Source organism: Triticum urartu, chromosome 4A (assembly GCF_056163025.1).
Source record: "Triticum urartu cultivar PI428250 chromosome 4A, HENAU_Tu73, whole genome shotgun sequence".
NCBI classification, from domain to species: domain Eukaryota; kingdom Viridiplantae; phylum Streptophyta; class Magnoliopsida; order Poales; family Poaceae; genus Triticum; species Triticum urartu.
Window position 1 is genome coordinate 573,936,478 of NC_141876.1, and position 144,179 is coordinate 574,080,656.

The 144,179-nt window shown below is 42.7% G+C and overlaps 1 protein-coding gene across 1 annotated transcript; it reads right to left on the bottom strand.

The window, feature by feature from the left end:
* Window positions 1-101,486: 101,486 nt before the first annotated feature.
* Window positions 101,487-102,992, bottom strand: LOC125554251 (CEN-like protein 2). Its single transcript, XM_048717829.2, has 4 exons — window positions 102,736-102,992; window positions 102,577-102,638; window positions 102,247-102,287; window positions 101,487-102,161 (listed from the first exon to the last, which is right to left on the bottom strand). Exons 1-4 carry the CDS (start codon window positions 102,934-102,936, stop codon window positions 101,938-101,940), a joined length of 528 nt encoding a protein of 175 aa, XP_048573786.1. The 5' UTR covers window positions 102,937-102,992; the 3' UTR covers window positions 101,487-101,937.
* Between the last annotated feature and the right edge of the window lie 41,187 nt (window positions 102,993-144,179).

The following is a 144,179-nucleotide window of genomic DNA, read 5'->3' on the forward strand; positions in this document are numbered from 1 at the left end:
GAGATCTATTCAATGTAATCTTCTTTTGCGGTGTATTTGTTGAGATCGATGAATTGTGGGTTTATGATCAAGTTTATCTATGAACAATATTTGAATCTTCTGAATTCTTTTATGTATGATTGGTTATCTTTGCAAGTCTCTTCGAATTATTAGTTTGGTTTGGCCTACTAGATTGATCTTTCTTGCAATGGGAGAAGTGCTTAGCTTTGGGTTCAATCTTGCGGTGTCCTTTCCTAGTGACAATAGGGGGAGCAAGGCACATATTGTATTGTTTCCATCGAGGATAACAAGATGGGTTTTTTTTATCATATTGCATGAATTTATCCCTCTACATCATGTCATCTTGCTTAAAGCGTTACTCTGTTCTTATGAACTTAATACTCTAGATGCATGCTGGATAGCGGTCGATGTGTGGAGTAATAGTAGTAGATGCAGGCAGGAGTCGGTCTACTTGTCTCGGACGTGATGCCTATATACATGATCATACCTAGATATTCTCATAACTATGCTCAATTTTGTCAATTGCTCAACAATAATTTGTTCGCCCACCGTAAAATACTTATGCTCTTGAGAGAAGCCACTTGTGAAACCTATGGCCCCCGGGTCTATCTTCCATCATATTAATCTTCCAACACTTAGTTATTTTCATTGCCTTTATTTTACTTTACATCTTTATAAAAAAATACCAAAAAATTATCTTATCATATCTATCAGATCTCACTCTCGTAAGTGACCATGTAGGGATTGACAACCCCTTATCGCATTGGTTGCGAGGATTTATTTGTTTTGTGTAGGTGTGAGGGACTCGCGCGTAGCCTCCTACTGGATTGATACCTTGGTTCTCAAAAACTGAGGGAAATACTTACGCTACTTTGCTGCATCACCCTTTCCTCTTCAAGGGAAAACCAACGCAGTGCTCAAGAGGTAGCAGCCGGCACCACCGTGGTGAGCCTCTTGTTCCTATCTTATTTATAAAAGAAAAAAAATTTCTTACTTATATGATTTAGATAGATACTTGTATAATTTTCTTACTTTTATTATTGTTTGTTATTATATAGTGCAATGGTTTTGGTATCCGCCTCCATCGACCCTCGTCCTATCTATGATTCGGATGTGGTATATATTATCTTTGATAACTATTTGGTTCATTTAGTGTTTATGACAATTATGCCGACCAACGTCACATAGATGTTTTTTTCTAGGAGGTATGTTAACCGAAAATTTCAACCGACCCTACTATCGAGAGGTTAAATTTAGTTGAAAATGAAAACAATTACTTGAAGAAAAAATTGAAAAGAATTGAGGAGGAGGAGGAGATGAGTTTGGAGTTGCATGTTGCGGATGTCGTCAATGATCACAAGATCAAGATGTATGCGATGCGCTTGAAGATTAGAAAGATTAGAAAATATGCCATTCATACCGAGGCTTGGTATCATTATGTCATTGGATCAATTGTTACCTTAGTTGCGATTATGATCGCGTTTGTTGTTGCATTGAAATGTTTTACATAGTTCCAATGTATGGTTTAATTAGATGCTCTAGAGAGCCATGTATGAACTTTATTTTTTTTCAGTAATAACATCTGATCACTACTGTACTTTGGTTTTAATGTGATGATGAACTTCTATTAATTTGGTGTCTTCTCTATTCATGATGTTCTGTAATGATTTTTGACACACTTAATTATATATAATGCATGCAGATGAACCGGCAATGGATGTACGGTAACAGATACACCTCCAAGTACATTAAGGGCGTGCATAATTTTCTCGAAGTGGCTGAGGCAAACAAGCAGAATGGTTTTATGTGTTGTACATGACCTAGATGTGGGAATACAAAGTCTTACTTTGACTATAAAACCCTTCACATCCACCTGCTTGAGAAGGGTTTCATGCCACAATATAATGTTTGGACCAAGCATGGAGAAAGAGGGGTTATGATGGAAGACAACAAAGAAGAAGAGGATGATGACAACTATGTGCCCCCTGAATATGGTGATGCTGCAACGGGGGAACCTGAAGATCAAGAGGAACCAGACGATGTGCCCGATGATGATCTTCGTCGGGTCATTGCTGACGAAAAGAGACAATGTGAAAGTGAAAAGGAGAAGCTGAAGTTCGATCGCATGTTAGATGATCACAAAAAGGGTTGTACCCCAATTGCAAAGATGGCAACTGATACGTCTCCGTCATATCTATAATTTTTATTGTTCCATGCCAATATTCTACAACTTTCATATACTTTTGGTAACTTTTTATACTATTTTTGGGGACTAACATATTGATCTAGTACCCAGTGCCAGTTCCTGTTTGTTGCATGTTTTTTGTTTCACAGTAAATCCATATCAAAAGGAGTCCAAACGAGATAAAAACTGAAAGAGATTTTTTTGGAATATATGTGATTTTTGGGAAGAAAAATCAATGCGAGACGATGCCTGAGGGGGCCAAGAGGCAAGGGGCGCGCCCCAGGGGTCAGGCGCTCCCTGGGCCCTCGTGGCCACCCCGTAAGTCGGTTGATGCCCTTCTTTCGCCGCAAGAAAGCTAATATCCGGATAGAGATCGTGTTAAAATTTCAGCCCAATCGGAGTTATGGATCTCCGGGAATTTAAGAAACGGTGAAAGGGCAGAATCTGAGAACGCAGAAATAGAGAGAGACAGAGAGACAGATCCAATCTCGGAGGGGCTCTCGCCCCTCCCATGCCATGGAGGCCATGGACCAGGGGGGAAACCCTTCTCCCAACAAGGGAGAAGGTCAAGGAAGAAGAAGAAGGAGGGGGCTCTCTCCCCCTCGCTTCCGGTGGCGCCGGAACGCCACCGGGGGCCATCATCATCACCGCAATCTACACCAACACCTCCACCATCTTCACCAACATCTCCATCACCTCCCCCCTCTATCTACAGCGGTCCACTCTCCCGCAACCCGTTGTACCCTCTACCTGAACATGGTGCTTTATGCTTCATATTATTATCCAATGATGTGTTGCCATCCTATGATGTCTGAGTAGATTTTCATTGTCCTATCGGTGGTTGATGAATTGCTGTGATTGATTTAATTTGCTTGTGGTTATGTTGCCATCCTTTGGTGCCCATCATATGAGCACGTGCGTGGATCACGCCATAGGGTTAGTTGTATGTTGATAGGACTATGTATTGGAGGGCAAGAGTGACGGAAACTTCAACCTAGCATAGAAATTGATGCATATGGGATTGAAGGGGGACCAATATATATTAATGCTATGGTTGGGTTTTACCTTAATGAACGTTAGTAGTTGCGGATGCTTGCTAATAGTTGCAATCATAAGTGCACAGAATTCCAAGTCAGGGATGACACGCTAGCAGTGTCCTCTCCCACATAAAACTTGTTATCGGTCTAGTAACGTAGTCAATTGCTTAGGGACAATTTCGCAACTCCTACCACCACTTTTCCACACTTGCTATACTAACTTTATTGCTTATTTACCTAAAACAGCCCCTAGTTTTTATTTACACGCTCTTTATTATCTTGCAAACCTATCCAAAAACACCTACAAAGTACTTCTAGTTTCATACTTGTTCTAGGTAAAGCAAACATTAAGCGTGCGTAGAGTTGTATCAGTGGTCGATAGAACTTGAGGGAATATTTGTTCTACCTTTAGCTCCTCATTGGGTTCGACACTCTTACTTATCGAAAGAGGCTACAATTGGTCCCCTATACTTGTGGGTTATCAAGACCTTTTTCTGGCGCCGTTGCTGGGGAGCAATAGCGTGGGGTGAATATTCTTGTGTGTGCTTGTTTGCTTTATCACCAAGTAATTTTTATTTCCTGTTCTAAGTTGTTCTCTATCTTTAGTTATGGATATGGGGCACGAAACACCAAAAAAATTAGTGGTACTTGCTACTCATGGAGATGGGGAACCTCATAAAACCCTCGATGCTTATTATGTGAAAGATATTATGTAGTACTTTGATAATCCTGAGAAAACCCCATTCAATTATGTAATGGGAGACAGGTTGGATCAACGTGAATACTTTAGGGATTATCGCTTGACTCAAAAAGGGAAACTATTATGGGATCAAATTTATATGTTGTATTGGCATGCTAGGCAACTATGCTTGAGATATGATTATACTTGTTGCTCTAGGATGAAGGCTCCACACCTTCCCTTTTCATGCAAATTTAATGATGATAAAACCTTGGCTTCTTATGCTAATGGTATATATGATTACTATGATGTGGAACAAATAGAAGAATTCGTTGCTTTTATGGGTGCTTATGTAATTGAATCTTTGTTTAAAGAGTTTGAAGATTTTGATGATTCCATTTATAGACCTGAAAATTTTGCTATAATTAAACATTGCGATGAGAATTATGAATTCAATTCCGATATTGATGATTTTATTGAGAGAGTCTCCTCTGTCCAAGAAGAGACTAATATTTTGCATGAGTCTATGGAAGAAGAAATTAATGACATTGTGAGCTCATTGGATGAAAAAGATGAGGAGGAGAGTGAAGAAGAAAAGGAGTAAGAGCAGATTGATCACCCGTGCCCACCTTCTAATGAGAGTAATTCTTCAACTCATACATTGTTTAATTTCCCTTCGTGCTTACCAAAGGATGAATGCTATGATTATTGTTACGGTCCTGTTGATTCTTTTGAAATGTCCCTTTTTGATGATGCTTGCTATGCTTGTGGACAAGATGCCAATATGAATTATGCTTATGGAGATGAACTTGCTATAGTTCCTTAAGTTAAACATGAAATTGTTGCTATTGCACCCACGCATGATAGTCCTATTATCTTTTTGAATTCTCCCGACTACACTATATCGGAGAAGTTTGCACTTATTAAGGATTATATTGATGGGTTGCCTTTTACTGTTACACATGATGATTTTGATAGATATAATATGCATATGCTTGCTTCTCCTACTTGCAATTATTATGAGAGAGGAACTACAGCTCCGCCTCTCCATCTTTCCAATATGATAAAATTGCAAGAAACTGTTTATACTATGTGTGCATGAACTGTTCTTTTTATGACATGCCGATGCATGGGAAGAGAGTTATACTTCGTTGTTACATGATATATGTTACTTTGCTCTCACTACTAAATAACAAATCATTGTTAATTAAAATTGGCTTTGATATACCTTGGGATTCGGGTGGATCATTTACTTGAGCACTATATGCCTAGCTTAATGACTTTAAAGAAAGCGTTGCCAGGGAGACAACCCAGAAGTTTTAGAGAGTCATTTATTTCTGTTGTGTGCTTTTATAAGTTTAAAAATAGAAATAATGTGCCAAGATTTGCCTTTAGGATGTTTACTTTGCTTGTTGGTTTGTACGGTGCAGGACATAAACTTTGGCTATAGTGCATGATTTTACATTTTTTATTGGAACGTCAAATGGTTCTGAAACTTTTTGCACTGTCTTTCTATACAAATTTTAATTTTTCCTAATTTTGGTAGAATTTTTGGAGTAACAGAGGTATGGTGAATGTTCAGATTATTACAGACTATTATGTTTTAGACAGATTATGTTTTTGATGCATAGTTTGCTTGTTTTGATGAAACTATCGATTTATATCAGTGGATTAAGCCATGGAAAAGTTATATTACAGTAGCTACAATGCGAAAAAATATGAATTGGTTTGCAACAGTACTAAGATTAGTTATTTGCTTTATTATATTAACGGATCTTACCGAGTTTTCTGTTGAGTTTTGTGTGGATGAAGTGTTCGAAGATCGAGGAGGTCCCGATGTGAGGAGAAGAAGGAGAGGCAAGAGCTCAAGCTTGGGGATGCCCAAGGCACCCCAAGTAAATATTCAAGGAGACTCAAGCGCCTAAGCTTGGGGATGCCCCGGAAGGCATCCCCTCTTTCTTCAACAAGTATCGGTATGTTTTCGGATTCATTTCGTTCATGTGATATGTGCAATCTTGGAGTGTCTTTTGCATTTAGTTTTCACTTTTCTTTTATGCACCATGATGGTATGAGATAGTCCTTGGTTGATTTATAGAATGCTCATTGCACTTCACTTATATCTTTTGAGTATGGCTTTATAGAATGCTTCATGTGCTTCGCTTATATCATTTGAAGTTTGGATTGCCCGTTTCTCTTCATATAGAAAACCGCCATTTGCAGAAAGATCTTTTGCTTCACTTATATTTGTTAGAGCGTGGGCATATCTTTTGTAGAAAGAATTAAACTCTCTTGCTTCACTTATATCTATTTAGAGAGTTGACAGGAATTGGTCATTCACATGGTTAGTCATAAAATCCTACATAAAACTTGTAGATCACTGAATATGGTATGTTTGATTCCTTGCAATAGTTTTGTGATATAAAGGTGGTGATATTAGAGTCGTGCTAGTTGAGTAATCGTGAAATTGAGAAATACTCGTGTTGAGGTTTGCAAGTCCCGTAGCATGCATGTATGGTGAACCGTTATGTAACGAAGTTGGAGCATGAGGTATTTATTGATTGTCTTCCTTATGAGTGGCGGTCGGGGATGAGTGATGGTCTTTTCCTACCAATCTATCCCCCTAGGGGCATGCGTAGTAGTACTTTGCTTCGAGGGCTAATAAACTTTTGCAATAAGTATATGAGTTCTTTATGACTAATGTGAGTCCATGGATTATACGCACTCTCACCCTTCCATCATTGCTAGCCTCTTCCGTACCATGCATTGCCCTTTCTCGCCTCGAGAGTTGTTGCAAACTTCGCCGGTGCATCCAAACCCCGTGATACGATACGCTCTATCACACATAAACCTCCTTATATATTCCTCAAAACAACCACCATACCTACCTATCATGGCATTTCCATAGTCATTCCGAGATATATTGCCATGCAACTTCCATCATCATATACATGACTTGAGCATTTATTGTCATATTGATTTGCATGATCGTAAGATAGCTAGCATGATGTTTTCATGGCTTGTCCCTTTTTTGATGTCATTGCTATGCTAGATAATTGCACATCCCGGTACACCGCCGGAGGCATTCATATAGAGTCATACCTTTGTTCTAGTACCGAGTTGTAATATTGAGTTGTAAGTAAATAAAAGTGTGATCATCATCATTATTAGAGCATTGCCCTAGTGAGGAAAGGATGATGGAGACTATGATTCCCCCACAAGTCGGGATGAGACTCCGGACTTTAAAAATAAATAAAAGAGGCCAAAGAAGCCCAAATAAAAAAAGAGAGGCCAAAGAAGCCCACCAAAACAAAACAAAAAGGAAAAAAAGAAAAAAAAATGAGAGAAAAACAGAGAAGGGGCAATGTTACTATCCTTTTACCACACTTGTGCTTCAGAGTAGCACCATGTTCTTCATATAGAGAGTCTCTTGAGTTATCACTTTCATATACTAGTGGGAATTTTCATTATAGAACTTGGCTTGTATATTCCGATGATGGGCTTCCTCAAATGCCCTAGGTCTTCATGAACAAGCAAGTTGGATGCACACCCACTTAGTTTCCAGTTTGATCTTTCATACACTTATATCTCTTAGTGCATCCGTTGCATGGCAATCCCTACTCCTCACATTGACATCAATTGATGGGCATCTCCATAGCTCGTTGATTAGCCGCGTCGATGTGAAACTTTATCCTTTTTTGCCTTCTTCACACAAACTTCCATCATCATATTCTATTCCACCCATAGTGTTATGTCCATGGCTTGCGCTCATGTATTGCGTGAGGGTTGAAAAGGCTGAAGCGCGTTAAAAAGTATGAACCAATTGCTCGGCTTATCATCGGGGTTGTGCAGGATTTGAATGCTTTGTGTGGTGAAGATGGAGCATAGCCAGACTATATGATTTTGTAGGGATGAACTTCTTTGGCTATGTTATTTTGATAAGACATAATTGCTTGGTTAGTATGCTTGAAGTATTATTATCTTAATGTCAAATCATAGACTATTGCCATGATTCACTCGTGTCTTAATATTCATGACATGATTAGATATGTGATCAAGATTATGCTAGGTAGCATTCACATCAAAAATTATCTTTTTTAAGATTTACCTACTCGAGGCCGAACAAGAATTAAGCTTGGGGATGCTGATACGTCTCCGTCGTATCTATAATTTTTGATTGTTCCATGCCAATATTCTACAACTTTCATATACTTTTGGCAACTTTTTATACTATTTTTGGGGACTAACATATTGATTCAGTGCCCAGTGCCAGTTCCTGTTTGTTGCATGTTTTTTATTTCGTAGTAAATCCATATCAAAAGGATTCCAAACGGGATAAAAAGTGATGGAGATTTTTTTGGAATATATGTGATTTCTGGGAAGAAAAATCAACTCGAGACGATGCCCGAGGGGGCCACGAGGCAGGGGGCGTGCCCCAGGGGGTCAGGCGCACCCTGGTCCCTCGTGGCCACCCCATAAGGCATTTGATGCCCTTCTTTCGCCTCAACAAAGCTAATATCCGGATAGAGATCGTGTTAAAATTTCAGCCCAATCGGAGTTAGGGATCTCCGGGAATTTAAGAAACGGTGAAAGGGCAGAATCTGAAAACGCAGAAACAGAGAGAGACAGAGAGACAGATCCAATCTCGAAGGGGCTCTCGCCCCTCCCATGCCATGGAGGCCATGGACCAGAGGGGAAACCCTTCTCCCATCTAGGTAGAAGGTCAAGGAAGAAGAAGAAGGGAGGGCTCTCTCCTCCTCGCTTCCGGTGGCGCCGGAACGCCGCCGGGGGCCATCATCGTCACCGCAATCTACACCAACACCTCCGCCATCTTCACCAACATCTCCATCACCTTCCCCCATCTATCTACAGCAGTCCACTCTCCCGCAACCCGCTGCACCCTCTACTTGAACATGGTGCTTTATGCTTCATATTATTACCCAATGATGTGTTGCCATCCTATGATGTCTGAGTAGATTTTCATTGTCCTATCGGTGGTTGATGAATTGCTATGATTGATTTAATTTGCTTGTGGTTATGTTGATGTCCTTTGGTGCCCATGATATGAGCGCACGCATGGATCACACCATAGGGTTAGTTGTATGTTGATAGGACTATGTATTGGAGGGCAAGAGTGACAGAAACTTCAATCTAGCATAGAAATTGATGCATACGGGATTGAAGGGGGGCCAATATATCTTAATGCTATGGTTGGGTTTTACCTTAATGAACGTTAGTAGTTGCGGATTCTTGCTAATAGTTCCAATCATAAGTGCATAGAATTCCAAATCAGGGATGACATGCTAGCAGTGGCCTCTCCCACATAAAACTTGCTATCGGTCTAGTAACATAGTCAATAGCTTAGGGACAATTTCGCAACTCCTACCACCAATTTTCCACACTCGCTATACTAACTTTATTGCTTCTTTACCTAAAACAGCCCCTACTTTTTATTTGCGTGCTCTTTCTTATCTTGCAAACCTATCCAAAAACACTTACAAATTACTACTAGTTTCATACTTGTTCTAGGTAAAGCGAACGTTAAGCGTGCGTAGAGTTGTATCAATGGTCGATAGAACTTGAGGGAATATTTGTTCTACCTTTAGCTCCTCGTTGGGTTCGACACTCTTACTTATCGAAAGAGGCTACAATTTATCCCCTATACTTGTGGGTTATCAGCAACACAAAGCTCGGTACCACACTGGAATTGCTGCAATGGAAGGCAGACAATGGTGTATCCGACAACGGATTTGAGAAGCTACTGAAAATATTGAGGAAGAAGCTTCCAAAGGATAACAGATTGCCCTACAGTACGTACGGAGCAAAGAAGGTTCTATTCCCTCTAGGATTGGAGGTGCGGAAGATACATGCATGCCCTAATGACCGCATCCTCTACCGCGGTGCGTACGAGGATTTGAACGCATGCCCGGTATGCGGTGCATTGCGGTATAAGATCGGACAAGATGACTCTGATGGTGATGTTGACGGCGAGCGCCCCAGGAAGAGAGTTCCTGCCAAGGTGATGTGGTATGCTCCTATAATACCATGGTTGAAACGTCTATTCACAAACAAAGAGCATGCCAAGTTGATGCGATGGCACAAATAGAACCGTAAGAAAGACGGGAAGTTGAGAGCACCCGCTGACGGGTCGCAGCGGAGAAAAATTGAGGGAAAGTGGGGGGACTTTTCAGGTGACGCAAGGAACGTATGGTTTGGTGTAAGCACGGATGGCATTAATCCTTTTGGGGAGCAGAGCAGCAATCATAGCACCTGGCCCGTGACTCTATGTATCTATAACCTTCCTCCTTAGTTGTGCATGAAGCGGGAGTTCATTATGATGCCAGTTCTCATCCACGGCCCTAAGCAACCCGACAATGACATTGATGTGTACCTAAGGCCATTAGTTGAAGAACTTTTACAGCTGCGGAATGGAAATGGTGTACGTGTGTGGGATGAGCACAAAGAGCAAGAATTTGACCTAATGCGTTGTTGTTTGTAACGATCAATGATTGGCCCGCTCTCAGTAACCTTTCAGGATAGACAAATAAGGCATATCACGCATGCATGCACTGTTTAAATGACACTGAAAGTATATATTTGGACAAATGCAGGAAGAATGTGTACCTGGGGCATTGTCGATTTCTTCCGACCAACCATCAATGTCGAAAGAAAGGCGAGGCAGATCACCGGAAGAAGCCCGCCGTCCGTACTACTGATCACATACTTGCTATGGTAAATGATTTGCAAGTAATCTTTGGAAAGGGTCCCGACAGACTATCTGTTCCAAATGATGCTGAGAGATGCGCACCCATGTGGAAGAAGAAATCTATATTTTGGGACCTACCCTATTGGAAAGACCTAGAGGTCCACTCTGCAATCAACGTGATGCACATGACGAAGAATCTTTGCATGAACCTGCTAGGCTTCTTGGGTGTGTATGGGAATACAAAAGATACACCTGAGGCACGGGAGGACCAGCAATGTGTGCACAAAAAAGACGGTGTGCCTCCAAAGCAGTATGAAGGTCATGCCAGCTACACTCTTACCAGAGAAGACAAGAAAATCTTCTTTGAATGGTTGCTCATTATGAAGGTACCGTCTGGCTTCTCGTCGAATATAAAGGGAATAATAAATATGGCAGAGCAAAAGTTCCAGAACCTAAAGTCTAATGACTGCCATGTGATTATGACGCAATTGCTTCCAGTTGCATTGAGGGGTGCTACCTCTTGAGCTTGCGTTGGTTTTCCCCGAAGAGGAAGGGATGATGCAGCAGAGTAGCGTAAGTATTTCCCTCAGTTTTTGAGAACCAAGGTATCAATCCAGTAGGAGGCCACACTCAAGTCCCTCGTACCTGCACAAAACGATAGCTACTCGCAACCAACGCGATTAGGGGTTGTCAATCCCTTCACGGTCACTTCGAGAGTGAGATCTGATAGATATAATATTTTTTGGTATTTTTGGTATAAAGATGCAAAGTGAAAAGTAAAAAGCAAAACAAGATTAAAGTGATGGAGATTGATATGATGAGAATAGACCCGGGGGCCATAGGTTTCACTAGTGGCTTCTCTCAAGAGCATAAGTATTCTACGGTGGGTGAACAAATTACTATTGAGCAATTGATAGAATTGAGCATAGTTATGAGAATATCTAGGCATGATCATGTATATAGGCATCACGTCCGTGACAAGTAGACCGAAACGATTCTGCATCTACTACTATTACTCCACCCATCGACCGCTATCCAGCATGCATCTAGAGTATTAAGTTAAAAACAGAGTAACGCTTTAAGCAAGATGACATGATGTAGAGATATAAATTCATGCAATATGAAATAAACCCCATCTTGTTACCCTCGATGGCAACGATACAATACGTGCCTTGCTGCCCCTTCTGTCACTGGGAAAGGACACCGCAAGATCGAACCCAAAGCTAAGCACTTCTCCCATGGCAAGAACTACCAATCTAGTTGGCCAAACCAAACGGATAATTCGAAGAGACTTGCAAAGATAACCAATCATACATAAAAGAATTCAGAGAAGATTCAAATATTATTCATAGATAGACTTTATCATAAACCCACAATTCATCGGTCTCAACAAACACACCGCAAAAAGAAGAAGATTACATCGAATAGATCTCCACGAGAGAGGGGGAGAACTTTGTATTGAGATCCAAAAAGAGAGAAGAATCCATCTAGCTACTAACTATGGACCCGAAGGTCTGAGGTAAACTACTCACACTTCATTGGAGAGGCTATGATGATGTAGAAGCCCTCCGTGATGACGGCCCTCTCCGGCGGAGCTCCGGAATAGGCCCCAAGATGGGATCTCGTGGATACAGAAAGTTGCTGCGGTGGAATTAGGTTTTTGGCTCCTGTTCTGATCGTTTGAGGGTATGTAGGTATATATAGGAGGAAGGAGTACGTCGGTGGAGCTCCGAGGGGCCCATGAGGCAGGGGCGCGCGCGCCCCCCACCCTCGTGACCGCCTCTCTGATGCCTTGGAGTAGGATCCAAGTCTCCTGGATCATGTTCGGTGAGAAAATCACGTTCCCGAAGGTTTCATTCCATTTGGACTCCGTTTGATATTCCGTTTCTTCGAAACACTGAAATAGGCAAAAAAAACAACAATTCTGGGTTGGGCCTCCGGTTAATAGGTTAGTCCCAAAAATAATATAAAAGTGGAAAATAAAGCCCAATATAGTCCAAAACAGTAGATAATATAGCATGGAGCAATCAAAAATTATAGATACGTTGGAGACGTATCAGGCATCCCCAAGCTTAATTCCTGCTCGTCCTCGAGTAGGTAAATGATAAAAAGAGAAGTTTTGATGCGGAGTGCTACTTGGCATAATTTCAATGCAAATCTTCTTAATTGTGATATGAATATTCAGATTCGAAAGATTCAAGACAAAAGTTTATATTGACATAAAAATAATAATACTTCAAGCATACTAACAAAGCAATTATGTCTTCTCAAAATATCATGGCCAAAGAAAGTTATCCCTACAAAGTCATCTAGTCTGGCTATGCTCTATCTTCACCACATAAAGTATTTAAATCATGCACAACCCCGATGACAAGCCAAGCAATTGTTTCATACTCTAACTTTTTCAAAACTTTTTCAATCTTCACGCAATACATGAGCGTGAGCCATGGATATAGCACTATAGGTGGAAGAGAATGGTGGTTGTGGAGAAGACAAAAAGGAGAAGATAGTCTCACATCAACTAGGCGTATCAACGGGCTATGGAGATGCCCATCAATAGATATTAATATGAGTGAGTAGGGATTGTCATGCAACGGATGCACTAGAGCTATAAGTATATGAAAGCTCAAAAAGAAACTAAGTGGGTGTGCATCCAACTTGCTTGCTCATGAAGATCTAGGGCAATTTGAGGAAGCCCATCATTGGAATATACAAGCCAAGTTCTATAATGAAAGATTCCCACTAGTATATGAAAGTGATAACATGAAAGACTCTCTACTATGAAGATCATGGTGCTACTTTGAAGCACAAGTGTGGTAAAAGGATAGTAACATTGTCCCTTCTCTCTTTTTCTCTCATTTTTTTATTTGGGCCTTTTCTGTTTTTTGTGGCCTCTTTTTATTTGGGCTTCTTTGGCCTCTTTTATTTATTTTTCATCCGGAGTCTCATCCCGACTTATGGGGGAATCATAGTCTCCATCATTCTTTCCTCACTTGGGACAATGCTCTAAAAATGATGATCATCAAACTTTTATTTTTCTTACAACTCAACAATTACAACTCGATACTTAGAACAAAATATGACTCTATATGAATGCCTCCGGCGGTGTACCGGGATATGCAATATGACAATGATGAATGTGTCATGATAAACGGAACGGCGCAAAGTTGCATGGCAATATATCTCGGATTGGCTATGGAAATGCCATGATAGGTAGGTATGGTGGCTGTTTTGAGGAAGGTATATGGTGGGTGTATGATACCGGCGAAAGGTGCGCGGTATTAGAGAGGCTAGCAAAGGTGGAAGGGTGAGAGTGCGTATAATCCATGGAATCAACATTAGTCATAAAGAACTCATAACCTTTTGCAAAAATCTAGAAGTTATCAAAGCAAAGTATTACGCGCATGCTCCTAGGGGGATAGATTGGTAGGAAAAGACCATCGCTCGTCCCCGACCGCCACTCATAAGGAATACAATCAATAAATAAATCATGCTCCGACTTCATCACATAACGGTTCACCATACGTGCATGCTACGGGAATCACAAACTTTAACACAAGTATTCTTTAAATTCACAACTACTCAACTAGCATGACTCTAATATTATCACCTCCATATCTCAAAACAATTATCATGCTTCAGTCTTTTCTTAGTATTCAACACACTCAAAAGAAAATTTCACAAATCTTGAATACCAAGCATATTATTATTAAGCAAATTACCATGCTATTAAGAGACTCTCAAAATAATTTAAGTGAAGCATGAGAGATAAATAGTTTCCTTAAAACAAATCCACCACCATGCTCTAAAAGATCTAAGTGAAGCACATAGAGCAAAATTATAAAGCTCAAAAAATATAAGTGAAGCACATAGAGCAAAACTACTTAGCTCAAAAGATATAAGTGAAGCACATAGAGTATTCTATCAAATTTTAATTCATGTATGGCTCTCTCAAAAGGTGTGTACAGCAAGGATGATTGTGGCATACTAAATCACAAATACACAAATAATACAAGACGCTCCAAGCAAAGCACATATCATGTTGGTGAATAAAAATATAGCTCAGAGTAAATTACCGATGGAAGTGGACGAAAGAGGGGATGCCTTCCGGGGCATCCCCAAGCTTTGACTTTTTGGTGTCCTTGGATTATCTTGGGGGTTCCATGGGCATCCCCAAGCTTAGGCTCTTGCCACTCCTTGTTCCATAATCCATCACAAGAATTCACCCAAAACTTGAAAACTTCACAACACAAAACTTAAAGTAGAAAACTCGTGAGCTCCGTTAGCGAAAGAAAACAAAAGACCACTTCAAGGTACTGTAATTAACTAATTCTTTATTTATATTAGTGTTAAACATATTGTATTCCAACTTCTCTATGGATTATAAACTATTTTACTAGCCATAGATTCATCAAAATAAGCAAACAACACATGAAAAACAGAATCTGTCAAAAACAGAACAGTCTGTAGTAATCTGTAGCTAGCGCAAGATCTGGAACCCCAATAATTCTAAAATAAATTTCTGGACGTGAGGAATTTATCTATTAATCATCTTCAAAAATAATTAAGTAAATAGAACTCTTCAAATAAAAATGACAGCAGTTCTCGTGAGTGCTAAAGTTTCTGTTTTTTACAGAAAGTTCAACAAGACTTTCCTCAAGTCTTCCCAACGGTTCTACTTGGCACAAACACTAATTAAACACAAAAAACACAACCAAAATAGAGGCTAGATAATTTATTTATTACTAAACAGGAGCAAAAAGCAAGGAATAAAAATAAAATTGGGTTGCCTCCCAACAAGCGCTATCGTTTAATGCCCCTAGCTTGGCATAAAAGCGAGGATAGATCTATGTATTGCCATCTTTGGTAGGCAATCCATAAGTGGCTCTCATGATAGTTTCATATGGCAATTTTATTTTCTTTCTTGGAAAGTGTTCCATGCCCTTTTTAATGGAAATTGAAATCTAATATTCCCTTCCTTCATATCAATAATCGCACCAACCGTTCTAAGGAAAGGTCTACCAAGAATAATAGGGAAAGAAGGATTGCAATCTATATCAAGAACAACGAAATCTACGGGCACATAATTCCTATTTGCAACAATAAGAACATAATTAATCCTTCCCATAGGTTTCTTAATATTAGAATCCGCAAGATGCAAGTTTAGAGAGCAATCATCAAAATTACGGAAATCTAGCAAATCACACAAAGTCTTGGGAATAGTAGAGACACTAGCACCCAAAACACACAAAGCATAAAACTTATGATCTTTAATTTTAATTTTAATAGTTGTTTCCCACTCATCATAGAGTTTTCTAGGGATAGAAATTTCAACTCAAGTTTTTCTTCATAAGATTGCAGCAAGGCATCAACAATATGTTCGGTGAAGGCTTTATGTTGACTATAAGCATGTGGAGAATTTAGCACGGATTGCAACAAGGAAATACAATCAATTAAAGAGCAACTTTCATAATTAAATTCCTTGAAATCCAATATAGTGGATTTAGCAACATCTAGATTTTTATTTCTTTCAATCCCACTTTCATCAATTTCATCATAAAGATCTAAATACTCCGAATTTTTAGAACGCCTTCTAGGTAAAGGAAGGTCATATTCAGTTTCATCAAGATTCATATTGCAAAACAAAGATTTAATAGGTGACACATCATGTAGCGACTCGACCCGAATGGATCAAGTCTCTGTGCTTAAGTGTCATCCCTGGATCGGTATGCTGACACACACAGTACTCGAGGATTTATAACAGAGGTAAATCACATGTATAAGTAACGTAAATACTATTACCTCAATCCAAATAGCGGAAGTAACAAGGTTGTGGATTCCCATCAACACCAACGGCAAAGTTGAGTGTAGAAATTGTAACCCTAACGTATCACTTACTCGTCGTAAGATAATCCTGCAACATGAGACGTTGCAGCCACAAAGGGTCAGTACATTGAATGTACTGGCAAATTCACACTGTAGAGCAATGATGAATAATGGCTATCACTACATGCATATATGGCTGGTGGAAAAGCTCTACAGTTATAAGGTTTTTGCGAAAAGCCAATTTTCCCTTCTACAAAGGAATAAATTTTATTTAACTATCATGGTGGTTGTTAAACATTGAGAATGGTTGACAGCATTCTCAATCCCAATTAAGCATCATCATTAAACAAAACCCAATAAAATTAAATTTTAGAGTAACATGTTGAGATTCACATGATAATCCAAGTACTAGATACTCAAGATGTCCATAACCGGGGACACGGCTAATCATGATTAGTTTATACACTCTGCAGAGGTTTGCGCACTTTTCCCCACAAGACTCGATCGCCTCCGTTTGGTTTCTTGCACTACATGGTGTTTGAGAAGACGGATGACCGAGACATAGTCTTTCAGAAGCGCTAGCACCTTACGATGGATAGACCGTTACACCTACTTTCCCCTACATCTACTAGTCTACCCTGTAAGAGTTCGCACGACTTAATCAACTATGCTAGAGCCCATAATAGCTTGTGGCTGCACACGGAAGTTTCTAGTATGAAAAATCTCATGATCCCTTTGAGCCTGGGTGGCGGTCCATAAAAAAAATAGGCCATCTTGGTCTACCCAGTTGCCTAGACAGGCAATCCTGGAATACCCAGGTACCTCAATCCACCCAGATGTGTATTTAAGTTGCCACCTTAAGCAAACCATTAATTAACAATCTCACATCTGTCATGAATACTCTCAAAACCCAATCCACGTCTACGAGCATAGCATGGCACTATAAGCATAACATAATAGTAACTCCCAAGGTTTGAATGCAGGGCAATAGGTTCCCACCTCATCAACTACTTCCCAATACCCACATGTTATCAATCCTACTCATGCAATGTTTGAGGGTGAAACTAATGCATAAAAACTGGGTATGTAAGGGGATATGATCAAAGTGTGAACTTGCCTGCAATGTTGATGAAGATGATTCGCACTCATAACTCTTGATAGTTCTACTCGTCACACTCCGGTCAATCTATCGTAAGCAAGCAATAGTAACCACACATAAGCAATCACTCAAAAGATCAGAAAGAACGAAGAAGACGATTCGGAAAACATCAAAACCAAGCAAATAACTCTTGCAACATAAAACAATTTCTAATAGTACCAAAATTATGAGAATTTGGCCTTATCAGAAAGTTTAGGTCAAGAGCTTCGATTTGCAAAAAGAATCAACTGAAACGGAGCTACGAAACTCAAGTTACGATCAAACGAAGTTCAAATACAAATCTGGTTGAATTCAAATTTTAAAACTTTCAAAAACATGTTTGAGTTGGATTTCTGGAAAGAGGGGATCATAACGAAGATGTGAGCGTTGGTTTTGTTGGATTTGGACTAACGAGTAAAAAGTAATGATCGTTTGAAGAACAGGGGCTAATTTGTAAATAAAATCATCACAGATAGGTCCCTGGCGAAAAAAATAAACAGAAAAAGGAAAAAACTAAATAATGAACGTTCATTGCCGAACCCTAATCTATGCACATGTTCACTCCAGAGGCTTACATAACGAATGCTCTCTAAATATCCTAACTAAAATAATAAAACCGGCTAACAGAAAATCGAAGAAAACCTAAAGAGACAAATAAACCGGATCTAGGGTTTGGTGGTTTTACCGGTTCGGCCGGCTCGGCGGTTTAGGCGGAGAAAACCGCCGGCGGGGCGGCGAACAGCGGCGGCAGCTTCGGCGAGTCCGGCGACGTGGCTGCGCGGCGCGGGCGGCTCTGAAGGCGGCGGTGCAGGGCGGCAGCGGCGTCGGTGGTGCGGGCAAGGCGGCGGCGGTGAGGCGCGGCTGCGGCGTCGTGGCCGCGGCGGCAAGGTGTGGCGGCGAGATGCGGCCAACGGCGGCGCGGCGATGCGAAAAGGAGAGGGTGGGGGTCCCGAGCGGCGGCTTTATAGGAGGGGAGGCGAGGGCAGCTTGGGCGAGGGGCAATGGAGGCGGCGGCGCGGAGTCCGCGGAGGTCACGCGGCGGTGATGGGTGCTGGCGGCGGAGTCTCCGCGGGAGCTCGGGGACGGGCGCGAAGGTGGGCTGGGCCGCGGCCTGGCTGGGTTGGCTGCCGGCCCAGTCGGTGAAGGGTTTTTTTTAAGTTTTTTTCCATACAAACAAAACAGAATAAAACAAATAGAAATAAAAATATTATATAGGCATATAATATACCAAAATTTGCAGAAAAAGATTTTCTACAACATGGACATTTTTATAGTGCCAAATAAAATCCACACAAATTCAAATAAATCAAAGAGTGCTACTGGTCTAATAAAATCCAATAAAAATCATTTTAAAAATACCAAAATGATTTCAAATTTATTTATCTCCAATTTTCTGATGTGGGGAATCATGTTACCCTATTTTCCATATATTTTATTTTTGGAGAAAAATAATTTGAATAAAACTCAAATAAATCCAAATTGAAAATTAATTCCAAAAGGAGTTTGAAATTGATCCTTTGAAACTCCCAACTCATATTTCATATAATTTGAAGAAGTCATTTTATCTTCGCTCGTGAAAATCATTGAGTTGCATAAAGTTTCAGAATTGGAAATATTCTCAAATGAAATTCAAATATTTTCAACACCCTTGTCATTTAAATAAAGGGAAGAAGTCATGTCATCTTCTCTCCAGGGTTTCGTGGTGAAAAGAATTTGAATTCCCGGAGATCATAAATGCAAAATGAAAGTTTGGGAAAGTCCTTTTATTCCCTCTCATTTAACTTTCAAAAAGTTTCGAATTTCACTCAATCAATCGCCCAACAATCAAACAATCAATCAATCTATCTATTTATTATAACATTCCAAAAATTTAGAATTTTGGGATGTTACAAACCTACCACCCTTAAAAGGAATCTCATCCTCGAGATTCGGAGAGGCTAGAAAGAAATAGGTTAGGTTCGGGGTCTCTTCAAAATTTCATCAATCGTCTCCGGGGTCTGGGGTGCTACCACCCTTAGAAGCATGGTTACGGTTCCATCAAAACTCATATACTTCATCCATATTGTTAACAGTGTCGGTCTTCTCAGATCGTCAGGATAATTCCTTATCTGGGCTCTTTCGGTAGTGGCATAACCTTTGCCCCAATTCTTCCATCTTTCATCTAGGTAAGGTTCTTCCGAGACTGGGTCTTCTTAGCTGACGGGTCTGGCGCCAATACTAAACAACTATCGATATCTCATGGTGGTCAACCATTTATGGTTTCTCCTGCAAGAAATGGGTCTGGGTTGATCCTCACCGTATAACCTACGGTTGGCAAAGCTGCCTTGTACAAGGGAAAATACTTATACCATTCTAGGGTTTAAACAAGGTTTGACCATCGTCTCTCTACTATAGGTAAGTCACTCAGATTTACCATCCCATATAGCAAGGCGAATAATAAGAGTAAGTCGGTATGGTGATCAATCCATCCCGCACCCAAATCATTACCTTGTATACGGTTTTGCGAATCTCGCATTCTAACACTCGGTCATCCTCACAAGCATTGCAGAATTTCTCTTGTCGACGAACCAAGTTCGGAATAATCCATTGATTTTGCAAGCCAAACAAACATCTATCGTTCCTTCACAACTCTCAGGTTTTGCGTTACTCCTATAAAATCGTCGGTGGGTAAGGTCGTACTCTCTTCCAGGGTTTTTCCTTCAGCAAGAATGTGCTTGCTTCTTGGCAGGTCCTGGGGCATGTGGGTTATGGCCCATCTCATCACTTGTAGTCCTTGAACTTATCATCGGGCAACTGATCATTATTCCAACTTCCAACTTCCTAGTATTCTTAAATCCATCCAATTGTATTGTCTTACTTCCTTCTATTGGCACCAAACTAGGACATGATTACTCAGACTCACCATGGAATTTCCATTGATCCATATTTCCAACATAATACCTCCTTTATATCCAATAATAATTCATCTCTTCATCCTCGTGGGATATCCCACATACCGAAATAAAAACTTATACTTATGAAATCCATACTCCACTTCGTGGAACATCATTATCCTTTCCAGGGTCAAGCATCCTTACAGGGAAATATTGGCCATCTCTGCATGGCACTCTTCAACTGAGAAACATGAAACACATCATGAACTCCTGACAGTCCTTCGGGTAACTCCAACTTGTAGGCCACTTCTCTCATACGCTCCAAAACTCAGTATGTCCTATAAATCTCAGGGCTAATTTTCCCTTAACTCCAAATCGTTTAATTCCTCGCAGAGGGAACACATGAAGACATGCTCTGTCTCTGATTTCATAGTCTACCTCCTTGCGGTTTTAAGTCTGCATAACTCTTCTGCCTGGACTGAGCTACCTTCAGTCTATCTCGAATCAACTTAACATTCTCTTCTGACTCTTTGATCACATTTGGTCCAAACAAGTGACGGTCTCCACTTCATCCCACATACTCTTGGGGCATCACACATATCGAGACAAAACTCATATTCATTTTGTCCGAAATCCACTCAGTGGAGTATCCTTATCTTTTCCAGGGGTCAAGGGTTCTTACAGGGTACTACCACCCTTAAAATGCACAAATATTCCATAGACCATATTTCTCTTATCCTAAAAAATGGTCAAAATCCTTCTTCATAGAGTAACAACTCATAAAATCCCTATCAATACCAATGATGCTAACTTTATTTATTCTCTAATGATTGCAATCTCTCGCTCTTCCATTACATGTCTCAACTCAACACCTTGATACAAAAGAGTTGTTCTCACTTCTACTACTATACTTCTCACAGACTCAACTATTTATCACAAGTCTCCTTCTCTTTGGGACAATCTCTGGCAAAGTGCCCTGCTTCATTACAACGAAAACATATTACTTCTGACAAGTCTCGAGGTTTCCTTTTTGGGCAACTGTTAAGGTAGTGCCCTGACTCCTTGCACCTGTAACAGGTGATATGACTCAGGTCCTTCCTAGAATCTAATCTGCTTCTCTTCCTGGACCTTTCCATGCCAATCATGGCTTCTATTTCCTGTGGGTCATATTCTACTTCCTCTGTCGGGAATTCTACTAGATCCCCATTCAAACAATTTTGGGAGATGTGTCCTTCTTCTCCACATGAATAGCAAGACTTAGTGAAGGGTTTACTCGGGTCTTCTTTAGGTGTGTCCTCCATCTCTTCCTTCATCACGAGTTCTTCTAAAATTTCCATAAGGGCTCCTTTCATTACTTCTTTCTTCTGCTGGATGATTCGTTGTACCATGGGGTAAATGTGACACTGAGCAGGATAGTGGGTAGTCCCTTCACACAAGAAACAAGTAATCTGCCTAATTGGGCATTCTTCAACTGGGTGACTTCCTTCACAATTAGGGCATTCATCCTTGTGTTCTTTATGGGTGTGTCCTATTTCTCCACAAATCTTGCATGCACAAGGTTTCTTCATACCCTTTCCATAAGGCTTCAACTTCTGAGACACAAACCGAGACTTTGGCAAAGTCAACTTAAATTCTTTCCAAGTGGTTACTCCTTGCCATCCATTGATGGTTTGGTACATTCTCCACCAAGTAGCAGCACCTCTTTCAAAGCACTGAAGAGCATGCTGGGTCATATCCTTTCCGACTACAGGGTTATTCTTCATGTGATCCTCCATGTTCTGAATCCATTGGTCCGTCTCCAACTGACTCATCGGTCCAGAAAATACAAGCTCATCTTCATTCATCCTCTATTGGGTCCATGGGTTTGGGGTGAGATAAGAGATATAGAGAGGGATGCACACAATACAAACAAAAAGTTTTGAAAAGGCAGATTTTATTTGTGGCTGTTGGGAAAAAACATCAAACAAATGACAGCTCACAAACATCACATCTAACGTAAGTGTATAACAGGGGTTTGGTCTTCTAAAGGTCAATAAATCTTCAAAGTCATCAAACCCATCAAGTCTTGTTCATGCCTCCAATGGCTTCTTCCAATCATGCTTGTCCTTCAGTTCTTTTGCCAGATCATCTCTATTGACGTGAAGTCTCTCGTGACCTCCTTTAATTATTTTTGGAGTTGCGTTCCAAACTTCCGGGTTTCAACATCCTTGGCATGAACCATGGTCCTACTATCCTTCAGTTCCTGGCGAATCTTTGATGTATCACAGTTTTTCTCCTCTAGCTTGGCTACTTTTAGCTTCTGGGTCCTGAGTTCTTCACGAAACGCTTCCTCATCAAATACTGCTTCCTGCAGATCCATCTTAACTTCTTGATGTAACACTCCAGATCCTGGCGATACACCAGCTAAAGTTAAAACTTCGTCTTGCTGATAGGTGTTTTATCAGCCTTGTACCATCCAATCCTTCCATGCATATGCATGCTTTAACTCAGCACGGTGACAATAGCATAAGCGGGCGATAACCTCATGGATAGCCGTGTTTCTGCTCTTGTCATTTCCATGAGCTATCTCTCCATAGTTGATATCTCCTACCTTAGGGTGTTCCTTGATAGAACTTTGAGTTTTTAACTCTCCATGCTCCGGTCTTTCTCCGATACACCTTGATCTCAGGTATTGACAATTTCCATGGTCTGCCAAGTTCCATAAGGGTAGCCTTCCTAGGTCATAAAAATCTGGGAATTCTTCAGAGCCTTCAAAATCTCCTAGTCTTCGTTCTTCAACCGTTGTAGTTTCCATTATTCAGATGCACGAAAAATACTCTTCATTCCGAAGTGGTCTTAGTTGTCCGATATCTTGTACTTCTTGGAGTGGTCTCATCAGTCGAATCTTCGTGTGGTCAAAAGGGAAAAGGGGTATGGTCTCACTAAAGGGAATTTTTGATAAGCTCAGAAGAGAAGAGATGTAAAAGATCTTTTGAAAGGGAAAGTTGTAGAGAAAAATCTTTCTATGGGCTTGCCAGTTTCTAGGGTCACGTCCTATAGTCAACATGTGCTCTGATACCATCTTGTAGCGACCTGACCCGAATGGATCAAGTCTCTGTGCTTAAGTGTCATCCCTGGATCGGTATGCTGACACACACAGTACTCGAGGATTTCATTCTTTCCCAAGATTGTGCAACGTGTTCATGCTCAAGTTGCTTAAAATTCATGATTTGTGTTCTAAGGGAAATAATTTTCATGGGCAGAAAATACTTAGTAATAAAAGCATCTTTGCACTTAACCCAAGAATCGATACTATTGTGAGGCAAAGAAGAAAACCAAAATTTTGCACGATCTCGCAAAGGAAACGAGAATAATTTCAACTTCACAATATCATTGTCCACATCTTTTTTCTTTTGCATATAGCATAATTCCATGAATGTGTTAAGATGGGACGCGTCATCCTCATTAGGAGTACTGGAAAATTGATCTTTCATAAAAAGATTCAACAAAGAGGCATTAATATCACAAGATTCCGCACTAGTGGCGGGGGGAGCAATCAGGGTGCTAATAAAATCATTATTATTAGTGTTGGAGAAATCGCAGAACTTGGTATTTTCTTGAGACATCACAACTATGCAAACAAGATTGCACAAAAATAGATCTGACGAAAAAACCGCGAAACAAAAAGAGGGCGAATGAAACGGTAATTTTTTGTGAAGTGGGGGAGATGAAAACGAGAGGCAAATTGCAAATAATGTAAATTACAAGGAGATGAGATTTTTGATTAGGAACCTGATAGATGTTGATGATGTCTCCCCGGAAACGGTGCCAGAAACTCCTTTTGATGCTGCTAGAACTACGTCGGTATTTCCCCAAAGAGGAAGGGATGATGCAACATATCTACGGTAGGTATTTCCCTCAGTGATGAGACCAAGGTTATCAAACCAGTAGGAGAACCACACAACACTATGAAAACGGTACCTGCACACAAAGAACAAATACTTGCAACCCGATGTGTAAGAGGGGTTGTCAATCCCTCCCAGGTAAGAAGATAGATAAATTTGTAGTAGATTAGATAAATAGATCTCGCGGGAACGCTAGATAAAATAAATAATAAAAAATTGCAGCAAGGTATTTTTGGGGTTTTGGATTAATAGATCTGAAATTAAAAGATGAAAATAAAAGAAAAGGCAAATAGGAATGCAGATCTAAAAATATATGATGAGAAAATAGACCCGGGATGTAGATTTTACTAGTGGCTTCTATCGAGAAAAATAGCATACAGTGGGTAAACAAATTAATATTGGGCAACTGATAGAACTTCAAATAAGTATGATGATATCCAGGCAATGATCATTATATAGGCATCACGTCCAAGATTAGTAGACCGACTCCTGCCTGCATCTACTACTATTACTGCACACACCGACCGCTATCCAGCATGCATCTAGTGTATTAAGTCCATGGATAAACGGATAATGCAATAATAACGATGACATGATGTAGACAACATATATTCATGTAGGAATAGACCCCATCTTTTATATCCTTAATAGCAATGATACATACGTGTCATTTTCCCTTCTGTCACTGGGATTGAGCACCGTAAGATCGAACCCATCACAAAGCACCTTTTCCCATGGCAAGAAAAATTGATCTAGTCGGCCTAACTAAACCAAAGATTCAAAGAAGAAATACGAGGCTATAAGTAATCATGCATATAGGAGATCAAAACTCAAATAACTTTCATGGATAAAATAGATATGATCATAAACTCAAAGTTCATCGGATCCCAACAAACAAACCGCAAAAAAGAGTTACATCAAATAGATCTCCAAGAGACCATTGTATTGATAATCAAAAGAGAGACAGAGCAAGCCATCTAGCTACTAGCTACGGACCCGTAGGTCTACAATGAACTACCCACACATCATTAAAGAGGCACCAATGAGGATGATTAACCCCTCCATGATGGTATCTAGATTGGATCTGTGGTTTCAGGAACCTGCCGCGACTGAAGTTGTGTTTCGTCCACTCCCCTAGGGTTTTTGGAATATTGGGGTATTTTTAGAGCAAAGAGGCAGTGCGGGAGGCCACGGAGGTGGACACAACCCACTAGGGCGCGCCTGGGCCCCCAAGCGCGTCTAGGTGGGTTGTGCCCCCCTTGGGGCACCCCTTCGGTACTTCTTTGGCCCATCCTGTGTCTTTTGGCCCAGAAAAATTCTCCAAAAAGTTTCGCTGCATTTAGACTCCGTTTTGTACTGATTTTATGTGAAGTAAAAAACAAGCAAAAAACAGCAATTGACACTAGGCATTATGTCAATAGGTTAGTCCCCAAAAATTATATTTAGTTTTTATAAAATGATTGTAAAACATTCTAGAATGATAATACAACAGCATGGGACAATCAAAAATTATAGATACGTTGGAGACGTATCAATACCTCTACATCATGTCATCTGACTTAAGGCGTTACTCCATTCTTATGAACTTAATACTCTAGATGCATGCTGGATAGCGGTCGATGTGTGGAGTAATAGTAGTAGATCCAGAATCGTTTCGCTCTACTTGACACGGACGCGATGCCTATATGCAAAATCATTGCCTTGGATATCGTCATAACTTTGCACTTTTCTATCAATTGCTCGACAGTAATTTGTTCACCCACCGTATTATTTGCCTTCAAGAGAGAAGCCTCTAGTGAAACCTATGGCCTGCGGGTCTATTTTCCATCATATATTTTCATATCTATAAATCAAAAATACCAAAAATATCTTGCTGCAATTTATTTACTTTTATTTTGTTTTACGTTTTAGTAATTATTATATCTATCTCTATCAGATCTCACCTTTGCAAGTAACCGTGAATGGATTGACAACCCCTTTATCGCATTGGGTGCAAGTGTTTGATTATTTGTGTAGGTGCATATATTGGGAACTTGTGTGTTTCTCCTACTGGATTGAAACCTTGGTTCTTAACTGAGGGAAATACTTATCTCTACTTTGCTGCATCACCCTTTTCTCTTCAAGGGAAAAACCAATGCAAGCTCAAGAAGTAGCAGGAAGAATTTCTGGCGCCGTTGTCGGGGAGATCTACATCAAGCCTACCAAGTACATGTCATAAACTCTCATCTCTTGCATTACATTATTTGCCACTTGCCTCTCGTTTTCCTCTCCCCCACTTCTAAAATGTTTTCAGAAAAACAAAAAAATACTTGCCTTCTTTTCGTTTTCCTTTTTCTTGTCGAATCTCTTGTTTTCTTGTGTGGCCATGTGCCTTCTATTTTGCTTGCATCTTCGCTTGCTAAAAACATATTGATATGGATCCACTTAAAGTTTTCTACTTGGACCATCTTCGATCTATTTGTGCTTGTGCTGAAACCCCAACTAGTCTGGTTGAGGGGAAATCATTAGATGAGCATGCTCATTTTGTGCATCACTTTTTGTCTGAAAAGGGAGACTCTTATGGAATCAAGTAAATTGTTTACTATGTTATGCTTGGAATCTTTGTGAACTTTGTGATTTTACTTGTTGCTCTAAGAACCCTAAAAAACACCTTCCCTACCTAGGTGAGTTTAATGATAATGAAATCTTATCTTCTTATGAAAAGGGTGTTTATATTTACTATGATATCAAGCAAATTGAAGAATTTGTTGCTTTTAAGGGTGCTTATGAAGTTGCTTCTTTGATTGAAAAGTATGATATTATTCTCTACAAATCTGAAAATTTTGACATACTTAGATATTGCGATGAAAACTATGCTCATAATGCCTATGTTAAGGAATTTATTGAGAGAATGTCTGTTGCTTTGGAAGAAAATAATAATATGCATGAATCTATAGATAGTTATGATTCCATTGATTTGATTGAAATATCCCTTGATGAACGTGATGCTTGCTATTCTTGTGGCCATGATGCCAATATTTATGGAGATGAATTTGCTGTAGTTCCTTATGTTAAACATGAGATTATTGTTATTGCACCATACTTGATAGTTCCTTGAATCAAAAGCATGATTGCAATGATGTTATTATAAATTTATTGATGTCAATTGTGCTAATGATATGCAAAATCCCAAGTTTGGGGATGCTAGTTTTGCTATGTCCTATACTTATTGCAATGATCATGATTGGGGTGATAATGCTTCTTATGATCTTGAGAATTTTTTTAAGCCTCATGATGAATATGTTTGCTATAATAATAAAAGTGGGTTTGGAGAGGTCATGACTTTATTTGATGATAATCCCACTATTTTGGAAGAATGTCAACTTTGCACGCATGTGGATCATGTTGAGAATATTTTATGTGATAGTTATATTGTTAAATTTGATTATGATTCTACATGTAATTATTATGACAAAGTAAAATATGGTTGTAGAAATTTCCATGCTACTAAATTACCTCTCGTTATGTTGAGATTTCTATTGTTCCTTTCTTGTTCCTTGCATATGCTAGTTTTTGCATGCCTTGATAATTTGTTTGCTTATAAGAAGCCTATGCATAGGAAGTATGTTAGACTTAGATGTGTTTTTTACATGCTACATGATGCTCTCTTCGTGTTTCAATTGCTATATTTCATGTGAGCATCATTAAAATTATCAATGCCTAGCTACGGGCGTTAAACAATAGCGCTTGTTGGGAGGCAACCCAGTTTTATTTTATTCTTGCTTTTTTGTTTCTGTTTTTGAATAAATCAATCATATAGCATCTGGTTAGATGTGTTTTGGTGTTTTAATTAGTGTTTGTGTCAAGTAAGACCTTTGGGATGACTTATGATGATAGTTGATTTGATCTTGCTGAAAAACAGAAACTTTTGCGCCCTGTAAAATAATTATCATTTTTTTACAGAAGTGTGATAAAATACTGACTCTTTTTCACAAGATTGATATACAAATGTCCTCTATTGTCAAAATTTTACATAATTTTTGGAGTTACATAAGTATTCGAAGTTTCTAGATTGCTACAGATTGTTCTGTTTTTGATAGATTCTGTTTTCTATGTGTTGTTTGCTTATTTTAATGAATCTATGGGTAGTATCGGGAGGGGGGGGGAGGGGGTATGAACCATGAAAAAGTTGGAATACAGTAGATATCTTTCCCTAATAATAAAGCACGGATTGACTTTGTCGGGTTCACCGTCACAATACGCTTCTTTCCATGAATTTACGCTTTCATTTTGAATTTAAAACATATACACGAGGTGTTACAAAATTTCTTCGGCAGCATCTCTGCCGTGCGTACAAAGTTCTCCTCGGTCATCTCGCTGGGCCTCAGTGCATGTTAACATGGGCCAACAATGTCAACTTGGGCATGATGGAAAAGAGACGGCACACATCTCTTGCTCGCTCCTTCCCTCAACTCCGCACGGACACCAGCCGCCGGGCTCGCCCAAAAGAAAAGGCTATCTCTTGCCTCTCCATCTTCTCCCCTACTTCCTCCCTATTGTCATCCGTCAAGTACTTTGACATGAACTCTGCTCGAGCACGCGACCATGGGGCCTCTGACACAGACTCCTTTACTCGTTCTGCAAGCTGAAGCTACATACAAAAAGGCATTGAGTCCCAAGTTCCGTCCGTTCAATCTCGTCCACATTGCCGCACGAAAGCGTTCAATCTCACCGACTTCGCCGGAACACCGCTACACCCAAGATAGCAACAGGCCTCCTCTGTCCCGCTCGCTCAATGTCGTGGAAATTCATGATCGGCGTGAACCCATAGCCGCAGCCTCTGGAATTCCTTGAAAACGATTACTGCCAACGACTGGGACATAGCAGCCCTGGCAAGGAGCATCAGTCACTGCCGCAAACTCCTGAATCTCTAACCTATATATTGATGGGGCTGAGATAACGGAGCCTGAACTGGCGGCCATGGGTGACGAGCAGGATGGGACAGTAGTGCTTCGGGACGGGCTGTGGTGAGCTTTGCAGTCCACGAGAACTCACGGGTGCGCTCCCCACTGGCGCACTCCGAAGCATTACGCAGCTTACCACGCTCGGCTACATGATAACACCACCCGTGGCACATTCCAGGGCTTGCCGAGCTGACCGGAGCGACCCTGTGCCATCGACCCTCGAGTAACTGGGCGATTTGTGCAACCTGCGTGTGTTGGGCGGTTTGATCTCCAGGACAACCTTTGCCGGCGTTCGTGAAAGCTAGATGATTGTATTTAAATTGTCGTACAGCTTCCTCCAGGATGAGGTCCTGGATACACTCACGCTCCATCCATTCTTCGGCCACACCTCAAAGTTCCATCGATTCCAGGATGAGGTCGTGAATGCTTCGTTTCAGTTGGCCTTGCCGACCGCGACCAATGATCCTGCCCTAGCCACCGGCAGCCGCGACGATCTGATCGCCATGTCGACCTTCGACGAGATGGGCGAACAAGTTGGGCAAATGTCAACGCACTTCCAGGATAGCGGCATGGAGCGTTGTTTCCCTCGGGTCGCCCCTCTCGGGCGGCTCAAGGGCGACAACCCTAACCCCCGGTGCCTCCCCCCTTCCTCTCCTCCCTCCACGCCGCCGCCAGAGGCATCCGCCGGGCAAGCCCGGGGCATGGACAAGGAAGGTGGCGGCGGGGCCTCTGCTGCTCCGTATCTCCAGCGAGGGGCGTCAGGATCCGGGGCGGCGGCCTCGTTCGGTAAGGCGTCACCGTCTCCTCGGCTGGTGGTGGCGCGGGTGTGGTCTGGTGGGCTTGGCTGCGCAGGCAGCGAGCTTTCCGGCGGACGAGATCCACGGCGCCGGCGGTGGGGCTTCTGGCCTCTTGCGGCTCCAGATCTGGCCGCCCCTTTCCCCTTCTACTGCCTTGCATGCTCCACCGCTTCAGATCTGGACTGGGTCGACAGGGTTCTCCGGCGCCTGGAGCTGGATGCGGTGTTGGTGGTGTGGAGCCTTGACCGGAAGAAATCCATGGCGGCGACGTCCATGGACGTCGTTCCCCTTCTTGGAGGCGCCATTCAGGTCTTTTGCTCCACCCTCCCTTTTCCCTAACCTCCCGGGTGAAAACCCGAACTTTGTTGGGCAGTGACGGTGCTCTTGGCGCCGTTTGCTTTGTGAAGTCGTCGCCTTGGATGCTTTTTGGACTGTGGGCTCTGCGACGTGGTGGTTGTCGGGCGGCGGCGACAGCGTGGCCCCAGTGGCGGTGGCAGCAGCTTCTCCTTCCGCCCTGGACTCCCCGTTGTTGTCTGACCGGCAGCTCAGCAACCCATATGTCGACGGTTCGGCGCCTTTCGAGCCAGGCAAGGAGGCAGGGGCCTGCTTCGACAGTGAGAATGGATGGAGATGTTGTTCCAGGGCCTTGGTTGTTTGGTGCCGACCTATCCTATCCTCGACAGCGGGCGCTTCCTGGAGCCCCATTTCTTCTTCCCTGGCGATCCTTGTGTGTACGAGGGCCTCTGCGTGCTTCAGCTTGTGCTTTTCTTGTGCTATCTTTCTAGCTGTGGTGAGTGAGGTATTGAGAGCTGCCTACCAGCATCCTTGTATCTTGCCATGTTCTTGTGTTTTGTTTGTTCGAGTTTGTATTTCTATGGTTGTAATCCTCGCCGGTTGATGGCTTTGTTAATTCAAAGTCGGGCTTCTCTGGAGCCTTCGTTCTAAAAAAATGATCACCCTTGTCAACGGGACAGCGGTTTCTTCACAATGATCCTGCATCTTGCTGCTTCATACCAAGATAACCGAGATGACTGTAAGTGTGGTTGTGCCAAGCCGACAGGAGCGTCGGGCGTCATGTATCTAATGAATATGAATATATGATAGGGCCCATCTTTTATATTGAATGTGCACATTCGGTTATATTCCTACTAAAAGTTAGTGCCTGTAATAAAGGAGCCATAGCTAGCTGCCTGGTGATTGTTTGCTCCAGCCCATGCACGTATGCATGCTCATGTAGATGTATTTATAGACAAAAACTGTGATCAATACAACAGTGTGTTGAATCTCTCTCACACACACACGCACGTGCGCGTGCATGCACAGTTCACAGTTTACCCAAAAAAGAGAATATCGTTTGTTTTATATAGTGAACAATGCCTGCACTATTCACAGTTTCCAATTCCAGTGATTTGTTTTTTACTGTGTAGCCCGCATTTCAATGTATTTCATCATGAATATTTTCAAGCATGGTGTATACATCCGCATGATACTGTGTTTTTTCTTCAAGTTTTTTTAAGCATTCAAACATTAATTCTGAATTTATAAAATAAAAAACCTTCGTATCCTCGAGCTCCAAGACGAATTTTTGTTAGCCTAAGATAGTGCATTAAAAACTTTTCCCGTAGCAACGCACGGGCCTTTTTGGCTAGCCTTTCCCTAATAATAAAGCACGGATTGACTCCATAGGTTCACCGTCACAATATGTTTCTTCCCGTGAATTTATGTTTTCAGTTTTTTTCAACACGTCCATATTTTTTTGCAAAATCCAAGGTGGTACTAATCGTTCCCTAATGCGCTTTTGTCCTCCGCTCCTGTCCGTTTAGCGCTTTAGGCTCATGTAGAGGAAAAAGGCTCTACATTGAGCACGTATAGGTTTTGTATTGGGCGCGTAAATTCATGGGAAGAAGCGTATTGTGACGGTGAACCCGACAAAGTCAATCCGTGCTTTATTATTATAGGAAAAGATTATGAAAGATTGTGTCATGCATTGGTGTCATCGGTATTATGGGTGGATAATCGAATGGGCACCGCAGATCTGCATCATGTCTAATCCCCACAAGTTTATCCTTCTTCATATGCTTCCTCTACTCTCACCCGATGGAGACGAAGGTCTTAGCGGAGTGGGGTGCATGGCGATTACAGCGAATGGCTCTGCTCGACCTGGTGCATGTGTAACGTGTGGCCTGGCCGAAGTGACGGGCGAAGCGGTCGGTTGTGGCATGCTTAACCGCAGGTTTTTTCTTTCCCGTTGCAACACACGGGCATATAGACCAGACCGTACACGACTAAAATGTCGTGTCAAATAGAACACTAAAATTGCTTGCAGATAGGTAGTTGGGTGCATGCAGAACTGTCAAGGCCGAAGTTAGTGCTATTCTGGTTGTACTGAAGGAATTGTTTAACATATTTCGAGGCTCCCTGGTGGTGGAGATCGACTGTGCAGTGGGGAAAGGAGCTACAGGCTGATTCTATAAGCAGACCATTGTCCTACCCAATTATAGTTGATACTAAATCTGCGTTGAGAATTTTTAGGCATATCACATCATGACAGTTAGAAGGACAAACAATGGCCTGGCTCATGAACTAGCCAATGTTGCCAAAGCTCATGGAGACCTTGTGGTTGCGGATGGTGTCGAGACCAACTAGATCTGCTCCGGAAGGAACACGATGCAACTTTGATTTTGGTCTAAGTCTTGATGTTATCCTCAAAAAAGATATTGCTTGTGGATAGGTTATACATGAACATGCATGTTGTAGGTCTGTTAGTTTTAATTTTGGAATACTGAGATCTGTTCAGATGCTTTCCTTACTATTATGGCTAAAAAATCCAGCAGATAGTGACTGAAGTTTGTTGGTTACTCAACTTGGTGCTGCTTTATTGGCACTAAATCAAGATGAGGGTGGCCATGATAGCTGGTGTTGACTATTGAGTATAGGTATATGAACTGAATTTTCCATTGTGCCCAAACCAACACATTGGATTCTTTCTATATGTTGCTACCATTTTTCAAAGTAAGAACAGGATGATGCAAATGAATCTCATTATGTAGACATAGGTAATCTTAGTTTTTTACTATGTAAACTATGATAGGAGTAGGCCTAGATAAATATGTATCCATTTTTTCTTTCTATTGATCTATGACAAAGGGGATCTGCTGGACTGAGTGGCCGTTCTATTGAAACAAAGGGATGGAACTTGCAATATTTGAATCAATAGAGGTTATCTTTGATATGGATTTTATTATTAGATACTTGCAGTTGCAGGTGTGTTTCACTTCCTTAGATCATGTCTGATTCTTAAAATTTTAGATGTTTCATATATAACCAGTAATTATATTTATGCAACTGGAAGTCCCTGTACATACTTTTTTATCTACTCTAAAACATATTTCGGTTTATAAGCATCATACATGTTAGTCTATAAGTAAGATTATGAGTTGATCCAGTGCCAAAAACAAATCAGTTCAAGATATTTGTTCTAGCAGTTTTAGGCAACAATTCACGTGTGTATAAAGTTTTGGTTGAGAAATTGCTGGGACATCTATTGTTGTTTGTATAGTCTTACATTGTAAAATAATTTGTGATAGCAAACATGTTAACCAGGGAACAAGTTTTGTTTATACATAATTTCAGAGGTACTATTAGTTTTTAGCTTTCTTGAACTAAATAATGGATAAAGTTTTTTGACCAATTATTCGTGAGCTACAGAGGAGAAAAATATGATTCACGATATATTGTAATTAAGAAAGAAGAGTGATTTAATGGTAAAACAATTACATGATAAGTATTCCACCACCACAATATCTAAGCCTGATTCTCGCACCTTACATTCCCCTGTTGTAACGCACGAGCATTTTTGCTAGTTGAACCAATATAAATAAATAATGAGTTCACAACAATACCAAAAGTGGTGATTTATTTTCTTATACTAACGGATCTCATGAATTTTCTGTTGAGTTTTGTGTTGTGAAGTTTTCAAGTTTTGGGTAAAAATTTGAAGGACTATGGAATAAGGAGTGGAAAGAGCCTAAGCTTGGGGATTCCCAAGGAACCCCAAGGTAATATTCAAGGACAACCAAGCATCTAAGCTTGGGGATGCCGCAGATGGCATCCCCTCTTTCGTCTTCGTCTATCGTTAAATTTACTTAAGGCTATATTTTTATTCACCACATGATATGTGTTTTGCTTGGAGTGTCTTGTACGATATGAGTTTTACTTTTTAGTTTGCCACAATCATCCTTGCTGTACACACCTTTTTGAGATGGACACACATGAATCGTGATTTACTAGAATACTTTATGTGCTTCACTTATATCTTTTGAGCTAGGCAATTTTGCTCTAGTGCTTCACTTATATCTTTTTAGAGCATGACGGTAGTTTTATTTTATAGAAAATTTTGAACTCTCATGCTTCACTTATATTATTTTGAGAGTCTATCTAAATAGCATGGTAATTTGCTTTGGTTATGAATTTTTTCCTAATATGATGGGCATCCAAGAGGGATATAATAAAAACTTCCATATAAAGTGCATTGAATACTATGAGAAGTTTAATTCCTTATGATTGTTTTGAGATATAAATATGGTGATATTAGAGTCATGCTAGTGACTAACTATGGATTGGTAGAAATACTTGTGTTAAAAGTTTGTGATTCCCGTAGCATGCACGTATGGTGAACTGTTATGTGATGAAGTCAGAGCATGATTTATTTATTGATTGTCTTCCTTCTAAGTGGTGGCCGGGGACGAGCGATGGTCTTTTCCTACCAATCTATATCCCTAGGAGCATGCGTCTATTACTTTGTTTCGATAACTAATAAATTTTTGCAATAAGTATGTGAGTTCTTTATGACTAATGTTGAGTCCATGGATTATACGCACTCTCACCCTTCCATCATTGCTAGCCTCTCTAAGTACCGTGCAACTTTTGCCGGTGCATTGAACCCACCATTTACCCTTCCTAAAAACAACCACCATACCTACCTATTATGGCATTCCCATAGCCATTCTGAGATATTTTTCCATGCAACTTCCACTGTTCCGTTTATTATGACACACACCATCTTTGTCATATTGCTTTGCATGACTCTAAGATAGCTAACATGATGTTTTCATGGCTTATCTGTTTTTTTGATGTCATTTGCTATGCTAGATCATTGCACATCCCTGTACACCGTCGAATACATTCATATAGAGTCATGTTTTGTTCTAAGTATCGAGTTGTAATTCTTGAGTTGTAAGTAAATAAAAGTGTGATGATCATCATTATTAGAGCATTATACCATGTGAGGAAAGGATGAATGAAGCTATGATTCCCTCACAAGTTGGGATGAGTATCCGGACTTTACAAAAAATAAAAGAGGCCAAAGAAGCCCACCAAAAAATGAGAGAAAAGATAGAAGGGGCAATGGTACTATCCGTTTTCCACACTTGTGCTTCAAAGTAGCACCATGATCTTCATGATAGAGAGTCTCCTATGTTGTCACTTTCATATACTAGTGGGAATTTTTCATTATAGAACTTGGCTTGTATATCCCAATGATGGGCTTCCTCAAATTTCCCTAGGTCTTCGTGAGCAAGCGAGTTGGATGCGCACCCACTTAGTTTCTTTTTGAGCTTTCATAAACTTATAGCTCTAGTGCATCAGTTGTATGGCAATCCCTACTCACTGACATTGATATCTATTGATGGTCATCTCCACAGCTCATTGATATGCCTAGTTGATGTGAGACTATCTCCTTATTTTTGTCTTCTCCACAATCACCATATTCTATTCCACCCATAGTGCTATATCCATGACTCACGCTCATGTAGTGCGTGAAAGTTGAAAAAGTTTGAGAACATAAAAAGTATGAAACAATTGCTTGGCTTGTCAATGGGGTTGTGCATGATTTAATACTTTGTGTGATGAAGATGGAGCATAGCTAGACTATATGATTTTGTAGGGATAACTTTCTTTGGTCATGTTATTTTGAGAAGACACAATTATTTTATTAGTATGCTTGAAGTATTATTGTTTTTATGTCAATATTAAACATTTGTTTTGAATTTTATGGATCTGAATATTCATGCCACAATAAAGAAAATTACATGGATAAATATGTTAGGTACATTCCACATTAAAAATTCAGTTTTTATCATTTACCTACTCGAGGACGAGCGGGAATTAAGCTTGGGGATGCTTGATACGTCTCCTACGTCTCTATAATTGTTCCATGCTATTATATTATCTATGTTGGATGTTTTATATGCATTAATATGTTATTTCTATTATTTTTTGGATTAACTTATTAACCTAGAGCCGAGTGCTAGTTTCTGTTTTCCTTGTTTTGAGTTTTACAAAAAAGGAATATCAAACGGAGTCCAAATGGAATAAAACTTTCGCGATGATTTTTGTTGGACTAGAAGACACATGTAGGACTTGGAGATGAAGTCATGGGAGTCCCGAGGGGGGCACAAGCCTCTAGGGCACGCCCTAGTGGGAGGGGCGCGCCCCTTGGCTTGTGGGCCCCTCGGAGGTCCTCTAACCCTAATTCTTGGCCTATAAATTCCCAAATATTCCCAAACGACCAGAAGCGTCCACTAAAAATACTTTTCCGCCACCGTAAACTTATGTACCCGTGAGATCCCATCTTGGGACCTTTTCCGGCACCCTGCCGGAGGGGGATTCGATCACGGAGGGCTTCCACATCAACCCTATTGCCCTTCCGATGAAGCGTGAGTAGTTTACCACAGACCTACGGGTCCATATCAAGTAGCTAGATGGCTTCTCCTTGATGTTCTTGGAGATCTATCCAATGTAATCTTCTTTTGCGGTGTGTTTGTCGAGATCTGATGAATTGTGGATTGATGATCATATTATCTATGAATATTATTTGAATCTTCTCTGAATTCTTATATGCATGATTTTATATCTTTGTATTTCTCTTCGAATTATCGGTTTGGTTTGGCTAACTAGATTGGTTTTTCTTGCAATGGGAGAGGTGCTTAGTTTTGGGTTCAATCTTGCGGTGACCTCACCAAGTGACAAAGTAGGGGTAGCGAGGCACGTATTTGTATTGTTTCCATCAAGGGTAAAAAATCATATTGCTTGAGTTTATCCCTCCACATCATGTCATCTTACTTAAGGCGTTGCTCCATTCTTATGAACTTAATACTCTAGATGCATGCTGGATAGCGGTCCATGTGTGGAGTAATAGAAGTAGATGCAAAATGTTTCGGTCTACTTGACAGGGACATGATGCTTATATGCATAATCATTACCTTGGATATCGTCATAACTTTGCGCATTTCTATCAATTGCTCGATAGTAATTTGTTCACCCACAGTATGATTTGCCTTCAAGAGAGAAGCCTCTAGTGCAACCTATGGCCCCTAGGTCTATTTTCCACCATATATTTTTAGATCTATAAATCAAAAATACCAAAAATATATTGTTGCAATTTATTTACTTATATGTTGTTTTACGTTTTAGTAATCTTTTATATCTATCTCTATCAGATCTCACCTTTGCAAGTGACCATGAAGGGATTGGCAACCACTTTATCGCGTCGGGTGCAAGTGTTTTATTGTTTGTGTAGGTTCATATATTGGGGACTTGCGTGTTTCTCTCACTGGATTGATACCTTGGTTCTTAACTGAGGGAAATACTTATCTCTACTTTTCTGCATCACCCTTTCCTCTTCCAGGGAAAAAACCAACGCAAGCTCAAGAAGTAGCACCAGCGCTCGTGCCCGTGCGCGCCCCTGCAACCACCGCGGCGCAGGTCCCCATGTGTTTGCTTGCATCGGCCGCGCCCGTGCTCGTGCGCGCGCCCCTTCAGCGGCATGGGACGCTGCCATCGACTGCTACCTCGCGACGCCGCGAGTGGCCATCCTCCCACGCCCTGCCCGTCGATCGCGTGTTGACAAGATGTTTGATTTCCAAGTGAAGAACATTATGTGATGCCTTGAAGACTTCAACAACGGCGTCCCGGAGAACGACAACGATAATGCCGGCGCGACACGCCGCCTCCTCCGCTGCCAAAATTTGTTTTTTGGGTTTAATACTGTATCTCAATCATATGAATATAAATTTGCAGTGTGACTAAATGAAAGATATGGTTTGAACAAACTTGTGTTTTTCTCTCTGAATGTACAGACTTATCAAACGATTTTCTTTTAAAAACACCAATGGTTTTTAAATATAAAACACTCATCGCAAACATTTTAGATAGAACACCCGTGTCTGAACCGACAGCTTCCCCAGAAAGCCAAGGGAAAATAGGACGAGCAGGATTTGTGCATCTCTTGATCGCAAACGTTTTAGATAGAACACGCATATGCAAACCGACAGCTTCCCCAGTAAGCCAAGGAAAAATGTGTCGAGCAGGATTTGTGTAGCTCTTCATCGCAAATGTTTTAGATAAGAACATGTATGCAAAGTGAGAGCTATGGTCTTCCCTAGTAAGCCAAGGGAAAATTCGCCGCGCGGGATTTGTGCATCTCTTCAACGCAAACGGTTCAGATTGAATACGGTATGCAAAGCGACACTTCGCCGCTAAGCCAAGAGAAAATCTGGCATGCAAGATTTGTACATCTCTTCAACGCAAATGATTTTTCCGGATGATCCGTGTGCAACCACGTACAAATAATTTGACAGATTTGCATCTGTCATATTGGGTATATTGCCATTTGTCAAACTAGAAAGATTGACATTTGTTGATCTAGTAACATTGCCATTTGTCAACCTTCTAACTGCTACCTCTTAAGCTTGTGTTGGTTTTCCATTGAAGAGGAAAGGTTGATGCAGTAATGTAGCGTAACTATTTCCCTCAGTTTTTGAGAACCAAGGTATCAATCCAGTAGGAGATAACACGCAAGTCACCTAGTACCTGCACAAACAATCAAGAACCTTGCAACCAACGCGATAAAGGGGTTGTCAATCCCTTCACGGTCACTTGCGAAAGTGAGATATGATAAAGATAATAAGATAAATATTTTTGGTATTTTTGTTGTATAGATTGGAAATTAAAGATTGCAAAATAGTAAATGCGATGGGATGTAAATAAAAAGATATGCAATATGATAATAAAGAGACCCGGGGGCCATTGGTTTCACTAGTGGCTTCTCTCATGATAGCATGTATTACGGTGGGTGAACAAATTATTGCCGAGCAATTGATAGAAGAGCGCATAGTTATGAGAATATCTAGGCAATGATTATGAAATATAGGCATCATGTACGTGTTAAGTAGACAGAAATGATTCTGCATCTACTACTATTACTCCACACATCGACCGCTATCCAGCATGCATCTAGAGTATTAAGTTCATAAGAATAGAGTAACGCTTTAAGCAAGATGATATGATGTAGAGGGATAAACTCAAGCAATACGATATAAACCCCATCTTTTTATCCTCGATGGCAACAATACAATACGTGCCTTGTTGCCCCTACTGTCACTTGGAAAGGACACCGCAAGATTGAACCCAAAGCTAAGCACTTCTCCCATTGCAAGAAAGATCAATCTAGTAGGCCAAACTAAACCAATAATTCGAAGAGCCTTGCAAAGATATCAAATCATGCATATAAGAATTCAGAGAAGAACCTAATATTATTCATAGATAAACTTGATCATAAATCCACAATTCATCGGATCTCGACAAACACACCGCAAAAAGTATTACATCGAATAGATCTCCAAGAACATCGAGGAGAACTTTGTATTGAGAACCAAAGAGAGAGAAGAAGCCATCTAGCTAATAACTATGGACACGAAGGTCTGTGGTAAACTACTCACACATCATCGGAGAGGCTATGGTGTTGATGTAGAAGCCCTCTGTGATCGAATCCCTCTCCGGCAGATCGCCGGAAAAGGCCCCGGATGGGATCTCATGGGTACAGAAGGTTCCGGCAGTGGAAAAGTGGTTTCGGGGCTCCCCTGATGTTTTTAGGGTATAAGAGTATATATATAGGCGAAAGAAGCACGTCGGTGGAGCTCCGTGGGGCCCATGAGGGTGGGGCGCTCCTACCCCCTGGGCGCGCCCTCCTATCTCGTGGCCACCTCGCGGACTTCCAGACTTCCACTCTAAGTCTCCTGGTTTGCGTTTGTTGCAAGAAAGATCCTCGCGAAGGTTTCGTCCCGTTTGGATCCCGTTTGATATTCCTTTTCTGTGAAACACTAAAATAGGCAAAAAAACAGAAACTGGCACTGGGCCTCCGGTTAATAGGTTAGTCCCAAAAATAATATAAAAGAGCATATTAAAGCCCATTAAACATCCAAAACCGATAATATAACATCATGGAACGATCGAAAATTATAGATATGTTGGAGACGTATCAAGCATCCCCAAGCTTAATTCCTCCTCGTAATAGAATTTCTGATGTGGAATGCTACCTAACATAATTATCAATGTAATTTTGTTTATTGTGGCATGAATGTTCAGATTCGAAAGATTCAAGACAAAAGTTTAATATTGACATAAAAATAATAATACTTCAAGCATACTAACCAAGCAATTATGCCTTCTCAAAATAACATAGCCAAAGAAAGCTCATCCCTACAAAATCATATAGTTTGGCCATGCTTCATTTTCGTCACACAAAATGCTCCCATCATGCACAACCCCAATGACAAGCCAAGCAATTGTTTCATACTTATCATTCTCAAACTTTTTCAACTTTCACACAATATATGAGCGCGAGCCATGGACATAGCACTATAGGTGGAATAGAACGGTGGTTGTGGAGAAGACAAAAGGAGGAAGATTGTCTCACATCAACTAGGAGTATCAATGGGCTATGGAGATGCCCATCGATAGATATCAATGTGAGTGAGTAGGGATTGCCATGCAACGGATGCACTAGAGCTATAAGTGTATGAAAGATCAACAAAAGTAACTAAGTGGGTGTGCATCCAACTTGCTTGCTCATGAAGACCTAGGGAAATTTGAGGAAGCCCATCATTGGAATATACAAGCCAAGTTCTATAATGAAAAATTCCCACTAGTATATGAAAGTGACAACATAAGAGACTCTCTATCATGAAGATCATGGTGCTACTTTGAAGCACAAGTGTGGATAAAGGATTGTAACATTGCCCCTTCTCTCTTTTTCTCTCATTTTTTTTGTTTGGGCCTTCTTCCCTTTTTTATGACCTCTTTTTTTCGTCCGGAGTCTCATCCCGACTTGTGGGGGAATCATAGTCTCCATAATCCTTTCCTCACATGGGACAATGCTCTAATAATGAAGATCATCAAACTTTTATTTACTTACAACTCAAGAATTACAACTCGATACTTAGACCAAAATATGACTCTATGTGAATGCCTCCGGCGGTGTACCGGGATGTGCAATGAATCAAGAGTGACATGTATAAAAATTATGAAAGGTGGCCATGCCACAAATATGATGTCAATTACATGATCATGCAAAGCAATATGACTATGATGAAGAATGTCGTAATAAACGGAACAGTGGAAAGTTGCATGGCAATATATCTCGGAATGTCTATGGAAATGCCATAATAGGTAGTATGGTGACTGTTTTGAGGAAGGTAAATGATGGGTTTATGGTACCAGCGAAAGTTGCCCGGCGCAAGAGAGGCTAGCAGTGGTGGAAGGGTGAGAGTGTGTATAATCCATGGACTCAACATTAGTCATAAAGAACTCACATGCTTATTACAAAAATCTACAAGTCATCAAAACCAAGCACTACACGCATGCTCCTAGGGGGATAGATTGGTAGGAAAATACCATCGCTCGTCCCCGACCGCCACTCATAAGGAAGGCAATCAAAGAACACCTCATGCTTCAAATTTGTCACACAACGGTTACCATACATGCATGCTATGGGACTTGCAAACCTCAACACAAGTATTTCCCAATTTCACAATTACTCAACTAGCACGACTCTAATATCGCCAACTTATAATTATCAAGTATCAAACTTCTCATAGTATTTAATGCACTCTATATGAAAGTTTTTATTATACCCATCTTGGATGCCCATCATATTAGGACTAATTTTATAACCAAAGCAAATTACCATGCTGTTCTAAAAGACTCTCAAAATAATATAACTGAAGCATGAGAGATCAATAATTTCTATAAAATAAAACCACAACCATGCTCTAAAAAGATATAAGTGAAGCACTAGAGCAAAATTATCTAGCTCAAAAGATATAAGTGAAGCACATAGAGTATTCTAATAAATTCTGATTCATGTGTGTCTCTCCCAAAAAGGTGTGTACAGCAAGGATGATTGTGGTAAACTAAAAAGCAAAGAATCAAATCATACAAGATGCTCCAAGCAAAACACATATCATATGGTGAATAAAAATATAGCCTCAAGTAAAGTTACCGATAGACGAAGATGGAAGAGGGGATGCCTTCCGGGGCATCCCCAAGCTCAGGCTTTTGGTTGTCCTTGAATTTTACCTTGGGGTGCCTTGGGAACCCCCAAGCTTAGGCTCTTGCCACTCCTTGTTCCAAAATCCATCAAATCTTTACCCAAAAATTTGAAAACTTCACAACACAAAACTTAACAGACAATCTCATGAGCTCCGTTAGTATAAGAAAACAAACCACCACTTTAATGTACTGTAATTAACTCATTATTTATTTATATTGGTGCTAAACCTATTGTATTCCAACTTCTATATGGTTCATACCCCCTGATACTAGCCATAGATTCATCAAAATAAGCAAACAACACACGAAAAATAGAATCTCTCAAAACAAAACAGTGTGTAGCAATCTGGAGGTTTTGAATACTTCTGTAACTCCAAAAATTCTGAAACATTAGGACGGCCTAAATAATTTGTATATTGATCTACCTCAGTTGGAATTGGTATTTTATCGCTCTCTGGTAAAAAATTAAAATTATTTTCGTGAGCGCATACTTTCTGTTTTTATCAGCAAGATCAAATATCAATCACTCAAGAAGATCCTAAAGGCTTTACTTGGCACAAACACTAACTAAAATATAAAAACACAATCATAAAAGAAGCTAGATAAATTATTTTTTACTAAATAGGAACAAAAATTAAAGAAAAAAATAAAATTGGGTTGCCTCTCAACAAGCGCTATTGTTTAACGCCCCTAGCTAGGCATAAAAGCAACAATAGATCTAGGTATTGTCATCTTCGGTATGCAATCCATAAGTGGCTCTCATAATTGATTCATAAGGCAATTTAATTTTCTTTCTAGGAAAGTGTTCCATGCCTTTCCTTAACGGAAATTGAAATCTAATATTTCCTTCTTTCATGTCAATAATTGCACCAATCGTTCTAAGGAAAGGTCTACCAAGAATAATAGGACATGTAGGATTGCAATCTATATCAAGAACGATAAAATCTATGGGCACATAATTCTATTTGCAACAATAAGAACATCATTAAGCCTTCCCATAGGTTTCTTAATGGTGGAATCCGCAAGGTGAAAATTTAAAGAACAATCATCAAATTCATGGAAACCTAACACATCACACAAAGTTTTTGGAATCGTAGAAACACTAGCACCCAAATCACACAAAGCATAGCATTCATAATTTTTAATCTTAATTTTAATAGTAGGTTCCCACTCATCATAAAGTTTTTTAGGAATATAAACTTCTAGTTCAATTTTTTCTTCATAGGATTGCATTAAAGCATAAACGATATGTTTAGTAAAGGCTTTATTTGATCATAAGCATGAGGGGAATTTAACACGGATTGCAACAAGGAAATAATATCAAAGAGCAATTATCATAATTAAATTCCTTGAAATACAAAATAGTTGGTTCATTGCTATGTATAATTTTAGCATCAAGATCTAAAAACTCCGAATCACTGGGACGTGTTTTAACTAAAGTTGACTCATCTCCCGTCCCATATTTATCAAGATTCATATTGGAAAACAAAGATTTAATAGGAAACACATAGATCACTTTTAGATCTTCATCTTTATTATCATGAAAACTAGACGAACACGCTTTCACAAAGCAATCTTTTTTAGCATGCATCCTAGCAGTTCTTTCCTTGCACTCATCAATGGAAATTCTCTTGGCTTTGAGAGACTCATTAATCTCATGCTTAGGTGGAATAGATCTAAGTTTCAAAGAATCAACATCAAGAGAAATTATATCCACGTTCCTAGCCAACTCATCAATCTTAAGCAATTTTTCTTCAACCAAAGCATTGAAATTCTTTTGCGAACTCATAAATTCTTTAACACTAGTCTCAAAATCAGAGGGCATCTTATTAAAATTTCCATTAGAGTTTTTGTAGGAATTACCATAATTATTAGAGGAATTATTAGGAAATGACCAAGAATTAAAGTTTCCTCTATATGTGTTGTTACCAAAATTGTTCCTACCAACAAAATTCACATCCATAGATTCAGTATTGTTCTCAATCAAAGTGGACAAAGGCATATCATTAGGATCAGAAGAAACACTCTTATTAGAAAGCAATTTCATAAGTTCATCCATCTTTCCACTCAAAACATTAATCTCTTCAATCACATGAACTTTTTACTAGTGGATCTTTCGGTGTGCAGTTGAGAATAATTAACCATAATATTATCTAGGAGTTTAGTAGCTTCTCCTAAAGTGATTTCCATAAAAGTGCCTCCCGCGGCCGAATCTAAAAGATTTCTAGAAGAAAAATTCAATTCGACATAAATTTTTGTATAATCATCCATAAATTCAAACCATGTGTATGGCAATTACGTATCATTAATTTCATCCTCTCCCAAGCTTGTGCAACATGCTCATGATCAAGTTGCTTAAAATTCATAATATCGTTTCTAAGAGAGATGATCTTTGCGGGAGGAAAATACTTAGAGATAAAAGCATGTTTGCACTTATTCCATTAATCAATACTATTTTTAGGCAAAGAAGAGAATCAAGTTTTAGCACGATCTCTAAGGGAATACGGAAATAGCTTCAGTTTAACAATATCATTATCCACATCTTTCTTCTTTGGCATATCACACAAATCAAGAAAGTTGTTTAGATGGGTAGCGGCATCTTCACTAGGAATGCCGGAAAATTGATCTTTCATGACAAGATTCAACAAAGCAGCATTAATTTCACAAGATTCAGCATCGGTAATAGGAGCAATCGGATTGCTAATAAAATCATTGTTGTTGGTATTGGAAAAGTCACATAATTTAGTATTATCTTGAGCCATCATGACAAACAATCAATCCAACACACAATCACACGAGAAGCAAGTGAAAGAAGGCGAACGAAAAAGGGGCAAATAAAACGGCAAAGGTGAAGTGGGGGAGAGGAAAACGAGAGGCGAATGGCAAATAATGTAATGCGAGGGAGAAGAGTTTATGATGGGTACTTGGTATGTCTTGACTTGAGTGTAGATCTCCCCGGTAACGGCACCAGAAATCCTTATTGCTACCTCTTGAGCATGCATTGGTTTTCCCTTGAAGAGGAAAGGGTGATGCAGCAAAGTAGCGTAAGTATTTCTCTCAGTTTTTTAGAACCAAGGTATCAATCCAGTAGGAGATAACACGCAACTCACCTAGTACCTGCACAAACAACCAAGAACCTCGCAACCAACGCGATAAAGGGGTTGTCAATCCCTTCACGGTCACTTGCGAAAGTGAGATTTGATAAAGATAATAAGATAAATATTTTTGGTATATTTGTTGTATAGATTGGAAAGTAAAGATTGCAAAATAGTAAACGAGATGCGATGTAAATAAAAAGAGATGCAATATAATAAGAAAGAGACCCGGGGGCCATAGGTTTCACTAGTGGCTTCTCTCATGATAGCATGTATTATGGTGGGTGAACAAATTACTGCTGATCAATTGATAGAAGAGCGCATAGTTATGAGAATATCTAGGCAATGATTATGAAATATAGGCATCACGTCCGTGTTAAGTAGACTGAAACGATTCTGCATCTACTACTATTACTCCACACGTCGACCGCTATCCAGCATGCATCTAGAGTATTAAGTTCATAAGAACAAAGTAACGCTTTAAGCAAGATGACATGATGTAGAGGGATAAACTCAAGCAATATGCTATAAAACCCATATTTTTATCCTCGATGGCAACCATACAATACGTGCCTTGCTACCCCTACTGTCACTGGGAAAGGACACAACACGATTGAACCCAAAGCTAAGCACTTCTCCCATTGCAAGAAAGATCAATCTAGTAGGCCAAACTAAAGCGATAATTCGAAGAGACTTGCAAAGATATCAAATCATGCATATAAGAATTCAAAGAAGAACCAAATATTATTCATAGATAAACTTGATCATAAATCCACAATTCATCTGATCTTGGAAAACACACCGCAAAAAGTATTACATCGAATAGATCTCCAAGAACATTGAGGAGAACTTTGTATTGAGGACCAAAGAGAGAGAAGAAGTCATCTAGCTAATAACTATGGACCCGAAGGTCTGTGGTAAACTACTCACACATCATTGGAGAGGCTATGGTGTTGATGTAGAAGCCCTCCGTGATCGAATCCCCCTCCGGCAGATCGCCGGAAAAGGCCCCAGATGGGATCTCACGGGTACAGAAGGTTGCGGCAGTGGAAAAGTGGTTTCGTGGCTCCCCCTGATATTTTTAGGGTACAAGAGTATATATAGGCGAAAGAAGTACGTCGGTGGAGCTCCGTGGGGCCCATGAGGGTGGGGGCGCGCCTACCTCCCTGGGCGCACCCTCCTATCTCGTGGTTGCCTCGCAGACTTCCAGACTTCCACTCCGAATCTCCTTGTTTCCGTTTGTTCCATGAAAGATCCTCGCGAAGGTTTCGTTCCGTTTGATATTCCTTTTCTGCAAAACACTGAAATAGGCAAAAAAACAGAAACTAGCACTGGGCCTCAGGTTAATAGGTTAGTCCCAAAAATAATATAAAAGAGCATATTAAAGCCCATTAAACATCCAAAACCGATAATATGATAGCATGGAACAATAGAAAATTATATATATGTTGGAGACGTATCAGTAACCCTACCATTTGACAAAATTTGCAGCTAAAAATCAATCGCACTATCTAATTTTGCAATTGAAATTCAGTAAACATAGATTTCATTCATTGATTAAATAGTCATTCTTTATACAGACAGTTCAACTTGACAGCTTAACCGACCAAATGTTTTCCCAATTGTCGCCAACCACGTACTAAAATAGCTAGTTCAACTATATATACTAGCTAATTTTAAGTACGCAATACAGTTAACAACATCTATAGTCAGATGAACTGAACAAAATAGCCCCTAAATACTACTACTACCGAAGGGCTTTGTACTAGTTCCGGCAGCCTCTCCTCCGCCGAGCATGCTCAACAAGAGGTAGAGGAGGAGGAGCCTACCGACGAGTTGGACAACTGGAACACGGTGCCTGCCGCTGCTGCACCTTTAGCGACGCTCACCTCGAACGCCCTCTGCCGCTCCAAACGACCCATCTCGAAGCAGCAGCACTCCTCGTAGAGCTCCTCATTTCGTGCCTCTACGATAGCGTGTGTTGCGGCCATGGTGGCGGTAAGAATCTTAGCGTGCTCGACCAGGCGCTCCTCACTAGTAGAAAACGAGGCTTTGGTTGAGGCTTGGGCAAGGGCATCAATCCCGGTTCACTCATGAATCAGGACCAAAGGGGGCATCAGTCCCGGTTCGTGAGGCCAGGGCGCCGGCCGGGCCTCGTGGGCCATTGGTCCCGGTTCGTCTGACCCCTTTGGTCCCGGTTCCAGACACGAACCGAGACCAATGCATGGGCCTCGCTCCTGGCCCACAACCTTTACTCCTGGTTGGTGGCTGGAACCGGGACCAAATGTTGCCCTTTAGTCCCGGCTTTACCCATGAACCGGGACTAAAGAGAGGCCTATATATACCCCAGCCCCTACCCACGAGCAGAGCCATCGCTCTACTTTTTTGGCCGGCCGTGGGAGAGCTTGGTGGTGCTCTAGGTCACCTCCTATGCACATGAGGTGTTCGATGAAATGCCCGAGCCACACTTAAGCTTTCTCCTCTCGATGCTCCTTGTCCAAGCTCCATTTTCCTCAGATTTGTCTAGGTTTGGCGATCTGTCCTGTCCCGTCCCCATCCTCACCGCCGTCGATCGCCCGCGCCGATCTCGTCGCTGGTGATACGTCTCCAACGTGTCTATATTTTTTGATTGCTCCATGCTATATTATCTTTTGTTTTGGACATTATTGTGCTTTATTATTCACTTTTATATTATTTTTGGGACTAACCTATTAACCAGAGGCCCAGCCCAGAATTGTTGTTTTTTGCCTATTTCAGAGTTTCGCAGAAAAAGAATATCAAACGGAGTCCAAACAGAATGAAACCTTCGGGGACGTGATATTCGGAACGAACATGATCCAGGAGACTTGGAACCTATGTCAAGCAACCAACAGGGAAGCCGAGGTAGGGGGCGCGCCTACCCCCCCCCCCAGGCGCGCCCTCCACCCTCGTGGGGCCCCTGTTGCTCCACCGACATACTCCTTCCTCCTATATATACCTACGTACCCCCAAACGATCAAGGACGGAGCCAAAACCCTAATTCCACCGCCGTAACTTTCTGTATCCAAGAGATCCCATCTTGGGGCCTGTTCTGAAGCTCCGCCGGAGGGGGCATCGATCACGGAGGGCTTCTACATCAACACCATAGCCTCTCCGATGATGTGTGAGTAGTTTACCTCAGACCTTCGGGTCCATAGTTATTAGCTAGATGGCTTCTTCTCTCTTTTTGGATCACAATACAATGTTCTCCCCCTCTCTCGTGGAGATCTATTCAATGTAATCTTCTTTTGCGGTGTGTTTGTTGAGATCGATGAATTGTGGGTTTATGATCAAGTTTATCTATGAACAATATTTGAATCTTCTGAATTCTTTTATGTATGATTGGTTATCTTTGCAAGTCTCTTCGAATTATCAGTTTGGTTTGGCCTACTAGATTGATCTTTCTTGCAATGGGAGAAGTGCTTAGCTTTGGGTTCAATCTTGCGGTGTCCTTTCCTAGTGACAATAGTGGGAGCAAGGCACATATTGTATTGTTTCCATCGAGGATAACAAGATGGGTTTTTTTTATCATATTGCATGAATTTATCCCTCTACATCATGTCATCTTGCTTAAAGCGTTACTCTGTTCTTATGAACTTAATACTCTAGATGCATGCTGGATAGCGGTCGATGTGTGGAGTAATAGTAGTAGATGCAGGCAGGAGTCGGTCTACTTGTCTCGGACGTGATGCCTATATACATGATCATACCTAGATATTCTCATAACTATGCTCAATTCTGTCAATTGCTCAACAGTAATTTGTTCGCCCACCGTAAAATACTTATGCTCTTGAGAGAAGCCACTTGTGAAACCTATGGCCCCGGGTCTATCTTCCATCATATTAATCTTCCAACACTTAGTTATTTTCATTGCCTTTATTTTACTTTACATCTTTATAAAAAAATACCAAAAAATTATCTTATCATATCTATCAGATCTCACTCTCGTAAGTGACCATGTAGGGATTGACAACCCCTTATCGCGTTGGTTGCGAGGATTTATTTGTTTTGTGTAGGTGTGAGGGACTCGCGCGTAGCCTCCTACTGGATTGATACCTTGGTTCTCAAAAACTGAGGGAAATACTTACGCTACTTTGTTGCATCACCCTTTCCTCTTCAAGGGAAAACCAACGCAGTGCTCAAGAGGTAGCAGCCGGCACCACCGTGGTGAGCCTCTTGTTCCTATCTTATTTATAAAAGAAAAAAAAATTCTTACTTATATGATTTAGATAGATACTTGTATAATTTTCTTACTTTTATTATTGTTTGTTATTATATAGTGCAATGGTTTTGGTATCCGCCTCCATCGACCCTCGTCCTATCTATGATTCGGATGTGGTATATATTATCTTTGATAACTATTTGGTTCATTTAGTGTTTATGACAATTATGCCGACCAACGTCACATAGATGTTTTTTTCTAGGAGGTATGTTAACCGAAAATTTCAACCGACCCTACTATCGAGAGGTTAAATTTAGTTGAAAATGAAAACAATTACTTGAAGAAAAAATTGAAAAGAATTGAGGAGGAGGAGATGAGTTTGGAGTTGCATGTTGCGGATGTCGTCAATGATCACAAGATCAAGATGTATGCGATGCGCTTGAAGATTAGAAAGATTAGAAAATATGCCATTCATACCGAGGCTTGGTATCATTATGTCATTGGATCAATTGTTACCTTAGTTGCGATTATGATCGCGTTTGTTGTTGCATTGAAATGTTTTACATAGTTCCAATGTATGGTTTAATTAGATGCTCTAGAGAGCCATGTATGAACTTTATTTTTTTCAGTAATAACATCTGATCACTACTGTACTTTGGTTTTAATGTGATGATGAACTTCTATTAATTTGGTGTCTTCTCTATTCATGATGTTCTGTAATGATTTTTGACACACTTAATTATATATAATGCATGCAGATGAACCGGCAATGGATGTACGGTAACAGACACACCTCCAAGTACATTAAGGGCGTACATAATTTTCTCGAAGTGGCTGAGGCAAACAAGCAGAATGGTTTTACGTGTTGTACATGACCTAGATGTGGGAATACAAAGTCTTACTTTGAGTAGAAAACCCTTCACATCCACCTGCTTGAGAAGGGTTTCATGCCACAATATAATGTTTGGACCAAGCATGGAGAAAGAGGGGTTATGATGGAAGACAACAAAGAAGAAGAGGATGATGACAACTATGTGCCCCCTGAATATGGTGATGCTGCAACGGGGGAACCTGAAGATCAAGAGGAACCAGACGATGTGCCCGATGATGATCTTCGTCGGGTCATTGCTGACGAAAAGAGACAATGTGAAAGTGAAAAGGAGAAGCTGAAGTTCGATCGCATGTTAGATGATCACAAAAAGGGTTGTACCCCAATTGCAAAGATGGCAACTGATACGTCTCCGTCATATCTATAATTTTTATTGTTCCATGCCAATATTCTACAACTTTCATATACTTTTGGTAACTTTTTATACTATTTTTGGGGACTAACATATTGATCTAGTACCCAGTGCCAGTTCCTGTTTGTTGCATGTTTTTTGTTTCACAGTAAATCCATATCAAAAGGAGTCCAAACGAGATAAAAACTGAAAGAGATTTTTTTGGAATATATGTGATTTTTGGGAAGAAAAATCAATGCAAGACGATGCCTGAGGGGGCCAAGAGGCAGGGGGCGCGCCCCAGGGGTCAGGCGCTCCCTGGGCCCTCGTGGCCACCCCGTAAGTCGGTTGATGCCCTTCTTTCGCCGCAAGAAAGCTAATATCCGGATAGAGATCGTGTTAAAATTTCAGCCCAATCGGAGTTATGGATCTCCGGGAATTTAAGAAACGGTGAAAGGGCAGAATCTGAGAACGCAGAAATAGAGAGAGACAGAGAGACAGATCCAATCTCGGAGGGGCTCTCGCCCCTCCCATGCCATGGAGGCCATGGACCAGGGGGGAAACCCTTCTCCCAACTAGGGAGAAGGTCAAGGAAGAAGAAGAAGGAGGGGGCTCTCTCCCCCTCGCTTCCGGTGGCGCCGGAACGCCACCGGGGGCCATCATCATCACCGCAATCTACACAAACACCTCCACCATCTTCACCAACATCTCCATCACCTCCCCCCTCTATCTACAGCGGTCCACTCTCCCGCAACCCGTTGTACCCTCTACTTGAACATGGTGATTTATGCTTCATATTATTATCCAATGATGTGTTGCCATCCTATGATGTCTGAGTAGATTTTCATTGTCCTATCGGTGGTTGATGAATTGCTGTGATTGATTTAATTTGCTTGTGGTTATGTTGCCATCCTTTGGTGCCCATCATATGAGCACGTGCGTGGATCACGCCATAGGGTTAGTTGTATGTTGATAGGACTATGTATTGGAGGGCAAGAGTGACAGAAACTTCAACCTAGCATAGAAATTGATGCATATGGGATTGAAGGGGGACCAATATATATTAATGCTATGGTTGGGTTTTACCTTAATGAACGTTAGTAGTTGCGGATGCTTGCTAATAGTTGCAATCATAAGTGCACAGAATTCCAAGTCAGGGATGACACGCTAGCAGTGTCCTCTCCCACATAAAACTTGTTATCGGTCTAGTAACGTAGTCAATTGCTTAGGGACAATTTCGCAACTCCTACCACCACTTTTCCACACTTGCTATACTAACTTTATTGCTTATTTACCTAAAACAGCCCCTAGTTTTTATTTACACGCTCTTTATTATCTTGCAAACCTATCCAAAAACACCTACAAAGTACTTCTAGTTTCATACTTGTTCTAGGTAAAGCAAACATTAAGCGTGCGTAGAGTTGTATCAGTGGTCGATAGAACTTGAGGGAATATTTGTTCTACCTTTAGCTCCTCATTGGGTTCGACACTCTTACTTATCAAAAGAGGCTACAATTGGTCCCCTATACTTGTGGGTTATCAAGACCTTTTTCTGGCGCCGTTGCTGGGGAGCAATAGCGTGGGGTGAATATTCTTGTGTGTGCTTGTTTGCTTTATCACCAAGTAATTTTTATTTCCTGTTCTAAGTTGTTCTCTATCTTTAGTTATGGATATGGGGCACGAAACACCAAAAAAATTAGTGGTACTTGCTACTCATGGAGATGGGGAACCTCATAAAACCCTCGATGCTTATTATGTGAAAGATATTATGTAGTACTTTGATAATCCTGAGAAAACCCCATTCAATTATGTAATGGGAGACAGGTTGGATCAACGTGAATACTTTAGGGATTATCGCTTGACTCAAAAAGGGAAACTATTATGGGATCAAATTTATATGTTGTATTGGCATGCTAGGCAACTATGCTTGAGATATGATTATACTTGTTGCTCTAGGATGAAGGCTCCACACCTTCCCTTTTCATGCAAATTTAATGATGATAAAACCTTGGCTTCTTATGCTAATGGTATATATGATTACTATGATGTGGAACAAATAGAAGAATTCGTTGCTTTTATGGGTGCTTATGTAATTGAATCTTTGTTTAAAGAGTTTGAAGATTTTGATGATTCCATTTATAGACCTGAAAATTTTGCTATAATTAAACATTGCGATGAGAATTATGAATTCAATTCCGATATTGATGATTTTATTGAGAGAGTCTCCTCTGTCCAAGAAGAGACTAATATTTTGCATGAGTCTATGGAAGAAGAAATTAATGACATTGTGAGCTCATTGGATGAAAAAGATGAGGAGGAGAGTGAAGAAGAAAAGGAGTAAGAGCAGATTGATCACCCGTGCCCACCTTCTAATGAGAGTAACTCTTCAACTCATACATTGTTTAATTTCCCTTCGTGCTTACCAAAGGATGAATGCTATGATTATTGTTACGGTCCTGTTGATTCTTTTGAAATGTCCCTTTTTGATGATGCTTGCTATGCTTGTGGACAAGATGCCAATATGAATTATGCTTATGGAGATGAACTTGCTATAGTTCCTTGTGTTAAACATGAAATTGTTGCTATTGCACCCACGCATGATAGTCCTATTATCTTTTTGAATTCTCCCGACTACACTATATCGGAGAAGTTTGCACTTATTAAGGATTATATTGATGGGTTGCCTTTTAATGTTACACATGATGATTTTGATAGATATAATATGCATATGCTTGCTTCTCCTACTTGCAATTATTATGAGAGAGGAACTACAGCTCCGCCTCTCCATCTTTCCAATATGATAAAATTGCAAGAAACTATTTATACTATGCATTGGCCTTTACTATGTGTGCATGAACTGTTCTTTTTATGACATGCCGATGCATGGGAAGAGAGTTATACTTCGTTGTTATATGATATATGTTACTTTGCTCTCACTACTAAATAACAAATCATTGTTAATTAAAATTGGCTTTGATATACCTTGGGATCCGGGTGGATCATTTACTTGAGCACTATATGCCTAGCTTAATGACTTTAAAGAAAGCGTTGCCAGGGAGACAACCCAGAAGTTTTAGAGAGTCATTTATTTCTGTTGTGTGCTTTTATAAGTTTAAAAATAGAAATAATGTGCCAAGATTTGCCTTTAGGATGTTTACTTTGCTTGTTGGTTTGTACGGTGCAGGACATAAACTTTGGCTATAGTGCATGATTTTACATTTTTTATTGGAACGTCAAATGGTTCTGAAACTTTTTGCACTGTCTTTCTATACAAATTTTAATTTTTCCTAATTTTGGTAGAATTTTTGGAGTAACAGAGGTATGGTGAATGTTCAGATTATTACAGACTGTTATGTTTTAGACAGATTATGTTTTTGATGCATAGTTTGCTTGTTTTGATGAAACTATCGATTTATATCAGTGGATTAAGCCATGGAAAAGTTATATTACAGTAGCTACAATGCGAAAAAATATGAATTGGTTTGCAACAGTACTAAGATTAGTTATTTGCTTTATTATATTAACGGATCTTACCGAGTTTTCTGTTGAGTTTTGTGTGGATGAAGTGTTCGAAGATCGAGGAGGTCCCGATGTGAGGAGAAGAAGGAGAGGCAAGAGCTCAAGCTTGGGGATGCCCAAGGCACCCCAAGTAAATATTCAAGGAGACTCAAGCGCCTAAGCTTGGGGATGCCCCGGAAGGCATCCCCTCTTTCTTCAACAAGTATCGGTATGTTTTCGGATTCATTTCGTTCATGTGATATGTGCAATCTTGGAGTGTCTTTTGCATTTAGTTTTCACTTTTCTTTTATGCACCATGATGGTATGAGATAGTCCTTGGTTGATTTATAGAATGCTCATTGCACTTCACTTATATCTTTTGAGTATGGCTTTATAGAATGCTTCATGTGCTTCGCTTATATCATTTGAAGTTTGGATTGCCCGTTTCTCTTCATATAGAAAACCGCCATTTGCAGAAAGATCTTTTGCTTCACTTATATTTGTTAGAGCGTGGGCATATCTTTTGTAGAAAGAATTAAACTCTCTTGCTTCACTTATATCTATTTAGAGAGTTGACAGGAATTGGTCATTCACATGGTTAGTCATAAAATCCTACATAAAACTTGTAGATCACTGAATATGGTATGTTTGATTCCTTGCAATAGTTTTGTGATATAAAGGTGGTGATATTAGAGTCGTGCTAGTTGAGTAATCGTGAAATTGAGAAATACTCGTGTTGAGGTTTGCAAGTCCCGTAGCATGCATGTATGGTGAACCGTTATGTAACGAAGTTGGAGCATGAGGTATTTATTGATTGTCTTCCTTATGAGTGGCGGTCGGGGATGAGTGATGGTCTTTTCCTACCAATCTATCCCCCTAGGGGCATGCGTAGTAGTACTTTGCTTCGAGGGCTAATAAACTTTTGCAATAAGTATATGAGTTCTTTATGACTAATGTGAGTCCATGGATTATACGCACTCTCACCCTTCCATCATTGCTAGCCTCTTCCGTACCATGCATTGCCCTTTCTCGCCTCGAGAGTTGTTGCAAACTTCGCCGGTGCATCCAAACCCCGTGATACGATACGCTCTATCACACATAAACCTCCTTATATATTCCTCAAAACAACCACCATACCTACCTATCATGGCATTTTCATAGTCATTCCGAGATATATTGCCATGCAACTTCCATCATCATATACATGACTTGAGCATTTATTGTCATATTGATTTGCATGATTGTAAGATAGCTAGCATGATGTTTTCATGGCTTGTCCCTTTTTTGATGTCATTGCTATGCTAGATCATTGCACATCCCGGTACACCGCCGGAGGCATTCATATAGAGTCATACCTTTGTTCTAGTACCGAGTTGTAATATTGAGTTGTAAGTAAATAAAAGTGTGATCATCATCATTATTAGAGCATTGCCCTAGTGAGGAAAGGATGATGGAGACTATGATTCCCCCACAAGTTGGGATGAGACTCCGGACTTTAAAAATAAATAAAAGAGGCCAAAGAAGCCCAAATAAAAAAAGAGAGGCCAAAGAAGCCCACCAAAACAAAACAAAAAGGAAAAAAAGAAAAAAATGAGAGAAAAACAGAGAAGGGGCAATGTTACTATCCTTTTACCACACTTGTGCTTCAGAGTAGCACCATGTTCTTCATATAGAGAGTCTCTTGAGTTATCACTTTCATATACTAGTGGGAATTTTCATTATAGAACTTGGCTTGTATATTCCGATGATGGGCTTCCTCAAATGCCCTAGGTCTTCATGAACAAGCAAGTTGGATGCACACCCACTTAGTTTCCAGTTTGATCTTTCATACACTTATATCTCTTAGTGCATCCGTTGCATGGCAATCCCTACTCCTCACATTGACATCAATTGATGGGCATCTCCATAGCTCGTTGATTAGCCGCGTCGATGTGAAACTTTATCCTTTTTTGCCTTCTTCACACAAACTTCCATCATCATATTCTATTCCACCCATAGTGTTATGTCCATGGCTTGCGCTCATGTATTGCGTGAGGGTTGAAAAGGCTGAAGCGCGTTAAAAAGTATGAACCAATTGCTCGGCTTATCATCGGGGTTGTGCAGGATTTGAATGCTTTGTGTGGTGAAGATGGAGCATAGCCAGACTATATGATTTTGTAGGGATGAACTTCTTTGGCTATGTTATTTTGATAAGACATAATTTCTTGGTTAGTATGCTTGAAGTATTATTATCTTAATGTCAAATCATAGACTATTGCCATGATTCACTCGTGTCTTAATATTCATGACATGATTAGATATGTGATCAAGATTATGCTAGGTAGCATTCACATCAAAAATTATCTTTTTTAACATTTACCTACTCGAGGCCGAACAAGAATTAAGCTTGGGGATGCTGATACGTCTCCGTCGTATCTATAATTTTTGATTGTTCCATGCCAATATTCTACAACTTTCATATACTTTTGGCAACTTTTTATACTATTTTTGGGGACTAACATATTGATCCAGTGCCCAGTGCCAGTTCCTGTTTGTTGCATGTTTTTTATTTCGCAGTAAATCCATATCAAAAGGATTCCAAACGGGATAAAAAGTGACGGAGATTTTTTTGGAATATATGTGATTTCTGGGAAGAAAAATCAACTCGAGACGATGCCCGAGGGGGCCACGAGGCAGGGGGCGTGCCCCAGGGGGTCAGGCGCACCCTGGTCCCTCGTGGCCACCCCATAAGGCATTTGATGCCCTTCTTTCGCCTCAACAAAGCTAATATCCGGATAGAGATCGTGTTAAAATTTCAGCCCAATCGGAGTTAGGGATCTCCGGGAATTTAAGAAACGGTGAAAGGGCAGAATCTGAAAACGCAGAAACAGAGAGAGACAGAGAGACAGATCCAATCTCGGAGGGGCTCTCGCCCCTCCCATGCCATGGAGGCCATGGACCAGAGGGGAAACCCTTCTCCCATCTAGGTAGAAGGTCAAGGAAGAAGAAGAAGGGGGGGCTCTCTCCCCCTCGCTTCCGGTGGCGCCGGAACGCCGCCGGGGGCCATCATCGTCACCGCAATCTACACCAACACCTCCGCCATCTTCACCAACATCTCCATCACCTTCCCCCATCTATCTACAGCAGTCCACTCTCCCGCAACCCGCTGCACCCTCTACTTGAACATGGTGCTTTATGCTTCATATTATTACCCAATGATGTGTTGCCATCCTATGATGTCTGAGTAGATTTTCATTGTCCTATCAGTGGTTGATGAATTGCTATGATTGATTTAATTTGCTTATGGTTATGTTGATGTCCTTTGGTGCCCATGATATGAGCGCACGCATGGATCACACCATAGGGTTAGTTGTATGTTGATAGGACTATGTATTGGAGGGCACGAGTGACAGAAACTTCAATCTAGCATAGAAATTGATGCATACGGGATTGAAGGGGGGCCAATATATCTTAATGCTATGGTTGGGTTTTACCTTAATGAACGTTAGTAGTTGCGGATGCTTGCTAATAGTTCCAATCATAAGTGCATAGAATTCCAAATCAGGGATGACATGCTAGCAGTGGCCTCTCCCACATAAAACTTGCTATCGGTCTAGTAACATAGTCAATTGCTTAGGGACAATTTCGCAACTCCTACCACCAATTTTCCACACTCGCTATACTAACTTTATTGCTTCTTTACCTAAAACAGCCCCTACTTTTTATTTGCGTGCTCTTTCTTATCTTGCAAACCTATCCAAAAACACTTACAAATTACTACTAGTTTCATACTTGTTCTAGGTAAAGCGAACGTTAAGCGTGCGTAGAGTTGTATCAATGGTCGATAGAACTTGAGGGAATATTTGTTCTACCTTTAGCTCCTCGTTGGGTTCGACACTCTTACTTATCGAAAGAGGCTACAATTTATCCCCTATACTTGTGGGTTATCAGCAACACAAAGCTCGGTACCACACTGGAATTGCTGCAATGGAAGGCAGACAATGGTGTATCCGACAACGGATTTGAGAAGCTGCTGAAAATATTGAGGAAGAAGCTTCCAAAGGATAACAGATTGCCCTACAGTATGTACGGAGCAAAGAAGGTTCTATTCCCTCTAGGATTGGAGGTGCGGAAGATACATGCATGCCCTAATGACCGCATCCTCTACCGCGGTGCGTACGAGGATTTGAACGCATGCCCGGTATGCGGTGCATTGCGGTATAAGATCGGACAAGATGACTCTGATGGTGATGTTGACGGTGAGCGCCCCAGGAAGAGAGTTCCTGCCAAGGTGATGTGGTATGCTCCTATAATACCATGGTTGAAACGTCTATTCACAAACAAAGAGCATGCCAAGTTGATGCGATGGCACAAATAGAACCGTAAGAAAGACGGGAAGTTGAGAGCACCCGCTGACGGGTCGCAGCGGAGAAAAATTGAGGGAAAGTGGGGGGACTTTTCAGGTGACGCAAGGAACGTATGGTTTGGTGTAAGCACGGATGGCATTAATCCTTTTGGGGAGCAGAGCAGCAATCATAGCACCTGGCCCGTGACTCTATGTATCTATAACCTTCCTCCTTAGTTGTGCATGAAGCGGGAGTTCATTATGATGCCAGTTCTCATCCACGGCCCTAAGCAACCCGACAACGACATTGATGTGTACCTAAGGCCATTAGTTGAAGAACTTTTACAGCTGCGGAATGGAAATGGTGTACGTGTGTGGGATGAGCACAAAGAGCAAGAATTTGACCTAATGCGTTGTTGTTTGTAACGATCAATGATTGGCCCGCTCTCAGTAACCTTTCAGGATAGACAAATAAGGCATATCACGCATGCATGCACTGTTTAAATGACACTGAAAGTATATATTTGGACAAATGCAGGAATAATGTGTACCTGGGGCATCGTCGATTTCTTCCGACAAACCATCAATGTCGAAAGAAAGGCGAGGCAGATCACCGGAAGAAGCCCGCCGTCCGTACTACTGATCACATACTTGCTATGGTAAATGATTTGCAAGTAATCTTTGGAAAGGGTCCCGACAGACTATCTGTTCCAAATGATGCTGAGAGATGCGCACCCATGTGGAAGAAGAAATCTATATTTTGGGACCTACCCTATTGGAAAGACCTAGAGGTCCACTCTGCAATCAACGTGATGCACATGACGAAGAATCTTTGCATGAACCTACTAGGCTTCTTGGGTGTGTATGGGAATACAAAAGATACACCTGAGGCACGGGAGGACCAGCAATGTGTGCACAAAAAAGACGGTGTGCCTCCAAAGCAGTATGAAGGTCATGCCAGCTACACTCTTACCAGAGAAGACAAGAAAATCTTCTTTGAATGGTTGCTCATTATGAAGGTACCGTCTGGCTTCTCGTCGAATATAAAGGGAATAATAAATATGGCAGAGCAAAAGTTCCAGAACCTAAAGTCTAATGACTGCCATGTGATTATGACGCAATTGCTTCCAGTTGCATTGAGGGGTGCTACCTCTTGAGCTTGCGTTGGTTTTCCCCGAAGAGGAAGGGATGATGCAGCAGAGTAGCGTAAGTATTTCCCTCAGTTTTTGAGAACCAAGGTATCAATCCAGTAGGAGGCCACACTCAAGTCCCTCGTACCTGCACAAAATGATAGCTACTCGCAACCAACGCGATTAGGGGTTGTCAATCCCTTCACGGTCACTTACGACAGTGAGATCTGATAGATATAATATTTTTTGGTATTTTTGGTATAAAGATGCAAAGTGAAAAGTAAAAGGCAAAGTAAAAAGCAAAACAAGATTAAAGTGATGGAGATTGATATGATGAGAATAGACCCGGGGGCCATAGGTTTCACTAGTGGCTTCTCTCAAGAGCATAAGTATTCTACGGTGGGTGAACAAATTACTATTGAGCAATTGATAGAATTGAGCATAGTTATGAGAATATCTAGGCATGATCATGTATATAGGCATCACGTCCGTGACAAGTAGACCGAAATGATTCTGCATCTACTACTATTACTCCACCCATCGACCGCTATCCAGCATGCATCTAGAGTATTAAGTTAAAAACAGAGTAATGCTTTAAGCAAGATGACATGATGTAGAGAGATAAATTCATGCAATATGAAATAAACCCCATCTTGTTATCCTCGATGGCAACGATACAATACGTGCCTTGCTGCCCCTTCTGTCACTGGGAAAGGACACCGCAAGATCGAACCCAAAGCTAAGAACTTCTCCCATGGCAAGAACTACCAATCTAGTTGGCCAAACCAAACGGATAATTCGAAGAGACTTGCAAAGATAACCAATCATACATAAAAGAATTCAGAGAAGATTCAAATATTATTCATAGATAGACTTTATCATAAACCCACAATTCATCGGTCTCAACAAACACACCGCAAAAAGAAGAAGATTACATCGAATAGATCTCCACGAGAGAGGGGGAGAACTTTGTATTGAGATCCAAAAAGAGAGAAGAATCCATCTAGCTACTAACTATGGACCCGAAGGTCTGAGGTAAACTACTCACACTTCATTGGAGAGGCTATGATGATGTAGAAGCCCTCCGTGATGACGGCCCTCTCCGGCGGAGCTCCGGAATAGGCCCCAAGATGGGATCTCGTGGATACAGAAAGTTGCTGCGGTGGAATTAGGTTTTTGGCTCCTGTTCTGATCGTTTGAGGGTATGTAGGTATATATAGGAGGAAGGAGTACGTCGGTGGAGCTCCGAGGGGCCCATGAGGCAGGGGCGCGCGCGCCCCCCACCCTCGTGACCGCCTCTCTGATGCCTTGGAGTAGGATCCAAGTCTCCTGGATCATGTTCGGTGAGAAAATCACGTTCCCGAAGGTTTCATTCCATTTGGACTCCGTTTGATATTCCGTTTCTTCGAAACACTGAAATAGGCAAAAAACAACAATTCTGGGTTGGGCCTCCGGTTAATAGGTTAGTCCCAAAAATAATATAAAAGTGGAAAATAAAGCCCAATATAGTCCAAAACAGTAGATAATATAGCATGGAGCAATCAAAAATTATAGATACGTTGGAGACGTATCAGGCATCCCCAAGCTTAATTCCTGCTCGTCCTCGAGTAGGTAAATGATAAAAAGAGAAGTTTTGATGCGGAGTGCTACTTGGCATAATTTCAATGCAAATCTTCTTAATTGTGATATGAATATTCAGATTCGAAAGATTCAAGAAAAAAGTTTATATTGACATAAAAATAATAATACTTCAAGCATACTAACAAAGCAATTATGTCTTCTCAAAATATCATGGCCAAAGAAAGTTATCCCTACAAAGTCATCTAGTCTGGCTATGCTCTATCTTCACCACATAAAGTATTTAGATCATGCACAACCCCGATGACAAGCCAAGCAATTGTTTCATACTCTAACTTTTTCAAAACTTTTTCAATCTTCACGCAATACATGAGCGTGAGCCATGGATATAGCACTATAGGTGGAAGAGAATGGTGGTTGTGGAGAAGACAAAAAGGAAAAGATAGTCTCACATCAACTAGGCGTATCAACGGGCTATGGAGATGCCCATCAATAGATATTAATATGAGTGAGTAGGGATTGTCATGCAACGGATGCACTAGAGCTATAAGTATATGAAAGCTCAAAAAGAAACTAAGTGGGTGTGCATCCAACTTGCTTGCTCATGAAGATCTAGGGCAATTTGAGGAAGCCCATCATTGGAATATACAAGCCAAGTTCTATAATGAAAGATTCCCACTAGTATATGAAAGTGATAACATGAAAGACTCTCTACTATGAAGATCATGGTGCTACTTTGAAGCACAAGTGTGGTAAAAGGATAGTAACATTGTCCCTTCTCTCTTTTTCTCTCATTTTTTTATTTGGGCCTTTTCTATTTTTTGTGGCCTCTTTTTATTTGGGCTTCTTTGGCCTCTTTTATTTATTTTTCATCCGGAGTCTCATCCCGACTTATGGGGGAATCATAGTCTCCATCATTCTTTCCTCACTTGGGACAATGCTCTAAAAATGATGATCATCAAACTTTTATTTTTCTTACAACTCAACAATTACAACTCGATACTTAGAACAAAATATGACTCTATATGAATGCCTCCGGCGGTGTACCGGGATATGCAATATGACAATGATGAATGTGTCATGATAAACGGAACGGTGCAAAGTTGCATGGAAATATATCTCGGATTGGCTATGGAAATGCCATGATAGGTAGGTATGGTGGCTGTTTTGAGGAAGGTATATGGTGGGTGTATGATACCGGCGAAAGGTGCGCCGTATTAGAGAGGCTAGCAAAGGTGGAAGGGTGAGAGTGCGTATAATCCATGGAATCAACATTAGTCATAAAGAACTCATAACCTTTTGCAAAATCTAGAAGTTATCAAAGCAAAGTATTACGCGCATGCTCCTAGGGGGATAGATTGGTAGGAAAAGACCATCGCTCGTCCCCGACCGCCACTCATAAGGAATACAATCAATAAATAAATCATGCTCCGACTTCATCACATAACGGTTCACCATACGTGCATGCTACGGGAATCACAAACTTTAACACAAGTATTCTTTAAATTCACAACTACTCAACTAGCATGACTCTAATATTATCACCTCCATATCTCAAAACAATTATCATGCTTCAGTCTTTTCTTAGTATTCAACACACTCAAAAGAAAATTTCACAAATCTTGAATACCAAGCATATTATTATTAAGCAAATTACCATGCTATTAAGAGACTCTCAAAATAATTTAAGTGAAGCATGAGAGATAAATAGTTTCCTTAAAACAAATCCACCACCATGCTCTAAAAGATCTAAGTGAAGCACATAGAGCAAAATTATAAAGCTCAAAAAATATAAGTGAAGCACATAGAGCAAAACTACTTAGCTCAAAAGATATAAGTGAAGCACATAGAGTATTCTATCAAATTTTAATTCATGTATGGCTCTCTCAAAAGGTGTGTACAGCAAGGATGATTGTGGCATACTAAATCACAAATACACAAATAATACAAGACGCTCCAAGCAAAGCACATATCATGTTGGTGAATAAAAATATAGCTCAGAGTAAATTACCGATGGAAGTGGACGAAAGAGGGGATGCCTTCCGGGGCATCCCCAAGCTTTGACTTTTTGGTGTCCTTGGATTATCTTGGGGGTTCCATGGGCATCCCCAAGCTTAGGCTCTTGCCACTCCTTGTTCCATAATCCATCACAAGAATTCACCCAAAACTTGAAAACTTCACAACACAAAACTTAAAGTAGAAAACTCGTGAGCTCCGTTAGCGAAAGAAAACAAAAGACCACTTCAAGGTACTGTAATTAACTAATTCTTTATTTATATTAGTGTTAAACATATTGTATTCCAACTTCTCTATGGATTATAAACTATTTTACTAGCCATAGATTCATCAAAATAAGCAAACAACACATGAAAAACAGAATATGTCAAAAACAGAACAGTCTGTAGTAATCTGTAGCTAGCGCAAGATCTGGAACCCCAATAATTCTAAAATAAATTTATGGACGTGAGGAATTTATCTATTAATCATATTCAAAAATAATTAACTAAATAGAACTCTTCAAATAAAAATGACAGCAGTTCTCGTGAGTGCTAAAGTTTCTGTTTTTTACAGAAAGTTCAACAAGACTTTCCTCAAGTCTTCCCAACGGTTCTACTTGGCACAAACACTAATTAAACACAAAAAACACAACCAAAATAGAGGCTAGATAATTTATTTATTACTAAACAGGAGCAAAAAGCAAGGAATAAAAATAAAATTGGGTTGCCTCCCAACAAGCGCTATCGTTTAACGCCCCTAGCTTGGCATAAAAGCGAGGATAGATCTATGTATTGCCATCTTTGGTAGGCAATCCATAAGTGGCTCTCATGATAGTTTCATATGGCAATTTTATTTTCTTTCTTGGAAAGTGTTCCATGCCCTTTTTAATGGAAATTGAAATCTAATATTCCCTTCCTTCATATCAATAATCGCACCAACCGTTCTAAGGAAAGGTCTACCAAGAATAATAGGGAAAGAAGGATTGCAATCTATATCAAGAACAACGAAATCTACGGGCACATAATTCCTATTTGCAACAATAAGAACATAATTAATCCTTCCCATAGGTTTCTTAATATTAGAATCCGCAAGATGCAAGTTTAGAGAGCAATCATCAAAATTACGGAAATCTAGCAAATCACACAAAGTCTTGGGAATAGTAGAGACACTAGCACCCAAAACACACAAAGCATAAAACTCATGATCTTTAATTTTAATTTTAATAGTTGTTTCCCACTCATCATAGAGTTTTCTAGGGATAGAAATTTCAACTCAAGTTTTTCTTCATAAGATTGCAGCAAGGCATCAACAATATGTTCGGTGAAGGCTTTATGTTGACTATAAGCATGTGGAGAATTTAGCACGGATTGCAACAAGGAAATACAATCAATTAAAGAGCAACTTTCATAATTAAATTCCTTGAAATCCAATATAGTGGGTTTAGCAACATCTAGATTTTTATTTCTTTCAATCCCACTTTCATCAATTTCATCATAAAGATCTAAATACTCCGAATTTTTAGAATGCCTTCTAGGTAAAGGAAGGTCATATTCAGTTTCATCAAGATTCATATTGCAAAACAAAGATTTAATAGGTGACACATCATGTAGCGACTCGACCCGAATGGATCAAGTCTCTGTGCTTAAGTGTCATCCCTGGATCGGTATGCTGACACACACAGTACTCGAGGATTTATAACAGAGGTAAATCACATGTATAAGTAACGTAAATACTATTACCTCAATCCAAATAGCGGAAGTAACAAGGTTGTGGATTCCCATCAACACCAACGGCAAAGTTGAGTGTAGAAATTGTAACCCTAACGTATCACTTACTCGTCGTAAGATAATCCTGCAACATGAGACGTTGCAGCTACAAAGGGTCAGTACATTGAATGTACTGGCAAATTCACACTGTATAGCAATGATGAATAATGGCTATCACTACATGCATATATGGCTGGTGGAAAAGCTCTACAGTTATAAGGTTTTTGCGAAAAGCCAATTTTCCCTTCTACAAAGGAATAAATTTTATTTAACTATCATGGTGGTTGTTAAACATTGAGAATGGTTGACAGCATTCTCAATCCCAATTAAGCATCATCATTAAACAAAACCCAATAAAATTAAATTTTAGAGTAACATGTTGAGATTCACATGATAATCCAAGTACTAGATACTCAAGATGTCCATAACCGGGGACACGGCTAATCATGATTAGTTTATACACTCTGCAGAGGTATGCGCACTTTTCCCCACAAGACTCGATCGCCTCCATTTGGTTTCTTGCACTACATGGTGTTTGAGAAGACGGATGACCGAGACATAGTCTTTCAGAAGCGCTAGCACCTTACGATGGATAGACCGTTACACCTACTTTCCCCTACATCTACTAGTCTACCCTGTAAGAGTTCGCACGACTTAATCAACTATGCTAGAGCCCATAATAGCTTGTGGCTGCACACGGAAGTTTCTAGTATGAAAAATCTCATGATCCCTTTGAGCCTGGGTGGCGGTCCATAAAAAAAATAGGCCATCTTGGTCTACCCAGTTGCCTAGACAGGCAATCCTGGAATACCCAGGTACCTCAATCCACCCAGATGTGTATTTAAGTTGCCACCTTAACCAAACCATTAATTAACAATCTCACATCTGTCATGAATACTCTCAAAACCCAATCCACGTCTACGAGCATAGCATGGCACTATAAGCATAACATAATAGTAACTCCCAAGGTTTGAATGCAGGGCAATAGGTTCCCACCTCATCAACTACTTCCCAATACCCACATGTTATCAATCCTACTCATGCAATGTTTGAGGGTGAAACTAATGCATAAAAACTGGGTATGTAAGGGGATATGATCAAAGTGTGAACTTGCCTGCAATGTTGATGAAGATGATTCGCACTCATAACTCTTGATAGTTCTACTCGTCACACTCCGGTCAATCTATCGTAAGCAAGCAATAGTAACCACACATAAGCAATCACTCAAAAGATCAGAAAGAACGAAGAAGACGATTCGGAAAACATCAAAACCAAGCAAATAACTCTTGCAGCATAAAACAATTTCTAATAGTACCAAAATTATGAGAATTTGGCCTTATCAGAAAGTTTAGGTCAAGAGCTTCGATTTGCAAAAAGAATCAACTGAAACGGAGCTACGAAACTCAAGTTACGATCAAACGAAGTTCAAATACAAATCTGGTTGAATTCAAATTTTAAAACTTTCAAAAACATGTTTGAGTTGGATTTCTGGAAAGAGGGGATCATAACGAAGACGTGAGCGTTGGTTTTGTTGGATTTGGACTAACGAGTAAAAAGTAATGATCGTTTGAAGAACAGGGGCTAATTTGTAAATAAAATCATCACAGATAGGTCCCTGGCGAAAAAAATAAACAGAAAAAGGAAAAAACTAAATAATGAACGTTCATTGCCGAACCCTAATCTATGCACATGTTCACTCCAGAGGCTTACATAACGAATGCTCTCTAAATATCCTAACTAAAATAATAAAACCGGCTAACAGAAAACCGAAGAAAACCTAAAGAGACAAATAAACCGGATCTAGGGTTTGGTGGTTTTACCGGTTCGGCCGGCTCGGCGGTTTAGGCGGAGAAAACCGCCGGCGGGGCGGCGAACAGCGGCGGCGGCTTCGGCGAGTCCGGCGACGTGGCTGCGCGGCGCGGGCGGCTCTGCAGGCGGCGGTGCAAGGCGGCAGCGGCGTCGGTGGTGCGGGCAAGGCGGCGGCGGTGAGGGGCGGCTGCGGCGTCGCGGCCGCGGCGGCAAGGTGTGGCGGCGAGATGCGGCCAACGGCGGCGCGGCGATGCGAAAAGGAGAGGGTGGGGGTCCCGAGCGGCGGCTTTATAGGAGGGGACGCGAGGGCGGCTTGGGCGAGGGGCAATGGAGGCGGCGGCGCGGAGTCCGCGGAGGTCACGGCGGCGGTGATGGGTGCTGGCGGCGGAGTCTCCGCGGGAGCTCGGGGACGGGCGCGAAGGTGGGCTGGGCCGCGGCCTGGCTGGGTTGGCTGCCGGCCCAGTCGGTGAAGGGTTTTTTTTAAGTTTTTTTCCAGACAAACAAAACAGAATAAAACAAATAGAAATAAAAATATTATATAGGCATATAATATACCAAAATTTGCAGAAAAAGATTTTCTACAACATGGACATTTTTATAGTGCCAAATAAAATCCACACAAATTCAAATAAATCAAAGAGTGCTACTGGTCTAATAAAATCCAATAAAAATCATTTTAAAAATACCAAAATGATTTCAAATTTATTTATCTCCAATTTTCTGATGTGGGGAATCATGTTACCCTATTTTCCATATATTTTATTTTTGGAGAAAAATAATTTGAATAAAACTCAAATAAATCCAAATTGAAAATTAATTCCAAAAGGAGTTTGAAATTGATCCTTTGAAACTCCCAACTCATATTTCATATAATTTGAAGAAGTCATTTTATCTTCGCTCGTGAAAATCATTGAGTTGCATAAAGTTTCAGAATTGGAAATATTCTCAAATGAAATTCAAATATTTTCAACACCCTTGTCATTTAAATAAAGGGAAGAAGTCATGTCATCTTCTCTCCAGGGTTTCGTGGTGAAAAGAATTTGAATTCCCGGAGATCATAAATGCAAAATGAAAGTTTGGGAAAGTCCTTTTATTCCCTCTCATTTAACTTTCAAAAAGTTTCGAATTTCACTCAATCAATCGCCCAACAATCAAACAATCAATCAATCTATCTATTTATTATAACATTCCAAAAATTTAGAATTTTGGGATGTTACAAACCTACCACCCTTAAAAGGAATCTCGTCCTCGAGATTCGGAGAGGCTAGAAAGAAATAGGTTAGGTTCGGGGTCTCTTCAAAATTTCATCAATCGTCTCCGGGGTCTGGGGTGCTACCACCCTTAGAAGCATGGTTACGGTTCCATCAAAACTCATATACTTCATCCATATTGTTAACAGTGTCGGTCTTCTCAGATCGTCAGGATAATTCCTTATCTGGGCTCTTTCGGTAGTGGCATAACCTTTGCCCCAATTCTTCCGTCTTTCATCTAGGTAAGGTTCTTCCGAGACTGGGTCTTCTTAGCTGACGGGTCTGGCGCCAATACTAAACAACTATCGATATCTCATGGTGGTCAACCATTTATGGTTTCTCCTGCAAGAAATGGGTCTGGGTTGATCCTCACCGTATAACCTACGGTTGGCAAAGCTGCCTTGTACAAGGGAAAATACTTATACCATTCTAGGGTTTAAACAAGGTTTGACCATCGTCTCTCTACTATAGGTAAGTCACTCAGATTTACCATCCCATATAGCAAGGCGAATAATAAGAGTAAGTCGGTATGGTGATCAATCCATCCCGCACCCAAATCATTACCTTGTATACGGTTTTGCGAATCTCGCATTCTAACACTCGGTCATCCTCACAAGCATTGCAGAATTTCTCTTGTCGACGAACCAAGTTCGGAATAATCCATTGATTTTGCAAGCCAAACAAACATCTATCGTTCCTTCACAACTCTCAGGTTTTGCGTTACTCCTATAAAATCGTCGGTGGGTAAGGTCGTACTCTCTTCCAGGGTTTTTCCTTCAGCAAGAATGTGCTTGCTTCTTGGCAGGTCCTGGGGCATGTGGGTTATGGCCCATCTCATCACTTGTAGTCCTTGAACTTATCATCGGGCAACTGATCATTATTCCAACTTCCAACTTCCTAGTATTCTTAAATCCATCCAATTGTATTGTCTTACTTCCTTCTATTGGCACCAAACTAGGACATGATTACTCAGACTCATCATGGAATTTCCATTGATCCATATTTCCAACATCATACCTCCTTTATATCCAATAATAATTCATCTCTTCATCCTCGTGGGATATCCCACATACCGAAATAAAAACTTATACTTATGAAATTCATACTCCACTTCGTGAAACATCATTATCCTTTCCAGGGTCAAGCATCCTTACAGGGAAATATTGGCCATCTCTGCATGGCACTCTTCAACTGAGAAACATGAAACACATCATGAACTCTTGACAGTCCTTCGGGTAACTCCAACTTGTAGGCCACTTCTCTCATACGCTCCAAAACTCAGTATGTCCTATAAATCTCGGGGCTAATTTTCCCTTAACTCCAAATCGTTTAATTCCTCGCAGAGGGAACACATGAAGACATGCTCTGTCTCCGATTTCATAGTCTACCTCCTTGCGGTTTTAAGTCTGCATAACTCTTCTGCCTGGACTGAGCTACCTTCAGTCTATCTCGAATCAACTTAACATTCTCTTCTGACTCTTTGATCACATTTGGTCCAAACAAGTGACGGTCTCCACTTCATCCCACATACTCTTGGGGCATCACACATATCGAGACAAAACTCGTATTCATTTTGTCCGAAATCCACTCAGTGGAGTATCCTTATCTTTTCCAGGGGTCAAGGGTTCTTACAGGGTACTACCACCCTTAAAATGCACAAATATTCCATAGACCATATTTCTCTTATCCTAAAAAATGGTCAAAATCCTTCTTCATAGAGTAACAACTCATAAAATCCCTATCAATACCAATGATGCTAACTTTATTTATTCTCTAATGATTGCAATCTCTCGCTCTTCCATTACATGTCTCAACTCAACACCTTGATACAAAAGAGTTGTTCTCACTTCTACTACTATACTTCTCACAGACTCAACTATTTATCACAAGTCTCCTTCTCTTTGGGACAATCTCTGGCAAAGTGCCCTGCTTCATTACAACGAAAACATATTACTTCTGACAAGTCTCGAGGTTTCCTTTTTGGGCAACTGTTAAGGTAGTCCCTGACTCCTTGCACCTGTAACAGGTGATATGACTCAGGTCCTTCCTGGAATCTAATCTGCTTCTCTTCCTGGACCTTTCCATGCCAATCATGGCTTCTATTTCCTGTGGGTCATATTCTACTTCCTCTGTCGGGAATTCTACTAGATCCCCATTCAAACAATTTTGGGAGATGTGTCCTTCTTCTCCACATGAATAGCAAGACTTAGTGAAGGGTTTACTCAGGTCTTCTTTAGGTGTGTCCTCCATCTCTTCCTTCATCACGAGTTCTTCTAAAATTTCCATAAGGGCTCCTTTCATTACTTCTTTCTTCTGCTGGATGATTCGTTGTACCATGGGGTACATGTGACACTGAGCAGGATAGTGGGTAGTCCCTTCACACAAGAAACAAGTAATCTGCCTAATTGGGCATTCTTCAACTGGGTGACTTCCTTCACAATTAGGGCATTCATCCTTGTGTTCTTTATGGGTGTGTCCTATTTCTCCACAAATCTTGCATGCACAAGGTTTCTTCATACCCTTTCCATAAGGCTTCAACTTCTGAGACACAAACCGAGACTTTGGCAAAGTCAACTTAAATTCTTTCCAAGTGGTTACTCCTTGCCATCCATTGATGGTTTGGTACATTCTCCACCAAGTAGCAGCACCTCTTTCAAAGCACTGAAGAGCATGCTGGGTCATATCCTTTCCGACTACAGGGTTATTCTTCATGTGATCCTCCATGTTCTGAATCCATTGGTCCGTCTCCAACTGACTCATCGGTCCAGAAAATACAAGCTCATCTTCATTCATCCTCTATTGGGTCCATGGGTTTGGGGTGAGATAAGAGATATAGAGAGGGATGCACACAATACAAACAAAAAGTTTTGAAAAGGCAGATTTTATTTGTGGCTGTTGGGAAAAAACATCAAACAAATGACAGCTCACAAACATCACATCTAACGTAAGTGTATAACAGGGGTTTGGTCTTCTAAAGGTCAATAAATCTTCAAAGTCATCAAACCCATCAAGTCTTGTTCATGCCTCCAATGGCTTCTTCCAATCATGCTTGTCCTTTTCCAGTTCTTTTGCCAGATCATCTCTATTGACGTGAAGTCTCTCGTGACCTCCTTTAATTATTTTTGGAGTTGCGTTCCAAACTTCCGGGTTTCAACATCCTTGGCATGAACCATGGTCCTACTATCCTTCAGTTCCTGACGAATCTTTGATGTATCACAGTTTTTCTCCTCTAGCTTGGCTACTTTCAGCTTCTGGGTCCTGAGTTCTTCACGAAACGCTTCCTCATCAAATACTGCTTCCTGCAGATCCATCTTAACTTCTTGATGTAACACTCCAGATCCTGGCGATACACCAGCTAAAGTTAAAACTTCGTCTTGCTGATAGGTGTTTTATCAGCCTTGTACCATCCAATCCTTCCATGCATATGCATGCTTTAACTCAGCACGGTGACAATAGCATAAGCGGGCGATAACCTCATGGATAGCCGTGTTTCTGCTCTTGTCATTTCCATGAGCTATCTCTCCATAGTTGATATCTCCTACCTTAGGGTGTTCCTTGATAGAACTTTGAGTTTTTAACTCTCCATGCTCCGGTCTTTCTCCGATACACCTTGATCTCAGGTATTGACAATTTCCATGGTCTGCCAAGTTCCATAAGGGTAGCCTTCCTAGGTCATAAAAATCTGGGAATTCTTCAGAGCCTTCAAAATCTCCTAGTCTTCGTTCTTCAACCGTTGTAGTTTCCATTATTCAGATGCACGAAAAATACTCTTCATTCTGAAGTGGTCTTAGTTGTCCGATATCTTGTACTTCTTGGAGTGGTCTCATCAGTCGAATCTTCGTGTGGTCAAAAGGGAAAAGGGGTATGGTCTCACTAAAGGGAATTTTTGAATAAGCTCAGAAGAGAAGAGATGTAAAAGATCTTTTGAAAGGGAAAGTTGTAGAGAAAAATCTTTCTATGGGCTTGCCAGTTTCTAGGGTCACGTCCTATAGTCAACATGTGCTCTGATACCATCTTGTAGCGACCTGACCCGAATGGATCAAGTCTCTGTGCTTAAGTGTCATCCCTGGATCGGTATGCTGACACACACAGTACTCGAGGATTTATAACAGAGGTAAATCACATGTATAAGTAACGTAAATACTATTACCTCAATCCAAAATAGCGGAAGTAACAAGGTTGTGGATTCCCATCAACACCAACGGCAAAGTTGAGTGTAGAAATCGTAACCCTAACGTATCACTTACTCGTCGTAAGATAATCCTGCAACATGAGAAGTTGCAGCCACAAAGGGTCAGTACATTGAATGTACTGGCAAATTCACACTGTAGAGCAATGATGAATAATGGCTATCACTACATGCATATATGGCTGGTGGAAAAGCTCTACAGTTATAAGGTTTTTGCGAAAAGCCAATTTTTCCCTACTACAAAGGAATAAATTTTATTTAACTACCATGGTGGTTGTTAAACATTGAGAATGGTTGACAGCATTCTCAATCCCAATTAAGCATCATCATTAAACAAAACCCAACAAAATTAAATTTTAGAGTAACATGTTGAGATTCACATGATAATCCAAGTACTAGATACTCAAGATGTCCATAACCGGGGACACGGCTAATCATGATTAGTTTATACACTCTGCAGAGGTTTGTGCACTTTTCCCCACAAGACTCGATCGCCTCCGTTTGGTTTCTTGCACTACATGGTGTTTGAGAAGACGGATGACCGAGACATAGTCTTTCAGAAGCGCTAACACCTTACGATGCATAGACCGTTACACCTACTTACCCCTACATCTGCTAGTCTACCCTGTAAGAGTTTGCACGACTTAATCAACTATGCTAGAGCCCATAATAGCTTGTGGCTGCACATGGAAGTTTCTAGTATGAAAAATCTCATGATCCCTTTGAGCCTGGGTGGCGGTCCATAAAAAAATAGGCCATCCTGGTCTACCCAGGTGCCTAGACAGGCAATCCTGGAATACCCAGGTACCTCAATCCACCCAGATGTGTATTTAAGTTGCCACCTTAAGCAAACCATTAATTAACAATCTTACATCTGTCATGAATACTCTCAAAACCCAATCCACGTCTACGAGCATAGCATGGCACTATAAGCATAACATAATAGTAACTCCCAAGGTTTGAATGCAGGGCAATAGGTTCCTACCTCATCAACTACTTCCCAATACCCACATGTTATCAATCCTACTCATGCAATGTTTGAGGGTGAAACTAATGCATAAAAACTGGGTATGTAAGGGGATATGATCAAAGTGTGAACTTGCCTGCAATGTTGATGAAGATGATTCGCACTCATAACTCTTGATAGTTCTACTTGTCACACTCCGGTCAATCTATCGTAAGCAAGCAATAGTGACCACACATAAGCAATCACTCAAAAGATCAGAAAGAACGAAGAAGACGATTCGGAAAACATCAAAACCAAGAAAATAACTCTTGCAACATAAAACAATTTCTAATAGTACCAAAATTATGTGAATTTGTCCTTATTAGAAAGTTTAGGTCAAGAGCTTCGATTTGCAAAAAGAATCAACTGAAACGGAGCTACGAAACTCAAGTTACGATCAAACGAAGTTCAAATACAAATCTGGTTGAATTCAAATTTTAAAACTTTCAAAAACATGTTTGAGTTGGATTACTGGATAGAGGGGATCATAACGAAGACGTGAGCATTGGTTTCGTTGGATTTGGACTAACGAGTAAAAAGTAATGATCGTTTGAAGAACAGGGGCTAATTTGTAAATAAAATCATCACAGATAGGTCCCCGGCGAAAAAAATAAACAGAAAAAGGAAAAACTAAATAATGAACGTTCATTGCCGAACCCTAATCTATGCACATGTTCACTCCAGAGGCTTACATAATGAATGCTCTCTAAATATCCTAACTAAAATAATAAAACCGGCTAACAGAAAACCGAAGAAAACCTAAAGAGACAAATAAACCGGATCTAGGGTTTGGTGGTTTTACCGGTTCGGCCGGCTCGGCGGTTTAGGCGGAGAAAACCACCGGCGGGGCGGCGAACAGCGGCGGCGGCTCCGGCGAGTCCGGCGACGTGGCTGCGCGGCACGGGCGGCTCTGCAGGCGGCAGCGGCGTCGGCGGTGTGGGCAAGGCGGCGGCGGTGAGGCACGGCTGCGGCGTCGCGGCAGCGGCGGCAAGGTGCGGCAGCGAGATGCGGCCAAGGGCAGCGTGGGGATGCGGGGCGAGCGGCGCGGCGGCGATGCAAAAAGGAGAGAGGCGTCCCGGGCGGCGGCTTTATAGGAGGGGAGGCGAGGGCGGCTTGGGCGAGGGGCAATGGAGCCGGCGGCGTGGAGTCTGCGGAGGTCACGGCGGCGGTGATGGCGTGCTGGTGGCGGAGTCTCCACGGGAGCTCGGGGACGGGCGCGAAGGTGGGCTGGGCCGCGGCCTGGCTGGGTTGGCTGGGCCGGCCCAGTCGGTGAAGGGTTTTTTTAAGATTTTTTTTCAGACAAACAAAACAGAATAAAACAAATAGGAATAAAAATATTATATAGGCATATAATATACCCAAATTTGCAGAAAAAGATTTTCTACAACATGGACATTTTTATAATGCCAAATAAAATCCACAAAAATTCAGATAAATCAAAGAGTGCTACTGGTCTAATAAAATCCAATAAAAATCATTTTAAAAATACCAAAATGATTTCAAATTTATTTATCTCCAATTTTCTGATGTGGGGAATCGTGTTACCCTATTTTCCATATATTTTATTTTTGGAGAAAAATAATTTGAATAAAACTCAAATAAATCCAAATTGAAAATTAATTCCAAAAGGACTTTGAAATTGATCCTTTGAAACTCCCAACTCATATTTCATATAATTTGAAGAAGTCATTTTATCTTCGCTCGTGAAAATCATTGAGTTGCATAAAGTTTCAGAATTGGAAATATTCTCAAATGAAATTCAAATATTTTCAACACCCCTTGTCATCTAAATAAAGGGAAGAAGTCATGTCATCTTCTCTCCAAGATTTCGTGGTGAAAAGAATTTGAATTCCCGGAGATCATAAATGCAAAATGAAAGTTTGGGAAAGTCCTTTTATTCCCTCTCATTTAACTTTCAAAAAGTTTCGAATTTCACTCAATCAATCGCACAACAATCAAACAATCAATCAATCTATCTATTTATTATAACATTCCAAAAATTTAGAATTTTGGGATGTTACACATTAATAACTTTTAGATCTTCATCTTGATTTTCATAGGAATTGGAAGAACACGCTTTAATAAAGGCATCTTTGGAAGCATGCATCCTAGCGGTTCTTTCCTTGCACTCATCAATGGAAATTCTCATGGCTTTGAGAGACTCATTGATATGATGCTTAGGAGGAATAGATCTAAGCTTTAAAGAATCAACCTCAAGAGAAATTCTATCAACGTTCCTAGCCAAATCATCAACTTTAAGAAATTTCTCTTCAAGCAAAGCATTAAAATTCTTTTGTGAATTCATAAACTCTTTAACACTATTCTCAAATTCAGAGGGCATCTTATTATAATTTCCATAAGAGTTTTTGTAGGAATTCCCATAATTATTAGAAGGATTAGTAGGATATGGCATAGGATTAAAGTTCCCTCTATAAGCGTTGTTACCAAAATTATTCCTACCAACAAAATTCACATCCATAGATTCATTTTTATTCTCAATCAAAGTAGACAAAGGCATATCATTAGGATCAGAAGAAACACTCTTAGTAGAAAATAATTTCATAAGTTCATCCATCTTTCCACTCAAAACATTGATTTCTTCTATCGCATGCACTTTTTTATTAGAAGATCTTTCAGTATGCCATTGAGAATAATTAACCATAATATTATCTAGGAGTTTAGTAGCATCTCCTAAAGTGATTTCCATAAAAGTGCCTCCCGCGGCCGAATCTAAAAGATTTCTAGAAGCAAAATTCAATCCGGCATAAATTTTTTGTATAATCATCCACAAATTCAAACCATGAGTAGGGCAATTATGTATCATTAATTTCATTCTCTCCCATGCTTATGGCACATGTTCATGATCAAGTTGCTTAAACTTCATAATATCGTTTCTAAGAGAGATGATCTTAGCGGGAGGGAAATACTTAGAGATAAAAGCATCTTTGCACTTGTTCCAAGAATCAATACTGTTTTTAGGCAAAGACGAAAACCAAGCTTTAGCATGATCTCTAAGCGAAAAAGGAAATAGCTTCAATTTAACGACATCATTATCGACATCTTTTTTCTTTTGCATATCACATAAATCAACGAAGCTATTCAGATGAGTAGCGGCATCTTCACTAGGAAGGCCGGTGAATTGATCTTTCATAACAAGATTCAACAAAGCAGTATTGATTTCACAAGATTTAGTATTGGCAAGAGGAGCAATCGGAGTGCTAAGGAAATCATTATTATTGGTATTGGTGAAGTCACACAATTTGGTAGTATCTTGAGCCATCGCGACAAACAAGCAATCACACGGGCAAACAAAAGGCAAGTGGCAAAAAGAGGCAAATAGAGAGGGAGGATAGAGAGAGAGAGGGTGAATAAAATGGCATGGGTGAAGTGGGGAGAGGAAAACGAGAGGCAAATGGCAAATAATGTAATGTGAGAGATAGGGATTGTGATGGGTACTTGGTATGTTGACTTTTTGCGTAGACTCCCCCGCAACGGCGCCAGAAATCCTTCTTGCTACCTCTTGAGCTTGCGTTGGTTTTCCCCTAAGAGGAAGGGATGATGCAGCAGAGTAGCGTAAGTATTTCCCTCAGTTCTTGAGAACCAATGTATCAATCCAGTAGGAGGCCACGCTCAAGTCCCTCGTACCTGCACAAAACGATAGCTACTCGCAACCAACGCGATTAGGGGTTGTCAATCCCTTCACGGTCACTTATGAGAGTAGATCTGATAGATATAATATTTTTTGGTATTTTTGGTATAAAGATGCAAAGTGAAAAGTAAAAGGCAAAGTAAAAAAGCAAAACAAGATTAAAGTGATGGAGATTGATATGATGAGAATAGACCTGGGGGCCATAGGTTTCACTAGTGGCTTCTCTCAAGAGCATAAGTATTCTATGGTGGGTGAAAAAATTACTATTGAGCAATTGACAGAATTGAGCATAGTTATGAGAATATCTAGGCATGATCATGTATATAGGCATCACGTCCGTGACAAGTAGACCGAAACGATTCTGCATCTACTACTATTACTCCACTTATCGACCGCTAATCAGCATGCATCTAGAGTATTAAGTTAAAAACAGAGTAACGCTTTAAGCAAGATGACATGATGTAGAGAGATAAATTCATGCAATATGAAATAAACCCCATCTTGTTATACTCGATGGCAACGATACAATACGTGCCTTGCTGCCCCTTCTGTCACTGGGAAAGGACACCGCAAGATCGAACCCAAAGCTAAGCACTTCTCCCATGGCAAGAACTACCAATCTAGTTGGCCAAACCAAACGGATAATTCGAAGAGACTTGCAAAGATAACCAATCATACATAAAAGAATTCAGAGAAGATTCAAATATTATTCATAGATAGACTTTATCATAAACCCACAATTCATCGGTCTCAACAAACACACCGCAAAAAGAAGAAGATTACATCGAATAGATCTCCACGAGAGAGGGGAGAACTTTGTATTGAGATCCAAAAAGAGAGAAGAAGCCATCTAGCTACTAACTATGGACCCGAAGGTCTGAGGTAAACTACTCACACTTCATTGGAGAGGCTATGATGATGTAGAAGCCCTGCGTGATGACGGCCCTCTTCGGCGGAGCTCCGGAACAGGCCCCAAGATGGGATCTCATGGATACAGAAAGTTGCGGCGGTGGAATTAGATTTTTGGCTCCTGTTCTGATCGTTTGAGGGTACGTAGGTATATATAGGAGGAAGGAGTATGTCGGTGAAGCTCCGAGGGGCCCACGAGGCAGGGGGCGCGCCCCCCACCCTTGTGACCGCTTCTCTGATGCCTTGGCGTAGGGTCCAAGTCTCCTGGATCACGTTCGGTAAGAAAATCACGTTCCCGAAGGTTTCATTCCGTTTGGACTCTGTTTGATATTCCGTTTCTTTGAAACACTGAAATAGGCAAAAAAACAGCAATTCTGGGCTGGGCCTCCGGTTAATAGGTTAGTCCCAAAAATAATATAAAAGTGGAAAATAAAGCCCAATATAGTCCAAAACAGTAGATAATATAGCATGGAGCAATCAAAAATTATAGATACGTTGGAGACGTATCAAGGGGGCTTCTTTCGGAAAACGTTCGATTAGCCATTGTGAAGCTATGTGCATTCCTCAATGCAATCTCTCAGAAGGTGATCGATCCAGAAATCCTACCATGGTAAAGGAGTGATTTGGTGAAATGTCTTGTCAGTTTTGAGCCAGTGTTCCCACCATCCTTCTTCAATATCATGACACATGTCCTAGTTCATCTAGTCGACGAGATTTCCTTTTTGGCCCCTGTATTTCTACACAATATGTTCCCCTTTGAGAGGTTCATGGGAGTCTTAAAGAAATATGTTCGTAACCACGCTAGGCCAGAAGGAAGCATCTACACGGGCCACCAAACAGAGGAGGTCATTGGGTTTTGTGTTCACTTCATTCCTAACCTTAAGAGGATTGGTCTCCCTCAATCGCGGTATGAGGGGAGACTGACTGGAAAAGGCACGCTAGGAGCGGACTCAATAATATGTAGGGACGGGCATTCTTGGTCTCAAGCACACTACACAGTTCTATAGAATTCTACCTTGGAGACCCCGTATGTCAATGAACACAAGAATATACTACGCTCCAAACACCCGGAGCAGTGTGACGACTGGATTACATGTGAACACATCAGGACTTTCGGCAGTTGGTTGCAAACACGTCTCATGGGTGACAACACTGTTTCTGATGAGCTGTACTCATTGGCCAGGGGACCATCTTCGACTGTATTGACTTACAAAGGGTACGCGATAAATGGGAATACATTTTACACAATCGCCCAAGATCAAAAGAGCACCAACCAAAACAGTGGTGTCCTCTTTGATGCAGCAACCAAGAGGGGAAAGGACACATATTATGGTTACATAGTGGACATATGGGAACTTGACTATGGACATGATTTTAAGGTCCCTTTGTTTCAGTGCAAATGGGTCAATCTGTTAGGAGGCGGGGTACAGGTAGACCCATAGTATGGAATGACAACAGTGGATCCGAACAATCTTGGGTACACAGACGAACCATTCGTCCTAGCCAATGATGTGGCGCAGGTTTTCTATGTGAAGGACATGTCTACTGAACCGAGAAAAAGAAAAGATAAGGAAGCGAATACATCATACAATGAGCCAAAGCGCCACATAGTTCTTTTAGGAAAAAGATACATCGTGGGAGTGGAGGGAAAGACATACCTGTCTGAAGATTATGAAAAGTTTCATGAAATTCATCCCTTCAAAGTCAAGGCTGACCCAAGCACCATGTTAAACGATGAAGATTATCCATGGTACGGCGTAATTAGCAAAGGACACAAGCGAAGAAAAAGTGAAGACTTTCTCTCCACAACTATTATGATGGTGCCTTTGATCTAGAATATCACTTCAGTTACATGTGAAGAAATTAAATACCTTTTGTAACAGATGAGTTTTCGTCCAAAACCCTAATACTTTGAAAGAGATTGTCCATTTTGTACACGAAGTGCATCCAGATTTTGCCGTAACCCTCTTAACTTTTTAGCACATGCTATGTGGGTAAAATGATGACACCATGACAACTTTCAACCTTTTCAGAGTTCATTTGTAGTGCTTTTCAATTTCAGGGTCATTTAGCTCAAAAAATCAGTAAATGAATGAAAAATAACCAAATGAAGCCAGAAAGGTTTGAAAATTGATGATTGATACGTCTCCAACGTATCTATAATTTTTTATTGTTCCATGCTATTATATTATCAACCTTGGATGTTTTATATGCATTTATATGATTTTTGGGACTAACCTATTAACCTAGAGCCCAGTGCCAGTTTCTGGCTTTTTCCTTGTTTTAGAGTATCGCAGAAAAGGAAAATCAAACGGAGTCCAATTAACCTGAAACTTCACGGAACTTATTTTTGGAACAAAACCAATCCAGAAGACTTGGGGTGTACGTAAGGGAAGCAACGAGGAAGGCACGAGGCAGGGGGCGCGCCCACCCCCTGGGCGTGCCCTCCACCATCGTGGGCCCCTCGTTGCCCCCTGACGTATTTCTTCCTCCTATATATACCAATATACCATAAAACCATCGAGCAGCACAATAGATCGGGAGTTCCGCCGCCAGAAGCCTCCGTAGCCACCGAAAACCAATCTAGATCCATTACGGCACCCTACCGGAGGGGGAACCCCTCACCGGTGGCCATCTTCATCATCCCAGCGCTCTCCATGATGAGGAGGGAGTAGTTCTCCCTCGGGGCTGAGGGTATGTACCAGTAGCTATGTGTTTGATCTCTCTCTCTCGTGTTCTTGAGGTGATACGATCTTGATGTATCGCGAGCTTTGCTATTATAGTTGGATCTTATGATGTTTCTCCCCCTCTACTCTCTTGTAATGGATTGAGTTTTCCCTTTGAAGTTATCTTATCGGATTGAGTCTTTAAGGATTTGAGAACACTTTGATGTATGTCTTGCGTGGGATACCCGTGGTGACAATGGGGTATTCTATTGATCTGTTTGATGTATGTTTTGGTGATCAACTTGCGGGTTCCAACCATGAACCTATGCATAGGGGTTGGCACCCGTTTTCGTCTTGACTCTGCGGTAGAAACTTTGGGGAACTCTTTGAATTTCTTTGTGTTGGTTTGAATAGATGAATCTGAGATTGTGTGATGCATATCGTATAATCATACCCACGGATACTTGAGGTGACATTGGAGTATCTAGGTGACATTAGGGTTTTGGTTGATTTGTGTCTTAAGGTGTTATTCTAGTACGAACTCTATGATAGATTGAACGGAAAGAATAGCTTCATGTTATTTTACTACGGACTCTTGAATAGATCGATCAGAAAGGATAACTTTGAGGTGGTTTCGTACCTTACCATAATCTCTTTGTTTGTTCTCTGCTATTAGTGACTTTGGAGTGACTCTTTGTTGCATGTTGAGGGATAGCTATATGATCCAATCATGTTATTATTGTTGAGGGAACTTGCACTAGTGAAAGTATGAACCATAGGCCTTGTTTCAACGCATTGCAATACCGTTTACACTCACTTTTATCATTAGTTACCTTGCTGTTTTTATATTTTTAGACTACAAAAACCTATATCTACCATCCATATTGCATTTGTATCTCCATCTCTTCGCCGAACTAGTGCACCTATACAATTTACCATTGTATTGGGTGTGTTGGGGACACAAGAGACTCTTTGTTATTTGGTTGCAGGGTTGTTTGAGAGAGACCATCTTCATCATACGCCTCCCATAGATAGATAAACCTTAGGTCATCCACTTGAGGGAAATTTGCTACTGTCCTACAAACCTCTGCACTTGGAGGCCCAACAACGTCTACAAGAAGAAGGTTGTGTAGTAGACGTCAATGATGTGGCTTTGAATGGTGCATTTTGAACACACAAAAAGTCTGGAGTTCAAATAAGTTCAAAAAAATGAAATCCCTTTGTAATAGATGAGTTTTCGTCTGAAACCCTGATACTTCGAAAGAGATTGTCCATTTTCTACACGAAGTGCATCCAGCTTTTGTTGTAACCCTCTCAACTTTTTAGCACATGCTATATGGGTGAAATGATCATACCATGCCAACTTTCAATCTTTTCAGAGCTCATTTGTAGTGCTTTTCAATTTGAGGGTCATTTAGTTAAAAAAATCAGTAAATGCATGAAAAATACCAAATGAAGTCAAAAAGGTTTGAAAAATAATGATGTGGATTTGAATGGTGCATTTTGAATACAAAAAAAGTCTGGAGTTCAAATAAGTTCAAAAAAATGAAATCCCTTTGTAACAGTTGAGAGGAGCTCGAGAGGGTCGGCACAACAGCGCTTATAAACCACTCTGAAGCCCTCTCAGCTAGCGAGGAGGGACTAAATGTTGGGGAACGTAGTATTTCAAAATTTTCCTCCGATCACCCAAGATCTATTTAGGAGAAGCATGGCAACGAGCGGGGAGAGTGTGTCCACGTACTCCCGTACACCGAAAGCGGAAGCGTTTAGTAACATGGTTGATGTAGTCGAACGTCTTCGCGATCCAACCGATCAAGTACCGAACGCATGACACCTCCGCGATATGCACATGTTCAGCTTGGTGATGTCGCTCGAACACTAGATCTAGCTGAGGTCGAGGGAGAGTTTCGTCAGCACGACGGCGTGGTGACAGTGATGATGAAGTTATCGATGCAGGGCTTCGCCTAAGCACTATGACAATATGACCGTGGTGGAAAACTGTGGAGTGGGGCACCACACACGGCTAAGTCAACCTGTATGTCTATGGGGTGCCCCCTCCCCCGTATATGAAGGAGGGGAGGAGGGGGCCGGCCGGCCGGCCTCAAGGGGCGCGCCCAAGGGGGGAATCCTACTCCTACTAGGAGTAGGTTCCCCCCTTTCCTAGTCCAACAAGGAGGAGAAGTAAGGAGGAAGGGGAGAGAAGGAAGGAGGGGGACGTCGCCCCCACCCCTTCTCCAATTCGGACTGGGGGGTGCGCGCCACCTCCTGGCCAGCCCTCTCTCCTCTAAGGCCCATGGTAGCCCATTAACTTCATAGGGGGGGGTCCAGTAACCCTCCGGCACTCTGGTTTTATCTGAAACTCTCCGGAACACTTCCGGTGTCCGAACAACATGGTCCAATATATCAATCTTTATGTCTCGACCATTTTGAGACTCCTCATCATGTTCGTGATCTCATCTGGGACTCCGAACAACCTTTGGTACATCAAATCACATTAACTCACAATACCAATCGTCATCGAACATTAAGCGTGCGGGCCCAACGGGTTTGAGAACTATGTAGACATGACCGAGACACTTCTCCGGTCAATAACCAACAACGGAACCTGGATGCCCATATTGGTTCCTACATATTCTACGAAGATCTTTATCGGTCAAACCGCACAACAACATACATTGTTCCCTTTGTCATCGGTATGTTACTTGCCTGAGATTCGATCGTCGGTATCATCATACCTAGTTCAATCTCATTATCGGCAAGTCTCTTTACTCGTTCTGTAGTGCATCATCCTGCAACTAACTCATTAGTCAGATTGCTTGCAAGGCTTATAGTGATGTGCATTACTAAGAGGGCTCAGAGATACCTCTCCGACAATCGGAGTGACAAATCCTAATCTCGATCTATGCCAACTCAACAAACACCATCGGGGACACCTGTAGAGCATCTTTATAATCACCCAGTTACGCTGTGACGTTTGATAGCACACTAAGTGTTCCTTTGGTATTCGGGAGTTGCATAATCTCGTAGTCATAGGAACAAGTATAAGCCATGAAGAAAGCAATACCAATAAACTAAACAATCATAGTGCTAAGCTAACGGATGGGTCTTGTCCATCACATCATTCTCTAATGATGTGATCTCGTTCATCAAATGACAACACATGTCTATGGCTAGGAAACGTAACCATCTTTGACTAACGAGCTAGTCAAGTAGAGGCATACTAGGTGCACTCTGTTTGTCTAAGTATTCACACATGTACTAAGTTTCCGGTTAATACAATTCTAGCATGAATAATAAACATTTATCATGATATAAGGAAATATAAATAACAACTTTATTATTGCCTCTAGGGCATATTTCCTTCAGTCTTCACTTGCACTAGAGTCAATAATCTAGATTATACAGTAATGATTATAACACCCATGGAGTCTTGGTGCTGATCATGTTTTGCTCGTGAGAGAGGCTTGGTCAACGGGTCTACAACATTCAGATCCATATGTATCTTGCAAATCTCTATGGCTCCCTCCTTGACTTGATCGCGGATGGAATTGAAGCGTCTCTTGATGTGCTTGGTTCTCTTGTGAAATCTGGATTCCTTTGCCAAGGCAATTGCACCAGTATTGTCAGAAAAGATTTTCACTAGACCCGATGCACTAGGTATTACACCTAGGTCGGATATGAACTCCTTCATCCATACTCCTTCATTTGCTGCTTCTGAAGTAGCTATGTATTCCGCTTCACACGTAGATCCCGCCATGACGCTCTGCTTAGAACTGCCCCAACTGACAGCTCCACCATTCAATAAAAATACGTATCCGGTTTGTGACTTCTAGTCATCTAGATCAGTGCCAAAGCTTGCATCGACATTATCTTTTATGACGAGCTCTTTGTCACCTCCATAAACGAGAAACATATCCTTAGTCCTTTTTAGGTATTTCAGGATGTTTTTGACCGTTGTCCAGTGAACCACTCCTGGATTACTTTGGTACCTCCCTGCTAAACTAATAGCAAGGCACACATCAGGTCTGGTACACAGCATTGCATACATGATAGAGCCTATGGCTGAGGCATAGGGAATGACTTTCATTTTCTCTCTATCTTCTGCAGCGATCGGGCATTGAGTCTGACTCAACTTCACACCTTGTAACACAGGCAAGAACCCTTTCTTTGGTTGATCCATTTTGAACTTCTTCAAAACTTTATCAAGGTATGTGCTTTGTGAAAGTCCAATTAAGCGTCTTGATCTATCTCTATAGATCTTGATGCCCAATATATAAGCAGCTTCACCGAGATCTTTCATTGAAAAATTCTTATTCAAGTATCCTTTTATGCTATTCAGAAACTCAGTATCATTTCCGATCAACAATATGTCATCCACATATAATATTAGAAATGTTACAGAGCTCCCACTCACTTTTGTTGTAAATACATGCTTCTCCAAAAGTCTGTATAAAACCATATGCTTTGATCACACTATCAAAGCGTATATTCCAACACCGAGATGCTTGCACCAGTCCATAAATGGATCGCTGGAGCTTGCACACTTTGTTATCACCTTTTGGATTGACAAAACCTTCCGGTTGCATCATATACAACTCTTATTTAAGATATCCATTAAAGAATGCGGTTTTGACATCCATTTGCCAAATTTCATAATCATAAAATGCGGCAATTGCTAACATGATTCGGACGGACTTAAGCATCGCTACGGGTGAGAAGGTCTCATCGTACTCAACTCCTTGAACTTGTCGAAAACCTTTCGCAACAAGTCGAGCTTTATAGACAGTAATATTACAGTCGGCGTCAGTATTCCTCTTGAAGATCCATTTATTCTCTATGGCTTTCCGATCATCAGGCAAGTCAACCAAAGTCCACACTTTGTTCTCATACATGGATCCCATCTCAGATTTCATGGCCTCAAGCCATTTCGCGGAATCTGGGCTCATCATCGCTTCCTCATAGTTCGTAGGTTCGTCATGATCAAGTAACATGACTTCCAGAACAGGATTACCGTACCACTCTGGTGTGGATCTTACTCTGGTTGACCTACGAGGTTCGGTAGTAACTTGATCAGAAGTTTCATGATCATCATCATTAGCTTCCTCACTAATTGGTGTAGGAATCACTGGAACTGATTTCTGTGATGAACTACTTTCCAATAAGGGAGAAGGTATAGTTACCTCATCAAGTTCTACTTTCCTCCCACTCACTTCTTTCGAGAGAAACTCCTTCTCTAGAAGGGATCCATTCTTAGCAAAAAATATCTTGCCTTCGGATCTGTGATAGAAGGTGTACCCAATAGTCTTCTTTGGGTATCCTATGAAGACACATTTCTCCGATTTGGTTTTGAGCTTATCAGGTTGAAGCTTTTTCACATAAGCATCGCAGCCCCAAACTTTAAGAAACAACAACTTGGGTTTCTTGCCAAACCACAGTTCATATGGTGTTGTCTCAACGGATTTCGATGGTGCCCTATTTAACGTGAATGCAGCCATCTCTAAAGCATAACCCCAAAACAATAGCAGTAAATCAGTAAGAGACATCATAGATCGCACCATATCTAATAAAGTGCGGTTACGACGTTCGGACACACCATTACGCTGTGGTGTTCCAGGTGGCGCGAGTTGCGAAACTATTCCGCATTGTTTCAAATGAAGACTAAACTCATAACTCAAATATTCACCTCCACGATCAGATTGTAGAAACTTAATTTTCTTGTTATGATGATTTTCCACTTCACTCTGAAATTTTTTCAACTTATCAAATGTTTCAGATTTATGTTTCATTAAGTAGATATACCCATATCTGCTCAAATCATCTCTGAAGATCAGAAAATAACGATACCCACCACGAGCATCCACACTCATCGGACCGCATACATCAGTATGTATTATTTCCAATAAGTCTATTGCTCATTCCATTGTTCCGGAGAACGGAGTCTTAGTCATCATGCCCATGAGGCATGGTTCGCAAGCATCAAGTGATTCCAAAAGCCCATCAGCATGGAGTTTCTTCATGCGCTTTACACCAATATGACCTAAACGGCAGTGCCACAAATAAGTTGCACTATCATTACTAAAATTATATCTTTTGGCTTCAATACTATGAATATGTGTATCACTACTATCGAGATTCAATAAAAATAGACCACTCATCAAGGGTGCATGACCATAAAAGATATTACTCATATAAATAGAACAACCATTATTCTCTGATTTAAATGAATAACCGTCTCACATCAAACAAGATCCAGATATAATGTTCATGCTTAACGTTTGCACCAAATAACAATTATTCATGTCTAATACTAATCCCGAAGGTAGATCTAGAGGTAGCATGCCGACGGCGATCACATCGACTTTGGAACCATTTCCCACGCGCATCGTCACCTCGTCCTTAGCCAATATTTGCATAATCCGTAGCCCCTGTTTTGACTTGCAAATATTAGCAACAGAACCAGTATCAAATACCCAGGCACTACTGCGAGCATTAGTAAGGTACACATCAATAACATGTATATCAAATATACCTTTCACTTTGCCATCCTTCTTATCCGCCAAATACTTGGGGCAGTTCCGCTTCCAGTGACCAGTCCCTTTGTAGTAGAAGCACTCAGTCTCAGGCTTAGGTCCAGACGTGGGCTTCTTCACTTGAGCAGCAACTTGCTTGTCGTTCTTCTTGAAGTTCCCCTTCTTCCCTTTGCCCTTCCTCTTGAAACTAGTGGTATTGTTGACCATCAACACTTGATGTTCCTTCTTGATTTCTACCTCCGCAGCTTTAAGCATTGCGAAGAGCTCGGGAATTGTCTTATCCATCCCTTGCATATTATAATTCATCACAAAGCTTTTGTAGCTTGGTGGCAGTGATTGAAGAACTCTGTCAATGACACTATCAATTGGAAGATTAACTCCCAGCTGAGTCAAGTAATTGTGGTACCCAGACATTCTGAGTATATGCTCACTTTTAGAACTATTCTCCTCCATTTTGCAGCTGTAGAACTTATTGAAGACTTCATATCTCTCAATTCGGGCATTTTCTTGAAATATTAACTTCTACTCCTGGAATATCTCATATGCTCCATGATGTTCAAAACGTCGTTGAAGTCCCGGTTGTAAGCCATAAAGCATGGCACACTGAACTATCGAGTAGTCATCAGCTTTGCTCTGCCAGACGTTCATAACATCAGGTGTTGCTCCTGCAGCGGGTTTGGCACCTAGTGGTGCTTCCAGGACGTAATTCTTCTGTGCAGCAATGAGGATAATCGTCAAGTTACGGACCCAGTCCGTGTAGTTGCTACCATCATCTTTCAACTTAGCTTTCTCTAGGAACACATTAAAATTCAATGGAACAGTAGCACGGGCCATTTATCTACAACAACATGGACATGCAAAATACTATCAGGTACTAAGTTCACGATAAATTAAAGTTCAATTAATCATATTACTTAAGAACTCCCCACTTAGATAGACATCCCTCTAATCATCTAAGTGATCACATGATCCATATCAACTAAACCATGTCCGATCATCACGTGATATGGAGTAGTTTTCAATGGTGAACATCACTATGTTGATCATATCTACTATATGATTCACGCTCGACCTTTCGGTCTCAGTGTTCCGAGCCAATATCTACATATGCTAGGCTCGTCAAGTTTAACTCGAGTATTTTGCGTGTGCAAAACTGGCTTGCACCCGTTGTATGTGAACATAGAGCTTATCACACCTGATCATCACGTGGTGTCTCGGCACGAAGAAATATCGCAATGGTGCATACTCAGGGAGAACACTTGTACCTTGAAATTTAGTGAGAGATCATCTTATAATTCTACCGCCGTACTAAGCAAAATAAGATGCATAAAGGATAAACATCACATGCAATCAATATAAGTGATATGATATGGCCATCATCATCTTGTGCCTTTGATCTCCATCTCCAAAGCACTGTCATGATCAGCATCGTCACCAGCTTGACACCTTGATCTCCATTGAAGCATCGTTGTCGTCTCGCCAACTATTGCTTCTACGACTATCGCTACCGCTTAGTGATAAAGTAAAGCAATTACATGGTGAATGCATTTCATACAATAAAGCGACAACCATATGGCTCCTGCCAGTTGCTGATAATTGTTACAAAACATGATCATCTCATACAACAATTTATATATCATCACGTCTTAACCATATCACATCACAGCAAGCCCTGCAAAAACAATTTAGACGTCCTCTACTTTGTTGTTGCAAGTTTTACGTGGCTGCTATGGGCTTAGCAAGAACCGTTCTTACCTACGCATCAAAAACCACAACGATTTTTCGTCAAGTGTGTTGTTTTAACCTTCAACAAGGACTGGGCGTAGTCACACTCGATTCAACTAAAGTTGGTGAAACAAACACCCACTAGCCACCTGTGTGCAAAGCACGGCGGTAGAACCAGTCTCATGAACGCGGTCATGTAATGTCGGTCTGGGCCACTTCATCCAACAATACCGCTGAATCAAAGTATGACATGCTAGTAAGTAGTACGACTATTATCGCCAACAACTCTTTGTGTTCTACTCATGCATATAACATCTACGCATAGACCTGGCTCGGATGCCACTGTTGGGGAACGTAGTATTTCAAAATTTTCCTACAATCACACAAGATCTATTTAGGAGAAGCATAGCAACGAGCGGGGAGAGTGTGTCCATGTACCCTCATAGACTGAAACCGGAAGCGCTTAGTAACGTGGTTGATGTAGTCGAATGTCTTCGCGATCCAACCAATCAAGTACCAAACGCACCGCACCTCCGTGATCTACACACGTTCATCTCGGCGATGTCTCTCGAACTCTAGATCCAGCTGAGGCCGAGGGAGAGTTTCGTCAGCACGACGGTGTGGTGACGGTGATGATGAAGTTACCGACGCAGCGTTTCGCCTAAGCACTACGAGAATATGACCGACGTGGAAATTGTGGAGGGGGCACCGCACACGGCTAAGAAATCAACTTGTGTGTCTATGGGGTGCCCCCTTCCCCGTATATAAAGGAGGGGAGCAGGGGCCAGCTGGCCTCAAGGGGCGCACCTAAGGGGGGAATCCTACTCCTACTAGGAGTAGGTTCCCCCCTTTCCTAGTCCAACAAGGAGGGGAATGAAGGAGGAAGGGGAGAGAAGGAAGGAGGCGGGCGCCGCCCCCACCCCTTGTCCAATTCGGACTGGGGGGGCGCGCGCCACCTCCTGGCCGGCCCTCTCTCCTCTAAGGCCCATGGTGGCCCATTAACTTCTCGGGGGGGGGGGGGGTCCAGTAACCCTCCGGCACTCTGGTTTTATCCAAAACTCTCCGGAACACTTCTGGTGTCCGAACAACATGGTCCAATATATCAATCTTTATGTCTCGACCATTTCGAGACTCCTCATCATGTCTGTGATCTCATCCGGGACTCCGAACAACCTTTGGTACATCAAATCACATTAACTCACAATACCAATCGTCATCGAACGTTAAGCGTGCGGACCCAATGGGTTCAAGAACTATGTAGACATGATCGAGACACTTCTCCGGTCAATAACCAACAGTGGAACCTGGATGCCCATATTGGTTCCTACATATTCTACGAAAATATTTATCGGTCAAACCGCACAACAACATACGTTGTTCCCTTTGTCATTGGTATGTTACTTGCCCGAGATTCGGTCGTCGGTATCATCATACCTAGTTCAATCTCGTTACCGGCAAGTCTCTTTACTTGTTATGTAGTGCATCATCCCGCAACTAACTCATTAGTCACATTGCTTGCAAGGGTTATAGTGATGTGCATTACCGAGAGGGCCTAGAGATACCTCTCCGACAATCGGAGTGAAAAATCCTAATCTCGATCTATGCCAACTCAACAAACACCATCGGAGACACCTGTAGAGCATCTTTATAATCACCCAGTTATGTTGTGACGTTTGATAGCACACTAAGTGTTCCTCCGGTATTCGGGAGTTGCATAATCTCATAGTCATAGGAACATGTATAAGTCATGAAGAAAGCAATAGCAATAAACTAAACGATCATAGCGCTAAGCTAACGGATGGGTCTTGTCCATCACATCATTCTCTAATTATGTGATCCCGTTCATCAAATGACAACACATGTCTATGGCTAGGAAACTTAACCATCTTTGATTAACGAGCTAGTCAATTAGAGGCATACTAGGGACAGTATGTATTCACACATGTACTAAGTTTCCGGTTAATACAATTCTAGCATGAATGATAAACATTTATCATGATATAAGGAAATATAAATAACAACTTTATTATTGCCTCTAGGGCATATTTCCTTCACTAAATATCCCATAGCACCGCGTCAGTTACAGCACAAGGCCTTTGGTTCCAGTTGGTGGCACGAACCGGGACCAATGCCCCCCTTTGGTCCCGGTTCGTGGCACCAACCAGGACCAATGCCCCCCTTTGGTCCCGGTTCGTGGCACCAATTGGGACCAAAGGTCTTTGCTTCCCGCCCTTTGGGCTGACAAAAACTGACATTTGGTCCCGATTGGTGGCACCAACCGGGACTAAAGGGTGGCATTGGTCCCAGTTAGTGCCACGAACCGGGACCAATGCTCTGGGTATATAAGCCCACACTTAGAAGTTTCTCCAAAATCACTTGTTCTTCTGTGCCCCGACGCCCCCAGGCTGCTCCTCGTTGCCGTCATCGCCGAGCCCTGCCCCGACGCCGCCAGGCTGCTCCACCTCGTCGTCGTCGTCGTCGCCGCCGACGCCCTCGACACCCTCTGCCCCGACGTCGACGCCGCTCTCCGCGCCCCGGCCCTACCCCGATGCCGCCCGCCGTACCCCCTGCCCCGACACCGCCCCCAGTGAGCATCGCGCCTTCCCCCGCGCCCCTGCCATGCCCCGCCGCTGCTGCCGTCCATTACTCTTTTTTTCTTAAATGCTATTTTTAGATGTTCTTATATGTTGTTTTTAGATGTTTTTAGATGTTCTTATATGTTGTTTTTAGATGTGTTTAGATGTTCATGATTTTTTAGATGTATGTATGTATGTATGAGGGATCATCAATGTATTTTTTGTATGCATGTATGTATGAGGGATCATAGATGTTTTTTTAAAAAAATAGATGTTTTATATGTATTTTTATCAGATTTTCTATCGTGCATAGACCGATTTTAGACCCTTGGCTCCATTCATCGATTTGTTCATAGAAATTTGTTCATATGTATGCAAGCGATGTCGTTGTCGATCTACCCCCTCCCCGATAACTTTGACATGAGGGGGGAGTCGGACATGCATGAGAGAGAGGCGGTCCGCTCGTCGGACATGTCATGTGGAATTTTTTTGTTCATATAGAAAACTCTGGTAACTTTGACATGAGGGGGGACGTCGATCGACCCCCTCTCGCCCGACCAACTCTCGAGTCCACCCAAACCGGGACTGAAAAAGTGTTGTTGAGGCCACCCCAAACCGAAACAAGTCTAGATATATCAGAAAAACAAGTCTAGATATATCGGACGATATGTAGATATGTCGGATATCGGGTTTGCTTTCTAATAAAGAATTGTTGTCATCTATGTATCATTTTATATTGCGGTGGACATATCGGGCGACCAACTCTTGAGGCCACCAAAACCCTAGAAAAAAGCGTTGTCGATCTCCTACCCCCTCCTGCCCCTACTCGACAAACTCTCGAGGCCACGAAACCCCTAGAAGAAAACTCCGGTAACTTCGACATGAGAGGGGGCGTCGATCAACCCCCTCTCTCCCAACCAACTCTCGAGTCCACCCAAACCAACATGATGAAAGTGACTAGATGAAATTTCCGTGTGTCCTCAAGAATACTTTGCTTATTATTAGACCGTTCCGGCCTGTCCTTTGCTACAAAAAGGATGGGGTTACCTTACTGCACTTTTGTTACCATTACTATTACTTGCTCGTTACAAATTATCTTGCTATCAAACTACCTGTTACCGACAATTTCTGTGTCTGCGGAAATTACCTTGCTGAAAACTGCTTGTCATTTCCTTCTGCTCCTCGTTGGGTTCGACACTCTAACTTATCAAAAGGACTACGATTGATCCCCTATACTTGTGGGTCATCACATCGCTCAAGCTTGGTGGAGGCTTAAATATATGATGTATACATGCCCCAATAATGAGCTCTCAAAGGAAATTATCTTACAAAAAATTTAAGCTCGGCTTTCTCATAATGATCAAACCATGCTCGATTCTTCTTCGACTGGCTCTTTTATGAAGGAAACTACTGAATTCAGATGGAACCTCCTGGAAAGAATTAAATGCAACTTCGAAGATTGGGAACTCAACAAAGGTAATGAGTCAGGTATAACACTTAAGTTTGATTGTGTTAAATCTTTTATGGATGCCGATGCTTTTCACAAGTTTAGCAGTAAGTATGGACTTGACTCTGAGATATTAGCTTCTTTTTGTGAATCATTTGCTACTCATGTCGATCTTCCTAAAGAGAAATAGTTTAAATATCATCCACTTGTTAAAGAAATGATTGAGGAGCCAGTTATAGTTAAAGATGAAACTATCACGTCGGTGTGCGAAGGTGAGTCATCGCCGGAGCTGGAGGTGGAGCCGACCGTCAGGTCAGAGTCGGAGCTGCACCTCATGCCCGACAGCCTGCGGAGCAGGCGGTCCTGCTCCTTCACATGGCGGGCCACCTTCGCCATTGCCTCCTTGTTTGCATCGCGCTCCGACAACTCGATGGCAAGTCAGAGCGCCTTGGCATTCTTGCGGTGGAGAAACCGCGCATCCGTCTTTGCCATCGTGAGAGAGCGACGGAGGACCGACGTGAGGAGCATGGCCTCGGGATAGACCGGCGCGCTGACATGGATCACCTTCCTTGTCGCTGCCCTCTCCTTCACCTTATGTCACTCACGTGTAGGCTGCTCGTGCCTTGGACTAGGGTGTCCAGTGCGCGTCGGCCCCGGCACGGGCACGGGGACTTAGCCGTGGCCGGGTACCACCTCCGGACCAAAGGGTGGTGGTGGTGGTGGACAGCTTACCTCGAGGAGCGAAGCAACCGGAGCTGCGCATCGGACGGGAGGGGCAGGCGACATCGCTAGCGCTGCATTGACGGGATCCGGGCTCTGACGAACACGCCGCTGCTGGATCCGCCTTGGTTAACCATCGAACGCATCAACGCGATGTGGAGGGCGACCCCTCCACATCGTCGGGCCCCGCTTCGCATAGCAGACTTGCCCAGTCATCATCGAAGCCAGATTCCCCACCGGAAGCAGCGCTGCTTCCGTCGCCGGTCATCGAATGCACACGGAAGGATCGGAAGTGGAGTGGATGGAGGGAGGAGTGAAGTGGAGTTCAGATTTACTGTGGTGTAGGGTTTTCTGGATGGAGATATTTGTGGGGCAAGCATGGCCATGCTGGGCCAAGCCAACGTAGCGGGCGCACGCGGACCACCCCATATCCACCCCATATTTGGGCTGGACATGAGGGGTGCTGGCCAGTCCGAACTTTTGAGGCATGTTTGAGGTGCGTGGCTAGGTTGAAATTTCGTGACTAGTCAATGACTGAGCGGGCCACCAGGCGGCCCGGCCGCGCGTTTGGGGTGGGTTTGGGGTGCCCGGCTGTATATGCTCTTAGGCTACAAACCAAACATGGATGTAGCTCCAGTTGCGTGGCAATTATCTTTCTTCATTAGTAAATGCTAGAGTGAGATATATATATGGGCTTTATTACATTCTTAGAAAAAGAAATAAAATAAGAAATCTTTGTCATTCAATCTGATTGGCAGGGTCGTATGTTAGCAAGTGCAACTGGAGCGGCTGAACATGGCCCTCAAAATTGGAGGCCCCCGACTTGATAGGTAATTAAGGTGTTAATTAAACAGAGAATTAATTAGAGTAAAAATGATGAAAATATCGCACCCCCAAGTGACCTCCCACTTTTCTCTCCAATCAATCCGTCAATTACTCCTAGCGTCATTCTCTCCCTCCCCCTATCTCTAAGACTAGCCACAATGGAAAGTAACATACGCTAGTAATATATACATATCCCTAGACTAGGTAGTAACATAAGTGTGTTATCATGCAAAGCTACATTTATTAGGTTATAGACTCATATTGCATTGGGACATGTGATGTTACAGTAACTAACTAAGTTACTCAAACTACCTCTCTCATCATTAACTCATTGCCACATAAGCAAATTTGTTGAGTTGGACTCGATGTTACTGCTGAAGTTACTCCCACTATGGCTAGTTTAAGGCTGGTCATAGTGAGAGTAACTTAGCTAGTAACATAACGCACCCCAAGATAAATTTGCCTATATGGCATGTAGTTAATGAGGAGAGAGGTGTTTAGAGTAAGACTAGTCACAGTGGGGAGTAATATAGAGTAGTAACATGCATATGTTACTAATCTATGTTACTACCTCCACAATGGGTAGTAACATATGTATTGTGTCATGGATCACTGCATTTATTACGTTATAGACTCATCTTTTTTTGATATGTGTGATATTACAGTAACTAGTTATGTTACCATATGCCTCTCTTTCTTCATTTGTTACATGTCACATCATCTATTTTGCCTAGAAAAGTGTGATCCTACCACCTATGTTGTTCCCACTGTGGGTAGTCTAACATAATATGTTACCATCACATAGCACTTCAAGATGAGTCTACAAACTAATAAATACAACCACATATGACACTATTTCTATGTTACTCCTCACTATGAAGATAGTAATATAGACTGGTGTCATATGCATGACACTAGCATATCTTACTCCCCATTATGACTAGTCTAAATGCACTGACGCACTTTGCTGCTATTCCAAAAAACAATCAATTTCACAAGCCCCAAATTAAATCATGCACCCATCGTTTCCTTCCCATTTTCTTGTCCAATTCTCTTCGGGGCTAATGTGCTTTACGATTTCCCCGAAAGAAAGGCGTTAGTGGCAGCAAACTGTGGTCATGTACTCTTGGAATCACTCATCGGAGCTTCATGTGCAGTCTCGCATGATCTACAACCGAAGCCCTAGATATGAAGGTTGTGGCACTTCTCAGCACCCTATTCTTTTATTATTACTCCAGTTTATAAGTAGACTAGTCTATCCAGTTTGTTGTTCTTTCTTGAAGTTGTGTGCATGTGTGGTGGTGCAATTCTACATGAAAATTACACTGCTGCAGCGATTAACAAATTATGCTCCTAAATTTTGATTCGCACAGGGCCTCTCATTTTCTAGGTAGGACCCTCGATAAGGGGCTCGGTTGTAGATGTTCTTAGCTACAAACCAAATTGCATGGCCATAGCTCCAGGCAATTGTCTTTCTTTCGTAAAAGCTAGAGGGGGGCTTAGCCTCGTACCTGACAAAGTTGCATGGGGTACATACATATCTGTCAATGCAAGAGTTGTGAGTAATGATGCATATGATAGGTTCAATTCAATGGACTGGGATATGTGCGCGGCAGGGGACAGCTTTTGCTAGTACGGAAAACATCTATACAACTGGAAAATGCTCGGCGCTCATGGTTTGATTCCACGGCTGTTGTTCCTACGGGCTCCGTGAGGGTGGGGGTTGGGTTCTCAGAGTCGAGACGACTTCCCGCAGTCGACACGTCGACGAGGCTACTATTACGTTGGAGACTGAGTATCTTGTTTGCTGCAGGTCTTGTCAGTAGCACCGTGAGCCAGGATGTTGCCAAGTCTTGCCAAGACACGTCGACGAGACGAGGCTACTACTAGTGGCCTTATCTGTCAGGAACCCACCCAATCTGAAGCCCTGAAGAAGATTGACACTTTCAGTCACCGTGCATGCATGGATTGTACTACGCCTGCCAGGCATGTGCTCCTGCCGCCAAATTTTCTTCAACAACCAGTTCATTTGAGAGCCGCCAAGTTGAGAGTTGAGACGTCATGGAAAATCGTAATGGATCGGTTCAATGCACTACGAGTGAAAAACACTAGCAACTAGCAATAGCCACTATATGTAAGATGAGAGGGTGCCAGTGATAAAAATCGTAATTAGTTTAGGGCAGGCACGACCTGCTTGGCTCTTAGATTTACCAGGTCTCTCTCTATGCTTCATTTGGATATGTGACTCTGAGCTGAAGCCGTTCATGTAATTATTCCTATTTTCTTGAGATACTTGCATACACTTTTTCAACTGGCTATTCTAGTGTGGAAGCATCTTGTGATTCGTGGTCATCCTAAGCTTAAACAGCACCCCATGTACGCGCTCACCCTATAGAAGCATCTACAGGTGGACTTCCCAAATCTGAACTCTAGACGCCTGCGAAGGCGCCCAGTCAGTAACCAGGCGTGTTTGTTTTGGACCCCTATTTTTCGTCATGCACCCATACTTATTTTTTTCCTCATATCTTCGGTCACTTGTACGTGATTGATGAAGATGGAGAAAAAGAAAAAAAAAGACTAAAGAAAGAAAAATATGATCCAGAGTGGGCCGCGTCCTATGTGGCGGACTGATCGGACGCGTCCGGACGTGCCTGCGAGCCCTCATATCCTCCCAACATTTGTCCTCAATATGAGGGATTGCGGACAGCCCGTACGTATCGGGAAGAGATGAGGGGTCCGGTTGGGTCATTTTTTTTCCTTCTCTCTCCTATCCGATCACTGACCGGTCACGTCCGTGGACATTTGAGGAGGATTTGAGGATGCCGGATGTAGATGCTCTAATCGGAAGTATTCCTTGATACGGTATGTATGTGATAGTGTGGCTTTCTTGAACAATAATCCTACATCTACGGACAACTGCTAAAGATTTACATACACTTTCTAACTAAATCCCCCACCCCTCCCCAAATCTCACCTGGGTGGGCCTCTTCCTCCCCCTATCGCCAATCATAATTCTCCATGTTGCTTCTTACGTTAATCTCATAATTAGAGCATGTACAATAGTTGATAAAACAATATTATCTTAAAGCTTGCATGCAATTTATATATGACTGTAAATGCAAGGAAATACACTTTGGTTTCTGGTTGTAGATACACCCTATATGGGGAGTTTTTTAATAATTAAACAAAAGGTCAAAATAGGTAAGAACTATTTTTAGAGTAAACTTGACTTACTTTTGCACAAGTATATAAATTTTGACGAAAAAAACCAACGTTGATTTCACAACGAAAAAGACAAAATTTATTTGCTATTATAGGTCACTATTCACACTATTTTGGCTAAAAATTTGCCTTTTTTAAAGGGATAATTGGTTTTATGCCCCTAGTTGGGTCACACTTTGTTGGTTTACCCCTAGTTTCCAAAAATGCGTGTTCCTACCCAAACCACTTGGATCGTCTTATGCTTTTGCCCTTTGACTGCTTGACCATCATTTGAAAACTTCATCAAAAATACATACTAACTCAGAAAAGTTAAAATAAGATATCAAAATGTTCAGGAAAACGTCACCTATATGTGCATGTCATTTGCATTCATGACAAAAGTGTTGGAAAGTCCCCATCACCTATATGAGCTAAAATTGAGATGGGGACTTTCCAACACTTTTCTCATGAATGAGATGGGGACTTTCCAACACTTTTGTCATGAATGCAAATGGCATGCACGTATAGTTGATGTATTTCTGAATATTTTGATATATTATTTGCATTTTCCTAAGTTTGTATGAATTTGTTATGAAGTTTCAAAATGACGGTCAAATGGTCAAAGGGCAAAAGCATAAGACGAGCAAAGTGGTTTGGGCAGGAACACGTGTTTTCGGAAACTAAGGGTAAACCACCGAGTGTGACCCAACTAGGGGCATAAACCCAATTATCCCTTTTTGAAAAGAAGTCAAAGGGGGATTTTCTTTTTGTGTATTTTTTCTCACGAGGACAATGGAAGGTCAAGTATATTTCAAAAATATTTTCAGATTTTTTGACTTTTTTATTGAATTGATAAAAAGATCCGTATAAGGTGTGGATGTCCCCATAGTATTATGTTGATCCTACATGAAACTCTTAAAATAGCATCAGTGTACATGTCCTCGGTTATACGTAGGTCTAGCATTACTCTTCTTGAACAGGATTAGTCTCAGGTAACAACTACTCCTACTACTAAGGACCACGAAACGATAAAACTCAAAAGGCATGGGATCCATTTTCTTGTTCATTTTCCTGTGCATACTTGTTTATATGTATGCTATGATTGATCATGACGTGAATTGAGGATATATGCTATCCCCTTTTGCATCCGTACATGTAGCCTTTAGGTGAACATGAGCCTTCCCTGTTATGCATGCATGACCGGTTGTTGGGTCAGACATGCTTCACAATGTGGATGACTGGCCGAACAGCTACTCGGCTTTGTCTTTATAACAGATGCCTCGTAAGGCTGTTCATACATTAGCACTACAATCGGACTTAGCAAATTCGATCCTTTAAACACTTGTGGACGCGTCTGGACGTGTCCACAGACAGTGATCGGTCACGTCTTAAATAATCCTGCCACAACTGAATACTTTAAATCAGAAACCTCACATTCATACTACATGCAACGTAAACCTAATCTTAAGAGGAGCTCGTCTGGCTCCGTCGTGACCATGTCTGGCGGCCGGCTGTGCCTCCCAGAGTGTTGGTTCGGTCGCCGATGATGTAGAGTGGGACATGGGAGACGAGCCGGCTCATGTGACTCAAGGCGACATCGTATCCCATGCCCTACTCTTCCTCGCCGGAGCCCGGAATCCTGATGGTGCCGGCGGACATCAAATCGGTGATGGATCCGTCCTGGGACGAGCCAGCAACATCCACCACGACGCGACTGCGGCGCCCGAACTGGTGCACCATACAGGGAGCTGGAGAATGCGACTCCGCCTTGCCAACAACCATCGCCGCGAGGAAACTCGCCGCCTCCCGTGCCCGCTGCCTCACAAGGCGGGCACGCCGCGCCATGTTTGCGTTGGCCGACATCTATGGTGCGTTCACCTCCGCCTCAACGCGCCAACGGAGGGGTTGCTCGTCTGCCATCGCATTTGGACGGACTGCACAGACTCCGATGAGGCAACGATGTCACACATCATCGCGGATCCATGCACCATTTTGGCGGACGCAATAGATTCCCAACGAAAGGAGTTCGAGCGCTGTCGTCCTCCAGGGAGCGGCGGAGCGCAAACAGGACAGTCATCTCCTCCTCGGGGCCGCGTGGGATGAACTCGGGCTCGATGGATCTGAAGGTTTAGGACTCGGATCTGCCGCCCGCCATGCCGGAGATCATCAGATGGGGTGAAGTGTAGTGGAGGGAGGCGGAATGGAGTGAAGGGCGGGGGAGTGGAGTGGCTAGGATTTGGTCCAGGGAGAAGATGGGGATGATTATATATGGGGTCAGGTGGGCCAGTAGGGTCCGACATAGTGGACACGTCCGATCACGCCCGGGCCTCCCCATATCCGCCCCTTATTTGGGCTGGATATGAGGGTTGTCAGTCAGCCCGAGCATTTGAGTTCGGTTTGATGCACCGGTCTGGGTCACTTCTTTTATCGGTTACTGACCGGGCCGTGTGCCGGGGTGTTCGAAGCGGGTTTGAGGCACCCGCATGTAGATGCTCTTAGCTTTGTGTATGATATTGCACCTTCATAGTATTTCTCTGTTTGTATTTACTGTGCATATTAGCTTTGTTTTAAGTCAAATTTTGTAAATTGCAGAAAACAATATGACATTTACTATAGCAAATATACTTAATGAAGGATCCAACGATATTTATGTTGTATTGTGGATGTTAATACTTTTTCTATAAACTTGGTCAAAGTTTACAAAGTTGGACTTAAGACAAAGCTAATATGTGGTGTAAATCAAAAAAGGGAGGGAGTAGATAATATTATGTGTTGGTATTTTAAATGATTTCATTTATTATTTTAGATGAAACATACTCTCTCCGTCCGGAAATACTTATCGGAGAAATGTATGCAGCTAGAAGACGTACTTTAGTTCTAGATGCATCCATCTTAATCCATTTCTATGACAAATAATTCCAGACTGAGGGAATATTAGTATTCCAATACCATGTCACGGTATCATGATATGATATTAGTATCCTTTCTTTTCTAACTTAATACTCTCTCCTGTCTGAATTAATTGATGCAATCTCTATAAAATGTCTTAATACTTAAATTGTATAGTGGTCATGTCAATTAATTCGGATCCGATAACTAAGTCTGTATGATACTGGGTTATGATATCCCGGCCCACTACGAGAGATTTGATTGATACATATACACCTAGCTTATATTACACTTTAGTGTCTTCATAAATGCGGCCTATTTAGCTGATGCATTTTTTTTCTTTTTCGAAAAGGAGGCTAGACCCTAGTTAGCAGATGCATATATTCCTAGATTATATTACTCGGATTTTGGTCTTTATTCCATAGGTGGAGTCGCACTAGCTGCTAGTTGCTTCATCCGTTAAAACTACTTTTACCTTCCATATTTGTTGATTGTCTTAGTTAGCCATTTGCTATAACCAGTAGGTTGTTAAATCTTCTATTATGCATCATGTTAGATATTATGACTCATATATATTAACGTTAGTTTTTCGTGTATATAAACTTAATTAAGGAAGGCATACGTAGGCGCATATATATGCTAATGATCAAAGATTGCCAAATCGACCAAAGGGGCCGGGACACCAAAATGGTGGGAAAAGGAGGGCCAAGAACTGATGCCTCTTCACACCAGCCACAACCAGCCATATCAATTAATATTACAAATTGCACACACACACAACAGATACGGCAAGATCTAGTATCTATATACTCCGTACTCATCAGACAATCAAGATCAACCAAGACATATATATATTTTAGAGCGGGGACGCTTGCCCGGCCTTAAAGATGAGGTCCTTACAGGAATGAAAATAGTACGAGGTTCCAAACGGGTAAGAAAGATTATAGGCCCTGAGGGCAACAACAGTAGCGCAGGTAGGTGGGCCACAAAGCCATTGCCTTTTCCACCTTTCACTAGCCTACTACTACCAGACACGTCGACGGTCTTCTCCTAGCTATCATTCTGCTCCCAGAGTCCCAGTGAACACGTACGTACAAAATAGGAGTTGAACTAAATTCACTCTTGTGGCGTACACAAGCTCACAGGTTGACTAGTAGGAGTAACAGTGGACAGTAGGAAGACTACCAGAAACAGTGGACACAAGACCACGAGCAAACTCTTATTTGAACGGAGCCATATATATATAGCTAATACCAGTAGCTAAGCCATAGCTTGATCCAGAGGCTTGTTGCATTTTTCACATCAGCGGCGGCGCGCGGCTGTCTCCCGCTGCGCGTTGAAGTAGACGGCGGCGACCGGGAGGCCGAGGTCGTTCTCGTCGGCGAAGCGGCGAGTGTTGAAGCAGTCCCTGGTGGAGGGAGCTCGAGGGTTCACAGCCTGCCGCTTCTTCTGTTTGAACAGCACGAAGATGAACCTGTGAATGCCGATGTTGGGCATTGGGCTGTCGTAGCTCACCACCTCGCTCCCTGCATGCATTAATCAACGTACATTCATGTTTATCCAGAAAAAAAATAAGGATGTAGTCAGTCAATCAGAAAAAGGGGCACTGACCAAAAGAAGCATCAGTGGTGCCAGGAATATCAGTGACGATCCTGCATGTACACAAAAGCTCATAGCCTCATAATTCATAAACATATTCTTATGCATAGCTGATCATATAAATTTGTGCCAATTTATGCTCACTAGACAAAAAACAGGTTTGATGCCCATAGGATAGCCACTAATGGGACACCAGATAATTAATTTGTGCTCAATCACTTGGACTGAGCAATTCGATATACATGGCTCATGAGATATTTTTTTCCAATCTAGCTAACTATATATTTCTTTGTACTGGATGGACTTCTGATCGACTGAGCTAGGTTGGGTTAGTACAATTACCAGTGGAGATGCTCCCTCAGGTATGGATCGCTAGGCCCTGGCACATCCGGGTCCGTCATGACCTGAAGAGCAGCAATCATACTCGGTTATCAGCTGGATGCTAGCTAGCTTACTTTGTGTGTACGCGTCAGGTGGCCAAGGAGGAGAGGAAGCGCAAACCAGAGTGAAGAAAGATCTCATGTCGCCACCCGGGACCTGAATGCGTGGCTTGGACACGACCGCCGACGGCAAGAACTCCTGGCCATTGGACACCTGCTTGTCGGAGTTGTAGGTCACCGTCATATTCACCGTGGGGTTGAAGTTGTCAATGACCTCCCCGATGACCTTTCCGACGACGAGAGGGTTTCGGACCCTAGCCATGGCTACCTACTTGCTAGTAGTAGAAGCACCAAGTCTTGAGGAATGGGGAACTCTAACCTGATGGTTGTTGCCGAGATTGGGTGGCGTAGAGGCTCTATTTATAGGTGTGCAACGGTCGAAGCACAGCAAATCTCTCATTCCTAGAGAACTATTTTTTTTACTTAATCGGTTATAACTCCCAAAGGCCTTTTGAGCTGGCAAAAAAAAAAATCCCCTCCCAACATATACGGAGAAACCTTTACCTCCAAATCCCCTCCCAAAGGCCAACTCCAGCGCACGACCCCAAACGGACGTCTGTTTTGTCCGGATTCTATCCGTTTAGGTAGGGCAATGGGGTCGTGTCCGGGCAGTTTCTGGGATGCGGTGGCCGTGCGCCCAACGCATGGATGCATCCCGGCCGCATCCTGTCCACGTACATTTTTCTTTGCAAGCCATTAACTTTTTTTCATCATTCATTTTTGGCACATGGGAATACATCACCAAATTTTAACTAAAAAAACAAGACCAAATAAAACAAGAACTACAAGAATACATTTTAGAAAATATCCAACTTCCATAACTGCTCCTGTAAGTTGGATTAGTGCCTTCTCGATGTATTCATTGTTGATCTGTGGAGAAGGCTCGATGTTGCGTGCTTCTTTTTTCTTCGAGTCTAAAGAAATAGAGGTTGCTTCCTCACATCTAGTCTCATGTCTAGCCTCTATTCTAGCAACAAGTGCACTAGTCTCATCTCTGGCAAGTGCACGAACATCTACTAAATTGCGCTCTATCAATATATCGATGTACTATTCTTCCCAATACCAAAACTTGCATCCATGCTACACAATAAAATTTTAAGTTAGCACAATTAGTCAAATCCAAGAGCACAACTGAAGCTAAAAATAGCACATACCCCATCGTTTAAGCACTTGATGAACACCCATCCGGGATGTTCCGGCGTTGTAGACACGCGGCGCACGACCTTCTTTAGGCAGTGGTCGCACTTAATGAGTGGCAACGGTGCGCCGACGAGCTTTTGGGCTAGCACCGAGTCCGGCCGACCGCCATTCATGTATCTGTCGGCAGACCACCGACGGTGTAGATCCAAGCGGCTAGAGGAGGAGCCACTACCTGCATGCAGCCTTGCGGCCTTGTCGGGGCCTTCTGGCCCGGTGCCTGGCCAGTCCATGGCGCGATGCGGCCTCCCACAGCCGGAAGAGCTCAAGACCGACCGGATCCGCTCCAAATCCGGCCGCCGGGTGCGCAAATCAGGTGGCCGTGGTTGGGTAGCTCGGGGCGCCGAGGGGAAGGGGCGGGGCGTGCGCGCGTCCGAGCTGCACAGCCGCAATGGCAGTGGCGGCGGCAGCGAGGGGAAGAGTGAAGAAGAGTGGAGGGGGTGCGACCGGAGGGAGGGAGGGGGCGGATAGAAAAACGCGTCCCTGTGCCACCGACGGGCAGGCCAAGGGAGAACACGCGCACACAGCCCGCCCGTCAGCGCACTGTCCGTTCCACCCCAAGAGCGGCGCAAACTTGGGCCGGGGATGGGTCGAAAGCGGACAGAAAACGGACAAAAGTCCGTTTGAGCCTGCACGCTGGGCTGTTTGGTTCGTCCATTTTACCCCAAACGGATGCACCCGGACAGGATGGGATCGCGCGTTGGAGTTGGCCTAAGACCCTACTTGCGCACGCGAGAACTTTCCTCCCCCCAACTACCATTGTCGCCGACCCCGAGTTAGTCAACCTAGCTATTTTCACCGGTGGTGCCACCCCCATCTAACCCAAGCTGCCTCTCCCGGCCCATTCAAGGCCTACCAATGCCTCATCGCTAGTGTCGTCGCCGCCCGCCACCACCAATCAACTCGTGTGCCTCCATTCATCCTCCAATCTACCTTGGCGGCAATGATGTCGTCAGCGACATCGAGGAAGCCCGTTGGTCCCACCGGAGAGGTGGGCGGCGGTGAGTCATGAGCCAAGGTAACCCCCAGCATGTAATTATATAGGATGAAATTCATCTTCGATGGAGACAGAGGATTTGCCGGAATTTGAGTTTGGGCTCCCGAAGTGCAAGCGATGTGGGCATCTCATATGCTCTTTTCGCCGTGTTTGGAACGACTGAGCAACTGGGAAGAGGTTTCTAGGTTTTCATTTGAACGGTTTTAAAGCTTGTGAATACACGGAGTGGATTGACGTTGTATGGGAAGACAGGGCAAAAGATGTGATTCGGGATGTTGCAAAGAAGAACAACAAACTTGAGAAAAAGAATCTACGAAATTGAGATTGAAACTCAAATTAGGGGGATTAGGGCAAAGATGCATAGAGAGCAATTGAATTCGAGGGCGAGAATACTCGGATTTTGTTAGGATATTGATACTCCTCATGTTGGATGTAAGGCCATGACCATTTGAAGCCTTTAGGCAGGCCACAATTCTGCCAAAGCCCACTACGTATTAGGGTTATGACCTAGGGTCATTTTGGTCTTTGTGGGTGAGGGAAAGGGGCGTCTAGCCCTTCATCCAGCAGCTAGCCACCACCACAAGTGACAAAAATTAGGTTAGCCTCCATTGGAGAAGAAGAAGAAGAAGAAGAAGAAGAAGAAGAGAAAAACAAGAGAGGAAGATTGAAGTTAGAGCTTGCAAGTAAGAAAAGGAAGCTTATTCCCAAGGGTGCGATGATCTTGATCCACTACATTCTCTCCTTCAACCTGTAATTCCATCATCCTTGGTGAGATTGTTTACATTCCTAGCTCTTGAGCGCCAAATCTTCTCAATGCCATCAATAATTGAGAGATCTTGATGTATGAAAATTTGTTGTATACCATATTTGATTATAGTGAAAGAAGATTTGAGTGGTTTCGGCCCATGGTCACGGCAACGTGGGGGTTTTCCATGTAAAAATACCAGTTTTCATCTCACTTGAAACCGGCCCTGCAAAAGAGAAAGTGAGGACAAGTATTACGTTTCGACCTAAGTTCTGGTTGACAAAACTTACTCCATATATGCAATGAAACATGAGTCAGCATAGAGGTGGTGTTGAGGTTACTTTTTTGGAAGTGTTTCATATCACCGTTAAGCTGCTAATTCCTAGTAGATTTTGAGTTGTCATCTTATTGGTGAAACTGAATACTTGAAATTCAACAAAACCTCTGTTTTCTTATTTTTCTTCTTTAACCATAAATCCAAAAATAATTCTACCTTCTTTCTTTTTCATGTATTTTTCTGATCAGGAAAATACAAAATTATGTTATTTTGAAGTTATTCTAATCTTGTACACACACAAATTTGCAATTATTCATCTCCTACTGGAATTTGGATTACGTGTTTGTTTTAATTGTTAAGAAAAACATGGATAGTTTGTAATGACAACTTCAAATTTAATGCAGCATCCAAAACTTGAGGATTTTTAGGAGTTTCATTTCGGGAATGGATTCCGGGGAGTTAATTATTTTCCATTGGAGATGCTAGATGAAGGTGTTGAGTATAATGTTTATTAGGAAAGATGAGATAGACTAAGATTTGATCCGGCTTGTCTTGTACTTTAAGTAGATGGTTGTACTCCTATATATATACCCACGAGGCTTAAGCAATACAATGAACTATTCCACCAAATCCCTCTCTCCCTTCTAACATGATATCTATCGCAAGTCGATCCTAAACCCTAGCCGCCGCCGCTTCCGCACCCGCACGCCGCCCCCGGGACGGTCGGCCTCCATGATCGCCGTCGGGGGCCACGCCGCCCGTACCTAGGGTTCGTCTGCCGGTCGTGTTGACCGTCTATCCTAGAGAGTCTTTTCCTCGAGCCTTGCTCCGGGGTTTTCTCTCTCCCGCCGGTCATCTTGATCGAACGGTTTTTTTTGGTTTTCCGGTCTATTCTTGATCGGTTTGCGTCGCCCACCGTCGTCATCGACCCCTAGCGCCTCTACTCCGACCCCGGCGCAACCAGCCGGCCTCTCCTCCGACCAAGCGGCCATGCGCGCCGAGGAGGCTCGTCAGGGCCAGCCGCCGTCCACGCGTCGGTCCGCCGTCACCCTGCGCCGGTCGTCACCGCCCTGCTTCGACCGGGACACCTGCATCGCCCCGACCCGGCGGCCTTGCACCATGCAACGGCCAATCATAGCCGTCGCTCGCACGCCGGCCCGCCCATCGATGACATCACCCGCCTCCGCCGTGTCTGCACGGCGGCCCGGCAGTCTACCTCGCCAGCCTCGTCCTCGGCTGCGTCAGGCTCGTCGGCTGCCTCAACTCGGACGCCGCTGCTCCGTTGGTCGCTCGGGCCTCGCTGCCTGGGCGCCGGCGTTGCTTTGGCGGCCCGGGTGCCGGTGCTGACAAGCTCGTCCGCACGACATCCCACGCCACCCGTCATCGCCGGCTTCATCTCGGACTCCGCCGCCATCACGCCTCCACCGAGCGGCGTCCCCGACCTCGCGCGCGATCAGCTTGATCACTCGCTCGCCGCCGCGATCCGCCTCATCTCCGCCGCGCGACCGACCTGGCCCGTCGGTTACGCGCACCTCCGCTGGTCCCGTGAAGATCGTCCCCGAGTTCAGCGCGCCTCTCCACCGATCGAGCATCGGACTGCCGCTGCGTCGCCCCGTCGGGCCGCCGCCCCGTGGTTCTCCTCGCGGCTGCATCGACTCGTGTGTCGTCGCTGCGTCGCCCCTTCGGGCCGTAGTGTCGCGATACGCGGTCCCCGCCGCCGCCCCGAGGCTGTCCCTGCGGTTGCACCGACTCGCGAACCGCCGTTGTGTCGCCCCTTCGGGCCGCAGCATCGCGGCCCGCGGTCCCCGCCGTCACCCCGACCCGCCTGCCGCCGCTGCGTCGCCCCATCGGGCCGTAGCGTCGCGGCCCGCGGTCCGCTCCGTCGTCACAGCGCATCGACCTCCCGTGGTATGCGCTGTGTCGTCTTCCTTGGCGCGGGAATGCCACCGTCCGCGCCGGTCTTCGTCACGCTGTCAGGGTTTTTAACCGCCGCCGTCAGGCCGCCGCCGCCGCTCTTCTTTGGTCGCTGCCGCCGTTACCTTCGTAGCCGCCGCCGCCCGTCCACCCCCTTCGTCTTCGTCCAAGCACCAGCCAGTAGCCAGCATCGCCGTCATCTACCCCGACCACTTCGTCTACTCCGACCACCGTTGGTGACATCGGCCCCGCGCCGATGGACGCCGCAATCGTCGTCGAGTTCTTCTCTGATGACCCCTCCGAATTCTCTGACATGGCGTACAGCTCGTGCAGGTCCCTCGTCTACGCATGCCCGGTGCTGGTAACACCGATGCGTGCCTTCATCCACGACGTGTCCCTGGGCCTGGCAAGCCTGGTCGGCGCTTCGTCAACTTCGTCTTCGTCCGTCTACGCATGCCCGGTGCTAGCAACACCGGTGCGTGTCTTCGTCCATGATGTGTCCCCGGGCTTGGCAAACCCGTCGCGACGCGTCGTCAACCACATCTTCTTCCCGGCGCACCTCTACTTCGACACCACTGCGCCCATGCTAACTCGGCGCCCCCTTGCGCCTGCGGCTTCACGACGACTTCCTCGACACCGGCCACCCCGACTCGACATCGACCACGGCATTCTTCGCACGACTACCTCGACCACGGCTCCACCACCCACGCTCTCGGCTACATCGACAAATGGCACAAAGGGCTACCTCCTTCTTGAGCAACCTCGTTGGTTTCTGAAAGGATCGATAAGGTTGACTACAGGGGGGTGAATAGGCAACTAACAATTTTTAGCTTTTCTTTAACAAATTAAAGTTTGCATCAAAGTAGGTTGTCTAGATGTGCAACTAGGTGAGCAACCTATATGATGCAACAACAACAAGCACACAAACAAGCACGGGAAGTAACACTGATAAGCTTGCACAAGTAAAGGTGCGAGATAACCAAGAGTGGAGCCGGTGAAGACGAGGATGTGTTACCAAAGTTCCTTCCTTTTGAGGGGAAGTATGTCTCCGTTGGAGCGGTGTGGAGGCACAATGCTCCCCAAGAAGTGATACGTCTCCAACGTATCTATAATTTTTGATTGCTCCATGCTATGTTATCTACTGTTTTGGGAAATATTGGGCTTTATTATCCACTTTTATATTATTTTTGGGACTAACCTATTAACCGGAGGCCCAACCCAGAATTGCTGTTTTTTGCCTATTTTAGTGTTTCGAAGAAAAGGAATATCAAACGGAGTTGAAACAGAACGAAATCAACTAGAGAACTTATTTTTGGAAGGAAAGCTACCGGATGGACTTGGACCCCATGTCAGGTTCCAAGGTAGGTGCTCACGAGGGTGGGGGCGCCCCCCCCTAGGGCGCCCCCCCCTAGGGCGCGCCCCCTGCCTCGTGGGGCCCCCGGAGCTCCACCGACGTACTTCATGCACCCATATATACTCACGTACCCTAAAACTTCCAGAACAGACAATAGATCGGGAGTTCCGCCGCCAGAAGCCTCCGTAGCCACCGAAAACCAATCTAGACCCATTCCGGCACCCTGCCGGAGGGGGCAATCCCTCTCCGGTGGCTATCTTCATCATCCCGGTGCTCTCCATGACGAGGAGGGAGTATTTCTCCCTCGGGGCTGAGGGTATGTACCAGTAGCTATGTGTTTGATCTCTCTCTCTCTCGTGTTCTTGATTTGGCATGATCTTGATGTATCGCGAGCTTTGCTATTATAGTTGGATCTTATGTTTCTCCTCCCGCTCTACTCTCTTGTAATGGATTGAGTTTCCCCTTTGAAGTTATCTTATCGGATTGAGTCTTTAAAGATTTGAGAACACTTGATGTATGTCTTGCTGTGCGTATCTATGGTGACAATGGGATACCACGTGATTCACTTGATGTATGTTTTGGTGATCAACTTGCGGGTTCCGCCCATGAACCTATGCATAGGGGTTGGCACACGTTTTCGTCGTGATTCTCCGGTAGAACTTTGGGGCACTCTTTGAGGTCCTTTGTGTTGGTTGAATAGATGAATCTGAGATTGTGTGATGCATATTGTATAATCATACCCACGGATACTTGAGGTGACATTGGAGTATATAGGTGACATTAGGGTTTTGGTTGATTTGTGTCTTAAGGTGTTATTCTAGTACGAACTCTAGGGCTGTTTGTGACACTTATAGAAATAGCCCAACGGATTGATTGGAAAGAATAACTTTGAGGTGGTTTCGTACCCTACCATATCTTCGTTTTCTCTCCGCTATTAGTGACTTTGGAGTGACTCTTTGTTGCATGTTGAGGGATAGTTATGTGATCCAATTATGTTAGTATTGTTGAGGGAACTTGCACTAGTGAAAGTATGAACCCTAGCCTTGTTTCAATGCATTGCGATACCGTTTACGCTCACTTTTACCATTAGTTACCTTGCTGTTTTTATAATTTCATATTACAAATACCTTTATCTACTATCCATATACCACTTGTATCACCATCTCTTCGCCGAACTAGTGCACCTATACAATTTACCATTGTATTGGGTGTGTTGGGGACACAAGAGACTCTTTGTTATTTGGTTGCAGGGTTGTTTGAGAGAGACCATCTTCATCCTACGCCTCCTATGGATTGATAAACCTTAGGTCATCCACTTGAGGGAAATTTGCTGCTGTCCTACAAACCTCTGCACTTGGAGGCCCAACAACGTCTACAAGAAGAAGGTTGTGTAGTAGACATCAAGCTCTTTTCTGGCGCCGTTGCCGGGGAGGTTCGCGCAAGTCAAGATTTGACTCCTGACAACAAGCCATTTCTAGCGCCGTTGCCGAAGAGTCTATGCAAAAGTCAACATACCAAGTAGCCATCACAATCCCTATCTCCCGCTTTACATTATTTGCTATTTGCCTCTCGTTTTCCTCTCCCCCACTTCACCCTTGCCGTTTTATTTTCCCTCTCTCTCTCTATCCTCCCTCTCTCTCTCTATTTGCCTCTTTTGCCCATTTGCTTTTTGTTTGCTCGTGTGTTGGATTGCTTGTTTGTCGCGATGGCTCAAGATAATACTAAATTGTGTGACTTCACCAATACCAACAATAATGATTTTCTTAGCACTCCGATTGCTCCTCTTACCAATGCTGAATCTTGTGAAATTAATACTGCTTTGCTGAATCTTGTCATGAAAGATCCGTTATCCGGCCTTCCTAGTGAAGATGCCGCTACCCATCTTAATAGATTCGTTAATTTGTGTGACATGCAAAAGAAGAAAGATGTCGATAATGATATTGTTAAATTGAAGCTATTTCCTTTTTCTCTTAGAGATCGTGCTAAATCTTGGTTTTCATCTTTGCCTAAAAATAGTATTGATTCATGGAACAAGTGCAAATATGCTTTTATCTCTAAGTATTTTCCTCCCGCTAAGATCATCTCTCTTAGAAACGATATTATGAATTTTAAAAAACTTGATCATGAACATGTTGCACAAGCTTGGGAGAGAATGAAATTAATGATACGTAATTGCCCTACTCATGGTTTGAATTTGTGGATGATTATACAAAAATTTTATGCCGGATTAAATTTTGCTTCTAGAAATCTTTTAGATTCGGCCGCGGGAGGCACTTTTATGGAAATCACTTTAGGAGATGCTACTATACTCCTAGATAATATTATGGTTAATTATTCTCAATGGCACACTGAAAGATCTACTAATAAAAAGGTGCATGCGATAGAAGAAATTAATGTTTTGAGTGGAAAGATGGATGAACTTATGAAATTATTTGCTACTAAGAGTGTTTCCTCTGATCCTAATGATATTCCTTTGTCTACTTTGATTGAGAATAATAATGAATCTATGGATGTGAATTTTGTTGGTAGGAACAATTTTGGTAACAACGCGTATAGAGGAAATTTCAACCCTAGGCCTTATCCTAGTTATCCCTCTAATAATTATGGTAATTCCTACAACAATTCTTATGGAAATTATAATAAGATGCCCTCTGATTTGAATCTAATATTAAAGAATTAATTTCTTCGCAAAAGAATTTTAATGCTATGATTGAAGAAAAATTGCTTAAGATTGACGATTTGGCTAGGAACGTTGATAGAATTGCTCTTGATGTTGATTCTTTGAAACTTAGATCTATTCCACCTAAGCGTGATATCACTGAGTCTCTCAAAGCCATGAGAATTTCCATTGACGAGTGCAAAGAAAGAACCGCTAGGATGCGTGCTAAGAAAGATGCCTTTATAAAAGCGTGTTCTTCTAGTTCCTATGAAAATAATGATGAAGATCTAAAAGTTATTGATGTGTCACCTATTAAATCTTTGTTTTTCAATATGAATCTTGATAATGATGGGATTGAATATGATCCACCTTTACCTAGAAGGCGTTCTAAGAATTCGGAATTTGTTGATCTTGATGCTAAATTTGATAAAAGTGGGATTGAAGAAATTAAAACCCTAGATGTTGCTAAACCCACTATATTGGATTTCAAGGAATTTAATTATGAAAATTTCTATTTAATTGATTGTACTTCCTTGTTGCAATCCGTGCTAAAATCTCCTCACGTTTATAGTCAAAATAAAGCGTTTACTAAACATATCGTTGATGCCTTGATGCAATCTTATGAAGAAAAACTTGAATTGGAAGTTTCTATCCCTAGAAAACTTTATGATGAGTGGGAACCTACTATTAAAATTAAAATTAAAAATTATGAGTTTTATGCTTTGTGTGATTTGGGTGCTAGTGTCTCTACTATTCCCAAAACTTTGTGTGACTTGCTAGATTTCCGTGATTTTGATGATTGCTCTCTAAACTTGCATCTTGCGGATTCCACTATTAAGAAACCTATGGGAAGGATTAATGATGTTCTTATTGTTGCAAATAGGAATTATGTGCCTGTAGATTTTATCATTCTTGATATAGATTGCAATCCTTCTTGCCCTATTATTCTCGGTAGACCTTTCCTTAGAACGGTTGGTGCAATTATTGATGTGAAGGAAGGGAATATTAGATTTCAATTTCCATTAAAAAAGGGCATGGAACACTTCCCTAGAAAGAAAATAAAATTACCATATGAATCTATCATGAGAGCCACTTATGGATTGCCTACCAAAGATGGCAATACCTAGATCTATTCTTGCTTGTTATGCCTAGCTAGGGGCGTTAAACGATAGCGCTTGTCGGGAGGCAACCCAATTTAATTTTTATTCATTGCTTTTTGCTCCTGTTTAGTAACAAATATATTATTTAGCCTCTTTTTTGGTTGTCTTTTTTGTGTTTAATTAGTGTTTGTGCCAAGTAGAACCGTTGGGAAGACTTGGGGAAAGTCTTGTTGAACTTGCTGTAAAAAAAACAGAAACTTTAGCGCTCACGAGAACTGCTGCCATTTTTATTTGGAGAGTGATATTTAGTTAATTATTTTTTCAGATGATTAATAGATAAATTCCTCACGTCCATAAATTTATTTTAGAATTTTTGGGGTTCCAGATCTTGCGCTAGCTACAGATTACTACAGACTGTTCTGTTTTTGACAGATTCTGTTTTTCGTGTGTTTTTTGCTTATTTTGATGAATCTATGGCTAGTAAAATAGTTTATAATGCATAGAGAAGTTGGAATACAGTAGGTTTAACACCAATATAAATAAAGAATTAGTTCATTGCAGTACCTTGAAGTGGTCTTTTGTTTTCTTGCGCTAACGGAGGTCACGAGTTTTCTACTTTAAGTTTTGTGTTGTGAAGTTTTCAAGTTTTGGGTAAAGATTTGATGGATTATGGAACAAGGAGTGGCAAGAGCCTAAGCTTGGGGATGCCCATGGCACCCCCAAGATAATCTAAGGACACCTAAAAGCCAAAGCTTGGGGATGCCCCGGAAGGCATCCCCTCTTTTTCGTCTACTTCTATCGGTAACTTTACTTGGAGCTATATTTTTATTCACCACATGATATGTGTTTTGCTTGGAGCGTCTTTTATGATTTGAGTCTTTGCTTGTTAGTTTACCACAATCATCCTTGCTGTACACACCTTTTGAGAGAGCCATACATGATTTGGAATTTGTTAGAATACTCTATGTGCTTCACTTATATCTTTTGAGCTTTATAGTTTTTGCTCTAGTGCTTCACTTATATCTTTTAGAGCATGGTGGTGGATTTGTTTTATAGAAACTATTGATCTATCATGCTTCACTTGGATTATTTTGAGAGTCTTAATAGCATGGTAATTTGCTTAAAATCCTAATATGCTTGGTATGCAAGATTAATAATAAAACTTTCGTATGAGTGTGTTGAATACTAAGAAAAGTTTGATGCTTGATGAATGTTTTGAGATATGGAGGTAATAATATCAAAGTCATGCTAGTTGAGTAGTTGTGAAATTGAAAAATACTTGTGTTGAAGTTTGCAAGTCCCGTAGCATGCACGTATGGTAAACGTTATGCAACAAATTTGAAACATGTGGTGTTATTTGATTGTCTTCCTTATGAGTGGCGGTCGGGGATGAGCGATGGTCTTTTCCTACCAATCTATCCCCCTAGGGGCATGCGCGTAGTGCCGAGGTTTTTGATGACTTGTAGATTTTTGCAATAAGTATGTGAGTTCTTTATGACTAATGTTGAGTCCATGGATTATACGCACTCTCACCCTTCCATCCTTGCTAGCCTCGTCGGTACCATGCATTGCCCTTTCTCACATTGAGAGTTGGCGCAAACTTCGCCGGTGCATCCAAACCCCGTGATATGATACGCTCTTTCACACATAAACCTCCTTATATCTTCCTCAAAACAGCCACCATACCTACCTATTATGGCATTTCCATAGCCATTCTGAGATATATTGCCATGCAACTTTCCATCATTCCGTTCATCATGACACATTCATCATTGTCATATTGCTTAGCATGATCATGTAGTTGACATAGTATTTGTGGCAAAGCCACCGTTCATAATTCTTTCATACATGTCACTCTTGGTTCATTGCATATCCCGGTACACCGCCGGAGGCATTCATATAGAGTCATCTTTGTTCTAGTATCGAGTTGTAATCATTGAGTTGTAAATAAATAGAAGTGTGATGATCATCATTATTAGAGCATTTTCCCAAGTGAGGAATAAAAAGAGGCCATAAAAATGAGAAGGCCCAAAAAAGAGAAAGGCCATAAAAAAGAGAAGGCCCAAAAAAAAGAGAAAGGCCATAAAAAAGAGAAGGCCCAAAAAAAGAGAGAAAAAGAGAGAAGGGACAATGTTACTATCGTTTTACCACACTTGTGCTTCAAAGTAGCACCATGATCATCATAGTAGAGATTCTCTTGTTTTGTCACTTTCATATACTAGTGGGAATTTTTCATTATAGAACTTGGCTTGTATATTCCAACAATGGGCCTCCTCAAGTGCCCTAGGTCTTCGTGAGCAAGCAAGTTGGATGCACACCCACTTAGTTTCTTTTGTTGAGCTTTCATACATTTATAGCTCTAGTGCGTCCGTTGCATGGCAATCCCTACTCCTTGCATTAACTATTGGGGAACGTAGTAATTTCAAAAAATTTCCTACGCACACGCAAGATCATGGTGATGCATAGCAACGAGAGGGGAGAGTGTGATCTACGTACCCTTGTAGATCGACAATGGAAGCGTTAGCACAACGTGGTTGATGTAGTCGTACGTCTTCACGGTCCGACCGATCCAAGCACCGTTACTCCGGCACCTCCGAGTTCTTGGCACACGTTCAGCTCGATGACGATCCCTGGGCTCCAATCCAGCAAAGCTTCGGGGATGAGTTCCGTCAGCACGACGGTGTGGTGACGATCTTGATGTTCAACCGTCGCAGGGCTTCGCCTAAGCACTGCTACAATATGACCGAGGTGTAATATCGTGGAGGGGGGCACCGCACACGGCTAAGGAACGATCACGAAGATCAACTTGTGTGTCCTAGGGTGCCCCCCTGCCCCCGTATATAAAGAAGCCAAGGGGAGGGGGCGGCCGGCCAAGGAGGGGCGCGCCAAGGGGGAGTCCTACTCCCACCGGGAGTAGGACTCCCTTCTTTCCTAGTTGGAGCAGGAGAAGGGGGGAAAGAGGAGGAAGATGGAAAGGAAAAGGGGGGCGCCGCCCCCCTTCCCTTGTCCTATTCGGACTAGGAAGGGGAGGGGCGCGCGGCCACCTCTTGCCTCCTTTCCTCTTCTCCCTCAAGGCCCATGTAGGCCCAATAACCCCCGGGGGGTTCCGGTAACCTCCCGGTACTCCGGTAAAATCCCGATTTCACCCGAAACGATTCCGATATCCAAATATAGGCTTCCAATATATCGATCTTTATGTATCGACCATTTTGAGACTCCTCGTCATGTCCATGATCACATCCGGGACTCCGAACAAACTTCCGTACATCAAAATGTATAAACTCATAATGAAATTGTCATCGTAACGTTAAGCGTGCGGACCCTACGGTTCGAGAACAATGTAGACATGACCGAGACACGTCTCCGGTCAATAACCAATAGCGGGACCTGGATGCCCATATTGGCTCCTACATATTCTACGAAGATCTTTATCGGTCAGACCGCATAACAACATACGATGTTCCCTTTGTCATCGGTATGTTACTTGCCCGAGATTCGATCGTCGGTATCTCAATACCTAGTTCAATCTCGTTACCGGCAAGTCTCTTTACTCATTTCGTAATACATCATCTCACAACTAACTCATTAGTTGCAATGCTTGCAAGGCTTATGTGATGTGCATTACCGAGAGGGCCCAGAGATACCTCTCCGACAATCGGAGTGACAAATCCTAATCTCGAAATACGCCAACCCAAGATGTACCTTTGGAGACACCTGTAGAGCACCTTTATAATCACCCAGTTACATTCTGACATTTGGTAGCACACAAAGTGTTCCTCCGGCAAACGGGAGTTGCATAATCTCATAGTCATAGGAACATGTATAAGTCATGAAGAAAGTAATAGCAACATACTAAACGATCAGGTGCTAAGCTAATGGAATGGGTCATGTCAATCAGATCATTCACCTAATGATGTGATCCCGTTAATCAAATAACAACTCTTTGTCCATGGTTAGGAAACATAACCATCTTTGATTAACGAGCTAGTCTAGTAGAGGCATACTAGTGACACTCTGTTTGTCTATGTATTCACACATGTATTATGTTTCCGGTTAATACAATTCTAGCATGAATAATAAACATTTATCATGATATAAGGAAATAAATAATAACTTTATTATTGCCTCTAGGGCATATTTCCTTCAGTCTCCCACTTGCACTAGAGTCAATAATCTACTTTACACAGTAATGATTCTAACACCCATGGAGCCTTGGTGCTGATCATGTTTTGCTCATGGAAGAGGCTTAGTCAACGGGTCTGCTACATTCAGATCCGTATGTATCTTGCAAATCTCTATGTCTCCCACCTGGACTAGATCCCGGATGGAATTGAAGCGTCTCTTGATGTGCTTGGTTCTCTTGTGAAATCTGGATTCCTTTGCCATGGCAATTGCACCAGTATTGTCACAAAATATTTTCATTGGACCCGATGCACTAGGTATGACACCTAGATCGGATATGAACTCCTTCATCCAGACTCCTTCATTTGCTGCTTCCGAAGCAGCTATGTACTCCGCTTCACATGTAGATCCCGCCACAACGCTTTGTTTAGAACTGCACCAACTGACAGCTCCACCGTTTAATGTAAACACGTATCCGGTTTGCGATTTAGAATCATCCGGATCAGTGTCAAAACTTGCATCAACGTAACCTTTTACGATGAGCTCTTTGTCACCTCCATATATGAGAAACATATCCTTAGTCCTTTTCAGGTATTTCAGGATGTTCTTGACCGCTGTCCAGTGATCCACTCTTGGATCACTTTGGTACCTCCCTGCTAGACTTATAGCAAGGCACACATCAGGTCTGGTACACAGCATTGCATACATGATAGAGCCTATGGCTGAAGCATAGGGAACATCTTTCATTTTCTCTCTATCTTCTGCAGTGGTCGGGCATTGAGTCTTACTCAACTTCACACCTTGTAACACAGGCAAGAACCCTTTCTTTGCTTGATCCATTTTGAACTTCTTCAAAACTTTGTCAAGGTATGTGCTTTGTGAAAGTCCAATTAAGCGTCTTGATCTATCTCTATAGATCTTAATTACTAATATGTAAGCTCCCTTTGGATCGACAAAACCTTCTGGTTGCATCATATACAACTCTTCTTCCAGAAATCCATTCAGGAATGCAGTTTTGACATCCATCTGCCAAATTTCATAATCATAAAATGCGGCAATTGCTAACATGATTCGGACAGACTTAAGCATCGCTACGGTGAGAAGGTCTCATCGTAGTCAATCCCTTGAACTTGCCGAAAACATTTTGCGACAAGTCGAGCTTTGTAGACAGTAATATTACCGTCAGTGTCAGTCTTCTTCTTGAAGATCCATTTATTCTCAATTTTTTGCCGATCATCGGGCAAGTCAACCAAAGTCCATACTTTGTTCTCATACATGGATCCCATCTCAGATTTCATGGCTTCAAGCCATTTTGCGGAATCTAGGCTCACCATCGCTTCTTCATAGTTCGTAGGTCATCATGATCTAGTAGCATGACTTCCAGAACAGGATTACCGTACCACTCTGGCGCGGTTCTCACTCTGGTTGATCTATGAGGTTCTGTATTATCTTGTTCTGAAGTTTCATGATCATCATCATTAGCTTCCTCACTAACTGGTGTAGGTGTCACAGAAACAGGTTTTTGTGATGTACTACTTTCCAATAAGGGAGTAGGTACAGTTACCTCGTCAAGTTCTACTTTCCTCCCGCTCACTTCTTTTGAGAGAAACTCCTTCTCCAGAAAGTTTCCGAATTTAGCAACAAAAGTCTTGCCTTCGGATCTGTGATAGAAGGTGTATCCAATAGTTTCCTTTGGATATCCTATGAAGACACATTTCTCCGATTTGGGTTCGAGCTTATCAGGTTGAAGCTTTTTCACATAAGCATCGCAGCCCCAAACTTTCAGAAATGACAACTTTGGTTTCTTGCCAAACCACAGTTCATAAGGCGTCGTCTCAACGGATTTTGATGGTGCCCTATTTAACGTGAATGCGGCCGTCTCTAGAGCGTATCCCCAAAACGATAGCGGTAAATCAGTAAGAGACATCATAGATCGCACCATATCTAGTAAAGTACGATTACGACGTTCGGACACACCATTACGCTGTGGTGTTCCGGGTGGCGTGAGTTGCGAAACTATTCCACAATTTTTCAAATGTACACCAAACTCGTAACTCAAATATTCTCCTCCACGATCAGATCGTAGGAATTTTATTTTCTTGTTACGATGATTTTCAACTTCACTCTGAAATTCTTTGAACTTTTCAAATGTTTCAGACATGTGTTTCATTAAGTAGATATACCCATATCTGCTTAAGTCATCTGTGAAGGTGAGAAAATAACGATATCCGCCACCAGCCTCAACGTTCATCAAACCACATACATCTGTATGTATGATATCCAACAAATCTGTTGCTCTCTCCATAGTACCGGAGAACGGTGTTTTTGTCATCTTACCCATAAGGCACGGTTCGCAAGTACCAATTGATTCATAATCAAGTGGTTCCAAAAGCCCATCAGTATGGAGTTTCTTCATGCGCTTTATACCGATATGACCCAAACGGCAGTGCCACAAATAAGTTGCACTATTATTATCAACTCTGCATCTTTTGGCTTCAACACTATGAATATGTGTGTCACTACTATCGAGATTCAATAAAAATAGACCACTCTTTAAGGGTGCATGACCATAAAAGATATTACTCATATAAATAGAACAACCTTTACTCTTAGATTTAAATGAATAGCCGTCTTGCATCAAACAAGATCCAGATATAATGTTCATGCTTAACGCTGGCACCAAATAACAATTATTTAGGTCTAATATTAATCCCGAAGGTAGATGTAGAGGTAGCGTGCCGACTGCAATCACATCGACTTTGGAACCGTTTCCCACGCGCATCATCACCTCGTCCTTAGCCAATCTTCGCTTAATCCGTAGTCCCTATTTCGAGTTGCAAATATTAGCAATAGAACTAGTATCAAATACCCAGGTGCTACTACGAGCATTAGTAAGGTACACATCAATAACATGTATATCACATATACCTTTGTTCACCTTGCCATCCTTCTTATCCGCCAAATACTTGGGGCAGTTCCGCTTCCAGTGACCAGTCTGCTTGCAGTAGAAGCACTCAGTTTCAGGCTTAGGTCCAGGTTTGGGTTTCTTCTCTTGAGTAGCAACTTGCTTGCTGTTCTTTTTGAAGTTCCCCTTCTTCTTCCCTTTTCCCTTTTTCTTGAAACTAGTGGTCTTGTTGACCATCAACACTTGATGCTCCTTCTTGATTTCTACCTCCGCAGCTTTCAGCATTATGAAGAGCTCGGGAATAGTCTTATTCATCCCTTGAATATTATAGTTCATCACGAAGCTCTTGTAGCTTGGTGGCAGTGATTGGAGAATTCTGTCAATGACGCAATCATCTGGAAGATTAACTCCCAATTGAATCAAGTGATTATTATACCCAGACATTTTGAGTATATGCTCACTGACAGAACTGTTCTCCTCCATCTTGCAGCTATAGAACTTATTGGAGACTTCATATCTCTCAATCCGGGCATTTGCTTGAAATATTAACTTCAACTCCTGGAACATCTCATATGCTCCATGACGTTCAAAACGTCGTTGAAGTCCCGATTCTAAGCCGTAAAGCATGGCACACTGAACTATCGAGTAGTCATCAGCTTTGCTCTGCCAAACGTTAACATCTGGTGTTGCTCCAGCAGCAGGCCTGGCACCCAGCGGTGCTTCCAGGACGTAATTCTTCTATGCAGCAATGAGGATAATCCTCAAGTTACGGACCCAGTCCGTGTAATTGCTACCATCATCTTTCAACTTTGCTTTCTCAAGGAACGCATTAAAATTCAATGGAACAACAGCACAGGCCATCTATCTACAATCAAACATACATAAGCAAGATACTATCAGGTACTAAGTTCATGATAAATTTAGGTTCAATTAATCATATTACTTAAAGAACTCCCACTTAGATAGACATCCCTCTAATCCTCTAAGTGATTACGTGATCCAAATCAACTAAACCATGTCCGATCATCACGTGAGATGGAGTAGTTTCATTGGTGAACATCACTATGTTGATCATATCTACTATATGATTCACGCTCGACCTTTCGGTCTCCGTGTTCCGAGGCCATATCTGTATATGCTTGGCTCGTCAAGTATAACCTGAGTATTCCGCGTGTGCAACTGTTTTGCACCCGTTGTATTTGAATGTAGAGCCTATCACACCCGATCATCACGTGGTGTCTCAGCACGAAGAACTTTCGCAACGGTGCATACTCAGGGAGAACACTTCTTGATAATTAGTGAGAGATCATCTTATAATGCTACCGTCAATCAAAGCAAGATAAGATGCATAAAAGATAAACATCACATGCAATCAATATAAGTGATATGATATGGCCACCATCATCTTGTGCTTGTGATCTCCATCTTCGAAGCACCGTCATGATCACCATCGTCACCGGCGCGACACCTTGATCTCCATCGTAGCATCGTTGTCGTCTCGCCAATCTTATGCTTCCACGACTATCGCTACCGCTTAGTGATAAAGTAAAGCATTACAGCGCGATTGCATTGCGTACAATAAAGCGACAACCATATGGCTCCTGCCAGTTGCCGATAACTCAGTTACAAAACATGATCATCTCATACAATAAAATTTAGCATCATGTCTTGACCATATCACATCACAACATGCCCTGCAAAAACAAGTTAGACGTCCTCTACTTTGTTGTTGCAAGTTTTACGTGGCTGCTACGGGCTTAAGCAAGAACCAATCTTACCTACGCATCAAAACCACAACGATAGTTTGTCAAGTTGGTGCTGTTTTAACCTTCGCAAGGACCGGGCGTAGCCACACTCGGTTCAACTAAAGTTGGAGAAACTGTCACCCGCAAGCCACCTATGTGCAAAGCACGTCGGGAGAACCGGTCTCGCGTAAGCGTACGCGTAATGTCGGTCCGGGCCGCTTCGTCCAACAATACCGCCGAACCAAAGTATGACATGCTGGTAAGCAGTATGACTTATATCGCCCACAACTCACTTGTGTTCTACTCGTGCATATAACATCAACATATAAAACCTAGGGTCGGATGCCACTGTTGGGGAACGTAGTAATTTCAAAAAAATCCTACGCACACGCAAGATCATGGTGATGCATAGCAACGAGAGGGGAGAGTGTGATCTACGTACCCTTGTAGATCGACAACGGAAGCGTTAGCACAACGTGGTTGATGTAGTCGTACGTCTTCACGGTCCGACCGATCCAAGCACCGTTACTCCGGCACCTCCGAGTTCTTGGCACACGTTCAGCTCGATGACGATCCCCGGGCTCCGATCCAGCAAAGCTTCGGGGATGAGTTCCGTCAGCACGACGGCGTGGTGACGATCTTGATGTTCAACCGTCGCAGGGCTTCGCCTAAGCACTGCTACAATATGACCGAGGTGTAATATCATGGAGGGGGCACCGCACACGGCTAAGGAACGATCACGAAGATCAACTTGTGTGTCCTAGGGTGCCCCCCTGCCCCCGTATATAAAGGAGCCAATGGGAGGTGGCGGCCGGCTAAGGAGGGGTGCGCCAAGGGGGAGTCCTACTCCCACCGGGAGTAGGACTCCCTTCTTTCCTAGTTGGAGAAGGAGAAGGGGGGAAAGAGGAGGAAGATGGAAAGGAAAGGGGGGGCGCCGCCCCCCTTCCCTTGTCCTATTCGGACTAGGAAGGGGAGGGGTGCGCGGCCACCTCTTGCCTCCTTTCCTCTTCTCCCTCAAGGCCCATGTAGGCCCAATAACCCCCGGGGGGTTCCGGTAACCTCCCGGTACTCCGGTAAAATCCCGATTTCACCCGGAACAATTCCGATATCCAAATATAGGCTTCCAATATATCGATATTTATGTCTCGACCATTTCGAGACTCCTCGTCATGTCCATGATCACATCCGGGACTCTGAACAAACTTCGGTACATCAAAATGTATAAACTCATAATGAAACTGTCATCGTAACGTTAAGCGTGCGGACCCTACGGTTCGAGAACAATGTAGACATGACCGAGACACGTCTCCGGTCAATAACCAATAGCAGGACCTGGATGCCCATATTGGCTCCTACATATTCTACGAAGATCTTTATCGGTCAGACCGCATAACAACATACGTTGTTCCCTTTGTCATCGGTATGTTACTTGCCCGAGATTCGATCGTCGGTATCTCAATACCTAGTTCAATCTCGTTACCAGCAAATCTCTTTACTCGTTTCGTAATACATCATCTCACAACTAACTCATTAGTTGCAATGCTTGCAAGGCTTATGTGATGTGCATTACCGAGAGGGCCCAGAGATACCTCTCCGACAATCGGAGTGACAAATCCTAATCTCGAAATACGCCAACCCAACATGTACCTTTGGAGACACCTGTAGAGCACCTTTATAATCACCTAGTTACATTGTGACGTTTGGTAGCACACAAAGTGGTCCTCCGGCAAACGGGAGTTGCATAATCTCATAGTCATAGGAACATGTATAAGTCATGAAGAAAGCAATAGCAACATACTAAACGATCGGGTGCTAAGCTAATGGAATGGGTCATGTCAATCAGATCATTCACCTCATGATGTGATCCCGTTAATCAAATAACAACTCTTTGTCCATGGTTAGGAAACATAACCATCTTTGATTAACGAGCTAGTCTAGTAGAGGCATACTAGTGACACTCTGTTTGTCTATGTATTCACACATGTATTATGTTTCCGGTTAATACAATTCTAGCATGAATAATAAACATTTATCATGATATAAGGAAATAAATAATAACTTTAATATTGCCTCTAGGGCATATTTCCTTCATTAACATCAATCGATGGGCATCTCCATAGCTCATTGATTAGCCTCGTTGATGTGAGACTTTCTCCTTTTTATCTTCTCCACATAACCCCCGTCATTATATTCTATTCCACCCATAGTGCTATGTCCATGGCTCGCGCTCATATATTGCGTGAAAGTTTATAGGTTTGAGATTACTAAAGTATGAAACAATTGCTTGGCTTTTCATCGGGGTTTTGCATGATGAGAGCATTCTTGTGTGACGAAAATGGAGCATGACTAAACTATATGATTTTGTAGGGATGAACTTTCTTTGGCCATGTTATTTCGAGAGGACATGATTGCTTAGTTAGTATGCTTGAAGTATTGTTATTTTTATGTCAATATGAACTTTTGTCTTGAATCTTTTAGATATGAATATTCATGCCACAATTAAGAAGAATTACATTAAAATTATGCCAAGTAGTAGTCCGCATCAAAAATTCTGTTTTTATCATTTACCTACTCGAGGACGAGCAGGAATTAAGCTTGGGGATGCTTGATACGTCTCCAATGTATCTATAATTTTTGATTGCTCCATGCTATGTTATCTACTGTTTTGGGCAATATTGGGCTTTATTATCCACTTTTATATTATTTTTGGGACTAACCTATTAACCGGAGGCCCAGCCCAGAATTGCTGTTTTTTGCCTATTTTAGTGTTTCGAAGAAAAGGAATATCAAACGGAGTCGAAACGGAACGAAATCAACTGGAGAAGTTATTTTTGGAAGGAAAGCTACCGGATGGACTTGGACCCCACGTCAGGAGCCAAGGGAGGTGCTCACGAGGGTGGGGGAGCCCCCCCTAGGGCGCGCCCCCTGCCTCGTGGGGCCCCTGAAGCTCCACCGACGTACTTCCTGCACCAATATATACTCACGTACCCTAAAACTTCCAGAACATACAATAGATCGGGAGTTCTGCCACCAAAAGCCTCCGTAGTCACCGAAAACCATTCTAGAACCATTCCGGCACCCTGTCGGAGGGGGAAATCCCTCTCCGATGGCTATCTTCATCATCCCGGTGCTCTCCATGACAAGGAGGGAGTAGTTCTCCCTCGAGGCTGAGGGTATGTACCAGTAGCTATGTGTTTGATCTCTCTCTCTCTCTCTCATGTTCTTGATTTGGCACGATCTTGATGTATCACGAGCTTTGCTATTATAGTTGGATCTTATGTTTCTCCTCCCCCTCTACTCTCTTGTAATGGATTGCGTTTCCCCTTTGAAGTTATCTTATCAGATTGAGTCTTTAAAGATTAGAGAACACTTGATGTATGTCTTGTTGTGCGTATCTGTGGTGACAATGGGATACCACGTGATTCACTTGATGTATGTTTTGGTGATCAACTTGCGGGTTCCGCCCATGAACCTATGCATAGGGGTTGGCACACGTTTTCGTCGTGATTCTCTGGTAGAACTTTGGGGCACTCTTTGAGGTCCTTTGTGTTGGTTGAATAGATGAATCTGAGATTGTGTGATGCATATCGTATAATCATACCCACGGATACTTGAGGTGACATTGGAGTATCTAGGTGACATTAGGGTTTTGGTTGATTTGTGTCTTAAGGTGTTATTCTAGTACGAACTCTAGGGTTGTTTGTGACACTTATAGGAATAGCCCAATGGATTGATTGGAAAGAATAACTTTGAGGTGGTTTCATACCCTACCATAATCTCTTCGTTTGTTCTCCGCTATTAGTGACTTTGGAGTGACTCTTTGTTGCATGTTGAGGGATAGTTATGTGATCCAATTATGTTAGTATTGTTGATGGAACTTACACTACTGAAAGTATGAACCCTAGGCCTTGTTTCAACGCATTGCGATACCGTTTACGCTCACTTTTACCATTAGTTACCTTGCTGTTTTTATAATTTCATATTACAAATACCTTTATCTACTATCCATATACCACTTGTATCACCATCTCTTCGCCGAACTAGGGCACCTATACAATTTACCATTATATTGGGTGTGTTGGGGACACAAGAGACTCTTTGTTATTTGGTTGCAGGGTTGCTTGAGAGAGACCATCTTCATCCTACGCCTCCTACGGATTGATAAACCTTAGGTCATCCACTTGAGGAAATTTGCTACTGTCCTACAAACCTCTGCACTTGGAGGCCCAAGAACGTCTACAAGAAGAAGGTTGTGTAGTAGACATCAAGAAGCCACTAGGGCCACCGTATTCTCCTCACGCCCTCACACAATGCGAGATGCCGTGATTCCACTATTGGTGCCCTTGGAGGCGGCGACCGGACCTTTACAAACAAGGTTGGGGCAATCTCCACAACTTAATCGGAGGCTCCCAACAACACCATGAAGCTTCACCACAATGGACTATGGCTCCGTGGTGAACTCAACTATCTAGGGTGCTCAAACACCCAAGAGTAACAACATCTGCTAGGAATTGGTGGCGGGAATCAAATTTCTCTTGGTGGAAGTGTAGATTGGGTCCTTCTCAACCAATCCCGAGCAAATCAACAAGTTTGATTGGCTAGGGAGAGAGATCGGGCGAAAATGGAGCTTGGAGCATTAATGGAGCTTTTGGGGGAAGAGGTAGGTCAACGAAGAAGAAGAGGACCCCCTTTTATAGAAGGGGATCCCATCCAACCGTTACCCCCAAAACAGCCCCGTAGAGGGCGGTACTACCGCAGGAGGCAGTGGTACTACCGTTGGACCCAGCGGTACTACCGCTCCGCCATGCGGTACTACCATGCGGTATAGGAGCCGAGCCCAGTGCGGTACTGTCGCGGTGGTAGGGCGGTACTACCGCTCTCGAGCGGTACTACCGCTGCAAGTACCGCACAACCCGACACGAGAGGCGACCCCCTTGAGTCGATGCGGAAGGAGCCTGGTACCGCAGCGGTACTGTGGCTGAGACCCACAAGCGGTACTACCGCTGGGTACCGCGGTACTACCGCTTGGACCCAAAACCGCACACTGAGAGGGGAAGGAGCACTCCATTGAAGCGGAATGGCTCAGAGGGTGAGGAAAGGATGTGTACATGTTGATTCCACCCAAGCCTTACCAAAGCGGACCCCCTCTTGATAGTACGGTGACTCCTACGAAACTAGTCCACCAAACAAGAAACGAAAGAGCTACACCGTCTTGAATAACACTCCGAGGGGAAAGAAATCGTCTCGTGCCAAAGGATGAATCTCTGAAATGCTCAAAGCACACGATTAGTCCGTAAACATGTTGTCATCAATCACCAAAACTACATCGAGAGAGATATTCCTTAACAATCTCCCCCTTATTGGTAGACTGATGACAACCAGGGATTTGCATAGGGATAAGACATGAAAGTAAAGATACTTAGAACTACAAAATATAGATGGGCTCCCCCTGAATGTGTGCACCTAGTTAGAGTGCCTTTGGAATGCAAGACACACACATTAGGATCAACACTCCCCCTATATTTTATAGTCTAACAATCTAAGCATAGGATACATGAGAGCAGGGTATATAAAAGGATAAGCATGCAACTCCTAAGGTACCAAAGTACTAGATAGACATAGATAATGAAGATAAAGATAAGGTAGCATATGTCTCACACCATATGTCTGGAACTTAGGTCTCACTGGCACAAAACCAAACAAAGCAAACGGCGAGAAAACACAACGACACCATAAACCAACAAAAACAAACTCGCAACACGGCAGCAGCAACAACACAAATCCCTAAACTCTCTCCCCCTTTGGCATCGAGACACCAAAAGGGCAAAGAGCGTTACTACGGCTCCAGGTGATAGCAAGCTGAGTATCTCGAACATCACATCCCAGCGGGATCGTCTGCACCGCCGTCATTGGTCGGAAACTGCTCTGTGTCTGAATCGGTCCACTAGCAATGCTGTTGGACCCACTCCTCCTCATCAATGATCCTCTCCTCAGATCCGCTGTTAACAGTGGCACCCAACTGGTGCATGAGCTCCTTGTGACGTCTGCGGGCCTTATTCTCAGAGACATGAGACATGTACTGGCCATGAGACTCCATGCAGAAAATTTTCTTCATCTTGAGCTTAATCCTCTTAGCCCATGAGGGCTCCACACCGGAGGGCTCATAGTCCTCATCCTTGTCGGCCTCAGCCTCGTTCTCGGTCTCCATGTCAGCCTCAGAAGTTGGATCACCAGATCGAGGGGCCTGGGTGCCCCAGTTGTCCTTCTTCCTCAGACGCTTGATATCATGAGAAATCAACTCTCCAGTTTCCAGCGCAGTCCTGGGATAGTGATGTGCCCAGGCCTTCTCAATGAGCAGCATGATGAAAGGACCATAGATCGGGCACTTGCGCTCAGAAATGGCAGAAAGAAGTTCAGACCACATAACATGAGAAATGTCCAGGGACTCTCAAGTGTTTGCTTCCATCTCATGCTGGCAGAAGAGAAGCATGTCCACGAGATAGGAGTGGACCATATCCAGATTCCCAATGCGAGGGAAAAGAGTCTCTCGGAAGACACGGTGAAGGATGTCCAGATAGGTAGACAGCTCATAGGTTACCTTCTTTGTCTTGGGGTTAACCTTCTTAGAACAGTAGGGCCAGAGGGCTTGCTTGTGAGTGGAGGTGACATTGCGGTGAGGACGGAAGCCGACTGGATTGTCAAGCCCGAGATCTTCCACCCCAAGTAACTCCATGAAGGCCTTCCACTTGACAGAGAGCAACTTGCCATTCGTCATCCAAGTCAGAGTCCTTTTTGCATCAGTACCAAGATGGACAGTGGCAAAGAATTGACATATCAAATCGGCATCACAGTCCTTGTTGAACTGCATGATTCTGAGAATGTTCAACTGAGTGCACATATGTAGGGCTTCGCTAAAGTACTCAGGGTCCTTTTCCATAGGATCGGTGTCGATGGAACAAACATCAACAAAGTGATTCTTCTTAGCCTTGATGACATCAAAGAAGATGGCGAACTGAAAGCGGTTCCAGAATGGGTGGTTGACCAAAGTGGGGTCTTGGTCTTCCTCATAGGGGTTGCGGCGACGCTTTGCCCAAAATTCCTTGGCAGTCATTGTTGGAAATATGCCCTAGAGGCAATAATAAATTAGTTATTATTATTATTATATTTCATTGTTCATGATAATCGTTTATTATCCATGCTAGAATTGTATTGATAGGAAACTCAGATACATGTGTGGATACATAGACAACACCATGTCCCTAGTAAGCCTCTAGTTGACTAGCTCGTTGATCAATAGATGGTTACGGTTTCCTGACCATGGACATTGGATGTCGTTGATAACGGGATCACATCATTAGGAGAATGATGTGATGGACAAGACCCAACCCTAAGCCTAGCACAAAGATCGTGTAGTTCGTTTGCTAAAGCTTTTCTAATGTCAAGTATCATTTCCTTAGACCATGAGATTGTGCAACTCCCGGATACCGTAGGAGTGCTTTGGGTGTGCCAAACGTCACAACGTAACTGGGTGGCTATAAAGGTACACTACAGGTATCTCCGAAAGTGTCTGTTGGGTTGGCACGAATCGAGACTGGGATTTGTCACTCCGTGTAAACGGAGAGGTATCTCTGGGCCCACTCGGTAGGACATCATCATAATGTGCACAATGTGATCAAGGAGTTGATCACGGGATTGTTGGGGAACATTGCAGAAAACAAAAAATTTCCTATGGTTTCAACAAGATCCATCTATGAGTTCATCTAGCAACGAGTGATCATATTGCATCTACATACCTTTGTAGATCACGCGCGGAAGCGTTCAAAGAACGGGGATGAGGAAGTCGTACTCGACGTGATCCAAATCACCAGAGATCCTAGCGCCGAACGAACGGCACCTCCGTGTTTAACACACATACAGTCAGCGTGACGTCACCTCCTTCTTGATCCAGCAAGGGGAAGGAGAGGTTGAGGAAGATGGCTCCAGCAGCACGACGGCGTGGTGGTGGTGGAGCTGCAGTACTCCGTCAGGGCTTCGCCAAGCTCTACGGAGGAGGAGGAGGTGTTGGAGAGGGAGAGGGAGGCGCCAGGGCTTAGGTGTGGCTGCCCTCCCTTCCCCCCACTATATATAGGGCCAAGGGAGAGGGGGGGCGCAGCCTTGGCCCTTCCTCCAAGGAAGGGTGCGGCCAGGGAGGAGTCCATCCTCCCAAGGCACCTCGGAGGTGCCTTCCCCCTTTAGGACTCTTCCTTTCCCTCATCTCTTGGCGCATGGGCCTCTTGGGGCTGGTGCCCTTGGCCCATATAGGCCAAGGCGCACACCCCTACAGCCCATGTGGCCCCCCGGGGCAGGTGGACCCCCTTGGTGGACCCCCGGACCCCTTTCGGCACTCCCGGTACAATACCGATAATGCGCGAAACCTTTCCGGTGACCAAAACAAGACTTCCCATATATAATTCTTTACCTCCGGACCATTCCGGAACTCCTCATGACGTCCGGGATCTCATCAGGGACTCTGAACAACATTCGGGTTACTACATATACATATCCCTACAACCCTAGCGTCACCGAACCTTAAGTGTGTAGACCCTACGGGTTCGGGAGACATGTAGACATGACCGAGATCGCTCTCCGGTCAATAACCAACAGCGGGATCTGGATACCCATGTTGGCTCCCACATGCTCCTCGATGATCTCATCGGATGAACCACGATGTCGAGGATTCAAGCAACCCCGTATACAATTCCCTTCGTCAATCGGTATGTTACTTGCCCGAGATTCGATCGTCGGTATCCCAATACCTCGTTCAATCTCGTTACCGGCAAGTCACTTTACTCGTACCGTAATGCATGATCCCGTGACCAGACACTTGGTCACTTTGATCTCATTATGATGATGCATTACCGAGTGGGCCCAGTGATACCTCTCCGTCACACGGAGTGACAAATCCCAGTCTTGATCCGTGTCAACCCAACAGACACTTTCGGAGATACCCGTAGTATACCTTTATAGTCACCCAGTTACGTTGCGACGTTTGGTACACCCAAAGCACTCCTACGGTATCCGGGAGTTACACGATCTCATGGTCTAAGGAAAAGATACTTGACATTGGAAAACTCTAGCAAACGAACTATACGATCTTGTGCTATGTTTAGGATTGGGTCTTGTCCATCACATCATTCTCCTAATGATGTGATCTCGTTATCAATGACATCCAATGTCCATAGTCAGGAAACCATGACTATCTGTTGATCAACGAGCTAGTCACCTAGAGGCTTACTAGGGACATGTTGGTGTCTATTATTCACACATGTATTACGATTTCCGGATAACAAAATTATAGCATGAATAAAGACAATTATCATGAATAAGGAAATATAATAATAATGCTTTTATTATTGCCTCTAGGGCATATTTCCAACAGTCTCCCACTTGCACTAGAGTCAATAATCTAGTTACATTGTGATGAATCGAACACCCATGGAATTCTGGTGTTGATCATGTTTTGCTCTAGGGAGAGGTTTAGTCAACGGATCTGCTACATTCAGGTCCGTATGTACTTTACAAATATCTATGTCTCCATCTTGAACATTTTCACGAATGGAGTTGAAGCGGCGCTTGATGTGCCTGGTCTTCTTGTGAAACCTGGGCTCCTTGGCAAGTGCAATAGCTCCAGTGTTGTCACAGAAGAGTTTGATTGGCCCCGACGCATTGGGTATGACTCCTAGGTCGGTGATGAACTCCTTCACCCAAATTGCTTCATGCGCTGCCTCCGAGGCTGCCATTTACTCCGCTTCACATGTAGATCCCGCCACGACGCTCTGCTTGCAACTGCACCAGCTTACTGCCCCACCATTCAAAATATACACGTATCCGGTTTGTGACTTAGAGTCATCCAGATCTGTGTCGAAGCTAGCGTCGACGTAACCTTTTACGACGAGCTCTTCGTCACCTCCATAAATGAGAAACATTTCCTTAGTCCTTTTCAGGTACTTCAGGATATTCTTGACCGCTGTCCAGTGTTCCTTGCCGGGATTACTTTGGTACCTTCCTACCAAACTTACGGCAAGGTTTACATCAGGTCTGGTACACAGCATGGCATACATAATAGACCCTATGGCTGAGGCATAGGGGATGACACTCATCTCTTCTATATCTTCTGCCGTGGTCGGACATTGAGCTGAGCTCAATTTCACACCTTGCAATACAGGCAAGAACCCCTTCTTAGACTGATCCATATTGAACTTCTTCAATATCTTGTCAAGGTATGTGCTTTGTGAAAGACCTATGAGGCGTCTTGATCTATCTCTGTAGATCTTGATGCCTAATATATAAGCAGCTTCTCCAAGGTCCTTCATTGAAAAACTCTTATTCAAGTAGGCTTAATGATGTCCAAAAGCTCTATATCATTTCCCATCAAAAGTATGTCATCTACATATAATATGAGAAATGCTACAGAGCTCCCACTCACTTTCTTGTAAACGCAGGCTTCTCCATAAGTCTGCGTAAACCCAAACACTTTGATCATCTCATCAAAACGAATGTTCCAACTCCGACATGCTTGCACCAGCCCATAAATCGAGCGTTGGAGCTTGCACACCTTCTCAGCATATTTAGGATCGACAAAACCTTCCGGCTGCATCATATACAATTCTTCCTTAAGGAAACCATTAAGGAATGCCGTTTTGACGTCCATTTGCCATATCTCATAATCGTAGAATGCGGCAATTGCTAACATGATTCGGACGGACTTTAGCTTCGCTACCGGTGAGAAAGTCTCATCGTAGTCAACCCCTTGAACTTGTCGATAACCCTTAGCGACAAGCCGAGCTTTATAGATGGTCACATTACCATCTGCGTCTGTCTTCTTCTTAAAGATCCATTTATTTTCTATGGCTCGCCGCTCTATGGGCAAGTCAGTCAAAGTCCATACTTCTTTTCATACATGGATCCTATCTCGGATTTTATGGCTTCCAGCCATTTGTCGGAATCCGGGCCCGCCATCGCTTCTTCATAGTTCGAAGGTTCACCGTTGTCTAACAACATGATTTCCAAGACAGGGTTGCCGTACCAATCTGGTGCGGAACGTGTCCTTGTGCACCTTCGAATTTCAGTAGGAGCTTGATCAGAAGTATCTTGATCATCATCATTAACTTCCTCTCTAGTCGGTGCAGGCACCTTAGGAACATTTTCTTGAGTTGCGCTATTTTCCGGTTCAAGAGGTAATACTTCATCAAGTTCTACTTTCCTCCCACTTACTTCTTTCGAGAGAAACTCCTTCTCTAGAAAGGATCCATTCTTGGCAACAAAGATCTTGCCTTCGGATCGGAGGTAGAAGGTATACCCAATAGTTTCTTTAGGGTATCCTATGAAGACGCATTTTTCCGACTTGGGTTCGAGCTTTTCAGGTTGAAGTTTCTTGACATAAGCATCGCATCCCCAAACTTTTAGAAACGACAGCTTAGGTTTCTTCCCAAACCATAATTCATACGGTGTCGTCTCAACGGATTTCGACGGAGCCCTATTTAAAGTGAATGCGGCAGTCTCTAAAGCATAGCCCCAAAAAGATAGCGGTAAATCGGTAAGAGACATCATAGATCGCACCATATCTAATAGAGTGCGATTACGACATTTGGACACACGATTACGCTGCGGTGTTCCAGGCGGCGTGAGTTGTGAAACTATTCCACATTTTCTTAAGTGTGTGCCAAACTCGTGACTCAAGTATTCTCCTCCACGATCTAATCGCAGGAACTTGATTTTCCTGTCACGTTGATTTTCAACCTCACTCTGAAATTCCTTGAACTTTTCAAAGGTCTCAGACTTGTGTTTCATTAAGTAGACATACCCATATCTACTCAAGTCATCAGTGAGGGTGAGAACATAACGATAGCCACCGCGAGCCTCAACACTCATTGGACCGCACACATCAGTATGTATGATTTCCAATAAGTTGGTTGCTCGCTCCATTGTTCCGAAGAACGGAGTCTTGGTCATTTTACCCATGAGGCATGGTTCGCACGTGTCAAATGATTCATAATCAAGAGACTCTAGAAGTCCATCAGCATGGAGCTTCTTCATGCGTTTGACACCTATGTGACCAAGGCGGCAGTGCCACAAGTATGTGGGACTATCATTATCAATCTTACATCTTTTGGTACTCACACTATGAACATGTGTAGCATTACGCTTGAGATTCATTAAGAATAAACCATTCACCATCGGAGCATGACCATAAAACATATCTCTCATATAAATAGAACAACCATTATTCTCGGATTTAAATGAGTAGCCATCTCGAATTAAACGAGATCCTGATACAATGTTCATGCTCAGAGCTGGCACTAAATAACAATTATTAAGGTTTAAAACTAATCCCGAAGGTAAATGTAGAGGCAGCGTGCCGATGGCGATCACATTGACCGTGGAACCATTCCCGACGCGCATCGTCACCTCGTCCTTCGCCAGTCTCCGCTTATTCCGCAGCTCCTGTTTTGAGTTACAAATGTGCGCAACCGCACCGGTATCAAATACCCAGGAGCTACTACGAGTACTGGTAAGGTACACATCAATTACATGTATATCACATATACCTTTCGTTTTGTCAGCCTTCTTGTCCGCTAAGTATTTGGGGCAGTTCCGCTTCCAGTGACCACTTCCCTTGCAATAAAAGCACTCAGTCTCGGGCTTGGGTCCATTCTTTGGCCTCTTCCCGGCAGCTTGCTTGCCGGGCGCGGCAACTCCCTTGCCGTCCTTCTTGAAGGCTTTCTTACCCTTGCCCTTCTTGAACTTAGTGGTTTTATTCACCATCAACACTTGATGTTCCTTTTTGACTTCTACCTCTGCTGATTTCAGCATTGCAAATACTTCGGGAATGGTCTTTTCCATCCCCTGCATATTGAAGTTCATCACAAAGCTCTTGTAGCTCGGTGGAAGCGACTGAAGGATTCTGTCAATGACCGCGTCATCCGGGAGATTAACTCCCAGCTGAGTCAAGCGGTTATGCAACCCAGACATAGTGAGTATGTGCTCACTGACAGAACTGTTTTCCTCCATCTTACAGCTGAAGAACTTGTCAGAGACTTGATATCTCTCGACCCGGGCATGAGCTTGGAAAACCATTTTTAGCTCTTCGAACATCTCATATGCTCCGTGTCTCTCAAAACGCTTTTGGAGCCCCGGCTCTAAGCTGTAAAGCATGCCGCACTGAACGAGGGAGTAGTCATCAATACGTGCCTGCCAAGCGTTCATAACGTCTTGTTCTGCAGGGAGAACAGGTGCGTCACCTAGCGGTGCTTGTAGGACATGATCTTTCTTGGCAGCTATGAGGATGATCCTCAGGTTCCGGACCCAGTCCGTGTAGTTGCTGCCATCGTCTTTCAGCTTGGTTTTCTCTAGGAACGCGTTGAAGTTGAGGACTACGTTAGCCATTTGATCTACAAGACATATTGTAAAAATTTTAGACTAAGTTCATGATAATTAAGTTCATCTAATCAAATTATTCAATGAACTCCCACTTAGATAGACATCCCTCCAGTAATCTAAGTATAACATGATCCGAGTTAACTAGGCCGTGTCTGATCATCACGTGAGACGGACTAGTCAACATCGGTGAACATCTTCATGTTGATCGTATCTTCTATACGACTCATGCTCGACCTTTCGGTCTTCTGTGTTCCGAGGCCATGTCTGCACATGCTAGGCTCGTCAAGTCAACCTAAGTGTTTGCATGTGTAAATCTGTCTTACACCCGTTGTATGTGAACGTTGGAATCTAACACCTGATCATCACGTGGTGCTTCGAAACAACGAACTGTCGCAACGGTGCACAGTTAGGGGGGACACTTTCTTGAAATTATTATGAGGGATCATCTTATTTACTACCGTCGTTCTAAGTAAACAAGATGCAGAAACATGATAAACATCACATGCAATCAAATAATAATAGTGACATGATATGGCCAATATCACATAGCTCCTTTGATCTCCATCTTGGGGCTCCATGATCATCTTGTCACCGGCATGACACCATGATCTCCATCATCGTGTCTCCATGAAGTTTCTCGCCAACTATTACTTCTACTACTATGGCTAACGCGTTTAGCAATAAAGTAAAGTAATTTACATGGCGTTTCTCAATGACACGCAGGTCATACAAAAAATAAAGACAACTCCTATGGCTCCTGCCGGTTGTCATACTCATCGACATGCAAGTCGTGATTCTTATTACAATAGCATGAACATCTCATACATCACATATATATCATTCATCATTCATCACAACTTTGGCCATATCACATCACAGAACACTTGCTGCAAAAACAAGTTAGACGTCCTCTAATTATTGTTGCAAGTTTTACGTGGCTGCAAAAGGGTTCTAGCAAGAACGTTTTCTTACCTACGTGAAAGCCACAACGTGATTTGTCAACTTCTATTTACCCTTCATAAGGACCCTTTTCATCGAATCCGCTCCAACTAAAGTGGGAGAGACAGACACCCGCCAGCCACCTTATGCAACTTGTGCATGTTAGTCGGTGGAACCGGTCTCACGTAAGCGTACGTGTAAGGTTGGTCCGGGCCGCTTCATCCCACAATACTGTTAAAGCAAGATAAGACTAGTAGCGGCAAGAAAGTTGACAACATCAACGCCCACAACAAATTGTGTTCTACTCGTGCAAGAGAACTACGCATAGACCTAGCTCATGATGCCACTGTTGGGGAACGTTGCAGAAAACAAAATTTTCCTACGGTTTCACCAAGATCCATCTATGAGTTCATCTAGCAACGACTGATCGGATTGCATCTACATACCTTTGTAGATCACGCGCGGAAGCGTTCAAAGAACGGGGATGAGGAAGTCGTACTCGACGTGATCCAAATCACCGGAGATCCTAGCGCCGAACGGACGGCACCTCCGTGTTCAACACACGTACGGTCAGCGTGACGTCTCCTCCTTCTTGATCCAGCAAGGGGAAGGAGAGGTTGAGGAAGATGGCTCCAGCAGCAGCACGACGGCGTGGTGGTGGTGGAGCTGCAGTACTCCGTCAGGGCTTCGCCAAGCTCTACGGAGGAGGAGGAGGTGTTGGAGAGGGAGAGGGAGGCGCCAGGGCTTAGGTGTGGCTGCCCTCCCTTCCCCCCACTATATATAGGGCCAAGAGAGAGGGGGGCGCAGCCTTGGTGAAGGAAATATGCCCTAGAGGCAATAATAAAGTTATTATTTATTTTTTTATGTCATGATAAAAGTTTATTATTCATGCTAGAATTGTATGAACCGGAAACATAATACATGTGTGAATACATAGACAAAACAGAGTGTCACTAGTATGCCTCTACTTGACTAGCTCGTTAATCAAAGATGGTTATGTTTCCTAATCATGGACAAAGAGTTGTTATTTGATTAACGGGGTCACATCATTAGTTGAATGATCTGATTGACTTGACCCAGTCCGTTAGCTTAGCACTTGATCGTTTAAGTATGTTGCTATTGCTTTCTTCATGACTTATACATGTTCCTGTAACTATGAGATTATGCAACTCCCGTTTATCGGAGGAACACTTTGGGTGCTACCAAACGTCACAACGTAACTGGGTGATTATAAAGGAGTACTACAGGTGTCTCCAAAGGTACATGTTGGGTTGGCGTATTTCGAGATTAGGTTTTGTCACTCTGATTGTCGGAGAGGTATCTCTGGGCCCTCTCGGTAATGCACATCACTCAAGCCTTGCAAGCATTGCGACTAATGAGTTAGTTGAGGGATGATGTATTACAGAACGAGTAAAGAGACTTGCCAGTAACGAGATTGAACTAGGTATGGGATACCGACGATCGAATCTCGGGCAAGTAACATACCGATGACAAAGGGAACAACGTATGTTGTTATGCGGTCTGACCGATAAAGATCTTCGTAGAATATGTAGGAGCCAATATGGGCATCCAGGTCCCGCTATTGGTTATTGACCGGAGACGTGTCTCGGTCATGTCTGCATTGTTCTCGAACCCGTAGGGTCCGCACGCTTAAGGTTACGATGATAGTTATTATGAGTTTTGATGTACCGAAGGTTGTTCGGAGTCCCGAATGTGATCACGGACATGACGAGGAGTCTCGAAATGGTCGAGACATAAAGATTGATATATTGGAAGCCTATGTTTGGATATCGGAAGTGTTCCGGGTGAAATTGGGATTTTACCGGAGTACCGGGAGGTTACCGGAACCCCCCGGAAGCTAGATGGGCCTTAATGGGCCTTAGTGGAAAAGAGAAGGGGCAGCCCAAAGTGGGCCGCGCGCCCCTCCCCTCCCTTGGTCCGAATAGGACAAGGAGAGGGGGCCGTCCCCCTTTCTCTTTTCCCCCCTCCACGAGTCCTATTCCAACTAGGATTGGGGGGGGGATCCTACTCCCAGAGGGAGTAGGACTCTCCTGGCGCGCCTATGATGGCCGGCCGGCCTCCCCCCCTTTGGTCCGTTATATACGGAGGCAGGGGCACCCCAGAGCAACACAAGTTGATCCACGTGATCATATTCTTAGCCGTGTGCGGTGCCCCCTTCCACCATAGTCCTCGATAATATTGTAGCGGAGTTTAGGCGAAGCCCTGCTGCAGTAGTGCATCAAGATCGTCACCACGCCGTCGTGCTTACGTAACTCTTCCCCGACACTTTGCTGGATCGGAGTCTGGGGATCGTCATCGAGCTGAACGTGTGCTAGAACTCGGAGGTGCCGTAGTTTCGGTGCTTGATCGGTCGGGCCGTGGAGACGTACGACTACATCAACCAAACGCTTCCGTTGTCGATCTACAAGGTACATAGATCATACTCCCCCCTCTCGTTGCTATGCATCACCATGATCTTGCGTGAGCGTAGGAAATTTTTGAAATTACTACGAAACCCAACACTTGGCCCTTCCTCCAAGGAAGGGTGCGGCCAGGGAGGAGTCCATCCTCCCCAAGGCACCTAGGAGGTGCCTTCCCCCTTTAGGACTCTTCCTTTCCCTCATCTCTTGGCTCATGGGCCTCTTGGGGCTGGTGCCCTTGGCCCATATAGGCCAAGGCTCACACCCCTACAGCCCATGTGGCCCCCCGGGGCAGGTGGACCCCCTTGGTGGACCCCCGGACCCCTTTCGGCACTACCGGTACAATACCGATAATGCGCGAAACCTTTCCGGTGACCAAAACAAGACTTCCCATATATAATTCATTACCTCCGGACCATTCCGGAACTCCTCGTGACGTCCGGGATCTCATCCGGGACTCCGAACAACATTCGGGTTACTACATATACATATCCCTACAACCCTAGCGTCACCGAACCTTAAGTGTGTAGACCCTACGGGTTCAGGAGACATGTAGACATGACCGAGATCGCTCTCCGGTCAATAACCAACAGCGGGATCTGGATACCCATGTTGGCTCCCACATGCTCCTCGATGATCTCATCGGATGAACCACGATGTCGAGGATTCAAGCAACCCCGTATACAATTCCCTTCGTCAATCGGTATGTTGCTTGCCCGAGATTCGATCATCGGTATCCCAATACCTCGTTCAATCTCGTTACCGGCAAGTCACTTTACTCGTACCGTAATGCATGATCCCGTGACCAGACACTTGGTCACTTTGAGCTCATTATGATGATGCATTACCGAGTGGGCCCAGTGATACCTCTCCGTCACACGGAGTGACAAATCCCAGTCTTGATCCGTGTCAACCCAACAGACACTTTTGGAGATACCCGTAGTATACCTTTATAGTCACCCAGTTACGTTGTGACGTTTGGTACACCCAAAGCACTCCTACGGTATCCGGGAGTTACACGATCTCATGGTCTAAGGAAAAGATACTTGACATTGGAAAACTCTAGCAAACGAACTATACGATCTTGTGCTATGTTTAGGATTGGGTCTTGTCCATCACATCATTCTCCTAATGATGTGATCTCGTTATCAATGACATCCAATGTCCATAGTCAGGAAACCATGACTATCTGTTGATCAACGAGCTAGTCACCTAGAGGCTTACTAGGGACATGTTGGTGTCTATTATTCACACATGTATTACGATTTCCGGATAACACAATTATAGCATGACTAAAGACAATTATCATGAATAAGGAAATATAATAATAATGCTTTTATTATTGCCTCTAGGGCATATTTCCAACAGGGATGATGTGTTACGGAACGAGTAAAGAGACTTGCCGGTAACGAGATTGAACAAGGTATCGGGATACCGACGATAGAATCTCGGGCAAGTATCATACTGATGGACAAAGGGAATTGTATACGGGATTGATTGAATCCTTGACATCGTGGTTCATCCGATGAGATCATCGTGGAACATGTGGGAGCCAACATGGGTATCCAGATCCCGCTGTTGGTTATTGGCCGGAGAGTTGTCTCGGTTATGTCTGCATGGTTCCCGAACCCGTAGGGTCTACACACTTAAGGTTCGATGACGCTAGGGTTATAGGGAAAGTATGTACGCAGTTACCGAATGTTGTTCGGAGTCCCGGATGAGATCCCGGACGTCACGAGGAGTTCCGGAATGGTCCGGAGGTAAAGATTGATATATAGGAAGTATGGTTTTGGCCACCGGAAGTGTTCCGGGCATCACCGGTAGTGTACCGGGACCACCGGAGGGGTCCGGGGGTCCACCAGGTGGGGCCACCAGCCCCGGAGGCTTACATGGGCCAATAGTGGGAAGGGACCAGCCCCTAGGTGGGCTGGGGCGCCTTCCACCAAGGCCCAAGGCGTCCTCAAGAGGAGAGGGGGCAAACCCTAGGCGCAGATGGGCCCTAAAGCCCACCCTAGGTGCGCCCCCCTCTCTCTCCCCCTTGGCCGCCTCCTAGATGGGATCTGGGGGCTGCCGCCACCCCTAGGGAGGGAACCCTAGGTGGGGGCGCAGCCCCTCCCTTCCCCCTATATATACTTGAGCAAAGGGGCAGCCCAACACACGATTCAATCTCCCTGTTGGCGCAGCCCTACCCCTCTTCCTCCTCGTCTCTTGCGGTGCTTGGCGAAGCCCTGCTGGAGTACCACGCTCCTCCACCACCACCACGCCGTCGTGCTGCTGCCGGATGGAGTCTTCCCCAACCTCTCCTTCTTCCCTTGCTGGATCAAGGCGTAGGAGACGTCACCGGGCTGTACGTGTGTTGGACACGAAGGTGCCGTCCGTTCGGCACTAGGATCATCGGTGATTTGGATCACGACGAGTACGACTCCATCAACCCCGTTCACTTGAACGCTTCCGCTTAGCGATCTACAAGGGTATGTAGATGCACTCTCCTTCCCCTCGTTGCTAGATTTCTCCATAGATTGATCTTGGTGATGCGTAGAAAATTTTGAATTTCTGCTACGTTCCCCAACAGTGGCATCATGAGCTAGGTCTATGCGTAGTTTCTATGCACGAGTAGAACACAAAGCAGTTGTGGGCGTTGATTTTGTCAATTTACTTGTCGTTACTAGTCTTATCTTGATTCGGCGGCATCGTGGGATGAAGCGGCCCGGACCGACCTTACACGTACTCTTACGTGAGACTGGTTCCACCGACTGACATGCACTAGTTGCATAAGGTGGCTAGCGGGTGTCTGTCTCTCCCACTTTAGTCGGATCGGATTCGATGAAAAGGGTCCTTATGAAGGGTAAATAGAAATTGGCATATCACGTTGTGGTTTTGGCGTAGGTAAGAAACGTTCTTGCTAGAAACCTATAGCAGCCACGTAAAAACTTGTAACAACAATTAGAGGACGTCTAACTTGTTTTTGCAGCATATGCCTTGTGATGTGATATGGCCAAAAGGATGTGATGAATGATATATGTGATGTATGAGATTGATCATGTTCTTGTAATAGGAATCACGACTTGCATGTCGATGAGTATGACAACCGGCAGGAGCCATAGGAGTTGTCTTAATTTATTTATGACCTGCGTGTCAACTTAAACGTCATGTAATTACTTCACTTTATTGCTAAAGCGTTAGCCATAGTAGTAGAAGTAATAGATGACGAGACAACTTCAAGAAGACACGATGATGGAGATCATGGTGTCATGCCGGTGACAACGATGATCATGGAGCCCCAAAGATGGAGATCGAGAGGAGCAAAATGATATTGGCCATATCATGTCACTATTTGATTGCATGTGATGTTTATCATGTTTTACATCTTATTTGCTTAGAATGACGGTAGCTTAAATAAGATGATCCCTCACTAAAATTTCAAGAAAGGTGTTCCCCCTAACTGTGCACCGTTGCGAAGGTTCGTTGTTTCGAAGCACCACGTGATGATCGGGTGTGATAGATTCTAACGTTCGAATACAACGGGTGTAAGCCAGATTTACACAGCAAAAACACTTAGGTTGACTTGACGAGCCTAGCATGTACAGACATGGCCTCGGAACACGGAAGACCGAAAGGTCGAGCATGAGTCGTATAGAAGATACGATCAACATGAAGATGTTCACCGATGTTGACTAGTCCGTCTCACGTGATGATCGGACACGGCCTAGTTGACTCGGATCATGTTTCACTTAGATGACTAGAGGGATGTCTATCTGAGTGGGAGTTCATTAGATGAACTCAATTATCATGAACATAGTCTAAATTGTCTTTGCAAATATGTCGTAGATAAATAGCTCACGTTGTAGCTCCCTGTTTCAATACGTTCCTAGAGAAAGATTAAGTTGAAAGATATTGTAAGCAATGATGCGGACTGGGTCCATAGTCCGAGGAGTGTCCTCACTGCTACACAGAAGGCTTACGTCTTTGATGCACCGCTCGATGTGCAAACCCCTACAACGTCGTATGTGGATGTTGTGAACACCTGACAGACACGTCCTGATGACTACTTGATAGTTTAGTGCACCATACTTTACGGCTTAGAATCAGGATTCCAATGACGTTTTAAACGCCATAGAACATATGAGATGTTCCAAGAGCTGAAATTGGGATTTCAGGCTCATGCCCGTGTTGAGAGGTGTGAGACATCTGACAAGTTCTTTAGCCAACAAGATGGAGGAGAATAGCTCAGCTAGTGAGCATGTGCTCAGAATGTCTGGGTGCTACAATCACTTAAATCAAGTGGGAGTTAAACTTCCAGATAAGATAGTGATTGATAGAGTTCTCTAGCCACTATCACTAAGCTATTAGATCTTCATGATGAACTATGACATGCAAGGGATGGAGTTGATCCCGGAGCTGTTCGCGGTGCTTAAGACCGTAAAGGGTAGAAATCAAGAAGGAGCATCAAGTGTTGATGGTTTAACAAGACCACTGGTTTCAAGAAGGGCAAGGGCTAGAAGGGAAACTTCATGGATGGCAAACCAGTTGCCGCTCCAGTAAAGGAACCCAAGGTTGAACCCAAACCCGAGACTAAGTGCTTCTATTGTAAGGGGAACGGTCACTGGTAGCGGAATTACCCCAAATGCATGGTAGATAAGAAGGCTGGCAACTTCAACAAAGTATATACGTGTTATTAATGTGTACCTCACTAGTACTCCTGGTAGCACCTGGGTATTGGATACCGGTTCAGTTACTATTATTGGTGACTTGAAGCAAAAGCTACGACTAAACGGAGACTGGCTGAGGGCGAGGTGACGATGTGTGTTGGAAGTGTTTCCAAAGTTGATGAGATCACCATCGCACGCTCCATCTGCCTTCGGGATTAGTATTGAACCTAGATAAATGTTATCAGGTGTCTACGTTGAGCATGAATATGATTTGATCATGTTCATTGCAATACGGTCATTCATTTAAGTTAGAGAATAATGGTTATTCTCTTTACATGAATGATACCTTTCATGGTCATGCACCCTATGTGAATGGTTCATTGAATCTCGGTCGTGGTGATACACATGTTCACGCCAAAAGATGTAGAGTTAATAATGATAGTACCATTTTCTTGTGGCACTGCCGCTTAGGTCATATTGGCGTAAGATGCATGAAGAAACTCCATATTGATGGATGTTTGGAGTCACTTGATTTTGAATCGCTTGACACATGCGAGCCATGCCTCATGGGCAGGATGACTAAGACCCCGTTTTCAGGTACAATGAAACGGGCAAGTGACTTGTTGGAAATCATACATGATGATGCGTGTGATCCAATGAGAATTGAAGCGTGCGGTGGATATCGCTATTTTCTCATCTTCACTGACGATTTGAGTAGATATAGGTATATTTACTTAATGAAGCACAAGTCTGAAACGTTTGAAAAGTTCAAGCGATTTCAGAGTGAAGCTAAGAATCATCATAACAAAGAAGATCATGTTCCTACGATCTGATCAAAAGGGGATTTTCTGAGTTATGAGTTTGGCAATCACTTAAGACATTGTGGAATTGTTTCACAGTTGAAGCCACCTGGAACACCACAAGGTAATGGTTTGTCCGGACGTTGTAATCGAACCCTATGAGATATGGTGCGATCTATGATGTCTCTTACCAATGTACCGTTTTCATTTTGAGGTCACGCGCTAGAGACAGCTGCATTCACTTTAGATAGGACACCATCTAA

Coding starts and splice junctions, on each gene's coding strand:
- LOC125554251 (XM_048717829.2), bottom strand. CDS start 102,936: ATGGCTAGGGTCCGAAACCCTCTCGTCGTCGGAAAGGTCATCGGGGAG. Junction 102,288..102,576: donor CTGAGGGAGCATCTCCACTG/GTAATTGTACTA, acceptor GTGTACATGCAG/GATCGTCACTGATATTCCTG. Junction 102,162..102,246: donor CACCACTGATGCTTCTTTTG/GTCAGTGCCCCT, acceptor TAATGCATGCAG/GGAGCGAGGTGGTGAGCTAC.